At 40.0% G+C, this 103,469-nt stretch overlaps 24 protein-coding genes across 24 annotated transcripts; 10 read left to right on the top strand and 14 right to left on the bottom strand.

Moving 5' to 3' along the window:
* Positions 1-11,151: 11,151 nt before the first annotated feature.
* On the bottom strand, positions 11,152-12,543 carry Bfra_001176 (putative glutamine catalytic protein; the record flags this gene model as incomplete). The annotated part of the gene is made up of 2 exons (XM_037331614.1): positions 11,152-11,387; positions 11,436-12,543. 2 exons carry the CDS (start codon positions 12,541-12,543, stop codon positions 11,152-11,154), a joined length of 1,344 nt encoding a protein of 447 aa, XP_037195768.1.
* Positions 12,544-17,628: 5,085 nt separating this feature from the next.
* On the top strand, positions 17,629-18,689 carry Bfra_001177 (uncharacterized protein; the record flags this gene model as incomplete). The annotated part of the gene is made up of 4 exons (XM_037331615.1): positions 17,629-17,893; positions 17,951-18,176; positions 18,285-18,544; positions 18,655-18,689. The coding sequence occupies 4 exons, from the start codon at positions 17,629-17,631 to the stop codon at positions 18,687-18,689; spliced, it is 786 nt and encodes a 261-aa protein (XP_037195769.1).
* A 476-nt stretch (positions 18,690-19,165) lies between these two features.
* Bfra_001178 (uncharacterized protein) lies at positions 19,166-19,819 on the bottom strand (the record flags this gene model as incomplete). Its single annotated transcript, XM_037331616.1, has 1 exon — positions 19,166-19,819. The coding sequence occupies one exon, from the start codon at positions 19,817-19,819 to the stop codon at positions 19,166-19,168; it is 654 nt and encodes a 217-aa protein (XP_037195770.1).
* Positions 19,820-22,516: 2,697 nt separating this feature from the next.
* Bfra_001179 (putative cyclopropane-fatty-acyl-phospholipid synthase protein) lies at positions 22,517-24,366 on the bottom strand (the record flags this gene model as incomplete). Its single annotated transcript, XM_037331617.1, has 2 exons — positions 22,517-23,776; positions 23,824-24,366. 2 exons carry the CDS (start codon positions 24,364-24,366, stop codon positions 22,517-22,519), a joined length of 1,803 nt encoding a protein of 600 aa, XP_037195771.1.
* Positions 24,367-24,849: 483 nt separating this feature from the next.
* Positions 24,850-25,904, top strand: Bfra_001180 (putative multiprotein-bridging factor 1 protein). Its single transcript, XM_037331618.1, has 2 exons — positions 24,850-25,112; positions 25,222-25,904. Exons 1-2 carry the CDS (start codon positions 24,954-24,956, stop codon positions 25,672-25,674), a joined length of 612 nt encoding a protein of 203 aa, XP_037195772.1. The 5' UTR covers positions 24,850-24,953; the 3' UTR covers positions 25,675-25,904.
* Positions 25,905-26,489: 585 nt separating this feature from the next.
* Positions 26,490-28,082, bottom strand: Bfra_001181 (putative dna mismatch repair protein msh-2 protein; the record flags this gene model as incomplete). Its single annotated transcript, XM_037331619.1, has 1 exon — positions 26,490-28,082. One exon carries the CDS (start codon positions 28,080-28,082, stop codon positions 26,490-26,492), a length of 1,593 nt encoding a protein of 530 aa, XP_037195773.1.
* Positions 28,083-28,969: 887 nt separating this feature from the next.
* Bfra_001182 (uncharacterized protein) lies at positions 28,970-31,306 on the top strand (the record flags this gene model as incomplete). The annotated part of the gene is made up of 2 exons (XM_037331620.1): positions 28,970-29,718; positions 30,238-31,306. 2 exons carry the CDS (start codon positions 28,970-28,972, stop codon positions 31,304-31,306), a joined length of 1,818 nt encoding a protein of 605 aa, XP_037195774.1.
* A 611-nt stretch (positions 31,307-31,917) lies between these two features.
* Bfra_001183 (putative arsenical pump-driving atpase protein) lies at positions 31,918-33,004 on the bottom strand (the record flags this gene model as incomplete). The annotated part of the gene is made up of 2 exons (XM_037331621.1): positions 31,918-32,559; positions 32,624-33,004. 2 exons carry the CDS (start codon positions 33,002-33,004, stop codon positions 31,918-31,920), a joined length of 1,023 nt encoding a protein of 340 aa, XP_037195775.1.
* Positions 33,005-33,754: 750 nt separating this feature from the next.
* On the top strand, positions 33,755-34,255 carry Bfra_001184 (putative hydroxyisourate hydrolase protein; the record flags this gene model as incomplete). Its single annotated transcript, XM_037331622.1, has 1 exon — positions 33,755-34,255. One exon carries the CDS (start codon positions 33,755-33,757, stop codon positions 34,253-34,255), a length of 501 nt encoding a protein of 166 aa, XP_037195776.1.
* Positions 34,256-34,493: 238 nt separating this feature from the next.
* Bfra_001185 (uncharacterized protein) lies at positions 34,494-35,246 on the bottom strand (the record flags this gene model as incomplete). The annotated part of the gene is made up of 2 exons (XM_037331623.1): positions 34,943-35,246; positions 34,494-34,852 (listed from the first exon to the last, which is right to left on the bottom strand). The coding sequence occupies exons 1-2, from the start codon at positions 35,223-35,225 to the stop codon at positions 34,494-34,496; spliced, it is 642 nt and encodes a 213-aa protein (XP_037195777.1). The 5' UTR covers positions 35,226-35,246.
* A 3,634-nt stretch (positions 35,247-38,880) lies between these two features.
* Bfra_001186 (putative mfs monosaccharide protein) lies at positions 38,881-41,105 on the bottom strand. The gene is made up of 3 exons (XM_037331624.1): positions 40,709-41,105; positions 40,356-40,612; positions 38,881-40,263 (listed from the first exon to the last, which is right to left on the bottom strand). The coding sequence occupies exons 1-3, from the start codon at positions 41,069-41,071 to the stop codon at positions 39,105-39,107; spliced, it is 1,779 nt and encodes a 592-aa protein (XP_037195778.1). The 5' UTR covers positions 41,072-41,105; the 3' UTR covers positions 38,881-39,104.
* Positions 41,106-45,160: 4,055 nt separating this feature from the next.
* Bfra_001187 (putative pentafunctional arom protein) lies at positions 45,161-47,595 on the top strand (the record flags this gene model as incomplete). The annotated part of the gene is made up of 2 exons (XM_037331625.1): positions 45,161-45,172; positions 45,424-47,595. The coding sequence occupies 2 exons, from the start codon at positions 45,161-45,163 to the stop codon at positions 47,593-47,595; spliced, it is 2,184 nt and encodes a 727-aa protein (XP_037195779.1).
* A 5,904-nt stretch (positions 47,596-53,499) lies between these two features.
* Positions 53,500-54,240, bottom strand: Bfra_001188 (uncharacterized protein; the record flags this gene model as incomplete). The annotated part of the gene is made up of 2 exons (XM_037331626.1): positions 53,500-53,672; positions 54,228-54,240. The coding sequence occupies 2 exons, from the start codon at positions 54,238-54,240 to the stop codon at positions 53,500-53,502; spliced, it is 186 nt and encodes a 61-aa protein (XP_037195780.1).
* A 714-nt stretch (positions 54,241-54,954) lies between these two features.
* Positions 54,955-57,759, top strand: Bfra_001189 (putative fungal specific transcription factor domain-containing protein; the record flags this gene model as incomplete). Its single annotated transcript, XM_037331627.1, has 5 exons — positions 54,955-55,036; positions 55,252-55,504; positions 55,559-55,723; positions 55,776-55,954; positions 56,006-57,759. 5 exons carry the CDS (start codon positions 54,955-54,957, stop codon positions 57,757-57,759), a joined length of 2,433 nt encoding a protein of 810 aa, XP_037195781.1.
* A 3,995-nt stretch (positions 57,760-61,754) lies between these two features.
* On the top strand, positions 61,755-64,618 carry Bfra_001190 (putative l-fucose permease protein; the record flags this gene model as incomplete). Its single annotated transcript, XM_037331628.1, has 3 exons — positions 61,755-61,919; positions 61,997-62,128; positions 62,186-64,618. 3 exons carry the CDS (start codon positions 61,755-61,757, stop codon positions 64,616-64,618), a joined length of 2,730 nt encoding a protein of 909 aa, XP_037195782.1.
* Positions 64,619-66,244: 1,626 nt separating this feature from the next.
* Bfra_001191 (putative glycoside hydrolase family 76 protein) lies at positions 66,245-67,964 on the bottom strand (the record flags this gene model as incomplete). Its single annotated transcript, XM_037331629.1, has 5 exons — positions 66,245-66,814; positions 66,887-67,178; positions 67,233-67,545; positions 67,656-67,775; positions 67,871-67,964. The coding sequence occupies 5 exons, from the start codon at positions 67,962-67,964 to the stop codon at positions 66,245-66,247; spliced, it is 1,389 nt and encodes a 462-aa protein (XP_037195783.1).
* Positions 67,965-70,562: 2,598 nt separating this feature from the next.
* Bfra_001192 (putative gpi-anchored cell wall beta endoglucanase protein) lies at positions 70,563-72,024 on the bottom strand (the record flags this gene model as incomplete). Its single annotated transcript, XM_037331630.1, has 3 exons — positions 70,563-71,313; positions 71,366-71,772; positions 71,830-72,024. 3 exons carry the CDS (start codon positions 72,022-72,024, stop codon positions 70,563-70,565), a joined length of 1,353 nt encoding a protein of 450 aa, XP_037195784.1.
* A 2,492-nt stretch (positions 72,025-74,516) lies between these two features.
* On the top strand, positions 74,517-74,789 carry Bfra_001193 (uncharacterized protein; the record flags this gene model as incomplete). Its single annotated transcript, XM_037331631.1, has 2 exons — positions 74,517-74,602; positions 74,693-74,789. 2 exons carry the CDS (start codon positions 74,517-74,519, stop codon positions 74,787-74,789), a joined length of 183 nt encoding a protein of 60 aa, XP_037195785.1.
* A 2,220-nt stretch (positions 74,790-77,009) lies between these two features.
* Positions 77,010-78,906, bottom strand: Bfra_001194 (putative mfs allantoate protein; the record flags this gene model as incomplete). Its single annotated transcript, XM_037331632.1, has 4 exons — positions 77,010-77,635; positions 77,731-78,261; positions 78,337-78,547; positions 78,628-78,906. 4 exons carry the CDS (start codon positions 78,904-78,906, stop codon positions 77,010-77,012), a joined length of 1,647 nt encoding a protein of 548 aa, XP_037195786.1.
* A 1,414-nt stretch (positions 78,907-80,320) lies between these two features.
* Positions 80,321-80,928, bottom strand: Bfra_001195 (uncharacterized protein; the record flags this gene model as incomplete). The annotated part of the gene is made up of 2 exons (XM_037331633.1): positions 80,781-80,928; positions 80,321-80,728 (listed from the first exon to the last, which is right to left on the bottom strand). The coding sequence occupies exons 1-2, from the start codon at positions 80,790-80,792 to the stop codon at positions 80,321-80,323; spliced, it is 420 nt and encodes a 139-aa protein (XP_037195787.1). The 5' UTR covers positions 80,793-80,928.
* Positions 80,929-83,301: 2,373 nt separating this feature from the next.
* Positions 83,302-85,631, bottom strand: Bfra_001196 (putative ring finger domain protein; the record flags this gene model as incomplete). The annotated part of the gene is made up of 2 exons (XM_037331634.1): positions 83,302-85,230; positions 85,392-85,631. The coding sequence occupies 2 exons, from the start codon at positions 85,629-85,631 to the stop codon at positions 83,302-83,304; spliced, it is 2,169 nt and encodes a 722-aa protein (XP_037195788.1).
* Positions 85,632-86,853: 1,222 nt separating this feature from the next.
* On the top strand, positions 86,854-89,646 carry Bfra_001197 (putative ubiquitin c-terminal hydrolase protein; the record flags this gene model as incomplete). The annotated part of the gene is made up of 4 exons (XM_037331635.1): positions 86,854-87,378; positions 87,430-88,310; positions 88,360-88,522; positions 88,573-89,646. 4 exons carry the CDS (start codon positions 86,854-86,856, stop codon positions 89,644-89,646), a joined length of 2,643 nt encoding a protein of 880 aa, XP_037195789.1.
* A 1,258-nt stretch (positions 89,647-90,904) lies between these two features.
* Positions 90,905-96,891, top strand: Bfra_001198 (putative fact complex subunit spt-16 protein; the record flags this gene model as incomplete). The annotated part of the gene is given in 10 exon segments (XM_037331636.1): positions 90,905-90,948; positions 91,016-92,107; positions 92,157-92,706; positions 93,528-93,668; positions 93,744-93,828; positions 93,883-94,004; positions 94,066-94,218; positions 94,273-95,731; positions 95,793-96,271; positions 96,283-96,891. The coding sequence occupies 10 exon segments, from the start codon at positions 90,905-90,907 to the stop codon at positions 96,889-96,891; spliced, it is 4,734 nt and encodes a 1,577-aa protein (XP_037195790.1).
* Positions 96,892-97,640: 749 nt separating this feature from the next.
* Bfra_001199 (putative kinesin heavy chain protein) lies at positions 97,641-103,262 on the bottom strand (the record flags this gene model as incomplete). Its single annotated transcript, XM_037331637.1, has 2 exons — positions 97,641-103,138; positions 103,199-103,262. The coding sequence occupies 2 exons, from the start codon at positions 103,260-103,262 to the stop codon at positions 97,641-97,643; spliced, it is 5,562 nt and encodes a 1,853-aa protein (XP_037195791.1).
* Between the last annotated feature and the right edge of the window lie 207 nt (positions 103,263-103,469).

Below are 103,469 nucleotides of genomic sequence, written 5' to 3' on the forward strand. Positions count from 1 at the left end.
ACCCTAACCCTAACCCTAACCCTAACCCTAACCCTAACCCTAACCCTAACCCTAACCCTAACCCTAACCCTAACCCTAACCCTAACCCTAAAACCTTATATTAAATACAAAAACCCTAAAAATCTAATCTTTTTTTATTTAACCCTTACCCTTACCCCACATACATCCTACCACCTCTAAATTCCACTACTCATTCTTTCCTTTTATATTTTAATATCATTACTATATAACCCCAATACCTTCTTTATATATAATTCAATCTCTATAATCTTCACAATTTCATGGAAATAACTTAATTCGAATTTTCATTTTCTTTTATATATGTGTACTTAAAACCCTACGGGGTCACAACGGGCGCTCCGCGCGAATAGGTCTGGGTGGGGTGAGATATATAAATCGTATTATATATTTACTTGTTCGATATCGAAATACCCTCCTTCAACATCCTTATATATATCTTATATGCTATACGCTATATCTTCATCCAATTGCTCTCTTAATCCCGCCTAAACCCCTCTCCCACCTTTTGTAACCACTCCCAAATATCAGAGCTTGCTCGACCCCCTCAGCGGTATCTGGGGCGGGGTCCTGGGTTCCGGGGGCCCTCCATCGCTCTTCAATATATTTCTGGGTTGCGGGGGGAGCATTTCTACTCTTCCAATAATCCTGGGTTATGGGGGAAGTTTGATAATTTTCTTTACTATTCCTAGGTTGTAAGGGAAGTTTGATAATTTTCTTTATTATTTCTAAATTATAAAAGAGGGATTCTCCAAAAACATATCTAGTTTATACACCCACCTTGACCCTCCTCAGCCCGATATCCTCTCTACATTTAAAATAACCCTATCCCTTATTTCTTTCACACTGCCCTACGTAATATCCTATTCGAACCACTCTAAGTTAGACTCGCTTCAAATCAAAATAGTAAACATAAACATTCTTCAATCTAAACACCCTCCGATTTAAACATTCTTCTTTATCCATCCAAACTCTTCTATAAATATATCAAACACCTCTATAGCTCGATTCTTTCTCCACCCTCCTCAACTACTACTCTTGTTAAGTTATTGTTATACCTACGCAATATCAAATCCAACTTTGTATTTTTCTTGAATCAGCTATTTATCAATTCATTTTTGTTTATACAGAATAAAAAGAGTGGGCAATACTATATCGCTATATATACAACTGATATTTATAAATGATTGACTTTCGCACTATACAATGGAATTGCTATATCACTGGCAAATCCCTTCCCGGAATTGATCCATACCCATTTGCCACTCTACCAACTCTTTATATCCCAAATTGTTGGTAATGCCTTTCGATTAGTAGCATATCTTATGCCAGTGTGTACTATAGCTTTGTGAAGCCTCTATTATCTCACAATAGATGTAATATTGGCTAAGCCATTTAATAACTTGCTCTCTTTGGTTGAGACTTGCTATAGTGCTAAATACGATTATGGGAATCGTAGGGTTGGGGATTATAATTATAATGAAAATGGCCACTTTATTAATAATACTGCCTTCTTCTACACTAGTATAATTAGGCCTAGATTTGCTTAACCACTCTATTTGTAGCATAATTCAAAGAAGCCATATCCCATTACTAATAATCCCTTCTTAAACTTTTTATCGAGTTTGAAGTCCAAGTTATTTCTAATATACTGCAATATTCTGTTCAGAATATCCCCTTTGAATGAAGATTTCTCAAGCCCCCGGAAATGTGATTTATCCAAGCTATAAGCAAGCTATCACTCTATTCTATTAGTATACTCGTTTATTTTCAATACTCTTACAAATCTGCTGACTGATTTTACACCTCCAGTAATCTCGATATCTTCGGTCAAACTATACTCCGGTTCAAAGTAACTCGCTCTGTTCGATATTGAGCCCCGAAGTAAAAGTGCAATGAGCAGATGAATGATACACTTGTTCTAATCTATAGCATACCCAGCAAAATATGCAGTGCTACTGTACTTCATTCATCTTGTTTTCAAATTGTTGTATCTCCTAAGTAGTTCAAATCTGACTAGTAATTTAATCAGATACCTCTCCACTACAACAATCGCAGAGCCTTCCTTTTGCTTTATTACAAGTTTGTCCTTCCTTATCTAAATATCTATTTATAATAAACCATCAATAATCCCAGATTTGAATAAATTGTTGTATAGCGAGTTTATTTATTATAAGCTTGGTAACGTCCTGTTTATTAAATTATTAATATTCTAAATCCTTTAACAAAATAATCGAATCAATATCTTCTCCAATCTGATCACTATATCCGGTTTTTTATGCAAAGTTGATTATTCTATACAGAACTCTAATATACATAATATAAATAATCCCCGGGTAATCCCCACCAGTCCCAAATACTTTAGTCGTAGTAATAAATTCTTTGACTTACAACCATTTCTCCATAACCGCATCTTTTTCCTTAATCATAAAATGATATAATAGACAATTCAAGATTTGGCCTATTTCTTCGATCCTATCTCGATTACTGTAATAGAAGATACCCCACTCTCCTTTCCCTAAACCCTGTAGTCAGACCATTTCCTGGATAACCTTTATAGCATTCTGATTCGAATACTATTATATAGTATATCGAATATTAATACAAATTATACTTATTCGAATAAAACAAAAATCAAAGATATGTATAATCTCTTATAACTCATCGAGTTGACTTGGGGGTAGTATAGCTATCAGCAAGATTATAGGGCATTACAATACTTAAAGATAACCAAGCTGCTGAAGCTTTAATTAATAATTATTAATAGTAAATGAAAGATAATATTTATCAAGTACAATATAATGCAGCAACTTTCATTTCCGGAGTATTGACCTATATATAATAAAATCAGTGGATACAGCCTGGTTAGCACTAACCACAACAATTGAAATATAATCTACTTCTCTATAATACTATATGATATACTCAATGCGGGCAAGTTGTAATCATTGAACATAGTCCTTTTTGAGTACATTAAATAATACAACAATAATGCTGACTCCTGGATTCTAAAGTACTACTAGGATAGTAAATGTCAATATCTTTCCCCTGCCAGTTGATAATATTATAATTAATAATATTTGTAATTCGAGTATAGTAAATATGACTTCTTTTTGTTCCTTTAATTGGAATATGAGCTCTTCTTGATTTAGCACTTTCTTTAAGTTTTTATGAATCTTATTGTTGGAGTAAACTAGAATTATATTAAGTAGTAGCACTCCTATAGTTATGATTATATTAATCTGTAATCAACTTAGAAATCCTATACTCTCTAGTTCTGGTAATATAAATACAGCTGTGTTCGAATAAGATAGCATAAGTAATCCTATCTGAGAAACCTTGAATACTAATAGAATGAAAATTGCAAATTATGGTTGATTTAATAATAATCTCAATCTTTTGGGAGTAAAACTGGGTAGTAGTGTTTTATAAAATGATTTCCACTGGTGTTTTATAGATGATCTTAATTACTTACTATCCAGCCCTAGAAGCTAGTATTATTGTAAATCAATAACTCCGAAGATTCGAATGCTTTTATTACTGAGATTTCGAATAATATCACCCCGAACTTTATACTGTTTAGCAATATTCTTTCTATAGGCGACTACAAGATTAACAGTACTCATAATTATATTAGTATTCTTATATAATATATCTTCAGTTATAAGCAGATCTCTTATAAACTTAGCATTAATATACTCATGGTTTATCTCAATGACTATATTTCGATAATCTTATGTAATCAAATGAATTCCTAATCGAATTATAGTTTCCTAAGTTAAGACCTTGGTTAGATACTCATATATCTATAACCCATTTTTATTATACTAGAGATAATCATTTCGGAGAAATCTATTTATCTTCTGGTTGAGAGTCTCCGAGAATGACTAAATATAAGCCAAATAAATTGACTAGATCTATACTATACACTATAAGAGAAATCGGGGAATCACTTTAGCCTTACCAAAAAGTGCTTAGGATTTGTAATACTATGTTATATATTCCATTCGGTCACTAATAATATAAATGTTCCATTCCTGGAGCAAATCATTACAAAATCGAATAGGAGTAATTTCCTTTTTACAAGCTAGGGGACCATTATTCTAATGTCCCAGAACAAGCATAAGCTCTTTCAATCGTTTCTACAGTTATTAATACTCGTGAACTTTTGTTATTCATTATATATTGTTTTTCCGGTTCTACAACTACTGCTCTTTGGAAGCTTTCAATATTTGCTCCATCATCCAGTCTAGCTTATTTTTCATTTTATTAGCCTCATTGATAATCTATAAAGCTCCCCGTTTTGCTAATAATAAATCATTTTGAATATTCTCTAAATCAATCTCAAAGCGATTTTTCTTCTGCTTTATCCATATCAAATCCTTCTATAAGATATTCTCGGCCTCCTGAATCATATTATGGATGGAATTCTTGAATCACTTAATAGGCACTAGCTTTCCATGAAATTCTAATAGATCACCATCTAGACGATTTGTTTCGAATCAAATCCAAGTAATACTAGACTGGTTAATCTTCTACATACTCATAGTTTTACTATACCCCAGCATCTTGATTAAGAAACTATATGGGCTATAACTACCTATCACCAGATATTTCTTTCATAATTCCAAAAACTGATTGATATCTTTAGCTATTTGTTCTCCTCTAATAGTGAATAGCAAAATATATTCCAGAAACAAAATCTAAATATAATACATAAATCCTGTAAGTATATACAAATACTCATTTTTATGCCTTAATTAGTTTTCATCCTCTACAATTTCTAACACTACAGCAAAATACATCATAGAACTATTAAATCGGTTATACTCTTTTAAGCTTTATAGAATTATGAATATAAAGAATACTCTTATCTTATAGATCTAGTTATTTTCATTTTCTTCAATTTTCAGTAACTCAAGCATCTTTTCAAGTAACTCTTTTTATTCCAGGTTGAATTTGGTTAGTTCACAGTAATCCTTTATTATATTAATAGCAACCTTATTAGAATCGACTACCTATTAGTTTTCTTCCCTTATTTCATCTTTACTTTTATTTGCGGAATTGTTTTGATTACTTACTAATACCTTTTCCCTATTTCCAGTTTCCTTTCTTCCCAAGCTTTCCTCCATTACCCTCTCTTTCTACACTACATACACATATAATAAATAATATATAAATCGCTAAAGATAAGTAATATACCAATCTAAACTATCTTTATTCTATAAACACATTATAGAACGATTCTCTATTTTCTTGATCAAATTAATTGTTCACAGTTAATATAGAGTGTCATCATAGAAGCTACTTAGCCCATCCACTACCCTTTCAATCATAATACTCATAATCTCACTAGCGCATTATAACTACTTATCTTTTCGGTTTAGTAACCTACTTATATAAGCAATACATCTAATATTACGGCTTTCAAAATGTGGTTGCTATTGGACAAAGCTTCACCAACCAATATTATCGCTCTTTTCTATTTTATCATTAACAATCTCATGTCTTTTTTAGTTTTGATCATTAAGATCTTTGAATTCGCATAACAATTAATCTCAAACTGCTTTGTTTTCGTTTTTTACTAGTGATTCTAGTTCTTCAAGATTTGTTTTAATAATTATAATAAAATATCTCTAATATATATAACTAAAAAATATTTGTACCTTAACTTCTGTCCAATGCTTTAGATTAATCTTTGAAAACCACTAGTTATGATCTTTATAATGTTTTTGCATTCCATCCTTTAATAATGTAATATAAATACAATCATTACAAAATAGCGTGTCTACAGACTGATTAAAAGCTGGAAATGGAAGACCACCTGGTTTGGATACTCTGATATTTTTGGGGTGCCAAAAAGAGAGTAAGCCATACTTTTTAAATAATAAAGCACACCTTTTCTTTTCTAGATCATATCTATCCCGAAAATGAGTCTCAAATTCTCAAACTATTATTCAATGTAGAGTACAGACTAAAATCTTGTATTCAGTAATATATTCAAATGTATCGTTATCTTCATTGTTATAGTGCTTATCCTGCTCAACCTATTGAATGGTTGCTTATTAAGTAACTCTAAGTCAATTGATTTACTCTAAACAATTCTAAACTTTTTCAAACTTACTTATAATATAGATTTCAGTTATTTGATACCAATTTTTATTAAATATTAATACTATATATTAGTTTTAAAGCAAAAGTAGTAGTCAATTTAAAGTTATGTTATATTCTATACTACCGATTCAACTCCCGATTCAACTATATCGCCTAACCCCTTTCGCTTACCCTAGTCCTATTTCGGCACCGATTCAAGTTGAATCGGCCCCCGCCTTATGTAAAGGAATTCTATATTAATATAATTAGAATAATTATTTATAATAAATAGATAATACTTTCTATTTGTTTTGTAATATATAATAGAATTAAATATATTTATAAGCTAATATAAACTAAAAGTATTTAATGACTATTTATTATTTAAAGCTTTAAAATAAACTTTATTTTTTTCCTTTATATTCTAAATCTATATATCTTATAAATCCTTAGAATCTTCTTTATAAATAAAAGCAAAAAGAAGAGTTATTTTATTAGTATATATAATAATTAATAAAATAATAAACTTTTTTGATTTATTTTGTTTAGTTTTTATTATTTTATCTTTATTATAAGTATTAGTACTTATTATTCTCTTTATAATCCTTTTTATATTAATTATAAAGCTTTTTTGGTTTTAGTTATATATATATTTCAATTAAATATTATATTTTATAATTATTTTTATTAATTAAATCAAAAAAAGAGAAATATTAGTAAAAGTATTTTAAATACTAAAAATCAATAATAATATAAAATAGCTTAAATTAGATTATAAAAGTAATTAAATATAATAATATTATCAATTTTTATATATAAATTATTAATATAATAGAGATATTGATTTTTAAGATACATTGAATATCTTTTGATAAAATGGCTAGTTTAGTTCTTTTTTATCTTTTTATTTAAAATCTTTTTTATAAGGTTTCTAATTATATAACTTATAAAAGAAATAAATCTCTATATTAGCTTATTGATTTGATTAATTAAAATCTTTTTTTGATTATTAAAAAGTATTTATTCTATATTAAAAAGGAATTATTTTCTTGAAATAGTTTTATCTTTATACTATTAAAAAAGTATAAATTGATTGATTTTAAAGAAATTAGCTATTTTAATATAATTAGAAACTCAATCCCTTTTCAAACAATTTAATATAAACTTTATATAAACCTCTATAAATATATTATCAATATTTAAAATTATAATATTAATATTTTCAAAGTTATATATATAATAAAAATGTATACATAGTAAGAACAATAATTATTGAAAATAATTTATCAAGATAAAACTTCTAAAAAATTTATTTTCTAATATAATATTGAAAATAATTTATTGAAATGAAATTTATAAATATTTTATTTTCAACTATTATATCAAAAATAATTTATCAAGATAAAACTTTTAAGTATTTTATTTTTTAGTATAATATTGAATATAATTTATTAAAATAAATCTTTTAAATATTTTATTTTTAATTATTAAAATAAAACTTCTTAATATTTTATTTTTAACTATTATATTGAAAATAATTTATTAAGATAAAACTCTTAAATATTATATTTTTAAGTATAATATTGAGAATAATTTATTAAAATAAAATCTTTAAATATTTTATTTTCTATTATAATATTGAGAATAACCTATTAAAATAGAACTTTTAAATATTTTATTTTTATTTCTAATATGATATTTAATCTAAAAAAAATTTATTAATCAAAATTCTTTTTATCAATTAAAATCTTTTTTGGTTATTATTTTAAAGATATTTTATCTTAGAATATAATATTAGAAATATTAATTTCAATTTAAAAATTCTTTTTTAGAATTTAGATTTACATATATTGATTATAATTTAAAATTAAAATATATAATTAAAAAAATATTTCTATATTTAATAATAAAAATAATTTATTATTATAAAAGTTTATATAAAAAATATTTAAAAGGAAAAAAATTATATTATTATAAAAGTTTATATAAAAAATATTTAAAAGGAAAAAAATTATATTATTTTCAATTAAAAATTTAAAATAATGAAATTTTATTTTTCTTGGAAATAAATAATTTTAAAATTTATTTCGAAGAATTTTTTTTAAAAATATAATTAAAATATTATATTTGAAAATATTTCATTTATAATAAATTATTATATATATAGATTATTAAATAATTTAAATAATTGAGAAAATATTAAGGATTTTTAATTCTAATTTTGAATTTATTATAATATTTTAAATTTAAAATATAAATTTTTTATTTTTTTTTGAATAAAAGATATATAATAAATATTTTTTGAATTTGAAAAAAAAAAAAATTTTGAAATATAAAGAATAAAATATTTTTGAAATATAAGAAATAAAAAATATTTTGAATTTGAAATAAGCAATATTTTTGAAATATAAGAAATGAAATATTTTTTGAATTTAGAATAAAAAATATTTTTGAAGTATAAGAAATAAACTATTTTTCGAATTTGAGATAAGAAATATTCTTTAAGTATAAAAAGTGAAATTCTTATTTTTATTATTTTTCAAAATATTAAAATGATTTTTAATAGAATAAATTAATATCAAAATTTAAGAAAATTCTTAATTAATTATATATATAAATTATTAAATAATCTAAATAGTTAAAAAAATATTAAGGATTTCTAATTCTAATTCTAAGTTTATTATAATATTGAAATAATTTGTTTTTAAATATTTCATTTTTAAATATAATATTGAAAATAATTTATTAAACTGAAATTTGTTAATATTTTATTTTCAAATATAATATTAAAAATAATTTATTAGAACGAAATTTTTAAATATTTTATTTTAAAATATAATATTTTATTTTTAAGGTATAATTTTAATTATAATTTATTTTTTAATATAATATTGGAAATAATTTATTAAAATAGAATTTATAAATAATTTATTAAGATTAACTTTTTAAATATTTTATTTTTAAGTATAATATTGAAAATAATTTATTAAGATTAATTTTTTAAATATTTTATTTTAAATATAATATTAAGAATAATTTATTAAAATGAAACTTTTTAATATTTTATTTTTAATTATTATATTGAAAATAATTTATTATAATAAAACTTTTGAATATTTTATTTTCAATTATTATTTAAAAATAATTTATTAAAATGAAACTTTTAAATAAAATATTTTTATTATAATATTAAAAATTATTATTTTTAAATAATTTTTTTTAATTATTACATTAAAAATAGTTTATTAAAATAAAACTTCTATATATTTTATTTGAAGATATAATATTAAAAATAATTTTTTTAAAAGAAAAATTAAAAAAAAATTTATAAATTTAATTTTATAAAATATTGATTATAATATAATATTTTTTTTTCATATAAGATATTGAAAAGAATTTATTCAAATAAAACTTATAAATATTTTATTTTAATTATTATATTGAAAATAGTTTATTAAGATAAAACTTTTAAATATTTTATTTTTAAGTATAATATTAAAAAAAATTTATTAAAATGAAACTTATAAATATTTTATTTTTAAGTATAATATTGAAAATAACTTATTAAAATAGAACTTCTAAATATTTTATTTCTAATATAATATTTAATCCAAAAAAAAAAATTTAATTAAAAAAATTTTCAGTTGTTATTTTAAAAATATTTTATTTTAGAATTCTCCGCAAACAATTGATCTTCGGAAATTGTCAAGAATCAATTCATAGATACAGAATTCAATAGACAACATTTTCCTACATCTTTTGGATGGCGCAAATAAAAGTTCTATTGGCTGAAGCTCTCGCGGTACTGGCAGAGAAGAATGCTTTGGCGATTTGAATGCCGAACCTCTATATCACAAGAGATTCTCCGCAAACAGCTGGTCCTCGGAAACTGCTGAGAATTGTTTTATTGATAAAAGTTCTAGTGGAGAATATTTTCCGATATTTCTTAGACAGCGCAACTGAAAGTTTCATTTGCTAAAGGTCTCTTGGTGTTAGCAGAGTAAAATATTTTGGCGATTGAATGCCCGAACTTCTATATTTAGTAAACATTCTCCGCACACAATTATTGGTCGGAATATGTTGAAACTACATTCATATATGCTAGATCCAGTGGAGGATATTTTTCGATATTTTTGATGAAGCGGAGTCTATAGTTTATTTTGCATTAGGTCCCACTGCTATTAGTATGTGGAGCTTCGGGGGGTTTGGATGTCAATTTGTTTTATTTATTCAACGACACCTGGCCGTGAATACTCGCAAACCTATTCATATATGTAAGAGTCATTCATATACATTTTCCGGCTTTTGGAAGGAAGCGGAATTGAGTAGTTGTCTTGATCTAGGTCTCTGTACTGACGGAGTAGAAAACTTAACCATATCTAGATACCAGATATCAATACCTGATGAACGTTTTCCTCACTCAACCATAGATCGCAAATTTTTTTAGCTATACTGATACATATTAATCTAGTCCGCCAACAATTTCCGGCAATTCTCATATAGCGTAAATCGTCGATGCTATAGATCTGTATATGAGAACCAGGTATGTTTGGGTGACAAACTTCTGCATCCGTGAACACTTTCCGCTCACAACAATCAATCGTAAAGACATGAAAATCTATCGATATAGAGAGAAAGAGCTTAAAAACATTTTCCGGGGGGTTTCAGAGCGCGGAAATTCATATTAATAGAGTCCCTTCAACAAGACATAGATGTGTGTAAACGACAAACTTCTACACTCATAGACATTTCCGGCATGAAAGCATTGATCGGAAAACCCTCGAAAACCTGTCAATATATGCGAAACTAACTCTCAGATATTTCCCGGCAGTTTTCAAAATACGGGATTGAAGTTTGGTCATGAAATTCAAGTCTCAAGACACTATCCCCTGGTGGAACTAGTTTTTATAATGGTCATTCTATTTACCAAGACTTGATTCATTCGGGACCTTAAGCGATTTTTGAGCTATTTAAGCCTTGTTTCTAAAAGAAATCCATCCATTTGAGACTATCTCTCTGCTTTGCCAAAGTTGTCGTGGGTTAAAAAATCGTTGTAAGTACATCAAGTCTTTCTTCCTCCGTTTTTTCTCCGGCTTGTTTAGCTTCCAACTTTTTAAAATCAATATACATATGTAGAAATTCCTCTCCGAGTTCACTCAATGGCTCACTATTTGCTTTCCCTTCTAATGCAGTTATGGCAGCAATAAGAGAAAGCGGAAGTTTTGTGTCCCAATTCAATTCCGCCACTTGCTCCCGACTCATTTCTGCCACGAGACCTGGAAATCATTAGTTGGGTCTTGATTAAATACATTTAAATTACTCACTTTGAGGATTCTTCCATTTCAATAGTAATTTGTTTCTCACGCCCCAAGTTCCAGCTGTAATCCATGCAGATAAAACATAAAACATATTTGCCATTTGATCCGCACATCTAATTTCCCAATAACCTATTCTTCCAGATATTTTTCTTACGGCGATATCTTTATCTTCTTCTCCCCAGCCAACCCAAGTACCAATAGTACCTCTATGCCCTCCTAATCGATGATAGCTATCATGATTTGGCATACTGAATCCACATAAAGCCGGGAGATTGTCAAGAATGCCAGCCAAAAAATTATCAGCAATTTCTTGTGTCGTATTGTCAATTGAGAAATGAACATGAGCTCCAACAGCTATTTGAGATGGTGATAATACAGGCTTTGGAAAGAATGTCGCTTTGAATCCATGCTTTAAAGAAATTGTTTGGATAGCTTCCTTACAATAAACAAGTGTATCGATTGCTTCGATTGGTCTCAATGGACCTGTTGGAATTTCAAACATTCCGTGTCCAACTTCACTATGAAAATGAGTTGCTTCAATTCCAGAATTCAATAGACATCGAATGCATTCCTCTATCAGTTGAGATATAGTCCTATCTCTAAATGCCGCCGCACCATAAAATTGACTCACTTGCTTTATTGATCTCTCTCCGTCGATTCTGGCAAGGTGGAATTCGAGTTCAAATCCTATAAGAAATTGAAATCCTAGTTTCTCTGCACGATTCAAAGTTTCGTATAATATTGATCGAGGATCTCGTTTCCAAGGTGGAAAATTTCGACTCATTTCTTTGACAAAACACATGACACTGGCATGTGTCTCTCCATTTTCCACATAAGAACATAATCGAAGACTTTTCCAATCTGGATAAAGTTCATCATATCCAGCCGGTTGAAATCGAGTTATGTTTATTGAATCATCTGGAAGACAACCAAGGCTAAGGCAAGATACTTTGAGAGGTTTCTCGGCCAAATTGAGGGCATGAGATTTGGCGACAGTTATTAATCGTAAAACATTTCCAATATCCAGGAATTGATATCGAATAAATTCTACCTCGGGGTTAAGGTCCAGAAATTTAACAAGACTTTGGAAAGATGGTCTATTTGGCAGAGACATAATAGATTTAGATGTGATTTTCGTGATTGTGATATTTTGAGACGGAAATGGCGGAATATTGAGGGATTGGATTTTTTTCCTAAAGTCTTGAGACTCCAGATTCAAGATGATACGGACCTTATTTAATCATTCGATATATGTAAGATGTTAGTTGGATGTTCGGCGCTGACTGTTGGTTTTGTTTAGATATCCGTCTTTATTGGTTAAATTGTGGATTCCAACCCCGAATCAACAGGGCATCTTAATTGAATTGGGCTTAATGCTGACGGCTTGCAGCAATCACGCTTATTCTGCAAATATCTTCTTTCCTATTGGCTTATTCAATAATTAACCGTTGGAATAAGGTGCATGTAACTGGGTGGTTCCAGTGGGGATCATGGACAATTCCACATACAACCCTAAAACCGAGGGACCAAGATCAACTATCATCGGAACTTTACCAAACGACAGTGATCCAATTACAATCACTCGAAGTAACGACTGCGTAGTTTTCAGTCCAATTGATACAAGATTGAGCTTAAAATCTGAAAGTTATGATCATCTTACCCTCAATCTGAGCTCTCAAATCATACGATTTTTCGTCTCCATTATGGACGAAAAACCTTGATTCAAGTACCAAACAAATTGGTAGATGCTTTACTATCCATTCATATTCATTAGACAATCACCGACTTAAAATTCAACGTTTTAACAGCATTCAATTTCTAGAAATTTCATCATCACACCAAAACGACCTACTTGAGAGTCCGCAACGCCATGTGCTATTCCGCACATTGAAACTAGACTATTCAAGATTCATAACTATTAGTTGATTCATTCCGGCAATTTTTGTGGTAGAATTCTAATAATCAATGATACTAAGAGCTTTTTGCGTCGAAAATGGGACGCACACTACTACAAGTCTCCGCAGACCAGTACACATCTCCGCTGGTCGCAAATGTTTTTAATCATCTACCAGGAGGCTTAACATTGATTTAAAGTTCCCGGAAACATTGGGCCTCACATCGTTTTGGCGATATCATGACCTTCGAGGAATGATGCAACCGCGAATGTTCGAAACATTTCTGAACTCTCAGTATTCGTGAAAAGCCGCAACAAGAGCATACATTAATTTGTCATCAGATGCGAGTTAAACGAAACTATCATCAATAATTTAAACTTCGGAGTTGAGAATTGAACTACGGAAAGTTGTTGGAAGATTGGGTCAAAAGGGACAACAATCAGAAATGACAAGAAAACGAAGCCAAAAGCTTTTCGGAACCCTGTAAAATATTGGTCGCATAAATCACTTGATCTAAAATGCATTTCCCGCAAATTCCGAGATGAGGAATATATACTTGATGATGAAACTGATGCTGACAAGAATGGGGACACGGGCAATGCAGAGCCAGGTATGAGACGATGTACATGACTTGTGGTAGCGGGATTATGACCGAATCTTGATAGTATAATTCTCCAGGTCAAAAAATCATTTTCATCGAGTTTCAAGATGTGTAATTGAAAGTCGGGCGTACGATATCAATTCAGAAAACGGGTATCTCAATAGGTGGTAAATGAAGGGTTAAATCGTCATCGTGAAGGGCCGGCGACTAGGCATCGGAATTCTGTCGGAGTTTTGATGGTCTAATATTTAAGATCTGAAAATGATTTTTCGTAAGTTCTAAGATGAGGAATGAGAAGTTGAGCGTCGGAAACCAGCTCAAAAAATAAGTACTGAAGTGGAGAGGGAAATTATTATCGTGAAGGGTCAATGATCAGACATCGGAATTTCTCTCAAATTCAATCCGTATGATTGAACGACCTCGAAGAATATTTCCCGCAAGTTTCAGGTTGCGGGACACAGAATCAAACAACGGAAAGCGATCCAAGTAAAGGGGGGCAGGTGAGGGAATTAGTCAACTTACATGATGAGGAATCTATAATCAGTCGGCGCAACTTTGCCGGATATTGATCATAGAATCAAATGCAGCGAAGAAATATTTTACGCAAGTTCCAAGACCCGAAATCAAATACTAGGGGGAGGCAAAAGATCCCCAGACAGTGGTCGGCGAGAAGCAGGAATCCAACACATCGTACCAGGGGACTCACGATGGGGTTGCGGAATTTCTATAAAACTTCGACGATCGACTCCTCATGATTTAATAAATATTCCGGGTAATTTTCAGAGAGTTTTATTGAAATTTGATCTGAGGAAAGTGATTGGTGTAGTCATGTAGCCATTACTCAAATCATCCGGAGATGAACGTAAGGCCTGCCTCTCATTATAATCAATTTCTAAATAGATGAAAAGTAATAGATAGTATTCTAAAGTATTAGGGAAACATTTTCTTGCTATGTAAACATTCAAAGACCAAGTAATCACCAGAATGATCAACAGGACCACCTACAAATCACTAAATGTCAATCTGAATTCAGTCGCAAACTTACAACACTTATCGGAAACCATTGAAACTTGCTGTAGTAATCAATTGAATGTAGCTTAAGTGCGGAAAGTGTTTTCCGAAATGCGTAAATCCATATATCGCTGAGGAAAAGTTGTCATTGGGCGTAAGATAGACATAATTTGTTCGAAGGTTTGATGACAACGGATACCTGCATAATTGATCAAAAAGTATTGAAACTCGCTGTACTCAATAATCAGAAGCTAATGAGCGCTGAAAGTTATTTTTTGAATTGCGAAAGTCTTTGTATAGCTGCAAAGTAGTCGTCGAAGAAGTCATGATGGAGCGCAGTACGGTCGTGATATCAAACGTTTTGACAGCTTAGGAAATTTGCGGAATTTGTAGGAAAGTTATGAAACCCTATATACTGATTCTTCTACAGTTAAAGAACTGCGGAAGCCATTTCTTAAATGTAGGAAAACATCTTTTGGCTGCTCGATAACCGCGCCGCCATGGAAATTTCAAATATGGGTAGTACGGACAGCCTAACAGAATCGGAATCTTCAACTGCTCGTCGTAAACTTCTGAAACTTTGCGGAATGATTAATATTGAGTTAAGCAATTGTAAAAACTTATTTTTGGGCAGCGGACAACATTGTGTGATTGCGGAAATGTCGGAAATGTCACTACAGAGTTTTGTATGGCAATACCCTAACAGGATAGGAATCTTGCAACGCTGGTCGGAAATCTAGGAGACTTTAGGAAATACTTATTTCATGATTTGGGAAGTGCGGAAATTAGTTTTTAACCCGCGGACAACATTTTGTGGTTGCGAAAATGGCCCAAACGACGCAGATGGCACCGTGGAGTTTCATGTGGTGATAAGCTGACAGCATCGGAATCTTTAACAACTGGTCGTAAACTTCTGAAGCTTCCTAAAGTGACCCTTGTAAGTCCAATGAATTGCGGAGAAAGGTCTTTTGGATTAGGAAACGATTATGTGGTTGCACAATAGTAGGAAATGTTGTAGGAACTGACAGACTACACGGATATTCGCAGCCCAACAATCTTGGGCGCGTCATGAGTTAAATCATCCGGATTATATTTTATTCACCCAGGAGACTTTGACAGCGAGTCCAATGTTCAATTGAAGCCAGATCAATCTAACAAACTCGATCTTTGGCATTAGGTGCTGATGGATGTAGCATCAACATCATTGTCTTCACGTAACCAAATATTGATTTCCTAATAATTTTGATTACATTACGCAAAATCTCATGACACTGAGCATCAATATACTAGATTCATTTATGTTTCCGACAAGTAGTTCAGATTTGCGATGTTCTCAAAGAACTGAGTGTATGAAATTGATACACTACCAATATTATCATTCATTCGCAACCACAATTTTGTTCCGTATCATTTTTACTTCTTTCCGCAATAGATTAGAAGATGTTGATTGAAAATACAAACCATTATATGATTCCAAGCAATGAATAAGATTCGCGATCCCTTCAAAGTCTGGGTAAGGGGCATATTCGCTTATATTTTTTTTATAGTCTGTGACTCTCAAAAACGACAAGATTTCAATTTCCATTTATTATTACTTTTTATTAGATAATTACATAGCCCTGACTGAGGGAAATCTTATAGTAAATTAAAAAGGTAGGATTGTATTGGTAGCTAATTTATAATTCAATTGAAACAAGATGTATAGCAGTAAAAGTATCTGGAAAAAAGTGAAATCATATGACTTATTGAATAACAAATTAACAAATGAGAATTTGTAGACCAATATGATATCTTGATGCTTCTTCTAAACAGAACAATCCATTGATGTAATAAAAAATAGGATCAAGTGCATTTTGAAATTTTTGTGATTTTTGTGAGTCGAAGACCATATTGTCGAATTAGCACCTGAGTATTTCTATGACCCTCAACCACATGTGGCATTGAGAATATTTTCAAGTGACTTATTCAGTAGTAGTACTAGGTTTGCCTTACTTGAGGGTATTCATAAATTTCGATTGGAAGGACATGCGAAGCTATCCCATTTTGTGAGAAATGGCTAATCTTCCTGGAAATAAATCATAATATCGAAATGTTAAAGGAACTAAAAATTTCGTGATTTTCTCTTTCCCTCTGACCAAATTCAAGAACATACAAGATTCTTGGGATGCTTTCCAAAACGCATATCAAATGGTAAAGAAACCAAAGGTTCCTAGATTTGCCGACCTTCAAAAATAATGTCTCTCCACAATCAAGCAAGGAGTTTCGACGAGTCATAGAAGCAGAAACATTTTTCAGAACTTTGATAATTCTATTGGTCGAAATCTAGTGAACTGAAAATAAATAATTGCCCTTTATTTCCACACATACGTACTCATAAACGCCATAAAATTGAAAAGAATATCGAAGCTAAAGGACCAAAATGTTTTTCTTACTCCTCCTGACTCCTCTTGATTTGTATTCCATAACTACATAAATTTCTGGCCGAAGTAATTTAACAACAACAAAATACCAATAACTCAATCTCATCATGAGATCCAATAATGTTGTTCAGATATTATTTTTAACTTCATTAATTCTTTTGGCTATATTTATCGCTGTTCCATCAAAAGCTAGATCAAATGTACCGTTTTCCATACCAACATTAGGAACTTTTCATTTCATACCTATATCACGTCCAAATTTAAATACATTCATGCAACAATCCGAAATCATATATCAACGAGGAGTGACAAAAAGAAGAGAAGTTAGACATCATTTTCCAGATCGAGGATTTTTTCCTGCTAAGGATGAAATTACTTTCAAAGAAACTCCATGGAGTATTTGGGATTTAGTTACTCCAAGTTATGGATGTCCATGGGAAATGGAAAGACTCGGAAGAATTGGGGAAGGAGGTTGGTGGATTTGTGGAATTAGTAAATTTATTCAGAAGAAAAAACCTTGTGTGGTCTATAGTTTTGGTAAGGAATTGATTCATGAACGTTGGAAAATTCATGGCTAACTTCGAATCAAAACAGGTATTGGGAATGATTCATCATTCGAAGCCGAAATACTTAGTCGAACGAAATGTGAAATCTGGGGTTATGATCAACATGTGCCGGGATTCAATTTTGGTGAAGAAGTTACGGAAGAAATGAGAGCAAGAGCACATTTTGAAAGAAATGGAGCAAATAGTGCTACAGATGATGCAAATCGACTTGTTACAATTCAAGATATGATGAAAAGGAATGGACACGATTACATGTGAGTTTTCTAAAAGCCGCACATTCCCCTGGTCCTCATTGCCAAAAATCTTTCCTGGACAAGAATTGAAACAGAAAAAAACTAATGGTTCGATTTTTCTGGTAATAGTGACATTTTGAAGACGGATATTGAATATTCGGAATACAATGCTCTCTCATCCCTAAATGGTTATACACTTCCTGGCGGCGCTGGTGCACTTACATCTCCAGATCCATTGAAACCAGAATTTCCTATCGGTCAAATATTGGTGGAAATGCACATCTTTGAGCGGCAGGGTATTACTGCAAGTGTTTATTTGGATTGGTGGGAGAGTATGGAATTTAGGGGATTGAGAGCTTTACATAGAGAAATTGATACAGTAGCACCAGGTATGGGGGTTGAAGGAGGTGGAATTAAATTGTGTAGTGTGAGTACTCAAGTTCTTTTCGTTGGCAAAATAACTGAAATGAAGTGCGCTTAACTGACATTATTCATTTAGTATACATTGCTGAACGTGCAAGATTCGAGGAATAAACTTTATCATAGATAAATTCACTGAGGAGAACATGAGGTGTGGTAGACATGAGGTGTACTGAGGTGTGATAGAAAACTATTTGAAAATGGATTTGACAAGGTGGAAGAGAAACTATTGTTTGAATGGATGATTGAATGTACGAATGGTCGCTCTTTGCTGGCTGCTGATTGCTGATTGCTGGTTGCACGGTTTGACAAATAGACGTCGAGAATGAATAGAATATTGATATAATTACGAAAGTGCATGCGGTGCGAAAGGTTTCAATTATAATTGTTGGACTCTCATGATGATGCAGTTTGAGTTTTGAGACCCATGAACGAGAACAATTAACCCGGCGGCATGAATAATTATCAATCGTGCTTTGAAAATCATCGTATGAGTTGGAATATCTGTATTATATTTACTACATTACAGAGCGACCAGCGTTTTCCATGAATGGTTTTTCTCTGTTGATTAGAACCACCAAATCCATAAATCATGTAGTACTGGGCATTTTACAACCTTTAGTTGCAGCCGCCAAATTCTTCATATTTTGCACAATTCCACCAGCAAAATCTGTCTTCAATTTTGCAACTGTCGCGTTACTACCAGCCACATTACTTGCAGTCAAACTCATGGTTAAATTCAATTCTTCCTGTTGTGCCATTGCAACAATTGCCAAACCAGGTATGGCACCATTTCCTGCTGGAGCTATCTTTTGGTTGTTTTGTCGAATTTGAATTCCTTTTTGAACAAAAGTCATAAGAGAAGATTGTGCTACATCAAACATGGAGGTATTAAAAGGTGATTGTTGAAGAATCTTTCCAACAGCTGTCACAGCTTTTTGTTCATTACGTTGATCTGCAATATTCGAATTGATTCCCGATGCAAGAGCTTGCACTTCTGGTGAACATGCAGTGGATGTTCCAGTTGATTTGGCACCAGCAGAACTTGTAGAAGATTTAGGGTTGGCGTCACCGTTGGTCATGTTCATCTTTTGACGAGATGAAAGACTATACATCTTATTGACTGGTATTGTTGGTTTTGGAGTTGATGGTACTGTTGAAGTTTCGGTTTGAATGGGACTTGCGAGAATAAAGGTACCCAATAAAAGGAAGAGAAAGGAAATGCTCTGGATGGAACTTCGCATCTTGGCGACTTGAATTTTATTTTCTAGGAATTGAAAATGAGTGTGAGGCTTTGTAAGAAAGATCAACTTTCCCGATGTGTAATACCTGCCTGCTGGTATAATTAAGTGAATTGAAAAAGGATTGTTTGGGATACCAGAACAAGAAATACAAGAGGACAATATAAGATTATATATAAAATTGTAACCCCGCAATGTCAAAAGATTCCATGTATTGAAACCATATGGAAAGGTTTTATGAGACAAACTTTAATGCGGACGTCATAAACTCACGGGTGTTTGAGGCGACGGAAGGTATTCAGTTGAGGCCAGGTAACGTTTGATATGGAGTTGAGATTGTGATTGTTTGGCTTGTTGAATTAACTTTCACAATCCCGTTTTGATCCAAAACGATAAACTTCCCGACAACCTTGTGGCAGAAGTTGGTGATATCTGTATATGTATCGTGTTGGGCATCGAAAAGAAATATTGAAAACACCGGGGAAAGAACATTTCGCAACCTACTCTCAATCTGACAATAGTAAAGTCTTGTTTTCACTTGATGTTTTGGTCTAACGTTTGACTGGGAATGACGGAAGCTGCGATTTTACAGCATTTCGATGAGGGGTAAATTCATAGAGTGTGCGCAAAGCCTGTGATCTCCTGGCCAAGAAAGCTTCTTCTGGCGACGACTGTATTCAAGAGTCGAAAAGCAAATCCGAATACTTTGCATAAATTTATCCGCGACATCATGTGCCCCAGCTTTGTTTCTGGAGAAAGTTTATGATCGCACTGACGAACAGTTAAAAGTTCAGACGATTTCAAATGGCAAATAGCAAATAGCAAATAATCAATATAAAATTAAAGATGCTACTGGAGTGGCTGTGAATTCCCCAGTTTCATATTCTCCTTCGACTGCCCAATGCGATGAACTATGAAAACAAACGCAAGGGTATGAAGGATATTGAAATAGATGGATAGTCGAGACCGTGAATAGATTGTGTTTGTGGGTTGCAAAAGGCTAGATGGATCAAATCAGGAGATTTCTCATCCCGTAACTCATGATTTTTAGACAGATACTCGAATAGATCGATCCGATATCCTGATAATGCGAAAAACAATATTTGAGAAGTCTCAAAATTATTCGCGAGTAAGATTTGGATGACTTCCATTTGACACGCTAAATTACGAACTCACAGCGCCTTGGCCCCACCATTTACTCAGGCGTTAATAGGCATGATAGGTCTATGATGGCTTTGGCAAGAATGATCATGGTGTGTATATAGCTTGAAGCACGTACACTTAGAATAAATTACCCCCCCCCCCCCCCGAGCCTCCTCTACCTCCGCAAGAAAATGGCTTTCGGCGCGAACTCAATCACCACTGCGCTTTCAACAAACAACAAATAATTAATGCTGTATTTAATTGCATATTTGGATAGCCGCGAAGAATAATTTCAAAAGGCGAGATGAATTGATCAAGGTGAATACATGAGAACCCGACGTTTCAAATGACGGAATGACTGATTGGATTTGAGCTGACTGTCCCACAACTAGATCACAGAGCGACTCGGTCGACCAATCAATTTCACGACAACATTAATGCGGTAGTTTGCGAAGCTTTTTGAACTCTATCATCAGAATGGCAGAAGAAATATTCTCGGCGGCAGAACTACACCCGCTGCGAGCATTCTACGATGATTGGATTTGATCATAGCGTCTTTTAAGTGCGCGATTCGGAGAGGCCCAAATAACTTCCACAGAACAGGGACTTAGGCGTGCGAAATCAAAGAACTTTACAAAACGTCAATTCAATCTGCGGAGCATATACTGTTTGGTTCGTCGGAGTAACTTCACGACCGGCGGTGCGTTGAGGTCAAGCCCGTCCAAAGAGTTGATTGCTTCGACTTCAGATGGGAATAGCTCGCGAAGCCAAAGGGACGCAGGGCGCCGGTGGATATTTCAGACAGATTGAGATACATGCTCGCTATGGCTACGAGTAGATGCATTACCGTCGAATTATTCAGGCAGTACTACCCACACAAATGTCGAATTGACGGTCGACTGGGTGAAACTTGTTGCGCAGAACATCCTCCCGCATCTTTTCGCACCTTTCCGCACCTTTCCGCACCTTTCCGCACCTTTTCGCACACCGTCATAGAGAATCTCAGAGGCTGTTAAGAAATAGTCTAGGGCCAAAAGAACTTTTATCTATTCGCACTTTCAAAGAATGGTGTCAAATCATCCTTGAGGAAATTCGGAGGGTCAATGTTCAAAATGGTTGAGAGCAAAAGAGGAGGAAAGAGACAATAGAAACCGCCAGTGTCAGACTACCAGCAGGTACCACGCTATCTTCATTTGTTCGAAAAGAGACAAAAGTCGAAGAATTATTCTTTTGGGCGGAGAGAGTTTTGGGAAAAGGGGATACGCATCGGCACCCCGCACCAAATGACAGCAAGCTAGGTTCCAGTATTTGTTGGCGTTCCCAAGGTTTAACATTGAGCGATCCTTGGGGAGATGTCAATTGAGAATATTCGAATTGTTTGAAAGCAAAAGAGGGTTTGGGGGTGGGAATTAGAGATTGGGGTATAGGGTGTGTTTTTAGTTTGTAGATGAAAGCATTCAAAAGTTGCTGGATTTGAAGGGTTGAGCTCTCAAGTATTTCAATATCATCATTCGATATTCCCCGCATCTACCATACATTATTCCCAACATCATGCTTTCAATGTCCCAAGCCAGTGTATGCATTTAAATAAATAAACCACATCTTTCCTGTTAACCACCAAAAGCCTCCAATCTTTACCAACCACCATTGGAAATTCAATAAATCCTCCCATCCCAAAGCAATCCAATCAGAAAGCCACATCTTGAGCAGTATCCTCTGGTATAACATCGAAGTGACATTATCGGTGTGCTTCAGAATGTATTTGTCAAATGAAGAAAATAAATTCCCAGTAAGAGCATCAGAATCAGCATGAGAGCATATACGAGTGGAATGAATTGCTCGGAAAAATACACAGGTAAGAGTATTTTCATCCGATGAATGAAAGTTTTCTGGCACTGCTTGCTTCTCTGACTTCAAAGGGCGTGTCCATAAAAGATTCAAGTGAGAGATAGATACAGTTTCATTTTTCGATTCCATTTCAAACCCTTGTACGATGTCGACATATTTGATGAATTGGGTGTAGAAAATCGGTGTAAGTACTGATATTTCTATGGGTTTTGCTAATTCCGGTGATATTTGAGCTGACGGAGAAAACATGATTTCTGGGGTATTGTCAAGAAGCCCAGCAGGTCTGTACTTCAAAACTAAAGGCTTGTCCGCTAGCTCAATAAGGTGTTGTAAGAATTGTCGAAATGATCTCTCGATAGACATTTGAGTTTTATCGGCATGTCTTGAAATGGTCTTTTTGAATGGTTCCGGACGCGAAACCCAGGGTAAGGACCGTTTGAAAAATAATTTGGAGGCTTGGACTAATGTTCGAGGGAATGTAGCGAATCCTACCCACCACCATGATAGTAGAAATTCAGTCTTCTGGAATATCGACATGGTAGATGGGTCGAATGCATGGCCATCAGAGAAGACTCTTGCTACTAAGAATGGACGTTCAGTAGAACTAAGCGTCAATGTGAGATCCAGAGGATTATGTCCAGAAAGCGATGGAAAAAATGGATCAGAAGCTGAGACGGAATAAGAACCACTTCGAGAATTGAATGGAGAAACATAAAATTCCTTGGACCAAGTACTTGTGAACCTTGGTGGTTTGCCTTTTTGTTCCTCTATTTTGGAATCTTCCGCATCTTTTGGTGTAACAAAATAAGTATGACGTTCATCGAATGTGTTATTGACTTCGAGGATAACAGCTTTCAATTCTCTATTCCTTGAATAAAGGTTCCAAATTGAAACCGGATTATTTTGATACCCAAGAAACTTAGAAGATGTCAAGAGATATGCAAATGGATAATCTTCATGATTTAAACCCTAGATTTTGTCAGCAGTATCCTGAACATATGAAAAATCGAAATTACCTGATCGTGAAGAAATCTTTTCAATTTTCCTTCTAATCCGCCAGAGACGTGACCCCTCTCCAAATAATAATCTCCATCCACGACATACCAAGGACTCATTGGTTGAAGGGATAATAATCTTCTATACCATGGGAGTCCATCATTCTTTTCATCGACTGAAATCATTCCTCCTGAAGAGCCTGTCCAACCAATGGGTATGCCCGTTAAAAGATAGGAGTATGAGAAACCATGTCTCTTTGGAAATAGCCTCAAATGACTTGTTTTCGTAGGAAAGAGCATAGGCTGCAAAATTTGATCATCTAGATTGGTAGATGCTATCTGAAGCCCTCGGACATATCGAATAATTTGAAGAAATGAAAACAGCACACCTGTGCCCGTGGCAATGGTAATAATGGTTGATAGGTCAACATATTTCTGGATTGATTGTGAAAATGAATGTCTATTCCGTATAATCGAAAAAGCGAAAATAGTTGATATATCGGACACTGATCCGAATAGTCCAATGAGTGTGATTGAGGTGAATGCAAAATAAGAAACACCCATGACGCGGTTTGGAAATCTAGGGGAGGCGATGTTGAGTTCTTTGATGATGCATTTTTCTATTTGAAATGTTCCTAATCTCAAGAACTATGAATCGTGAGGAAACCGAAGGTAAAGGTAAATACGGGATAGCCTCTATATATAAGACCTCAAGGTTCTCGTATGATAGAATAGCAATGACGTTTTAGAGTTGTCTGAAGATGTAAAATACACGATGCATATGGTCAATGGGTACGTACTGGTACACTACTCTTAGAAATCAAAGTCTAGAGTCATACAAGGATATATTGCCATACCATTTCATCTCAATACAGTAAAGTTTCCCTTCCACGGCACTCACCGCTTGACGACATAACTTAACCCTGCTTACATAAGAAATTCTTTTTGTATCTGATTCATTCGGCGAGAGGAAGCGCTATTCAATTGCCACAAATAGAAGTCATCAATCCTTCTTCAGCTTTTTACAACATACAACCACATCAGCGTCAAATACCCTCGATAAATTTCCGGAATTCCTTTACTTTCAATTAAACATCCCATCCTTTCAAGCAACACTTTTTAATCAAAAACCCACATAAAAATCAATCACCATGGATGACTGGGAGTCAACTACAAAGATTGGAAAGAATGTTCGTGGAGGAGCTGGCGCAAACAGAGAGACTGTCATCAGAGGAGCTGCTGCATTGAATGCTGCTAAGAGAAGTGGAGGAGCTATTACTACTGAGAAGAAATTTGCTTCCGGTAATGCTGTAAGTCGAATCCATTCAATCATTAACATTTACCCCGCGACCCCGCGACCTTCTTTCTGCAAGCCTTACATTTGACCGCCATAAACCATAGACTAACCTATTCAAATAGGGCTCTTCAGGAGAAGGTCAACATCTCACCAAAGTCGATCGCTCCGATGAAATCATTAAGCCAAAGACCGTTGGTATGGAAGTAGCCCGAGCCATCCAAGATGGGCGCAAGGCCAAAAACATCAAAACCCAAGCCGACCTCGCCAAATTATGCAACACTACCCCAAAGATTGTCAACGACATGGAAAGAGGTGTCGCCACTCCTGATCAAAAAGTTTTGAACAATATGGAACGTGTTTTGGGTATTAAGTTGCGTGGAAATGATATTGGAGGTTCCAAGTTTGGAGGACCAAAGAAAAATGCTACACCTGCTCCTGCAGCAAAGGCAGCACCCGTTAAGACTACAATTAAGATTGTTCCTCCTACGGCTGGGCCACCGAGTGCGAAGAGTGGAACTCCTGTTTCTGGTACCCCTAAGACTGGTACTCCAGGTGGAGCGGATGATGATGAGTAAATGCGGATAGTGTGATGATGTTATAAGGGGGCGAGTCCTAGCAATGAGTATTGGTGGACGGTAGATGGTGAATGGTAGCTACTTCAAGCTATGGAGTTTATGAATAGATGAGATGCATGAAAGAATAAATGAAAGCATTAGATATCAAGAGGTTTTCATTGCGTTGGATTTCAATGTTATTATACCTGGCGATTATGGTCCATCAGAGTAGATAAATCATTTACTCAATTCAAACCTTTTTCTCCAATTGATTCACAATGTCTTGACTGTTTCCTGGCGAAGCCTGTTCTTCCTACTAAAGAACTTTTCTCCACCTGACCTTTCTTGTTCGATCTTGGCCGACACTTGAACAAGATCTCTGTTTCGGATGCACTCTAGCTGCCTCAGTTCGTAATGAGCATGCTTCCCTAAAATGGTGCCGAAGCGATGCAAATAGTTGGCCCGAAAGACAACGCTCGGCATGGAAAGACTGGTAGTGGGCACCTGATGCCGCTGTGATTCCACTTGTGTCAGTAAACAAAAGGTCATTCAGTAATTATTCATTCCGTTTGGGGTTTCTGGTTATACAATTCTATTCTTCCATCCCTTCTTCCTTCCTTCCCGTCCATTGCTCCTCGGTCCTGTATCCTGTATCCTGTATCCTGTATCCTGTATTCTGTATCCCGTATCCTTCAACAAGCTGGGTAAAACTAACAAACCATAGTACGTCGCGCTCCTAATATATACAAAACAAGGGTATCTTTTTCAACCAATACAATATACAAAATCTTAAGAGTCATTTTCCAACACTCACGATATTCAACTCAATTTGAGGTTCAAGCAGCTTGGGCTTTCTTGACCCTATCCTTAACATTCTCCTCCAAAATCTTCTTCTCCCTATCAAAAACCACCGCTTCCATCTTCCCAATCCTAGCCAATTGAACCCATTCCGGCGCAATCTCAACCGCTAATAACTTCACAACAGTAATCGCTTCGTCTTTCGATATAGGAGTCTTGAATGAATCTTTCAATTTTCCAATTAAAGTCGGCATGGTGAAAGATATTCTTTGCTGGCCAGCTGATCCCGACGTACTCAAAATACTGAGAACCTTGACAACTTCTTCCATTCTTGATAAAGCTGATTTGCGCGCTACTTGCGCAGGAGAAGGGGCTTGAGGAAGGAGAGATTGTTTAAGTTGTTTTGCGCGGAGACGCTCGAGAAGTGTAGGTTTCTTTTCGGTGGAGGGAGGGGAGGAGGTATCTGTAGAAGTCGCAGCTTGAATAAGAGCGGGGGATGATTTCGTTCTTCTGAGATCTTTTTTAGCAACAATACCGGCTTTCATATCTTCCAGCCGTCGTTGACCCTTGGCGAGGAGGGGTGTCATTTTCGAGAGCGAAGAACAAGGTGTGATTGGCTCCGATGGTAATTGCTTGATGAAGTCCTCAATAGCAACATTCTCCTCTTTCAATTCCCACTGACTTATTAATCTTTGCGAAAATATCTCATTGAGTCTTTCTTCATCAATCGGTCTCAAGTTATTACCCTTTTCGCCCCCATTCCCAGCTTCAATTTCGACACATATTTTCCCGGATCCATAATCTGATAGAGTGATTGTAGAAATCTTTTGATCTTCTGCGTCAACTTTGACATGAGAGTTCAAGACACCAAGAGCCCGGCTGATATCATCCAGCATGACCTTCCGTTTTCCCCATGCTCTGGCAACATCCGGACAGAGATTCCGTAAATCTGCGGGTGCATTAGATCCATTGTGGGCGCAGTGGAGGGTAAGTGTTGTGAGAAGTGCTGCGTGAAGATTGATAATATCGATGAGTTCAGTAGGGAGTGGTTCCTTAAGGTCGTCTTGTTGACTTGCTTCCTCCTTTCCTTCGGCGTCAATTTGTGAATGTTCAAGAGGAAGTGTCGAAACCTCCGTGCTACAATTCGAAGAAATAGATCGTAGAGATGAAAGAGACGGTCTTTTTTGAACAGGTCTTTTGGGGGTTTGTAGAAGGAGACGATCGAGCAAAGTGCGCGCGCCTTTTGTTGGGGTATCGGTGGTGATTGAGGATGTTTTGATAAGTTTGTGCGGTGTTTGTGGAACTTTCGACGGGAGGACCAGTTTTGATGGAAGTGTTTCAATTTCTTTGGCAGTCGTGGCAGTCGCAGTCGTAGTCGTTGCTATCTCAACATTCGATTCCTCCTCTGCATCCAACTTTCTCTTTCTTAAATTCGTAGAAGGTTTATCTAACTTAGTTACTGACACTGATGCCACATTCGCTTGTCTATTCTTTTCAAGTATTGACTTTGCTCCACCCTTTGTAATTGCTTTTGAAATCGTAGTAAAGGAAGTCAATGGTTGAATCTTGGTGGTTGCTGCACTTCTCGAAGAAGGCGCCGCGACCTTCCTTTTCTTGACCGCAGAAGGCATGATGGAAATTGTGATGGAAAGCAAGAATCACCAAAAATATACAAGGCAAGAATTATACAAGCAAAGTTTGTGAATGCAGTCAAAGTAAGATAGCAAAACTGAAGGTGCCCAAGTGTTAATTACTTTCGTACAAAATTTGAACAAGTTGGTTGATGGAGGAACGAAAGTTATGAATGAATTCACGACGCGTATAGTGGTCAAAGCGTGTTTTAACGCGTTAAGTGATTTTCATAATAGTATCTGTACGGAAATGGAACACATGTAAACCAATCAACTACCACCGACCTTTCGTATATCCAGTGATGCTAACATAGTGCTTACTGCTATAATTTAATCGAGACCTCATTTTTTTGCACAAGGCCAATTTCTGTCAAATACACACACCACTACAAATTCACAAGCACCAAAGGTAGAATCCTTTATGATAGCCAGCCGGCAAGATGTTATACACCAGCAGCAACAATTCATTTCAGTGGTAGTGAGGTACCCAGCTAAGCTATTGAGAGTGTCGTGTCGATTATCAGTAAGAAGAACAACCTAAGTATCATCAAAGCATACATTTTGGCCTTAAAGTATTCTGAGGCTACTATACTAGGTAACCAGAATCTCTCAAGAAAAAAGTCAGCAGTCAAAATTACCGTCTTCAATTCAAGAAAAGTGCAATTTTTATTGCAGTTTCGACTTCGAGAAGCCTCCGCGACTTCGTTCAAAGTCTATTTCTGGAAAATTGGAAGAAACATTGTTAGGTCCGGGCAAGGCGCGTTATTTGAGAATATTCTAGAGGCAACTATTGAAGGTGCAGAATATCCTCCATCAAACGAAACATACTGCAATTAAACCTCCGCCATATACTGACAGCATACAAGCAGCTCTTGGCATATAGCGACATGTCTCTCCCTTTCCTCCAAACTTTCCCACGAGAGATCCGCGACTTAATTTACACTTTTATCCTCGCAGATCCGAATGGTATCATTACTCTCTCGCCATGGTCTATGGAAGTTGCGCAGTCCTTTTCCATACTCCGAACATGTAAACAAGTACACAGAGAATGCAAGGAAATAATCTGGGAGCATAAAGGACTGAAATTGCGGGAGCTTCCTATCTTAAAATCCAAGCTCGAAAAGAGGATTTCAATGCTTGGCGAAACAACGCGATGGCATATATTCATACAATTGGAGGTATTAGATTGGGACGAATTAGAGTGGGTTGAGCGTGGTCTGGCAGCAGTGGCAGGGTCTCTACAAAAATTGCATGGTATTACAATCAAAGCGAGCAAAGAACGGCCACAAACAGTCGAGGAATTTGAGGATATTCTCGACCTAAGGGAAAACGGTGAAATAGTCGATGGAAGGTTATATCAAGAGTATCCTGGAAATGCTTCGACAGACAAAGGATATCGAACTTGGATGATAAACACTAGTTGGCCTCGACTGTCTCCTTGGGCCAAGAGAAAATGGTTGGCAGAAATGCTAATTGACACGACAGATACAAGCAAGCTATTAGACAGGATTCATGACCAATTTGGCGGGCAATTATATGTTGATGGGGTCTTATATTTAAAAGATGGAAAACAAGTTGTGAAGGGTTTGAAGCTTGATTCAAGAGATGGAGAGCTCAAAATTACTCCCAGACACAGGTAGGAATTTGTTCAACGGGGTTGAAGACGTTCGTATGATTTTAATTTCTTTTGGGGGGGAGGGGGGGAATGAATCCAAATCCATTGGGAATTATTTATAGGTTCATAGTTTCTAGAATATTCAAAGCTAGCCCGGACTTGGGCTATCAAACTACTCCGTACCTCTCAAAACTCGGAGTTTGATTCAATCATTGGAACCAAATGTTGTGTATCATCCGAAGATCGTAATACTGGGGTCTCGATTATGATGATCAATTCATTCACTCGTTCACTCGTTCACTCACTCAATTGACCCTTGTGAAAATCATCGGAGAATATCCGAATTGTGGGTTACCGGCGCTGGTCACAACTTTTTAAGCCGCGCAATTAATGATGTACAAAGAGGCTGACACTGACAATACCGTTTTCTTCACCTGCAACTGCTATGTGTAGCACATGACATTCTTTTCTATTAAATGTGCGGATTTCACTATATGTGACAATATAACACCATTTTTATCTAAATTTTAAAGCTCGTAGCTCCTTAGCCTTGATCTCCAACCCCCCGCAACCCCCTCCATCTTCTCCGCAATCCCCAGTCCTCATATACCAGTTCCCAGTTCTCATAAACCAGTTTCCAGTCTCCAGTCTCCAAGTCCCAAGTCCTAGGCTCAAAATGCGAATCAAAACACATCTCAATATCTTAATTGATATCCCACGAGAAATTCGAGACGAAATATACGAATATGCCTTTCAAACTCCATTCAATTGTGTCACTTACCGTTGTACCTTAAACAATACTTATAAAATACTACCTTATGATCCTCAAAACGACATTTGTCTTTCCAACTCCTCACTTCCCGCTCTCGGTCTTTTAAGTACTTGTTCTCAATTATACAATGAAGCTATTATCTCCCTCTGGAAGGTCAATAGCCTCGGACTCTGGCCCGCGGATTTACTTTTTCGCATGGGAAATCTGGGTGATGATACTTTTATACATGTTCAGTCACTACAAGTAAATCTCGATTTGACTGATCCCGATGATTTGAAATGGGCTGAAATGTTATTTTTGAGAATTGGAGGGAACTCTGGTCTTTGTAATGAAAGAAACGAGGGGGAAAGTTGGAGTGGTTTAAAGAAAGTTCAAATCAACCCTATGAGAACCGAGGAAATTAAAATGGATGTTAAATGGATGCAAAGGGTCTCAGAAGCTATGGACTTGCGGTGGAAAAGTGAGGAACTTTTCACTGGTATGAATCCAGATGCGGATAAAAGTTGGGGATTATATTCTCGGTGGATGGAGCTTCTTCGTAAGGCGGGAACACCGGGCAGTGATATATATCTAGGGGACTGGGTAAAAAGGACGGTCAGTGTAAATACGGCTTGGGATGACTGGGTGTATTGGGACCAAAACGAGTGGCTGAAGAAATCACCTCACGGGGCTGGTGTGAAGGGAATGGAAGAAGTGATGGAGGATTTCAGTGAGACTTTTGGAGGAGAATTATGGGCAAATGGGAAGTTGTGTTATAAGGATAAGGATAGACTCAAGAGAGTTTTTGAATTGAAACCGGTCGACCTTCTTGGAACCTATCCAGCGGTCAGCGAGTGATGGATATGCTAATGAATAGAGGGACGAATAACCGTAAGATTTGATCATAGATTGCCCGCGGCTCCTAAATCGTGGTATAGTTATAAAGGATCGACGGAGTTGTGGAATTTCGATGGGCCAGAATAAAGATCCTTGAGCGATTGGCGTTGAAGGGAATGAAGGGCGGTCTTTTAATGAAAAGGACTGGCTTGTGATGAGATTCGAAAGTGCTAGCTATCTTCCAGTTTTTGGAGTTGTGAGTTTCCTTTTAGGTGTACACTGTAGCATTAGGAAAACAGAGGTTGCAAAGCGGGAAAAATTAAGTTGATGAATCTTGACGATGCGATGATGCGACGATGCGGAGGCTACTTGGATGATAAAATTGACGACATATAAAACAGTCACCAAGGACGATCTTCATAATATTGTGGTCAAGATAACTAGCAAGCGATAAATCGATGATATGGTTGGTTTTCCACTGGGTCCATAAATGAATACAATTGGAGGTATGTCTGATACATGAGTGTGACTGGCTGAAATTGTGTCGTACAACTTGGCATGAAAGGCGGCATAGAGACGGCATGAAATATGGGTATCAAGTCTCAATTCTTTATATATCTTTCTCTAGAAATCTACAATCCTCCAGCAGGTGGAACATAAGGAGTAATGAGCATCTCACTAAACTTCTCCAATCTTTCTTTTCCTCTGACTTCCTCAACTAATAATGGCATCTTCACCACATTAAACTCATCATACAACTCCTCAATTTGTTCCAAATACTTCTTCTGCATCTTCCTTCTTGCATTACATTGATCACAATCACTTCCTTTCTTAGGGAACAGTAATTGATTGACCACTATACAATGTGTATCGATGTGATAAGAGCCCAGTTCTTGAATCATACGCTCCGTTTCGTAAAGAGAGAGGAATTCGGGTATGCAGACACAAACAAAAGTAGTAAGATTTTCGTCCTTGAATTGTCCATTTACTTCAGAAATTGTTTCGCGGAGACCCTCTAATTTCTCCATCATTTCGTTGAGATTTTGTCCATTTGGTAGAGAACCATTGGCTCCCAGTAAACCATTCAACATAGGCCCAAATTGTGTGGATAATTGGGAGACTTTCGCAAGGGCTTTCTCAAGAACGGTGGGAAACTGAAGAAAGCGGAGGGTGTGACCTGTTGGAGCGGTGTCGAAAATGATGGTTTCGTAGGAGAGAGATTTAACTTGTTTGAGGACTTCTGCGAACGACATAGCTTCATCAATACCGGGAATCTGCCAAACGCATTAGTAAACGAACACTCCCAGTAATAATTTTGTAGGGGCGAGGAGAACCAACAGCAAAAGCCAAATCTTGCATCATTCCACCCATGCCCGCAGCTGGTCCCTCACCTTCCTCAGCCTGTCCCATAAGTTCTTGGATACTACCGTTTGGATCAATTTCCATAGCACTCAAATTCTCAAAGCCATTAATAAGTCTAGCTTCCTTTCCAAACTTTTGCGAAAAGGCATCACTCAAATTATGTGCTGGATCTGTTGAAATGAGGAGAACTGAACGTCGAACTTTGGCGAGTTGAATGGCTAGGGAACATGATGTTGTGGTTTTTCCTACTCCTCCTTTTCCACCAACAAAGATCCAGCGAAGAGACTTTTGATCAAGGATTGATTGGAGAGTAGGCTCGAGTTGATCGTCGTCAGTGTTGATTACTGCGGTGGACATCTTGATTATGGCGGGATTGTGGCAGGACGGGGAACTGGATGAACGGGGTGAAGATCCTTAATTTATTTGATGATAAGGTAAGATTATATCAAAAATGGCAAAGGACAAAAGGGAACAGGAGAGAGTGATTATTCTGAGTAATCGAAGTCAAGTATGAATGATGGTCGATGTTGTTTCCCGAGTTCCTTGTAAACTCAAAGTTCTTGGTGAGTTCTAGAATTATCTTTTGCCTTCTGACGTCTTCTTCTTGCAAGTTGTCAAACGTACAGTGCGCTAAGTGATTTGATTCGCTAGCCCGGGAAGCTCTCTACCAGGCTTATCATTGGGGACAACACATTTCTCGGGAGTATTCATATTCAAATGTACTCGAGTTTCAAATGATCAAACAATGTCATCGCATTCCCTTCAATTCATATATCCTATGAATACTCATAAAGTCTAAAGTATAATTGAAGTACAAGGCTTATAACTACTGGGTAGTCTTTGCCCCCCTCCCCCTCCCCATCAAGCGTTAACACAAGGCTGAAGCGGCCATCTCCGATTTGCGAGGCAAGCCTTGTTTACTACTAGGTAGGTGTTTCTTTCTCTAGAATCAATTTTATCAATATATAATAATTATTTTTCAATTGTTGTTGCTTCATTCTACAACACCACTCAGTGCATTTCCCTTATTTAAGATCCTTCAAACTTGGTAGAGATTCATGTCACCATTCATCTACCGCTCTCACTCATTCACACCATTTACAGTCGATGCCCCGCAACCCCACCTCTGAACATTTCAACGAACGTCTACAAGCTATATCCTCACAAATTACCCCTCAATCAACATCTGCTTTGCACATAACAGAAATGGCAGAAAGGGATCCAATTACATGTCATGCTCTCGACACTACTACTGGTCGACCAGCTTCGGGAATCAGTGTCTCTTTAATCTGCCTTTCCGAAGAGTCCACCATCTTTCGTGCGATAACAAATGCCGACGGTCGAATCGCTAATTGGCGTAATGAGCAAGAGAATGTCACGTCCAAGAAAGTCGGCGAATTGATTGTTGAAGGGGGAAAGTTGAAGATTCAGAATCTGCCAATGGGTTCTAGCATGTGGAAACTTCGATTTGAGACCGGCGCATATTATGGTTACGAAAACACTTTCTTCCCTTGTGTTGAACTCAACTTCGTAGTTAAGGAAGGAGAGCATTTCCACGTTCCGCTACTATTGGGACCATACAGTTACACGACTTATCGAGGAAGCTAGTTTGAGGTCTTATGCTGTTTAATTCCATGAATGAAGTTATTTCATGATTCTGTTGAGGGAAAGAAATAATTACAAAGGGATACCAATATCAACCTTTCAAATATCCGAACTCCAAATCCATTGAACTCCTCGCTTGCTTGATCAAATCCCATCCCATCCAGTTTTGTGTTGCGTTCTGCGTCCATCAAAATTTCTCCTTCCAAATTCTTAACTCCTGGTTCCTTTTTACCAAACTCCTCTAAACTTTGTGTAAGTTCAACTTCCTAAGCACGCCCTTCCTTCTGTCTCCTGGTCTATACCCTTGATCATCTCGATCCTCCATTTCCACAAATTCTTCTACCGTTTTGGGTGGGTCGATCAGATCGTTTTGTTTCTCGACATCCTTTTCTATCGTCTTCATATCGCCACGGACATGATTACCGTTTGTATATTCATTGTTCTCATATAAAGGCACGCTTAGATGTGATCCTTTATGTCTGCTATGAAGTCTCCTGATGGAAAGTCGTGAATGAGAACGATAAATGTCAACTTCTGTTGATTCGAGGGTTGCAAAGGGTGAGGTATCTGCTTCGGGGTGTGGGAGTGTTGTATTACGATCTATTCTATTGTCAGCTTGTTTCCTTGGATTCTCGACATACATGACCCCTCTACATAAGATCGGGAAGGAAAGGAGGAATAATAACATACCATGACTCAAAGGCTCCGGAAATCCTGTATCCTTACCCAGAGAATTTCTCTCCATCCCTAAAGGTTCTTGCATATTCGCATTCATACTCTCATTATTGAAGGTATAATCAAAATCGCCAAATACCTCTCGTCGCTTTCGGGATAGTCTATGACTGGATCGAACACTTAAATTTAGAGTGCTACTAGAGGAGGAATCGATTGAGTCGGATGTTGTAGAAGTTGAGGAAGTTGATGAGGAAGGTCTTCGAAATGTTAGGACATTGTGCCAGAATGAACCCGTCATTTTGTTTGATTTGTATTCTTCTTTGAGGGGAACAAGAGTGAAGGTATTGTAAAGAGATAGATAGGTATGGTCGAGGTAATAAAAGGATCTTCAATATGAGTGAGACAATTGAGAGAAGTAATATGTAAAATGGTTTTCGTGAGGTTCAACAAGTTGCTGACTCTATTCCTTCCTGTTTGGTGTAGGCTTGCAGTATGCAGAAACCTAAATATGCAATGGCTCTCAACTATGAATCCTGTTCTCCCACACCGTATTCTGGGATACTCGAGAGTTTTCACTTATTGGCTCTGGCTCACAGATGGATTCTCTTGACTGTTGGCTTGATTGATTGATTGATTGATCGATTGTGTAAAGGGAAATTCATTCCAAACCCCCCAAACACAAACGAAATAACAATTACAGATATTAAATCATTCACTTACAAATAAGCTCAATTTAGTCCTACTTTCCGTTTCCATACAATAATAAGTATGAATGAATCTATGAGTACTAGGTAGGTATTATTATGAATGTCTCTAAGGTTGTCTTGATGGGCGGAGTGATTCAGAAGTGCATTAAAAAATGGAGAAATATTTAAACAGGGGGTTATGTTCCAAGACGTTGAATGCCTGGGCATACAAAGTAAGCTTTTTAAGGGCTCGAGAAAGGGTAGGGGATTACAAGGTTATTGGTTCTAAGGGTGTTCTAACTTCTAAGCCTATTCTGAGAAGATTCACCACCCAGGTAGATTTTCGAAGTTTTGAATGGTTGGGCTGATGGAAAAGGTCTTCATGACGTAAAAGTTGTCATCACGAGGATTGACGGTTGAAGTTCATTGGGGAGGGGGTTTCGATGGTAATACATCGTATGCAATTTTAGGGCTAGGGTGCAATTGACTACCTTACATGTTAACTGTACATCTTATACGTAGACTCGTAGGATGTGTTACTTCGGTAGATACTAGGCATGTAGGAGGTCGAGGAGGTATGCGCTTCCTTCAAGATTTGTTGACTTCAAACCCAATCGTATGGAATATAAAAAGGGAAGCTTTTCACGGGGACAAGATTCCATTTCTTGAATGATCAATTTTAAATATCATTAATTACCTTCCACGCTATTAAAGATCAGATTAGGGTAAATCTCCTCCCTCGATAAATTGATTTTCACACTCGAGTAGATTTCAGTGAAACCAAATCTCGTTACCATACATACCATGCCCCCATGCTTCCATGCTTGTTCTAATCTATTTTATGCTTCGAACATTTGGCCCCATATCGCTACGGCTGTATGGAGATTTCGGGAGCACGGCAAACCCATAAACGTCTACTCCGGGATAAGAGTGGCATTGATAGCATAAGTATGCATTTACATCTGGGTTTCAGAGTGGCTAGTGACAGATCAATTTGATTATACGCATGGGATTGGTTGAATCGAGAAAGAGAAAACAGGCTCACAAGGTATATGGAGTACTTCGTACGGAGAAACGAAAAACTTCAGCTGCAAGAGAGTGGCTTGAATATGCTTGGTTCGTTGGCTGTTACGTGTTGAATACTTTATATTTTTATCGGAGAGGGGGCTTGTGATATGATTCTTACTGAATACGGTTGCCTTACACGTACGTGCGAATTAACCCAAAAAAAGGTTTGCTTTTTATGCTATTCTTGTAATGAATGTAATTATTCCTACTTCTTTCTCCAGATGAGGGCAAGCCCCCAAACCCCCAGACCTCACTGCGCTCGAGAGTACAAACGTTGAATTAACATTAACAAAGATTAGAAGAAGATTCGGTTCCACGGCAAACCCGTTGTCACTGCCGTGTTACCTGTGTTATGTTATGCTGCGGGGTGAAAAGGAAAAAAAAGGCAAACTCGGCACGCTCGTGGCAATCTGGTTGCTGGTCGCTGGCAAAGGAATAATTTATTGGTTGTGGCCAAGATCCAAGAAGTTGTTCAACGATTGTGACTAAAAGGATTGAAATATATCGTATGATTTCCGTTGATTGATAAGATCATAGAAGAGAATCAGTTGTTCTTTTCTTCCACGACACATTGCCTCATCCCGGGTCCGAGGTTGAGACCTGAGAGCCCGACGGTCCCGAATAAGCAATTTTATCAGGATGGGGTGCTTTCTATTTATCCTCCCCCTCCCTCCTCCCTCCTTCATCCTTTAATTAACATTTATTTTTATCACTCTTTTGTCATTCGGGTATGCTCACAATATTTCCATATTCAGAATCATGGTTGATCAAGAAGACGATGATTCTTGGTTTGTTGCTCCTGAAAATTAAGATCAACAAACACGAATGGAATTTTGGTACTCATGGTAATTTGTCTTAACGCACGATGTCGACGATCTTTTCAAGGAATTACTTTTGTGAATCTTCAATGCTATCGATCCTAGGGTACGATACTGTATGTATAATTGGAATCTCCTTTTTTCCCTTCGTGATAAATCTTGATGAAGCATTCTCTCATTCATGAAGTCATGATATATCAAAGTTTCCATCTATCTATCAATACAAGGCTTACTTGCAACGAGCACGAAGATTGGATCTCCAAGAATTTCAATTATGGGCATAGAAATCGAGATAAGATTTTGTATTCCAAGCACAGCAGGAGATTCAAAAAAATGGAATGCTCGCTTTCTCTCTCTCCCTTTTTGCCTGAAGTCTCATGTCAACAACAAATTCCACCAAATCCCGCTCTGTCCAAATTTCTTAGAGGTCCGAGACACATGGAAGTGATAAATCTCTCAAGGCAAAATTGGTAAAACAACAGATCGTCCCCAAACGCGACAACAGGGAGATCCTTCTTTTGGAGGAAAGTTTAATATTAGACTTAAGGTGCGCCATGATGGTCACTCTTGAAGGCGCTCTTCACTTGTGCCATTTTCATTACTGAATGTTGAAATATACGGGTGTATGAAGGAGAATTTACCGCTTTCGCATATATTCGGAAAAAAAAATCTTTTATTGTTCATGTTCCTCCTACAAATCTTTGAATCGGTTTCGAACAGTCCACACAAATTATTGAATGGAACGAATTTGACCTAAGGTTATAAAGAGCGACATAAAACCATTCCTCCATGTTGGTGAAAGGTAATTTGAAACCGGGTATGGGCTGGCGCTTATTAAAAGGGGCAGAAGTTAAGGTGAATGTCGCATGAAAATCTTCCAACATTGCTGAATCAAATTGTTACTTCTTTAGTTACATATTTTTGTTGGGTATATGTATTAATTGCTTGTCGATTTATTTGTGTCTCCTTTTTGTCGGCTCCCAAATTTATACTTTCGTCGTAGATTTCCTGTACGCTTGAGGGGAAATGGTGGGGGGCAAGATTAGATGGAGATGGGGTCGTCAACCAAAGCATAACAATTCCTGTTCGATGCCTGGCAAAGAATTGTTACCGTAAATGTTGTCCGCATGTAAGGAGACGTCGAGTTGTAACGTAAATCATGAGGTGTGAGGTGTGAGGTGCGATGTGCGATGTGGTGCGTATTAATAGGGGAAAGGAAAGCCGACCTTACTGGGAGAAGTCAATACTATCCCCAATTGGACTTACACTTCTGAATCCCCTTTCTCTCAAACTCGGGTCCAAAATAACGTCGGACGCACGGCAATCATATGCTAGGTGTTGTGAAATGTGATAAAAAGTCTTTGGGACAACTGTTGAATATGAGATGTCTTTATTCATTAATCAATTAACGGCATGATGGTATATATACAAATGTAAAAATTCTACCCAATCCGACCCACGCTATGCATTGCAAAAAAACATTAACCATCAACCCATATAAAGGTGATAATATACAAAATAAGAATATCATCTCATCATACTCATCCGAACACTACCCCACAGTAAAATGCCCATATTCTCGAGGTGTCCCTCCATCACCCGAACTTAATATTTGGGAGACTGATTTCCTGCTGGAAGTCCCTCATCATGCAAAACTCCGCCTTGGCCAGCTTCATTAACTTTTTGAAGCTTACCATTTCTTGTCTCCAAATTCATAGCGTCGGTATTAATATCAGTACCCAAAGTTGCCATCGTAGCAGCATCAAAGACGTATGCATGACTTCCAATAGGCTTAACTTCCAACAAATACATGGCATCAACTTCTTCTAAAGTTCTTCCACTCGATTCGACTAGGAAGAAGAAAACGACAAAGAAAGCTGCAAGATTACATCCAGCGAAGACGTATCCATATGCATATTGGATATCGTTTGTGATAAATGGGGTGAAGAATGCAAGCATAAAGTTCCAGAACCAATTCGCCGAAGTAGCGAAAGCCATTGCGACAGCTCTGTATCGGTATGGAAACATTTCACCAATACATGCCCAAACAAGGGGTCCCCACGTACTGGCAAAACCAACGATGAAGAGGCAAGCAAAGACAATCATGACACTTCCAGCAGTTTTGGCTGTGGAACTCCCTTCTGGAGCGTCCTTGAACAAAAATTGTCCGACAGATGCAAAGATGAGGAAACACATAGTTTGCCATAGAGCAGCGATATATAAGGATTCGCGACGACGGAAGTGACGAGCCATATAGACACCGAAGAAAGTAGCTCCAACGTTTACACCACCGAGAATCATAGCAGTGACGAAGGAGTTTTTGATACCGACGCCAGCAAAGATAGTAGTACCATAATAGAAAAAGTAATTGGCACCGGTGAGTTGTTGCAACATTTGTAATCCCATTGCGAGAGAAACTCTGTAAAGCATTCTTGGGCCGGTGATGGCTTCCCACCATGGATGGTTACCGCTGGATGCCATGCGAACCTTCTCGATTTCGGCTACCTCAGTCTCAATCATTGGGTGACTTTCGTCGACGCCATAGAAGCTAGCCATGGTGGTTCGAGCCTTTGTGCCATTGTTATGATTGAAATCGTATCTGGGAGACTCTGGAAGGAAGAGGATTCCAACACCAAGGATAATTGCCCAGATAAATCCAACGCCCATAGGAATTCTGTAGGATGCTGTGCTGCTGAATGACTCGGTTCCATAGTTGATACAATCTGCGGTGAAGATTCCGATAGTAATAAAGAGTTGATAACACCTGTGATTGAACTGATTAGCCACCGCCCTCCTTAATTCTTCGATACGAGATCAATCTTTTAATGTGGGATATGATCAAAGAGGAATACTCACGAAATGACGGCTCCTCTTACAGGGACAGGGGAAGTCTCAGCCATGTACATTGGTACAAGGACCGATAATCCACCAACTCCCAAACCAGCGCACCATCTTCCCATTGCAATTCCCACCCAATCACCAGGACCAACAGCAATCTGTGCAACAACGCCAACACAAAACATCATACACCAAGGTGGGATACATGTTCTGCGTCCGAATCTATTCGCAAGAGGTCCAGCAATCAAACATCCGATCAAGGTACCGATGGATAACTAGAACTTATTAGTACCATTTTTTGGAGTGAGAAAGTGAGGAAGGGGGGATGGTCTCAAATAAAAGAACGGAGTAAGAACGGAGTAAGAACATACCAAGCCAACAATTAATCCAGATCGCACATTTGTGAAATAGTATCCAGTAGGATATTTTGCTAAGTTCGTCGTTCTTTGACCAAACCTCTCAAGGAAAACATTCATCTCCAAGAATCCAGAAATTTGTCCAGTATCGTAACCAAAGATAAATCCACCCATTGCAACCAAGATGGTCATGAATATAGTGCGTAAAGTGATGGAAGGAACATGGAGATTTTCGTATTGATGAACAGCCTTTTCGGAATTGGCATTGAAAGCCCTGGCTCCAGTTGTGGCTTCCATCGAGTTATTTCCTGAATTGACAACAGTTGATGGATGGCTGTCATCGACACCGCCATTGCGATTGCGACCAAAGCGAGCCATGATCACTGATGATTGACGAACACAATGTGAGATCGACTTTGCTAGAAATTAAAGTTTATTCGAAAGTTAAAATAATAGAAAAAAACTGATGAAGGTAAAAACTTATGAGACGAAAAACGGATGCAGAGGGGAGGATGTAAGTAAATATATCTTAATGTGACGTCCAGTCTAACCATGAGACTAGAACTGAATGGGCATCCGCTCGCTGCTCGGCCTTGTTATTTCTCGTGTCAAACAATGATACTAGATTTGAAATGAAAAAAGTTACCCAATTGACAGAGTTTTGAGACGGGGGTAAGCCGAGTCTTCCTGACTCTTCACCTCCGGCGGTGATATCTCACTAACAGTTTGTGACAATCCCAGGTCCGAGAGGTCATAAGGAATTCACGACAGGGAATGATAAAGTGGAATAGTTGGAGTGTCTTTAAAACTAACCTCCATATGGAGTTTCTGGAGTCCCCAAGGATCCATAGAAGGTGGTCCATTGTTCGAAAAAATTCTGGTTGATTTTTAAACTCTTAGTGAAATGGAAAAATGGCCAAGAAATGACGTCGTTCATGATGGTTTGTCCCTTTTTTTACGAGCGGCCCGGATATTTACCATTGAGCGGATGCAATTCCATAAGGAAACCCCCCTGAAAGATCCATACATCTTAATGGAAACTCCAATCAATTGTCGCGTGTTTTGGTTTAAGAATCAAGTCGACACCCACAATGGCTGAGCATATGGAGATATGGAGATTTGGAGATTTGGACGGTCCTTTTCTCGGTGACATTATCTCAACTTCTGGGTAGTGGTGAGTAGTCAAGTCCCTCTTGTTGACGTGTCCAAGTCAAGTAATTTGATTGATCATCCACAGGAAGTAATTGAGATGGCCTTTACTTTTTCATACGGGGTATCGGGGACTCCATGGTTGGAGAAATTGGAGTGCAGAAATCGGGTTACAATTGGAGATTTGGAGAATTTGGAGGAGTGGATACCAAGTAATTCTATGAGGCGTTGCGGGTGTGGCGTTCGACTATATGGGAAGATGACGTTCGATAGGGCGATGGCCAAAAAATCAAACTGCTGCGACATCATCAGATTAATCGATAAAGGAGATTGAAGAAAAAAAATCCAAACGACATGAGCAATTGAGTTTCTAGAATTTTCGAAACACGACAATCATATAATTGAGATGCTCGCCCAACGGTGAATGAAAAAAGAAGATAAAACAGTAGACTACTACAATCAAAAAAATCCCTTCTAGTGAGTTTCGCCCTCTGGAAACTAATGGGTAACGTCGTTTATTTCGTACCTGCTACACACCTAGGTAGACATCAGACCTCATTCATTTTTGAACGGAATCCGGAATGGCCGGATCGGATCGGAGATACATGTGTAAGCAATTCCATCCTATCTCGATTGAGATCCAGCTTGAACTGAATTGGAATCAGATGTTTGTGCGCAAAGATTCCGGTGTCAATCGGGTATACTACGGCTTAACCCAATGACTTTTCAAGCGTGGGGGATTATTTTTCTTGAGGTGGGGTGATTGTGGAGTAAGGAGAAACTTTTCACCTTGGAACCGACACACGTGAAGGAGGTGAGATACAACATATCGTCGTCATTAACCACGTATATATACAAATCAACAAACCAGGCAAATGAGTTACCGGTGTTTGAAGTTTTTATTGATAGGTATGTGACTGTTGACCGACCTTTTCCCCATGTTCAACGAAGTCAGCTTTTACCCCTCAACTTGTGATATTCTGGGGTAGCTCTCTTGCCATCTTTGCGGGAGGGAAACATGTTGATTAATAAATTGTGGGAAATCTAGTTCTGTCTTGAGTCCCGTATTGACGTTGGTATTTGTATGTATCTTTGTCAAACCAGACTTGGGGAGTGACAATCTAGGGAGTGGCATGCACAACAACAAAAGTGATGTTCTGGCTTGATTCCTCTCATCGAAAGGTACTGGAAGAATTCACTCACACTTGTGAGATGTAGACTTTACACATTCGCCCATCTTCCTTTTCCCAGGAATCAATTTCGGAGCATCGATAAGTATCTCTCAATCCAAAGGATATACAGAGAACGAAATTCTCAACAACTTCCCTCATCTTATGCACCATCATCCAGATAAAGAAGCTCTTAGGAGAGACTTCTCATCCTAAAACTCCTATTTCACATGGTTATATCATGTGGGTTATCCTCGAAATATCAATAAAACTGCAAGCCAAGGTGGAAGTATCTTATGAACAAGCAGTAAATGATCCTTCCACCGCTCAGATGACATAAATCTTGAGATGAGAAAGAGAAAGTTTTGAAATGTTCGGTCGGCACCGAAGGATAACGGATTGTCGATGTTTTGATTTGATTGAGCAGGTGAAGAGGCAAAACTCTAAATATATTTTTCCGTTAAATGGGGTATGGTTGATGGATGTTTTGCATGCCAGATAAAGACAATTCAACCTCCAAACTTTCCAAAGTTCATTGTCAGTTGAGTAACGAGAAGGTCCTTTCCAGAGTGTACTAACCACATAAACTTATCATCCACAAAACCGTTCCATTATTTGAGATCTTGACTACGTATGTATGTCAATATCCACCAAACAAATCCATTCGCATGAAGATGTCGATACAACTCCATAGAGTGATGAAGAAATTAATTTGAAACTCGTATGAAAATCTACTGGGTATTCAGGCAAAATGTATGGATAAATCCTTCGTTCAAAGTATTCTCAAAGTATTTCTACATTTCTCTATGTGGGTGTAACGTACCACCAAAACGTGAAATCTATATCCTTACGCCGCTGATCTGCATATGGAGATGTTATTCTAGAACTCATAGAATTCAATCTGATTGTCTTTTCCAGTCAGTTTTTCTTTTCTTCTAGGACTACCAAGGCTTTGTCGATGTCAAGGATCTCAAAGGCTTGGAGTTGTAGAACCTGACTAGTAATCTTATTCTCTGCTAAGTAGGTACAATTTGTAGGTATACTGATCTAGGTAAGCAAGACCAAGACAGAAAATGAGGATATCAACATGTATGTATAATCTATCTATCTTGCTGTATGTGAATTACACGAAGAAAGGTCGGTATCTAATCCCTCGGTATGAGTAGTCTAAGCTATACACCGTCTCCCCTCAAACATGATACTTTTGATCAATCCATCCGTCCTCATAGAAACGAACAAGCAATATATTGAATGGAAGGTGTTCGGGGATTAATTTGTTGAATCCTTTTCCACAACTATAAAAAACGAAATATCCATCTATTTTCTTGCCTATCGAGATTATCATTGGCGGAAGATTATTACCCCCTGGCTACCGACCAATTTTACCTCCACTTCTCCAAATTCCCCATCTTTTGGCATTCCCCTTAGTATTTCCCCCCAGTTCAACATCACATCTAAACCTATCGCCCTCAAATTTATATGCAGGGTCGCAAGGTTCCCTTTAAACAAAGCTGCTTTGTCGGTGGAACAATCTTCACCGAGAGTGAGTTTGTTATCTTTTCTATTTTTCCATAACCGTTGCTGTTCAATCCGAGGACGAGATTTCTTTCTCTTTTTCCACCTTGAACTTGGCATGAGATTGCATGAGAATGGCTTGAATATTACTCGCTACTCGATGGATTAAGGAAAAACACACGCCACTACCAACACCAGAAGGGCAAACTCAATCTAAAGAACAAGAGATTGATAGAGAAAAAACGGCATCAACACACACAAGTGAACGAAGCAATCGCCCGATCGAGCCTGTCTCTAAAATCCTATCAAGATCATAACTCCGTTTACCATTCTTCATTCTCCGTTGCATGAACTTCTTCCAATAGTTCATCACTTCAATCAGCCTTCTTTCTAAACCACCCCCCCTTCATCCCCCTTCCAAAACTTAATCGAAAACTCTCCGGCGAAATTTCGACAGCCTCTCGAACATTCTCTAGCAAACCAACGAGCTCCCAATAAGCAATCGCAATCACACCACACCTCAATTCAATATTATATTGCAGTGCAGTGCATGGAAATATCCGATATCAATTTTACCTCCCATACCTTTTCCTCTCAAAGTTGGCCCAGAGTTCTACCTTCTCTTTCAACTCGGATGTCTATCACTGTCACTCCCGCACTTTTATTTAAAAATCACGGGCTGCCATGTAGTACAGAGAAATTTAGTATGAAATCGATTTTATCCTAACCTTGAGATTATTGGACTTATACATACCTACAAAGGTACATACATTAATATCGCAAACAAGATATTAATTCTACTTTCAAGCTGCAACTATCGCCAACCCCGAACTTAATACTCGAGGCCACCATTCATATTGCGCCTTCGATAGTACCTCATTAATATTTTACCGTCAGAAATACTTTAAGCCTGTTTACCCAGGTACAACACCATCCTCTTCAAATCTAACAACCGGCAAAATTATTCGTCAAGAAGCTTTCGTCCGAAATTCTGGAGGTCATCAAGAACTTCCTCAAAAATTCTCCAATCTGTCAATTATAAATTCCAGCGAATCTATGGCAACCAAACAACAACAATCGTCTCCGACGCCTACGCGGCCGAAGAGCACAAATGGAATTATTAATGGGAGTAAAGCTGGTATGGGAGATGAGAGGATAGTTGTAATTGTTTTTGGGCAAGGCCAAGATAGAATTGTTCCTGTTTTCGCGGACGTACTGGGGAAACCACATAGGATGGCCACCAGCTTTTCGGATGTTGGAGAAAAAGATCATGGAACTGTTATAGGAATAGCAGCAAGTGATGCAAAGGGTGATATTGAATCCCGAAATCGTTCATTAATCGTCGCTATCAATGCTCATTGTGTGGCTTTGGGGATGCCACCAGATTTAAATCTATCGGCGTCAACAGATTATGAATTTCTTTACACAGAGACACCATTTTTCCGAAGAGATCTTTCACGATTTATCGCATTCATTTTGGGTCAAATAAGTCATCATGAAGCACTCATTACGAAACCGAGAACTTATTTCATATCTACCACGTTCCCAGATGTTCGGACGGCATTATCTAATTTAGATATTCTTTCAGTTGGATCAGATGCAGTAGAAATTCGCGTCGATTTACTAAAAGAAGGTCTAACTGATGGAACGTTCAATTCTGTACCAAGCTTGAGTTACGTTGGGGAACAAGTCATGCTACTGAGACAGCGTACAGAATTACCCATAATTTTTACGACCAGATGTACGAGAGAAAATGGTCGATTTCCTATGGACAACCCGGAACTCTATTACGAATACCTCTACCGAGCTATACAGTGGGGATGTGAATATATTGATGTTGAGGTTTGGTTACCAGAGGATATTAGAAAAAGATTGTTTGAGCAAAGAGGAAATAGTAGGATCATTTCGGCATTCCATGACTTCTCCGGAACATTCAAATGGCCATCGCTTCAGGCTCAAAACATCTTCCAAGAGAGCCGGAAATACGGAGATATTGTCAAGATGATTACCATTATTAATTCTATGTCTGAGAATTATGAACTTGAGTACTTTCGTTCTCAAATCAAAGCCAATTATCCTGATGGACCTCCATTATCTGCCGTCAATATGGGACAACTCGGACAATTATCTCGTGCTCTCAATACAGTCTTTTCACCTATCACCCATCCTTTACTCCCTATCGTCGCGGCCCCAGGTCAAATGAGTGCCGCAGAGATTAATGGTGCTCTAGCAACCATGGGTCAATTGCCAAAGAAAAACATTTACGCTATCGGGACCTTCCGCACCACTCCTCAAGCAACCTTCTTCGAGAAATGTTTCAATGAATTAGGGTTACCACATAATTTTGCATCATTAGATCGAGGTGTCAAAGGATCCGTCGAAGCTTTCTGTTTACAACCTAATTTTGGTGGCGCATATATCAATCCACCTCTTCCATCTTCACAGCCATACATACCGATGCTATCAGACGCCGCGCGTACTATTGGAGCTGTTGATACTATTGTTGTGCGAGGTGAAGGTCCATCATCAACTTTCATAGGGGATAATGCGACATGGAAAGGTATTCGTGCAACTCTTACACGTGATTTCGCACCTTCGGCATATAAAGATCGAGCTGCTATTATTTTATCGAGTAATGGAGAAGATGCCGCGTCGGTAATATTCGCACTTAGGAGCCTTAATATTGGAAAAATCTATACAATTGGGTTCAAGGCACATGGACCTTTGGCGGCGGGTGTCGAGTCTTTCACTTCAATGGAAAGTGTTACAAAATCCGACATTCCATTTGCGATAATATCAGCTTTACCACCCGAGAAGACTCATTTGGTACAACCTCTTCTCAGATACTTTAATGGAAGGGATTCTAGAGGACAAGGAAAAGTATTCGTTGACCTTGCTCATGGACCAAGGAAAGGAGACCCATTGGCTGTCGCAGAAGGATGTGGATGGACAGCTTATGGAGTTGCTGATACGAGTGCCTTTACAACAGTAGAGACGCTAAGATTATTGGTCGGACAAAACGTTCCATATAGTTTTGTTAGGTTAGCAAGTGGGAGAGGCTTATACTGATTTCTCGAAAGCGAGTGGATTTGTCTTAGGGTAGGCTGTATATGAATCTGGAAGTAAGAGCGACGCGCTTGTGATGATATCAGTGCATGGTGTGGTGTTCTCTCTATTTTTAATGAGGCAGGCGTTAATGAGTGGTATGCAGTGGGGCGAAACCGCGAATATACGAACGAGGTGAATGTAGATGAGACTTGAGTGTGGGGGTGGTTTCATTGATTAGGCTATGGATTTGTGCACTTTCAGGTGTAAAGAGTCGGGATCATGTTTAGACTGAGGATTGAGGATTGAGGGTTAAGGATTAGGAATTGAAGGTTGCATTGTCTTTTTATTTCATGGAATTTAGTCTTTCAATTAGATGCAACAATGTGGAAGACACAACATTATCAGAGATATCGGTCAGATGTATTTATTACGCCTTGAGACATTTCCTTTTAATCTGCTCTAATTCTGGTTGGAGTAGGTAAATGCGCGCTTTTTCTCTCTCGTAATATTCCCGTCATGAAAACCCCCACTACGAATCACTACCCCGCCTTTTCACTGTACCAGTATCTTGTATGAGATTTGTGAAGACTCCAATATTTGAATATCCTGTTGCCCATACCATCCTATCTTGTTGTACCATCATTTCCTTCATCACAAACCCTCTAGGGATTAAGACTAAGTCTTGAAAGACTTGTAGTATTTGCACGTCGTTGTTTGGGAAGCAGACGGAAGGGTTTCCATTGGAATGTGTGGTAAATCTCCCAACCTATCTTCCAAGCTCATTGCTTTCCAAGGTGCATATTAAATTTATACCTTCGAGGTTTCGGTATGAATTTTTGAACTCAGAAGTCCCCAATCACTCAAAATCTACTTTTCTAAAACAATTATGTTTGACTGGAATATAATCGTCCCGAAATTTCACTGCCCCTCCTCCGCTCTCTCTCCTCCACCCCGACTTAACAAGCCAACTCTATTGAATCTCTCTCTCGCTCGTAAAAGATACAAATAATGAAGGCTAGCTATTGTGCCAAACTTCTTAATCCCTTCCACCATCCCGATCTAAGTCTCTCCTTTCACTTTCCGCTCGTTAAGCACCGTAATTAACTTTGAGACTTTTCTGCTTGGGTGCAGAGTTTCAAATTTTGGAATATTTTGATCTAGGAATGGACCGTCAATCACTCCGGCATTATGTTGAACAGAAATAGCCATGGCCGGTTTAGATACTTATAAAGAGAACGAGCTGATGGTTAAATGAGAGAGAATGAGCCTCGTGTCAAAGATAAGAGTTGAGCTCAGTCGACGGCCAACAAAGTGAATCACACGCGCGCAATCGGCGATCTTCTTGAATTTGAGGACTATGATGCTCTATGAACTTTCCGAAAAACACGCGAGGTTATTCTTGACTATTGAAGAACTTCGGTGAAGTATAAGAAAATGATGAATGATATCGAACGAAATTTAAAGGCGCATCGGTCCGTCAATTCGAGGGTTTGAATCAAGAGGTGAATGGTTGTCACTTGCAGTTCCTTCAATTATAGAAATCACACCATTGAAAATGTACAGCCCTGAGTTATTGCAATGATCTCCCTCCAGTAAATTTTGAGTATTTGACGTGTTAAGGCCCTCGGGATGTCGAGGGGGAAACGGGTAGGACACAAAAATGAAGTCGAGTTCCAGGCGAAATTACTCTCCTTACCCGCGCTCTTGAAATTACGCCTCTACTGCGCTTCATCGTCAGATTTCTTTCTATTTGAAATTTAGTGATTCTCAAATAGTAGCGAATATGGCACTGGCATAACAGCTGGTCGGCGATGTTGCGCTTAGGTTCACGGCCAGCGTCATTCAAATTTCATCATTTTGATGCAACTCCTGTGATATGAACAATCATGGTCTGAAAAATACATTATTTGATATTCTTTGCTAGTTAAAAAATTCAACCGATTTTAATACCAGAGCGAGAGCTTAAACCTTGGGGGAAAGAAAGCGGCAATGGGCTTCTCTCGCTCCCATAGTGACCCAAGATTAAATGCCAACATTATGAGTAAGGTAGTTTTGACACAGTCACTTGACTTGAAGAATTAATGTTTATCTTTGGCACATTGCACAGCAATCCAACCATAAATCTGACAGCAAGGTATTGTTCTAGGAGCTAGTGAACCTCATCAACTTTGTAAATCAAAAATACCCGTCAAAGTATCTCAAATGCAGGATAAATTGAAATTGAACGAGGTAGTCGATAATATCCTTTCACACTGATCATCTAACACGACCTGGGTGTCTTTCGCAAGTAAAAACTCAAATTGATCCCGACTTAAGATACAAGGGACGGAGACGTGAGATGGGAATTGCGTAAGACTTGAGGCTGAAATCCAATCAATGACCCTTCAAAGAATTATCAGATCATCAGATACCTAGTGGTATCCTACATACATAGAAGCTAAAATTTACTGTACTACAGCTATAAAAACACTAATTCTGAGGTAAAATACATGTAGTAAGATATTGATCACGAGGTTCGTAAGTGGCAGGTAGATGTAGACCTCATCCCTATTAGGGAATAACTACATTATTTGAGACAAGACCTTGACAATAGCTGAAGCCACGCGAAGTGCATAAATCTGGGGAAATATGGGGTATTATCCAAGATGACATGCGTATGCAAATTTAATAAAAGTTATTCTATTAATTTGTAAAATCTGCAAGTACTTAACTTGAGATTGGTGGGAAAAGTAAATTGTCTGAGAGCATTAATAAATAAATGAATGTACCCTTAGTTGATAAATTATTGACAAAATTTAAGATGAAGATGGATACAAAATCGATACCCAAGGCAATGGCTTGGATCCAAGTGTAAATCTGTTGAGGTCTCGTCGAAGAGAAAGAAAAAAAATAAGAAGAAGAGGAGGAAATGCCAATATACTTGTGATGTCAGTAATTGTCCCACCGGGGGTTGTTGAAGTGGGTTCAAATCACTGCGGAGAGAGGGTGGCGGACCGAACCGACCGTGGCATCTTCTTGTTTGAATTAATCGTTGAAATGAGTGTGAATCATAATACACGGGACGTCGGACCCATTTCATATACGTGCCGTCTATCATATGTTAAGCTGAATGGAAAGATTCCGTTCTACGATACTCACGTATAAGAAGAGATGTAAATTCTGGGAGGGGCTTTTTCTTGAGTTGCTTGCAATAGTCGGCAAGTCACCTGTATGTAACTTGGCATTTTTGGTTGAGAGTATAGTGTGTCCTCTTTCTGTATGTCTATTCCTCAATTCTTGGGGAACTAGGAGAGGTAGTAGATGAGTCACCAAAACTGTTGTAATAAGCGGATTGAAGTCTTCCATTCTGCCTGATTCGGACATTTAGTGGTAGTGTTACAGAGGAGGTGGTGCACTGGGTAGTTAATCATGATCATGCTTATGAGCCTCTGTTGTCTAGATGTACTCTTTCCAGTACCTCCATATGAGCTTTGGCACCAATCTCGTCTCAACATGATTAGTGATATGAGACAAACAAAATGGCAGATCATGAAAGTTGGGCATCTCTGGCGCGTGAAAGAGATGTGATATGTATCTTGTACCTAGGTATACGGATGTATTGTCCCGATTTATATTAGGAAACTTCAGACGATAGACCCTGAATTGACCAATGCCATGTTGTCCGACGCAGGTTATCCGAATACTACATGGAGCATCATACACACATCTTACTGTTGAGCTACGAGTCACGATTAATGGATGTCTCCTGCATGACGGAGATGCTACTCCTTGAAGCGTCAAGCGTGCTGGGGGATGGGTATTTGGCAACTCGATTTTATAATATACTTTGGATCGGCCCATAATATGTAGATCTTCGGGAGTGATTCGGGAGTGATGCTATCCTGTAAAGTTGTAAACGGATACGTGAGTAGCATCCTCATCCGTGGTATGAAGATTACACAAGAGGGGACGAGACGGATAATGTCATACCTCGTATCACGATTAATCAAATCGCGGTAGTTGATTCGTATCTGCACCATTCAACTGACTCGACTTTGTCCCAGAGAAGATTGCTGAATTACTGAACCCCAGACACTTCGGGAACACAGACCATTGAAAAAGGGTCACACAGTAATATACAGAAAAACGTGTTTGTGGTGTGTTCAAAAGGCTGTGAATCTGTGATGCTGGGTAGAAGTGGAGTGGCGCTTTGCATTTTGCGGGGAAGTGGTTTCAAATAGTCCAAAATGTAATTTCAATTCATATGATTCCTCCTACCTACCATGCAGCATTTCTTCCCAACTTAATTTCAACATTTTGAACATGTTTGGATATGAAGTTACAATTTATGGGATTAAGATCATATATTCGAAGCATAAATCAAGTATTAAGATCGATGGACAACCTGGTTTCCCGCGACTTAATCACACAATTATTGATGAATGTTAGATGAGATGTATCGCTATCCACATATTTGATGGTTATATAGGTCAAGGAATAACTCTAATACGACGTTATGATCTGTGATCTACTACAATATTTTTGAATATCATTTCGAGATGAAGATATCACATTATTTCGCAACTTCTCAAAACGTTAATATCTCGGACATTTCAGAATGACGGAAATTTCCCGAGGCCTGCTTCTTGAGGTTTCGGAGGAAACATTGCTGTTTGGTTTAGTCGTCGGCAATTTGAAGAAGTGACACGGAAGTATCGATGGTTTAAGATGGATGGATGGTAATTGAGGTTACATTCAATATTTAATCTCCATAAAGACATTTTTTCTCTCTCCATGAATGTTGTCGTCAGCGTGGCTCGCATTGGCGCATTGAGATGATCTAAGATGATTTCGGAAGCGAAGCCGTTGAAGATGAGACTAGGGGGGAAATTAGAAGCTTTTCGGATTTCTACTTGAGAGTCACTACCCGTTGGCAAAGTCTTGTTTTTACAGTCTCACAGGTTCACAGTCTCACCATTTCACAATCTAAAAATGCAGGCGCTCCAATCATTGATTTTATGTCATCAATCAAAGAGCACTACGAAGCTTTACATAGAGCTTAACTTCAAATATGCTTGGCAGGACCGTGAAGTCCGCGAAGAATAACCTTCCGTCGTGAATTGAACAAGATGATATATCCAAGTTAAATTTTATTCCAATTTCAAGGGGACTCGGGTCCAGGAATAACCCCAGGAATTAGCAAAAGGTAAAGTTGTGGGTTGTGTGTTATGGCCCTTATGAGTTATGGGTTTGAAGGAGGGTTTTTTTTACTCCTCTGTGGATAATGAGGGATAGCTTCGGGGATCACAGGAATTTTGGACAAGTCATTCGACCAAGCGTCTAGCGTCTAGAATATATATATTTTGAGCTACTCCATATTTGGGTCTCAATTGTGGGGAGGTAAATACGTGATGAAGTGGGAAACCGAGGGAAATGTAAATAGTACCGGCCGGTACCGTTGCAGTGTGAATGCAGAAATGCAGAAATGCAGAGATCTGAGATTGAGAGATTCAGCGAGGTAAAGATTATAGTGCGACCTTAGCCACAGTCCCAAATCCACGGAGTAATCAGAAAGAGGGTTAGGTATTCATGTTAGAAAGTCATAAGTGACTCGCAAATTATGCAGGAAAGCGCCGTAACTTTTTTTCTTCTAACTAAGGTTGTAGTTACCTTCAATCCTTCCTTCTCAATTTACCCCCTTTACATCGGTTGGTTCACTTGGTCATTTCCCTGCCATGGTAACATATCATTTTGACAGCAGATCAAGGACCAAGGTTGATCTAATCGAATTTTACAAGAAAACAAGGAGAGGGCCGAGAGGGGTGATTCGGGAGATTAGGAGTGGAGATGTAAGCTCATTACCTTGAATTTTTGTCACGGTATACTTACTACTGAGTCCTGACTGACTGATCTTTTTCTAGGGTTCCTGGTGTTTAAAAATACTAGTTAGGTACAGCGCAATGAGCGCTTGCAAACGACATGTGTGTTAACGAGGCCAGCGAACCAGTTGTTGTTTTTGTTTTTCTCATAACCCCAGTTTTTCAATTGATATATCGGAGCCACGATCTCCAATACGGTAAATGGTCCGTGGGATACTGCATTTACTGCATTTTGCACGTCTTTGCCATAAAGTTCGATAGACTCATGATCATCTTGGTGTCTAGTATCTAGTATCTACAGAGTAAGTAAACTTTCAGGTACCCGACAATTATCCTTCGTTCTCATCGCATCTTTTACTTTTACTTTCACCCGAATTCCGGATCGAGTCCAATCATGCATTAAAGGAATTTATCCTTCATATTTTACTATTTGATGAATATCTGCACGAATGGATGGAACTTTGGGAGAATAGAAGAACGGCACATTCAAAATGAAGGATTAGATCATGATCATGACCACCACCACCATCATCATCATTGACACTACCTCCTCTACTACCTCTACCAAAAATCTTTTGACAATGTAATACCACCTAGGTCTCATTTGCAACAATGCACTAACAATCCCTGAGGATGCATACATACCTAGATCGTAACAGCTTTCTCTCTCTCTCTAGCTTCAACCTCCCCGCAATCTTCCCTACCAAAGTATCCAGAATATCCCCCTGTCTTTTTTTTAAACTGCTGTCGTGCCTCGCTTTCCTTCGAGAATCTTTTTACTTTCTTACCAGGTACGATATTTCTGCATCTCTAAACAAGTGATCACACCCCCATCTTCCTCTTATGACAAGGACATGGTGGGACGGCGCATTCGTTCTTAACCCTTAACATACAACCCTCATCTCATGCTCCCGTACTTTTGAGCTCTGTCTTTTCTTACTCACCGATACCAATCATCTCACATACTTCTAATCCTAGCCCATTACACATTACCACGAACCGCCACGTCTAATTCCAATTATATACTTTCTTTTCCCTCTGCTCGATACTTGAATGCAAACTCTCACCAAACTTAACACCATAATATATCAACCATCAACCGTCAACCGTCAATTTGTCAACTGATCAACGAAAATAGCCTGGAATATATCCCTGAGAGCAGTATTTCGGTCGATGACTATCCGATCATCTCTGTAATTGGATCACATCTGCAATTGGCGAACGAATAACGGTTACCATTACTTTGGGAAGCTCCCATCGACCCGAGAATTCGTCGAACATCCAATACCTAACCAAAAACCGAAGAGGATACGACGTACATACATAAATACATCATCCATTTGACCAAGTCTGAATCGGAAATTATTTGCATACTTCCCCCCCCCCAAAACCACCACACTCGTAATGTTTTGTGCATTGCGTCTCGACCAATCTTTATGATGTGACGAATCTTATTATTACTGTACAACAATAATTTCTTCTTTCGCCTTTTCTTGTCGTCTTGGAATTTCCTTTCGATACCATGTCTGGAAGGCCAGCGCAAGTTGGAATTGAACGATTACCAGCACGACGTATGAGCAACGAACCACGAGAATCAATGAATTGTAAATCTTGTAGAAAGAGGAAGGTTGGTCATACCGTGCTTCAGCTTCAGGCGCAATTCTTCCGAGATACTAAAAGTTTTTCCAGATAAAGTGCAATCGGTTGCGACCGACTTGCGAAGCTTGTCAAGTCTTCCAATGCCCTTGTATTTATGGTGGGGTTTATATCATTCAAGAAATTCGAAACACTTAATCCTAACTTTTCTCTCTCCCAACAGATGCTGTCCCCAAGAAACGTGGACCCAAGACGGATGTATTGGAAGCTTTATTAAAGAGAGTCGATGGATTGGAACGAAAATTGAGAGATGAGAAAAAATCCAATTCTCCAAACAATGACGGGAGTGCTTCTGGTTCTGGTGGGGGTGAAGCGGAAAGTCCTAACGAAGATACAAAACCAAAACGACCTCATTTGGAGACAACCATTTCAAATATTGCAGATGAATCAGCTGTATATTCTCCAACACCCATAAGGTATCTAAATCCTATCATAATTTACAATTTCCTTTTCAATTGACATATTCTCAGCGAACCCTCTCCATCAGTCCAACAAGATGTCCTTTTGGATACTTACTTTGTTCGATGCCATGGGAAATCTTATCATATACTTGACGAAACTTCTATCAGACAACGAATTCAGTCAAACCAAATTCCAACATATCTACTTTATGCAATTTACGCTGTTAGCGCAAGGTATGTTAAAATTATTGGTTTACATATGACGATTGACTGACTTTTCTTCAAGATATACTTCCCATCCAAATGGCTATTTTGCCGCAGTGAGATTAAGTGAAGATTATGCTCATCGAGCAAGGACGGAAGTAGACTTCGACGAACCATCTATCGATAATTTACAGGCTCTATTACTTCTTGGTATTTCTTATACAGCATCTGGAAGAGGGAAGAAGGCATACATGATGCTCGGTACATCTTCAATAAATTTCAACCACTGAACAACTCGCTAACTGTACATAGCGAACGCCGTTGGAATGGCTGTTGCGCTAGAACTCCATCGCGAACTGGATCAGAACCTACGAATTAGTCCTGTCGAGAGAGAATTACGAAGAAGATTGTTTTGGACATGCTATTTGATAGATAGATTCACAGCATGCGGATCAAAACGACCATCATTAATTGCCGATAAATCTATTGTGTTGCGATTACCATCTTGGTCACCCAATCCAGCCGCTCTTCCCGTCGAAGGAGAGTTTTTCCAAAGTGGTTCAAATCTTCATTTCGGCAACGGAAAGAAGAGCCAAGGAAGCACTGGAATGCTCATAGATATTGTGAGAATATTAGGAATTACTAACCGCTATCTCGCAGCTGGCGGTGTAAAAGGCAAGTTTCGCAACAATCATTTTTGTTCGACAATTCATTATTGTACGAATACTGACTATCATGCTATCAAAACAGGCGACTCTCATTTCCCATGGCACTCATTATCGAATCTCTCGAAAATTCGCCAAGACTTGGATATTTGGGCAGGCGGTACACAGGATGTCTTTACATCTGTTGATACACTTTTTGGGCAACCGGACAGTACAACTCTCGTCCTCAGCAAACTTATTTATCATCTCATACATTGCCTGATATATCGACCTTTTCTTCCTATCGACCTCGCTGAGTTAGCTGGAACCGGTCAACATCAATCTTGGCAAATTGAAGCCACAAATCTTTGTTTTCTTCACGCAAACGCAATCGCCGAATTGGTGGAGCTCGGAAAACAATCCGCATCGATAGAATGGCCCGCATTCGTCGGATATTGTATTTGTACCGCTGGTACTGTCCATGTTCACGGGACGCACTACAAAGGCGGCCGTGAAGGTGAAGTATTTTCCGCTTCCGCCGATTTTCTTTCCAGAGAAATGCAACAACTTTCCGAGCTTCGATATGCATGGTCCTCAGTTCAGCATCAACGAGAAACCTTACAAACTATCTATGGATGCCATTCCGATCTAGTGAAAAGTCTTGGAAGTAATCCGATGCGCTTTAGTCCAGTCTTTCACTTGGAAGACTTTTTCGATAGGTATAGTGATTTGGGCCAATATTTTGATGGGGCTCATATCAGTTTTGCGGATGTGGTGACACCGAATCCTGAAGCATATCAAGGTCATGACCTTTATGCGCCGACACAATCAAATAGGAATGGTTCTATTAATGGGAGAACGGGCTCGAATGGCTCGAATGATTCAACTTCTGTTATTTCTAAACGCAAATCTTCATCATCTGCACGAAAACGTGCTCTTACCAATAGTCTAAAAGAAAGACCTCTAATGTCACCGAATGGGAGATCGGTTGAACAATTACCACTACCACAGAATGGTTTACTCGGTCATGATCCGACATCTTATTCCAATCAAGGAAGTTCAATGACTACACTTCCACAAATACCCTTTTCGCCACCTAGTCAGAATCAATCGCAACCATATACTTTTTCTCCATCGCTCTCTTTGAATCACGGGCAAGAATCAGATTTTGATCCAATGTTTGGTATGTCACATCTGGGTAATAGTGGAAATTTTTCATTCGCAGGAATGGGCGGAACAAGTGGTGGTATGATGGGGGAGGAAGGTATGACACCAGGAGGAAGGTCAAATAATGGGAGTACAGGAACAAGTGGAGAGGAGAAAGATCCTTTCCTAAGCTTGTTGGAACAACTTGCAGAAAATGAACAACAAAGAGGTGGACCAAGCGAACTGGACTTTTTCTTGGGTGGTGGACAGGGTTGAAAATATACCTGGCACACGATACATTATGCACGCCCGTGGTCATTTTTCAAGACATGTATAAATCATCTCACGTGGTTGAAGAATTGGTACTTTGTCAAATCATACTTGTTTGGTTGAATTAATCTGGTACGAAATCATGAAGATGACTAGCAGGAGGAGGAAATCTTAAACGAGCCAAGGAGAGACGACAAGAGAAAGGAATTAAGACATTTACGATGATGGAAAAGAGGCTCGAAAGTGAAAGAATGTACAATGAATTGAAAGAATTGCATTGCGATTGAGAGTACCGGAGTTTGAGTAGAATGAATTTGCGTGCGGATACACACAGTACCATTGAGGGGCATATGAAGGTTAAACGGGTGCAGGTGCAACCAGGGGAATGAGATGGGGAGTTTCTGGGTGTAGGTTACATTACGGCGATATCTCACGATGGAAATCTTTTATATCTAGTAAGCAAAATTGGAGGCGGAGGAGATCTCCATACTCGCCATCACATCACAGTCTAGGTGCAAAAGCGATGTTTAATATAAATATATCTTCCAAGCACCGAGTTCATCTTGAGTGGTATTTTTGACTGAGAACCTGGAAGTATTGCCCTTTTTTGGACGCTTCGAAACACGGTTGCTCCTTGCTTTTCCTTGGTAGATGTAACCTATCAATCACTACCTAGTTTGAACTTATGAATTATGCAACAAATCTGCGAAGAAAACATTTCTCATGTATGTCCAAGATTTAATTCATGAAATGTTCGACCGTGCGAAGTACTAACCTCCGAGCCTCCCTCGCCTGCGACACCCGTCGATTCTCAATTACAACCTGTACGGAGTGAATGAATCGATCCGCACAGTACGATCGATTGACTTTCCGGAAAACATGATTCGAGTTCTTCATAAAGAGTACGTACAATAGATGCCCAAGAGCCTCACCAGTGACCATCCTCCCGTCCCAAACTTTCCAGTTCGGAAAAACAAATTGCCCCTCCATGCAACCCGGAACTCCACTAAAATACGAACATTCATCCCACTTCCGATATGCTTTTGCAAATTGTCCACCTAATTACCCATACGAGTTAGCTACGTGTGCATTTTACACTTTCACTTTTGACTGCAGTGGACATAGTGGATGTATGTAGCCGTCCCCACAAAATGGGGGCTGCAAAGTGAAATGCTGGGGATATTTAGTGTGGATGTTAGCCTGAGGTGAGCACGTGCTGTAACTTTAGGGTTCTTTTGAAAGAAAAGGTGGGAATCGGACCGACGGAGTTCCCTCTTTTAGTAGTTTGTTTTTTTCCAAAAGAGAAAACACGGTGCGTGATTTGACAGAGGGAGAGGGGCGTTTGGAGCATCAGGATTTTAGACTCAAGAGGAAGCGAATAGATTTTTTGATTGACAGATTTACCCCGCGTTATGAGCGTTATCGGGGGGCGATGGGTAGAATGTAAAAACTAGGTACCGGTAGTAGATTAGATCAAACTTGGGGGCAAGACGGCGCGGGGATTCGACCGGGAGGTGCGTGACCTACTTAGTACCTACATTGTCAGATCTTAGCATCTTACTTTATTTTGTAAGGTTAGGAGGATTGTCTCATTATGGGTGAAGCTTGCGAGAAAACACATAGTTCTAGGTAGGTACATGATACGAAAGACAAGAATCTAGTCCGAATTGAATAACGACCCCGAGTGGATGTACAGCGGATCTTCGTGTGTTGATTTTCAAATCGCGGAAGTTATGACGAGGAGAATGCCGATAGCATTGAGTTCATTAGCTAAGCCATCGAACTTGATAGGTAGGGAGTTTAGGGAGTTTGATGCTTTGGCACTTCCCCATATATTCAGTACCTAAATTCAGTTCATTTTGTAAAAGGTTAACTCAGAGGTTAGCATTTCGTACATGGTGACTGTAAAATCTGGACGTAAATACTTGTTATCACCTATGGAATCCATCTGTCTTTTGAGTCATGTTAGTATTCGCATTGAAGGAAGAAACGTTTCATCAGAGATCGTTGATTTTGATAGGCTCGGAAGACGAAATAGGGGTATTTGGAGATGTGATACTAAAGGAGAAGATTATTGGAAAGGGTTATGATACGATTGAACGGAGTGAAGTGAAGTAAAGTGAAGTATGGTGAATTATGGTGTAATCAAGCTATCCTTACTCGATGGAATTTAAGTTTCGAGAACATGGCTAAGCCTACAAAGTACACACACAGCATTACTTCAAACAATATGAGCAAGTATTATCGTCTCAAGTTGCGAAATTGATCAATTCATTCAAGAGTTTAAATGAAAAAAGGGTTTACATGAGAATTATGTTAATATCTCAGAGATCTAATGTCGATTGATCAAAGCCTTGTGAAGACTATTTGGAAATCTACTTACGTATATTTGCGAAGTATCGGTAGTTTAGCGGTAGGGTATTGCGAGATTGTGTTCTATGCTCTCGTGAGTCTCATCGAATAATCGTACACTATACCTGCCCTACACATCAAACTTCCTTGGCAATTATTGACTCAGGAACAATGTGCAACTGGCATCTGCTTGCTTGACACCTGCTTGAAATCTCCATGTTACCGCTTTGGGAAGGAAAGGGATTATCATACACCCAGGTGGACAATACTGTGCAAGCGAGAAAGATTGTGTTTGATAATCAGGAAATTTCTTTTGATTCTTGATCTTCAACCGTGTCACAATTTTATATCATGTTGACACCGAGAGAATCGGGGATAAAAGATTCAAGGCACGCCAAAGTTCATGAAATATCGGAGAAGGCGAATAGATGAGATGGTGCTCGGTGTAAGACGTACGATGTATACCTGGTATTCATGATCTAAAAGCAGCCATAGAAAACTAATCTTGAAATGGTCATATAACTTGCCTTAACCGAGGGATCGAAGTTTATTCATTTACGTCACTTCTCACAAAACTCATCAACTTTTTTTCAATTCTATCGTCACTCTCTTTGAAGACCGAAAATTCCCCTCCCATCACCTGGGCATCTTTTCGCGATTCACGACCTCTTAATGGTGAACAGTTTATCATTACTACTACGCGACCAAGTGGTAATTATAGATAAACTAATGACAAATAAGGTTTGGTTTATATTTAATCTTTGTTGATGCTGCTTTTTACTTGCTCACATGTAAGTTTGTCGAATTTTCATTGGAGATGATCCAATCCATAAGACTCTTGTAAGTGAGAAGGCTTTAACAAAAATCTCTTCATTTCCCAAGCTTCGCCCCATAAAGTTAACGAATCGGCAATGGCGTCCGAACTACTGGAATTTGGCTATTCAAGGTCTTGCTGTGTTCTGAATGGTTGATTGGGTTCCAATCCAAACTTATTGTTTTGCCAATCTGCTAATAACGTTAAATCCCAAAGCCTTGATGTGGGAAATACCGGGGTAAAACGACCTCCTCGAACTAACTAGCAAATGCCCACAAACGTGCGAGTGGGCACTTGGGAACCGGGAATCGGGAAAAGAGGATCGGAGTAGGTAGGTCATGATCGTCTATACTTGACCTGCTGTCCAGACTTTCCGCAGCTCAATTCACCTATCGCATCAACTTCGATATACATCTACACCGAAAATAATTCAACAATAAAACAAATCATCATTACTTGTCCTCCGACACACTCACAACGATCATAGCGTAGGACCATTTGCGCCATATACGATCTCGAAAGCTGGTTGGCACGCACGAAAAGTAATCCCATCGAAAAACGAAAATTCGACATTGACGAATACGAATCAGCGAGTTGAATTGGAGGCAGAGATTGGATCGCAGGAGGGGGGATACATCACAAATTGTGTTTGCTCGCCTCATTGGGAATACAATTGCGCGCAGCTCTCCCCGATCGGAAAAGTCGTACTTCAATATTATTTGGGTACATCAGAGGATGGAAATACGGATATCGTTACATTCGACTTAGGAGTGGAAAATGACTTAGGAATCGAACTCGAGACGAATAGATTTGAGACGAAATACATAAACATACAATGTCAACATCAATAGAGCCCGTACAATCGCGCAGTGAGCTGGTTTTTTGGGTCACTACCATTACCTTTATTATTACGAGCATATTTGTTGTAGCGAGACTGGTTTCTAGATTCGGAATTTTGAGAAAGAGAACTCAGGATGACTGGTTTATCATACTCTCTTGGGTAAGATAAGATTTCTTCTGAGGGGAATAGCATGTTGAATGGATGGATTTACTAACAGTTATAATTCCTTGTGACAGTTCTTTGCATTTGGGTTAACTTTCTCGATTGATTATGCAACAACTAAAGGCCTGGGAAAGCCCGATCCTGACATCAAGGCAGAATGGGGCCCTCACCTCAAAAAGGCGGAATATGCATTTACAGTACTTTATGTGAGTTATGGTTGTTGGATCATGGACTAAGTGCGCAATTTCTGACTCCTATTACAGAATCCATGTTTGATGGCGACAAAGACCTCAATTCTCATTTTTTATTTACGTTTAAGCCGAAATACTCAAAAGCTCCTGAGGTGGGCTTCATATATCACCCTACTCGTTACTGTTTTAGATGGCATCGTCCTTACTTTTGTCAACGCATTTCAGTGTAGCCCTGTTTCTGGTGCGTGGATGACAGATACGGATGCGAAATGTCTATCGATCATCACCATCTATCTGGCATCAGCTCCTGTGAATATCATCACAGATTTAGCCATATTGGTTCTACCGATTCCTGTTCTTACCGGAATGAACCTTCCCCAAAGGCAAAAGGCGATTTTGGTTTTCACTTTCTCCTTGGGAATTTTCGTTACAATCGTCGACGTTGTCAGAATCTATTATCTACAGCAAGCCTCGAATGACTTTCAAACATCTGTTTTAGCTCACTCGCAGCTCGGCGAAGGAGACGATTTTGCCTACAATGCCTCGCTTGCGTTTATGTGGTCGGCTGTTGAGGTCAATGTCGGAATCGTATGTGCTTGCATTCCTACCTTGAAGCCACTTATGAAAGTAATATTACCAGCGATGCTTGCGGACCGAGTATCCGGAAGAACAGGATCGCACACCCGCACGGCAGATAACCTTGAGTCTGCGAGTCCACCCATTGTTAGCCAAGGCCAATTAGCCACTGCCGATAATAATTTGCCACCAAGAAACGCTGCGTTGCAAGACAGTCCTCTATCACCTTTGTCAGATACTCATCCTGGAGGTTATCGAGAAGACATGGAGCAGCAAGAACTCAATATGGCAGAATTCTTAACGGCTCCTTCAGCTTTTGCTTTGGAAACCTTACGACGAAATTCTACAGCACGTACAGCCAATACCACTTACTTTGGATTTGTCAATATGAGGGTTCCAAAATCAATGATGAAGACTCGTGGAAGAGAAGCTTTCAAATATTGCATCATGGTCACCATTTTATTTTTCCTTTGGGGTTTCTCGTACGGATTACTCAATAGATTAAATCGCGAAATAGCAACATTAGCCAACTACTCCGACGGCCAAACCATAGGATTATCTGCCGCATATTTTGGAGGTTATGTCATTGGAGCCCTAACAGTAGGACAGTGGGTCTTGAGACATAGTGGTTTCAAAGCTACATTCATTTCGGGACTTTGTATCTACGGGACTGGCACATTAATGTTTTGGCCCTCCGCAGTTCTAACATCATACACTGGATTCATACTGTCCAGTATTGTTGTTGGATTTGGTTTATCGATTCTAGAGACCGCTGCAAATCCATTCCTGGCTCTATGTGGACCAATGCAATACGCTGAATTTAGATTGATGCTTGCGCAAAGTATACAAGCCGTTGCATCACTTGTGAGTCAAACTTTGGCAGAGAAAGTTTTCTTCAACGGAGTACAAATTGATGGTGCAGAACACTTGACTTTAATCGATGTTCAATGGGCCTACCTCGCGATTGCCCTCTTTACCGTCATTCTCGCTCTATTCTTCTATTACATGCCTCTACCCGAAGCTAGTGATGCCGACCTTCAAGCACAAGCGGAACTTTTAGAAATATACCCATCAAGAAAGTTACCCTGGACAGGCACATCAATTATTTATACGACTCTCGTCATCGGCGTTATTGCTCAACTCTGTTATGTTGCAGCACAGGAGTGTATTTCAGAATTCTTCAAACCATTATTAATTTCATTTGTCCCTAGAACGGGTAGTTTCAAATCGTTCTTCACACTAAATGACGATGAAGATTACCTACTTTTAGGTCATGGACTTTTTGCTGTCGGTCGATTTGTTTTCGCACCTCTCTGTTTAGTGGTCCCACCACGAATTCTATTGCTTATTGCTTTAGTTTGCCTTACCATATTTTCAGCTTTTATCTTCGCCATCAACGACATATCGCAATCTTTTCTCGCTGCATCCTCTCTTTTGGTTTTTTTCTTTGAAGGTCCGATTTTCCCACTGGTGTTTTCTTTGACCATTCGCGGCATGGGAAAACATACAAAGTGGGCATCAGCGTGTGTAGTAGCATCAGCAACTGGAGGAAGTGTTTTTGTTTTTGTTCTTTTTGGTGTGCGGACAATCCATACTATACAATATTCTTTTGTAATTCCTTTTGTATTATTTTTGATAGCCCTTTTATATCCGGTGTATTTAAATTTTGGTGGTGAAGGTGTGAGGCATCAGGTTGACCCAAAACCTGTGGTCATGGGTGGAATTTGGTCTGGTAGTGAAGAAAACAGAGAAGCTGGACAGGGGTCGAGAGGTAATGAAGATGATAGACCGGATACGCCTCTTCGGAGGTTAAGTCGTAGAGTGTCTATTTTAGTGCAGAAGATGAGTCTTAGCGGGAGAAAGTGTAGCACGGAATTGCCCATGGTAGAGCATAGGGAAACGAGAGGGAGGAAGAATAGTAGTGAATGATTGGCTTGGGGAATACAGGGCGTATTTGGGCTTGGTTTCTCTTTTTAAATCTGAAATTAGCGGGCGTTCAGGGTATCCGAGAGGATCCAGTCATAGATATCCAGCTTTCCGGGTATGGGAGTCAATGAAAGGAAAATTTGGGCACGGAAGGATCAAAATACCCTCGATTATAATCCGGACAGCGCAGGCTAGGGGGCCTGCAATGTATACATTACAGATAGCATTTTGGGTCAAGAGATATCTCTTATTTGGTTTTGGGGTGATCTCTCATCATCACAGGAGTTGCGAATTTATTCATGTATCAATAGTTAAATGTATTATTATTAATGAAAGACGAACGCCATCTAGTGACTGATTGACATACTACATGTCTTGAATATACCAGGCGGTTCTTGCATGCTTCACTTCACCCCGCAATCATGGAATTCAAACTTGCGAATCATGCTAGATTAACAAGCGTACTCTCAATCTCTCTAGCCCGCCCTAAATTGACGAGAGACGATCTCGAATAATCCATTGCCCCGTTCTTTCATTGACATAATACAATCCCTCGTCTTCATCACCTGTCCCACCCTCACCCTGCCTCGCTTCACTTCCTTCCCCTCTCTCCCCTTAAACCAAGCAGACGCGTGCGCCACAATGTGAGCGCAAGACATGTGCATGAGTTAACTCCAGCCGGATTGGTTCCCCTCCACAATTCTCGAACTTAACATTTAATATTAATAATCTCTACTTTACTTGGGTAACTCTGCACTTCTTTCGTCCCTCCCGAACTTTTGGATGCGACTTTTTACTTCCCGTTTCATCCCGTCCTATTGTATTGCTTTCCGTTCTATCCCATCCCATCCCATCCCATCTTGTTCTACTCTCCCCTCTCCCCCCTTTCATTTTCCGAAACATGACCCAACCCATTCATCCCTATACTAATCCCTCCATCCTATCCTATCCTCGCCATCCCCTCCATCCCATCCCATCGCCCAACCGCCCAACCAATCTTTCACATGTCCCACTTCCCCTCTCCTCTCCGAAAAATCCCAATCCACCAAATGAATTCTCCAGGATCCACATTCTTCCAAAATTCACCCATCCTCCCTCACCACCTTGCCCTCAGAGTTTCCAAACGAACAAATCAATAATTATCCGCCCTGTTTTCCCACCCATGCATCATACTCACAACATCTTACGCATCAATTTATCAAAATGATATATTTTTTTTAAAATCTCATTTATTCATTCCATCCCATCCCATCCAATCCTTTCATTCTCATCACCAATCCTTTATCGCCGATTCATCCTCTCTGTGTGTACCTCTTAGTAAAGCAATGTATGGGGTATATGCACGCAAAAACAATGCAATACAAGAATTCACAGCCAGTACTGTAACCACCAACTCAACATCTCATGTCATATCCATCCTTTCCCATCAATCACACCAACCCAGCAGATGTTGTACGCTTAAACACCTTATCCCATATCCTTCCATATCCTCGTAAAGAAAGAAAATAAACATTAATTTCCCAACTCCATTTCATAATTTTCCCTTCCCCATTCTTATTCCGTTGCCCTCTCTCCTCTCCCATATCCATCTCTCGATCCCCCCATCCCCCCCTTCCTTTTCCTTCCAATTTACAAACTCATCCACCCAAACATTCCTGTCATTCCTACCAAAACCACCGTCGTAACCATTCCAGCTCCCACTCTGTCTCCTGTAGATGGCGGTTTGACAGCATCCAAACTAGTCGTGCTTCCACTACCCGCCGCACTATTCCCCACACTAGTTCCACCTGTACTGTTCGTAACCGGAGCTAGTGTTTGTTGAACGAGATTTACGAAAATAGCACTCATGGCTGCCATTTGTTGTCCCACACCAGATGTTCCATCCCAATCCGTTCCTTTGCTCCAACTCAATCCACATGTTCTACCAGCAAATGGACTCGAACCTGAACATTGTTTTGCTGCTGCGACTGCGGATGCTTTCAAGTATGGCATAATTATATCATAAGTGTAAGGGGCCATTTTTGTGGTTGAGGCCAACCAACGAGTGAGGAATGCCTTGAAGGAAAACATGTCAGTTGTACATGAAAGTTTTGCTTCGCAAGCAATTTCATAGGCGATATCACCGGTAGGGAAGAAGTTTTTGAATGTAGCATTGAGAAGTCCATCGACACGTTCTTTCCAAATTTCGGAGCCATTTGTCTACTCCCATGTTAGTATAAATATTTGAGGGTATCAAAGATCGAGAGGAAAGAGAACAGAAAAGGAACGTACATGATTATACATGGTAGCTGCACCAAGTAGGTAAACTCCCGAATTGTAAGAGAATTGAACCTTGTTAATATCCGTACAATTCTCTTCAATGTGAGCACCATCATAAATATTATAATCTTTGTCCATGTATCCCACACTTTTGACCCAATTCCATGTTTCTTCAGCATATTGGGCGTATGTTTCGTTATTGGTGTATCTTGCGAGTCTCGCCCCGATATTAAAGAAACATCCATTTGCGATAGAGTTCTTATAATTGTAACCCGTAAGATATGGATAAACTTGCCAACGTAAACTATCAAGCATTAGCCCAATTCCCTCTCCCAATCTCCAAGTCATAAAAGCTTACCCTCCACCACAAGTAGCATTATCAATTCTCACAGCTTGAGTATTGAAAACTGCTTGAGCCAAAGCCAACCAACCTGGTCTGTTCGAAGGAGGATCCGGGAATTTCGTTTCCGCTGCAGTCATAGCTGTCATTCCCCAAAATCCTTGATCATCATTTCCCATAGATTGTGACCAATTCGCAGGCATCATATCATTATTTGCCCCAGTTTGCCATTGAATACCCGCCATCGCATCATCGTTGTATGAGGAATCGCCAGTATAATACCAATAATCGATAAGAGACCCCCACATCGCACCGGATTCCCACCAATAATCTAAACAATGGATATGAAAATCAGTTCCACATTCCTATTTTCCTGTCGCATTTACATTTGCGCAAAGTCTAGAATGGAGAGAGAAGAAAAGCAAAGAATTTTAAACTCACAACCCCAAGAAGGATCTGGTGGAGGTCCAGGTAAAACTCCAGGTATTCCTCCCGATTGATTTCCCTTATAGTATGTCATCATATCGTATGCGATTGTCGCAGCCGCATTCTTAATTGAAGCTATGTTGAAAAACAAAAATTCTAGTTAGCAAGTCTAAGGCTGTAGGGTGAAAGACCGTTTTCGAATGCCCGAATGAAAACCATAACAAACATACTATCGTCATCCAGGTTTAATTCTATCTCAGCATTAACCATTGAGGAACCGAGTAGAACTGCCGTCGCAGCCGATAAAGCGAAAGTAGGAAGCATTTTGTCCAAAGTTTTTCGATAGTGTGTAGTGTGCAGTATGTAGAATGCAGTGCGTCGTGTGTGTTTGTAGATATGGAAGAGTCGATGCTGAAGTTGGGAATCCTTAAGTGGTTTGTAGGATTCACCCAATCTTAGAAGTATCCTTCCAAAAAGGTTCAAATCAATTTAAGAAACGAATGGACGTCAAATACTTCTTCTTATGTTACAAATTTCCCTTATGGTGATAATCCATCAATATGGAAAGAGAGTCATTGAAAGACTTGTAGAAGTAAGTGACAATAAGACGATGAGATGAACAGGTGCGATAGAGTCAAGAAAGAGAGAGGGAAAAGAGAAGAGGGAAGAGGGAAGATGGAGGAAGAAGATTGGTTGTAATGAGTGAGAAGTTAGTAGTGAGATAATCTCAGATGGATTCATTGGAGGATAATCCCAAAGCAGAGCAAGGTTCATGTAGCGCTTTCTCTTTTGATTCGCAGCTGAACGTTTTTTTAATAGGATCCTTCCCTTCCTTATGTTATGGGCCATGGCTCTTGGGCATAGCCTCTCATTCAATTTTATATCACGAGAGTTTAATACGATATGCATCCGAACATATCAATAGATATCTATGTCGACGATACAATTATAGAAATCATCCTTATCAATTCTCTCAAAGATTACATTCTTTCCTTTATGGGAGCAAGCCCCCAAACCCCCATAGCTCGCTGCGCTCGAAGGCTTCTACTTCCAATCTAATCCACCTTCACGGTAGTAGTCTCTAGAGGGCTAGCGGAACATTTAATACAAAGCAGATGGATGGAAAGGACTCATAGTTCACGTTAACAATATGATATTTGTGACAACCTCCAGCAGAGCAACAGACATTCAATTGTTTGCGACAAAATCACGAGGTTGTCTATCAAACATCGACAAAAGCTTTTCCAAGCCCTTTCTATCCTCTCCAAGCTTTTCTAGTCAACCTTCAAAACCATCAAGCCTTATATTATCACAAAGCCAAGAAACCAAAAAAAAAAAAACCTTCTTTTTCTCATCCGTCCGTTCATCCGTCTGTCCCTGAGATCCTTTCCTTTAGATACTACCTAGATATATTATGTATTGTGTCTTCGTATTGCAGAGTCCAGCCTACAGAGTCCACCTAATTGCGCTTTGGTTAAGCTTATCCTTCGCACTCCATTATTTTCCTAGGTTATAACACACCTTAAAAGTTTTTTCGGCGGGAACATTGAACATTCAGCATGGATCTCCCAAATCCCCATCGTATCGTATCGTGTCGTAGATGGAATTATGGGGTGATGGAAACAAGATAAACAGTGGCCCTGATAAAGCTGTGGTGGATCTTGGATACATACCTACGTCTACAGCGGGGTTCATTGCATCAATATTCGATTCAACATTCAATGATTTCATATTTACATTTACAGATGAATGGATGGATGTGTTTGTTCAATCGAGAAAATCTCTCCAAACATATATGTGCATGTAAGTACTAGATATGTAAGTGTATCACCCTACCTAACTAGCTAGGTATTCTCTTCGCAAAACCCAAATGTTCTTGAATGACGATCCGTCAGACTAACAACTAAACCCCCGAGACCATCCCCTTGGCGCCCGTCTTGCCCGCTCATGCATTCAGTGAGTATAGCGCCTATCGTTTCCTTGAAATACTTGGTAGAAATACATCATGAGATTTCTTATTACCACTCGAGTATACACAATCAGAAGCGCTCATGAAAAGGTCTTCAGAGCTACGTGTCGTGTCATACCTAGATTAGGAATTTCCATGTAACCTTATACTCCCCCTAGGCATATTCCCCCATTTCACATACCTACATAGGTAGTAGGCGCCTAATACCCCTAAAAATTCTGCTTTCCTCCATCACTCCAGGGTCCAGCCCTAAATTAATCCCCATATTCTATCCTCCAACGCCCATCACAATCTTTCCCTCTCCCTCTCGACGCCAAGCCCGCCTATCTCTTCATTTATTAATCAATGCAAGTAACTACCCGCATTCCCATTCCCGCATTCCACTTCCTATCCCGTTCCACCTCTCCCACGTTCTACCATCGTGAATGCAAGGAATGTGGGCATGTAGATTATGACGACACTTCATCTACATCTATGGAAAAGATTAGATACCGTGGCCTTCATCATCAATGAAAGGTTCGAGGTTTCAAGCGCTCTTCGAATAAAGGAGTGAAGGGTGGGTGATACAGAATGTAGAATATATTGTTCAATCCCTCAGGGTCAAGACTGCTTCACCAAATTGTACATGTAAATAGAATTGCTATCACAATATAACAACAAATCACTTCTCAAGTCTCATCAATTGCTAAAACCACATAAGTTCAATACTTTTTCATTGTTTGTAAAAGAAGGAATGTCCCGCTGTCTAATGTGACAATGAATCCATCCACTATAATTCATGCTTGTTTAATTTAAAAACTCCATCTATGAAGACCGGTCATTGTGGTATTAATTCACCACCAAAAAATGCCGCAAAAGAAAAAGCAAAAGCTATAATACCATAATTCCCCAATTTTAATGCTACCCATGTAATGCAAACCACACATTCTTCCCATAAACACAACTCATTTCATTTACAAAGCAGCTGCAACGGCAAAGACGGCTCCAAGGGCAAGTGCAACAGATCCGGTAAGGGATGCTGCACCACCGGTGGATTCGGATGGGGAAGAGGATGATGATCCAGAGGCAGATCCTGAAGATGAACCAGATGAACCGGATCCTGAGGCGGATGTTCCAGTAGCACTTGATCCAGCTGAGGACTTGAGGGTAGAGGCAGTGTAGGTACCGTTAGTTGATCCACCGGCTGGGGAACCACCGGCTGAACCTGTACCACTTGGGGAAGCGGCACCTGAGACAGCAGAGATACCAGCACCCATACCGGTAGGAGAAAGACCAGAGCCAGCAGAGGCGACGGATCCTCCAGTAGCAATAGATGCAACACCACTGGTAGCCTTGGAAGAAGCAGTTGATGAGGAGCTTGATGTAGTGTTGGAACAGCTGAGATCGAACAATGGGGTGGTGCTCAAAGTGCTACCAACAATACCGAAAGATGGAGTAACGGATGAGGCAGCGTTTTGATCTTGAAGAGTGTACCAGTACATGTTGATCTTTCCGAAGTTAGGGCATCCAACATCATCCCAGTATGTCTTGGCGTTATCAGCACTTGGAACTCCATCACCAGCAGTAGCACCAGTAACAGGCCATCCGGTCTCAGTGACCCAAACGGTCTTTCCAGTGGCAGATTGTGTAGCAGCTAAGGCGGAGTTGAAGAGAGACTTTCCTTCGCTGACTCCATTTGCCTCAGTATCTTGGAAGTATGGGTAACTAAATAATATGTTAGTCATGAAATTGAAAATTGACAGACTGCTGAACTTACGCATCCATTCCAACCCAGTCAAGGGCCTCGGCGACAGCACTGTTAGATCCGTTGACCCAAGCAGTCCAGGTATCAACGTGTCCAATGGAAGCTCCACTCAAACCAGTACCGGCAATTGCTTCTCTAACTTGTTTGATATAGTCGACAAGGTCGGCTGGGTTGGCACCATAACCAGAGTTGGCAGCGATACCAGTAGGGGAGTTTCTGTACAAATCTTCGGATCCTACAGAGATACCAACGACTCGGCTAGTGAAAGCGGTACCATATTTTGTGATGGCTGCCTTGAGGGCGTTGATCTCAGCAGTAACACCGGCAGCTCCACCAGAAGCCCATAAACCAAGGAGAAGAGTTGTGTCTGAGGCAATAGCGGCTGGAATGGCTGAAGTTGGGTCGGTAGTATCACCTTGCTTTAAAAAAAATTGTTAGCATGAAGGAGAATGTGAGGAATATTTCCGTCAACTTACGAGCATAGTATATAATCTAGCAGAGGTGAAACCAGAGGTACCAACGAGAGAGTTGGCAGTCTCGAAAGCATCTTGGAAATCAGATTGAACTCTGTAAGAACCATCTGCATTTGTTGCACCATAGTTGAAACCTTGGTTAACAGCACTTGCAGTGGAGAGCGAAGCCGCAACGGCGAAAAGAGTCTTGGAGAGCATGATGAATTATGATGGTATTGTTTGTTTGCTTGTTTGTTTGTTTTTGATATGTTAATGGAGCGAGACGTATGATGTTGTTATAAACTGAATGATGAATTCCACAATTAAGAGAGAATAAGTCGACAAAGTGATTTGATTATGATGAGCGAGTGAGTGTAGAAGAAGTCAAAGTCGATGGAGGATAACGAATGGTGTAGAATTGAGTTTGGAGGTGGTAGTGAATTAAGAAGGAATACCTGGCAACTATCAACCTTAAAGAGAGAGACTTGGAATAATTGAGGAAAGATCTAGAGTCTAAAGAGTGTTTTAAGGATCTTAAAGAAGGAGGAATGAGAGAGATCTGGAATGGAATAGAAGGAAGAGAGAAAAGGCTTCAATTACATATTATTATTTATTGGGGAATCAACCTGGTAAGGAAAAACTGGGGGGGGGGGAGGGAAGGAGGGAGGGGATTGAGGATTGAACATGCAAGTAAGGAGAAAAGGCAGGGGATGTGGTGAGTGGAGGGTGGATGGTGGATGATGGATGGTGGAGGTCTCGAAGAGGTCTTTATTACCAAGGTTGGTTGGTTGGCTGGCTGGCTCGCTGGTTCGCTGGTTCGCTGCTTCGTTGCTTCGTTGCTTCGGTGCGTGGTTGGACGAACCATAAAAAATTACATCGTACCTGACAGGTAACCTAGCAAGGTGGCTGCCAGGATAAGCAAGAGCCACTTCTTTCGATTTTGGACCATTATTTATCTCCCCATCCTCCAATCAAACTTCATTTCTCAGGGGATTAATTCATGGTGCATTTCCTTTTCTGGATTAAATCAAATGTCTGCAATCAATACCTCGTACCGTAAAGTTAGTAAACACGATCGATGCCAAGTTGGAAATTCTCCTGCCGGTTTCTTGGACATCTGGGGCAAAAAAGAAACGAATCGTGCCAAGTTAGAAATGGCTCGAAAAGGAGAAACACTTCCGTACTTCCACCCATACCGACACTCTGACGAATGAAATTCCATCGTGTACTACTATTTTGCATGCTTTGGGACCTGCATTAGTTTTGCGTTGACTACTTCATCTCTGCATAATACTTTGATGGTGGCTCGGATAATCATGTTGGTGTGTAAGTACACGTTGATATTAGGGGAAAGGAAGGGGGACCAAGATGATCACCGTCCAAGGCCTCCAAAGACCTACAGAGTAAGTATGTTTGACGTCCATCGCCGCCCTCGTACAATCCTCATTGCTTCATGATTCATCCCATGGTAAAGACATATTTTTATCCTGTACTCCAACATCCAAGTAGCGAGAAGATTGACTTCATGCCTATAACGCCCATCTTTTCGTATAGGAAACCTTAAAATAGGAGCACGATACCCAAGTCGTAGCCAAAGAGAGCAAAGACAACTTGCTCGTATCCATAAGCAGCAAATCATACACACAGATGCCGGTAGGTAATCATGACTACGTAGACTTTCCAACATATCGCATCAATACTAGGTCAATAAATCATCCCTCAAGCTTTCTTAGTATTCCTGAGATACACAGGCGCACTTCTTATTGCCAAAGTATAAAACCAACATGTTGATTTATTGTATTTGATTCATTGCCATTCCTTTCACTTCCCCGTGACAACCCAATGAACGAATGGTAGCTAGCTTGCCTCGTGAGTCGTCATTCATTTCTATTTTTACTTTGCTTTGCTTTCCTTATTTGCCTTCGGTTTGAAGTTCGAACATCTTCATTTCGGAACAGGAATCACGAAAAGATTTCAATTGTTCTCGAACCTTGAAATGTCTTGTGTGTCCAATCTTTTTCTGGGGCACTTTCAAATCACGTTCATTTTGAGAAATCACAGACAGGATTCTAGATGTCAAAATACAACGATATATAAAAAGCTGTGAAACCCCTTCATTTCGTCTTTTCTATTCCCATCATATTACACCGGTAATGAAACCTCACAATTTCTATGGTATTGCATGATATTGTATGATCTTCATTTGTTTGCATTTGAAAATTTCAAGACTCCGACTTAGGACTCAGAAGAAGGCAATCGAGAATCTCTCAAATAGTCCAGACCTCCTTTACCACTTCTTCTAGATCCCGTTCATCAGTGATTGATGGATGAACCATTGTTTACTCGGTACTATGGATACATGTATCTATTAGTTTACCCGTGATCCCACAGTTTTGACCTGGTTCTGGCCAGGGATTTTCCAAGGGAAGCTTACCTAGGGAACGACATGGAACTCCCCCTGGAGGCTATGTCAAGTGAAAAGTCAAACAAGCATGCTCCGTAGAGATTTATGATCTACTCCCATGCATGGATGTGATAGAATTTGATTACGACGACATCAATAGTTTGATGAGATAATCTATACATATACATGATATACATGTGAATATGAAATGAACGCATAGCATAAAATGTTCCGAATTGGATTTCTCAAGAACAATGAGATGGGATGATTTATTTTTGGATTTTTTGTTTACCATCAAATGATTAATATGATTAATAAGCCTCTTCATCAGGATGCAATTGACTACCACACTGGAAAACGATTTCTCGTTTTTTTGATGGAAATTCGACGCGAGTGTGAAATTCTCCAATTGCAACCCATGAATACCTTTCTACGCCCTACAGTCGATCTGACTAATAACTTAATACACTTTTTCGCGCAAAGATGGTCTTACGCCGAACAACCCTTGGCAACCCTAACTAACATCAGACTTTTCAACCTCAAATACTCCCTATTTTCTTCCGTGGCCCGAGATATTTAAGTTATTGAAGGACCAAAGCACATCTGAATACCTTCTTAGCTCTGTGCTTTATTGCCACTGCAATATGCGGATAATGAAGAGTTTTCATCTCATACATTAGTACTCAGATTCGGATCGCACGTCGCGAACCACGATTAGATTTTGCTTTGAATCCAAGCCATCTGTGGAAGAATCGTCGCAACGCTATGTGTCGATCAATTGGCTAATTTCGTAATTCGGTATCATGAACGACATGTCCCGGCTCGAGACCGGTACCCCATTGTCAATCTATAATGTCAATGCCCCGCGTTCTTGGCTGATCCCTTTTCTTTTTTGTTTGAGGGGTGCTGCTTGGGTGGTTACAGAATCGAGAACCAAGACAAAACGCAAAGTCCAGACAAATATTTCGGCTTAATTTTGATGATGAAGCTATTCAAGCTTTCAATCAATGTTGCAAAACCTCAAGATGTCGAGTCATCTTATCTTCGAAACATCGTCTCATTAAAGCGTGCGTTTCGGTGGCTTAAGTTTGGACGTGAATAGACAATGAGTAGTACTCAAAATCTCTAGCCGCATGATATGAATAGTACATGTTCACGTGATCTCTGTTCACGAAAGTGGTTGATCGATCTGATCGATCAGTGAGACTATTCGTTGAAGGAGACTTCCATCCATGGATGATCGTGTCATCTCTCTTGAAATGGACTATGACTTTTGTTTGTCCAGCACAATCTCTTTCTTCTTGCTATATATATACATTTATCGCATTGTCGACCTAGCGGTAACATCCTCAAACTAGGTACCGGAACTCTCGGAAGATGGGATGTACCATAAATCTTCACCACATATACTTTTCTAATACGTTATATTATGCCCGGGAAATCCGGAATGCGATATGCAACAAACGATTTTGAAGGATTGAACAGTCTTCGAAGTAACTGCAACCGGGAAGCTCGGGGATGCGACACGCAACAAAATATCTATCAAGTCTTCTAGTTGCTATCCGGTGTTTACCCTTCACATATACTAAGATTCTTTCCGGGAAGTTCGGAAATAAGATGTAGAAGAGAAGCATTTGTGGCAAGAAACAGCATCATTATGCTATTGACTTTCATTTATGAACCGGATTCTTCGGATGAGATGTGCAACAAATATTCCTTGGGTTGTGGTGATGAGAAGCGCTGGATACGATTGGGTGCGCACATATTGAAACTCCTTGGAAGGAGTACTCGGGTAAGACAAACGCAAGAAACACATACCCCTTTTCAGTGTTATTCTGGCACTTCTCCGGAAATTTCGGAGGTGAGACATGCAACAAAAACCTCTTCGTGGTGGTAACGTGATGCCCTGTGTGTATGTATATATCTACCTGCTCCCATCAATGAGGGATTCGTAAGGTAGATTTACGAAATATCTCAAGCATCTGGGAATCTAGAGGAAATGAGATGTTCAATTAACGACGTCCTTGAATATTAAGGAAGGGATTGCCTGTAAATTCATTCCCCTCAGAAGGACATTTTGCGGGAGTATATTCAAGAAGCATCATCCCAAGCAAACATTAATTCAATATCATCGGAATACCTGAAAGTGAGACGTGCAACAAGACTCCAGGTGAACACCTGGCCTTCCATCGACTGCATGACTGGATAATGGGAAGCTCTTCATTTTTTTACATTCGGGGAGCGGAGGGATAATTTAAGAATGAGAAAGAGGGGGGACTTACAAGTTACCGGTAGTCTTTGAAGATCGTTTGTGTTTTGATGAAGGGCTGATATTTGAGCATTCGGGGAGGAAGAGGGAGAAGGATGGGGAGGGGCGGATGAGGGGAGTTATGGACAAGGTAAGTAGGTGTGTTCTTTGATTTTTGAAGTTTATTGCCGGGTATCTATGTATATTGTAGTTCAATCTCATACTTCAGTCTTGTGCGCTGTCGAATTCCTTTTTGATTTCAAATCTAAAGATGATGTATTGTTTCTACCTCGTCACAAGTTCATGTCAGAATTGTGAAGCAGATGGATTTGAAACAGTACAGAATGATCATTTCAAAATCTTTAGTCTGGGATTTCATTAATATGAGAATTGATTTATTGGTCTATGATATCCTCTTCTATATAGAGTGGATTTACCATTCCAAATATCTCCGTGCTCATGTGTTCATATTCATCCAATCCATGGATATTCTGGAACCTGTCACCAGTCTCCTTTACCCCTCTTCAAATCCACCCCATCAACATCTATCCTTTAAAAAATATACCTAAAGTTCTCATTCTCCCTATCTGTCAAATCTGCAAAAGCAGTATCATCCAAATCCCTCCTTCTTCTTTCCTCCTCATCCTCATCCGCAAATTCATCTCCCCGCCCCTCTCTCACTCCACTGGCCACATCAATTCCTTGCTGCAAATCCCTCTTCTCATTTTCCCTCTTCAACAAAAATCTCAAAATTATAATCAACACGGCTTCCGCCAAATGCGACACAATCATACTCCATATTCCTAATTGATATTTCGGAGCCTGAGAACTCTTATAAAAGAATGGACCGGAGATATTTCCCACGCAAAGACCTACGAAAAGTGTCGCGTTCGTGAGGATTTTCTTTGTATGTCCCGCGGTATTGGCTGACAGTACGGAGAGTAATAATACGAACGAGGCATTGTAGGGTCCGGTTAGGTAATACATTATGAGACGAGGAACCTGGTGAGTCTGAGGAAGAAATTGAAGTCCGAATGCGCCCGTGATGTTGGGGAGGAGAAAGATGAGGATCATGATACAGCGGTTATTGGGAGGTAAGCGATCGTTGAGAAAGACGCAGAGGAGGATACTGAAGGCAATGAGGACACCGTAAGGGATTTGCATGATGGTTGTTATCACTTTTGTTTGTTAGTCAAGATTCATATATCCATTTACGGTTTTTGACAACAATCGCAAGGAAAACGAACAAAAATAAAAAGAAGGGGAAACTTACACGTTGAGTATCCAAACCCTTTGATGATCAAGGTACCAAAATTGCTAATTCCTCCATTCGGAATATTCGCCACAAGTCCAATCAAGAAGAACAAATAAGTTTTATAATCTCCCGCCCATTCTTTTACCTGTTTCCACTTGAAGGTTTTGTTTTCCACTCCCGTTTGATTTTCCCTCAATCTCTCCACCGCCATCCGCTTCTCATCGATACTCAACACCCTTGCCGTAACAGGACTATCGGGTAAGAAGAACCACAAGACAATTCCCCAAATACAGCAACAGGCCCCGACGATCAAAAACTCATATTTCCACGACGCTAAAGACCCGCGGATATTTCCGATTCCGTATCCGATGAGCCCTCCGAGTGCAATTCCCACACCGTTAGCGGAATACCAGAGGCCGATTCGGATGGGTTGCTCGCGTCGCGTGTACCACATGGATGTGATGATCATGAAAGAAGAATCACTACAGCCTTCTGCGGCACCGGAAAGGGCGCGAAGAACGGCGAGTTCGGTGAAGTTGCGTGCGGCAGCTGTTGAAGGTTAGTGATATGAATGACGAGGAAGAGAGTCCCAGCTTCAATCTTAATAGGGAAAGGAATTCTCACCCTGACACATAAGAAGAGCACCCCACATAAAGATATTGAAAGCGAGGTATTTCGCGACCGGAAACTTTTGCATCAGATAATTGGTGGGGAAGGCCCAGGCGAGCCAGCCAAAATAGAAGATACTTGAAAGCCAGGAGTATTTTGTCCCTTCGAGATGAAGATCATCTTTTATTCCAAAGATGGCGGCGTATGAAAGGGTGGTTTTATCGATCTAAATCGTGTTAGCAATTGTTCTTGTTATTGAAAAGAAAAGAACAAAAGCGGAGTTTGAGGGTGAAAACAATGACATACGTAGTAGAACATATAGCAGACAGCTAAACATGGTAAAATAACCATATCGATTTTCTTAATCAATTTCCTCTCTTCGACGGGGTCAATCGCTTGATGCAATTGTTCCGTATCCTGAAATAAAGCAAGAGCTGTATCACCCTCTGGCTGTTTCCTCTGCAATGGCTTCCATGGTGGTAATGAAGATTGCGGAGAAAGGGTGTCGAATTGGTGATTCCCTTGTTGAATTGGAGGATCCTCGAGATGAGTTACTTCTCCCTCTCCTTGTTTGTTTTGATCCATGGTTCTATTATCCCTCTATCTTGATTTCCAGGAGAAGAAGAAGAAGGAAAACGGTGAAAAGTGAAAAGCCCCTCTATATGTGACTTTTCGAGACAGATTATGTAGTGTCACCAACAATTGAGTAGAACTCAAAAGACGCGCGATAAATCAATCCTCGTCTCCACCTCATCGGCGTTGAAACTTGGCAATGAGCGAGCGGTTAAACAAAGGCAATGGAGTCGGTAATTAGTATAGAAAATCATATAAATTGAGTAATTCCCCATGTGTTATGTGGAATACTTCGGGACGATGAAGATACGAAGCTAACATATGGAGCGTCCCCGCGGGGTATACTGAACTCCCGACTGGGGGAGAATTTAAAGACCCCAGATTTCCAACCCCGCTTTTTCCCGATAGTAAGTTATAAAGACTCTTGGGTGCTTGCATCATTATGCGTCGATTAGCTAAATGTTTGATTATCCGTCAATCAATTGAGGAAGGTTACGCGCGAGCTTGTGAGAGATTGGCTAGATCGGCTACTTATCTCCAGATAGGTACTGAGACGTTGCCAAAAATTGGGCGAGCGGTAGTCGTTAACGGGAGAACACTAGAGTGGGAGAGTGGGGTGTGGGGGTACATGTGGAGGGGTGTTGTTGAAATGTGGAGTAGCGTTTATATATTCCCTCGTGACCCTAAGCTGGATTCTTACCTAGTCCCTACACATGCGCGTCGGCAATAGATGAAACCAAATCTTCCCCTCAAATCTTTGCTAGAGGAACTTTGATGAAATAGCGCACGAGACAGGTATGTCATTCACGAGTCATGTGTTTACTTAGAACTCGACACGGCCGTTGAAATAAAATCCTCTCACACAAATTCACGAGTTGGAACGTTCAAAAGGAACGAGAATGTCTATTCAGTCTGCCACATTTCTATAGAGAATAGAGTGACATCAAGCTATTCCTAACTTCAGGCGTCATGACGCTCCGATGGCCCTCCAGGAGCCACTGCCGTGGAGGCGGACTAATTGTAATCGATTTTCTATTTAGTAGAACAGTATAAGAATCACAAGGAAAGGTTCGACAGTGTGCAAACTCAACTTGATTTGACTTCCAACAATTTACCATACAAAAAGATAAACGAAAACAGCAATTTGCTCCACGAAACAATCGCGTATACTGAAAGCAAGCAAGGAAGTTCCATTCATAGCATCAACTTTTGTCTATGGTTATAACTCCATCAATCCATCCCAAGCAAGCGTAAGGAAATATCGAAGTTCCGCCCATCAATCATAACCAATCATAATCAACATTAATAACTCCCATAATTTCATGCATCCGAAATTAGTCCTTCGTTCATGGTTCATAAAAGCACGTCTTGTCTTCCACCGTTATGACCCAGCTTTCAAATCCTATGCATATCCAGATAGAGGTGCCTAGTTGCATCCACAACTCAAAAATCCACTAGCATGATAAAATCTCCCCCCATCCATAACTCCCGTTCCAACACAAGTTCCCACACTCTGCACACCCTGCTGCGAGACTCCCAAATCAAAAGTCTGAGTAACACCACCACTACAATCGGTGACTCCTTTCCAGATACTATAGGTGCAATCCGTATCAGCCGGAAAAAGCATGATGCCTTGAGTTACGATATTGACGCAAACACCAGCGGTGATGTTGCCTGAGGAAACATTGATGCCGCATTGGGATGGAGATTGGTAGCCTTGGTAGTAATCGAGTTTAGTGGTGAGGGTGGAGCAGGTGGAGATTGGGGAGGTAGAGGCGGGGACGGGTACCGGGGAAGCGAGGACGGCGGTGAGGAGAGTGAAGGGGAGAATGGTCTGAAGATTGTTAGTATGCATGTATTGAAATGGGGGGAGGATGGAGACGAACTGTGAAGAGCATTTTGATTGAGTTTAGCCAAGGATGTAATTTGAGTTGGTAGTTTGGGTGATAGTGATATTGATGTTTGAGTTTGAGTCCGAATTGTTCTGTGTGGCAGTTGTAGTGGCGATCGAATAAAACTGCAGTTGGATATAAGATGTAATTGTATGATGAGGATAATCGAAAGCTCAAAGCATAGAGCCAACACCAATATATATAGTTCTCACATCTTATCTCACCCCATCTCACCTTCGCCCCTCAGCACCATTACCAAACCAAAATATCAAGCAACGTTGAATCAAGAGTGAGCTTTCGTCCCACTCTTTGTCAGTGATACGACATAACATGATTATACAAGGACCTAGCCTTGTTCTTTACATACATTCTAGACGCCTCCTCCGCGCAACACAGTAAGATGCATGAATATGCAGTTCGTGTCTTCCCACTCTATACGATAGCCTGACAGGTGAAAGCACGGGCCGATTGGAACTCACGCTGTGAAGCACGAGAGCCTCGTATCATTATAATATCTCCTCAACGATATCAAGACCAGAGAGCGTTAAGAGGCGGGTTCCGAAATCGTGGTTAACTTGCACTAGCAATGACAGAGTCAATTGCATGATCCTATTCTTTTTTCACATTTGAACATATGGAATTGAGAGGGGAAAAGTGCAGGATGACGTAGGTATGTTAGATCGAAGCCATACACATGTTCACCTCAAATTCCAGCTTGCATAATGAATGCGGCGTGGAAGTTTCCAATCTACAATTATCCATGGACCTCGATAAACAATAGCGAATCAATTCCGCGGGATTTGTTCGCACTGGTAATCAAGAAAAGTAATTCTGCAAATCAACATACCATGCTGAAGATTATTTTCAGCCCAAGGACTCGGTTTTGCGTAGCCGTGTCTCATTGATCCCTAGCAATATACCTCGTATCGAGTAGGGTATTTGACAGCATAGAAAAGTGTTTCCACATTTGATTATCTCGGCATCGAACACTATCCGATAGGTTATTCGGATGATATTGATGGACCTGCATATGTATAATACTAGGAACTGAAAATGAAACGTAAGTGCATCTCAATCATACTCAATAACTGTTCTGTAAATCCTGAAATATGATGGGTGTCCGACTATATTGATCTAGAGTATAGCCTATCTATAATAATGATAATAATGAATGCATGGTAATAATGTGAAGATGTGAGGGGTGTAAACGTGGCTGATGATGACTGACTTAAGCGAATCTATCTTACCGGGCTTTCAACATCGACCGACCTTGAGGTTACATCGTAAAACGTCCAGCGAAACGTTCGGGTCTACAAGCTCTAGGGTCCCCGTTCCGTGAGCATTGAAGAAATACAAATAAACATATAAATAGAAACAATCCGGAACGTCCCGGTATATACGAAGAAATTCTTGAGAATCGAGAGCATTAGGAAGACTGTCGTAACGTTGCTCGCGAGAACAATTAGTAAAGATAGATAGATAGTGGAGTAGGATGAGAAAAATTCCAATGAGTGATAAGAGGATTGAAGTTTCCCATGTTGCTCAAACATATCGTATATCTTTGTTGACATAATAATAGATGGTGATAAAAATAGTTGATAGGACTATTCAGCTTGTTGATTGATACAATGATCTGCGCCGAGACCTTAGCTGCAGGAAGCTTTCCTATCGCGGTACGGGCCGTGCATTGCATCACATAAGGAATTGTTGAATCAATTGATATGTAATGTATGGCAGACCACTCGGTCATATAAAACCGCCGAAGTCAATATTGAACATGAGAAGTTCAGAAAGATATCGTGTTGTTGAGTTGTTATGAAGACGTGGGATGATTGTTAAGCGACACAGACATCTGAGTGGGATATCTTAACCCCTCTTTAACTTGGAAGTAAAGATTTCAACAAAAATATTTCAGCTCGTGTGGTTCGTTGACGGAAGCAGCTAGAAGGATAAAACATGAAGGTGTTACCTGTGACGGTTGAAATATACCGGAAGAAGTGCAGATCACTGTGTTACCATGGCATTTGAACTCAAGCTAGGAAACTGTTACACAGCCCAAAACGCCACTCATAGCACTTGATAGAAATTGACTTCTAGAATCCTTTTCGTCCGTGCGAAATATGAAGAATGAGACGAGACTTGCATAACATCATGTTGTGTGGGTGTCCAATAATCGAGATTAGCAGACCAGATGTGAGCTTTGAGGGAAGGTCCTTGAAAATAATCCAACGTGTTAAGTGAACTCATTCGGATAATTCAGATGGTTGAATGTTGCAATGATTGGACTGCTTTGAAGACCTCCGATGTTTAAATGGTCTTAAAATCCCAGGCGATTGGAAGTCAGGAATAAAATGATTTTCATTGTCAGAATACAATCCAGACTATGGGAAACCCTGCATTATTCTGCATATTGTTGAACATTGAAAATGAATATATTGCATCGTGTCTCTGTAGTGATATCACTATGAACGCCAAATTCTTCGAAAAAATACATACTTCCAATCTTCGCGAACAATCATGCAGCTCTTCTAGCTGTTGTACTCATTAATGTAATCTTCTTACCCTTTTTCTTCTTCCCTTGAGGTGCTGGTGGAGGTGTAGCACTTGAACTACTTTCACCATTCAAGGACGCCGCCTGAATTTGAGCAATCAATGCATCATTCTCTGCTTGAAGCTCTTGTTCCCAGCCTGGTAACCAACCATCATCCGCATTACTATTGTGCTGAGGATGAAGATCAGGCGAAGATGGTGTTACCAGTGTTGTTCCCCAAACAGTTCTTGGCGCAGGAGGGCTCGTAGATGGTGAAGCTAATGCCCCGAAAGAAGAGCCTTGACGTGAAGTCCAAGGAGGAGACGCATCGATCGGGTCAATAGATGCTGATGCGAGCTGGGTGTAATCGATGTCGGAATAGTTTGCCGGGGATATTTCGGGTTGCTTTTGTCTAGCCGTGGCCCAACGTGCATTATCCTCTGCCTTTTCAGCACGCTGTCTGTCTTTCTCCTCTCGAACCTCCTTGTCCCTATTACGTTTTCTTCGTCGCTCAATATCCTCTTTGAACTGATTCAAGATTTCTGGTTGAACAACATCAGTCCAATTGCATTCCAAAAATCCTACTTCGCAGCCAAATGGCAAATGTGCTAAATATTTGGTTCTTTTCCTCAGTTCATCATCCATCACGTGAGTAGATACGCGTTCGACGCGGGGAAGTAACGTTGAAGGAAATGATGCAAAATTTCCAAAAGCTGATTTGAGAATTCTAATATCGAGAGGAGCGAGATAATAATGAAGAAGTGCTTGATAAAATAAATACGGGACATCCGAATGTCTCTCGTTTGTTTGGGCATTCTTTGGTCGTAATTGCCTGTCGTTTTGTTGCATGCTCCCTGAATGGGATTGCGAAGGATCTGAGATCGGAACAGGGTTGGACCAAGGTAGTGGTGGAGTCACTGTCGAATCCAATCGAAAAGGAACAGCTGATGGAGACAGCGTTGAGGTTTGCTGAACATAATACATCTCTGGAGAATTTTCATCGACAGGATTGAACTGTATGGGTTGCCTTTTGGGCTTCTTCTCTGTTGGCTGACTTGGTGGAGGTGGTGGTCCACCAATACCTTTTACTTTCTCCTTCGCATCGTTTACAGAATTGACCGCTTTCCGAGTCCACTCGGGTTCTTCTCCAAACATCAATTCATCCTCATTCTCTTGTTGTTTCAATGCCTCGATTTCCAATCCAAATTGTTCTATCATATATTCCTCACTTCCTTTCATAATTCGAGCATAATCCGTAACCTCGGCAGCGAAATACCATGGAATATCTTCCGATTTGTCGAGTACATCCGCACCATCTCTTGGCAGTGCCAAAGTGCTTCCAGGTTGTCGCATAACTAATCGTAATACGACATCTTCTCCTTCACGAGGGGCCGGCCCTTCTTGTCCAATATACCATCTGACGGGTCTCGTTTCTGAACTATAGATAGTATCCCAACAGATTGGACATGCCTTCCATCGAGCCTTCTTCTCCGGTAGAGGATTGGTGTCGTCGGTTGAGTGCATGTAGCGAATGAGACACGGTAGACAAAAAATGTGTCCGCATTTTGCCATGCGAGGAGCTACAGGATGCGAGAGACAGATTGGACATGATGTGTCTTGTGATTCGGCAGATGCGAGAATTTGAAGAACATCATTCCAGTCTAAAGGCTGATCTGCGAACAGAGCTTGCTGCTTGTAATCTCCATTTGGCCTGACTATAAATCGATAATTTGCGTGAATATACCTCGCCTTATCACTAGAATGATGACCAGATCCAATTCCATATATATTCCCACGTCTTGTTCCTCTTGCGATTGTGTTTCGATAATCCTGTGGCCTAGGAGGAAGAGCGAAACTCATAAGATGTGTAATTGATGTTTGTCCTCTTCGACTATTGGCATTTCTCATAGCCGCCTAGCAGTATTAGCACCACTGATTGTCTGTAATCTGCTTATGGAAATAAAATCTCCTAATCATTTGCAATGAACTGATCTTTTGTACTGTGCCAATTGCTTGCAATCTACCACTGGAACAGGAATACAAATGATGGGAACGTGAGGAAATGTACGACTTACGGATTCCGCCATAGCATCCTCATCCGCGAGCCTAGGTTTCTTGGAATTTCTATGTTGTTTTCGTTGACTTTGGTTGTTTCTAGCAGCCGCAGATACACCACCTGATTGACTGCCAGAGCGCCTTGTATTTGACTCGAAATTTGGAGATGTAATTTGACTCTGTTGTTGTTGAGTGGGATTGTGTGCAGTATTGAGAGATTTTCCACCAGGCGATGACGCGCTTTGCTGAACGGGGTTCATAATTCAAAGTCTTTAGATATGGAGACTTCTCAATGTTCCAATCCAGGCTTGATAATCAAATGGTCTCTCAGGCTGGAAATTCGGTTAAATGTGTAAAGAGGGAAGTATCAGATGAAATGATATGGCTCCGAATGGTGTATCTTTATATGCCCTATGGTGACGTCTGGCTGCTTGATAGAATTGTTGCACTTTTCAATGTTCTCGATCAGATCCGATTTGATAATCGTCGGTCCCTCGGATAAGACAATTGCTCTTGATATGCGTGTAAAGCTGTGTTGGAAAAGTATGAAATGCAAAGCTAGAGTAGAACGATTGAACAGAAAGAATGAGATAGTAAGGATGGGCAACTAACAAAACAAAGTAACTTTACTATGAAAAGTAAACAGATCCAGGTGTTTAATTTTTGGAGGAAATTGCAGGCGCCACAAGGACGTTATTGATCGAGGACAGGAAGAGTCACTCCAAATCACTTAATGAGGATGAGGGGCGATTTGAAAGTTCCCTCGACGTTATCGGTAATCTTATAGGGAAACGTTAGAGACATAAAGCGCAGTTAGATCGTTCGTCATACCTGTCAGCACCCTCCTAGTAGGGACTCAGATAGCTAGGTGTGGGTGGGTATGTTTGAGACCGTGAAGAAGATGTCAAATGTGTGAAGATATATTTGAAGTCACTTCAAAGCATTACCTAGGTACACTTTGAGGTAGAAAGACCATGTAAATTTCCATCTCATGTGTAATATCTAACGATTCATTTCTTACAACGTTGTAGTCGGCGTACAATGAGAGCCAGTTCAAATGTTCTAGGTAGGTAAAGATTACATACGCTCCTCTGTGGTTTGCTTCGTTTGGGGGCAAAAAGTCTTGGCAAGGCTTTCACTTTTTTGGCTCAGTCATCTTCTTTTTTGATCTCCATAATTTTGGAGGACTTCGGAAATCTACCTACCCCAAATCCAACAGTCCAAGCCAACAACATATATTTAAATAATAGTTATATCAATAGCTTTATTTGTGCGAATTTATCTTTGAAGGTACTGCCATCGCGCGCTTTTTAAATATAGGGATATCTTTTCTATTTAATGCGCTAGTGCTTTGAAGAACATACTCAAAAGAGCTCCCCCCATCTAACGAAGAGCCAATATCAGTTTCGCGCGACAGCTCCTGCCAATTCAAACCAACCTGGACAAGGTAGGTTTGGAAAGAACTAACTTCAGCAAGCCGGCATGATGAACGGTCGTCATCTGCCGGCAGGGCAAGGTATGCAACAAGACCTGGGAAGACGGAGACCTTACAGTCATCAAGCTCAACCATATCCACCGGCGGCACCTCTGTACAATGGGTACATGCACCCGTACAACGCGAATTATTACCATCCACAACCATTGCCTCCTCAATATTACAATAATGGCTTGACTCAACAGTATAACCCATACCAACACTATGGTCGTTCGCCTCCGCCAATGATGACGCATTATACTCACCCACCACCACCTCCGCTTCAACCCCAAGCACCACCTTTCGTTCGACCTCAGCCATCTCCTGCCATTGCTGCCTCTCACCCGCCAGTAATTGCGTCGTCTTACCAGCCAGCTCCTGCGCCTCCACCACCTCAAACCCCCTCGAGCTTCTCAACACAATCGTCCAACACCCTTTCTGCAGGACCTCTCACGCCCCCAACTCCACAAATACAACCTGTTGCTCAGTCCCCACCTCCAGCTCCCAAACATTATATACCATTTCAGGCACCTGTATGTTATACTCTTAAAAACGCATTACTCAATTGCTGACATCACAACTAGCTGCCTTGGATATCCCCCAACACTACTGCACCCTGGCCGACCAGACGGCGTCGGAAAAGAAAGCAGAATCCAGAGTTGTCTATGAATCCTGTGGAGCTTCCAAGCCTAGACAAGGAGATTGATACTGAGTCGAAGAAGGGCGTGGAGACGTCAGAATTATCGTCTGAACCAAAACCGAGCACTGAAGAAGCTTCAGAGCCCACACCTGAAACACCTACTACTACCCAAGGTCCATCAGAAGACACTGAATCTACAGTGCCAACTACTCCATCCTCTACAAAGGCTTCGTCTCTACCTGCAGGTGGAGAAGTAACTCCTGTGGCTACCAAATCTCAGCGAGCCACTGTCCCTGCCGTCCCTGCCGTCCCTGCTATACGTGCCATCCCAAAATCTCAACCTAAAAGTACGCCATCGACGAATTCTCAAAATACCAATGGCGAAGTCGCATCTGAAGCAGAACAGACCAAGTCCGAAGTGTCAAACGAGAATGAAACTAATGGCCTTACCACTGAAGAAGTCAAGGCAACACCTCCCCCTGCCAAAGCATGGGCAACACCAAGAGCTTGGACTGGTCTTTTTGGTTCATCTGGCGCTCCTACAGCTCCTACCACTGTAAATGGTGGACAGAATGGATCCTCCGAATTTGGCAAAAATAATTCTGAATCACTAGCTGAAGCATTGCGTTCATTCAAGGCCGAAGCCAAGGACTCCAAAATATCATTTCTTGAGCCTCGAGGTCTAGTGAACACTGGTAACATGTGCTATATGAACTCAGTTTTACAAGTTCTCGTTTTCTGTACCCCTTTCTATGACTTTCTTGACCAAGTTAGCAAGAAAGCAGCGCATAGCTTCAAGAGCCAAACACCTTTAATTGATGCCATGTAAGTACCAACAATGGGTTTTGTGTGATTGTCACTAACGACCTACAAGGATTATGTTTATGCGGGAGTTTTCAGTTATTGATTCTGCAAAATCAACTGAGCAACTCAAAATGAGACTCAAGGACGGAGAACTTGAGCAATATGGAGATTCTTTCACGCCAGATTTTGTTTACGATGTTATGCGACGTTTACCGAGATTTGTCACAATGCAGGTTAGTTTGAGTGTATCCTTTGAGTTTGTATTTACTAATATGTGCCATAGAGAGGACATCAACAAGACGCGGAAGAATTCCTTGGCTTTTTACTTGAAGGGCTTCATGATGAATGTGTACATGTCATGAAGTCAAGTGACTCGAGCAAAAATTCGGCTGTTACCACACCCATGAACGTACCTTCGTCTCCTATCAGCGATACTGCGAGTCGACGCGGGTCCGTTGATGACGTTTGGCAACAGGTTGGACCTAAACAAAAAGCTGCTATTACAAGATCTTCTGGAACTAATACTGGCTCTCCAGTCACTAAAATCTTTGGTGGTAGTTTGAGATCCGAATTGCGTGTACCAGGCTTGAAAGACTCCATTACTCTTGAGCCATATCAGCCACTACAACTGGATATCGGTTCCCCGGATATCCATAACATCGTTGATGCATTGAAAGGCCTAACACACTCAGAGGTCCTTCATGGCGATTTCAAGTCTCCAAAGGGTCCCAACGTAACCGCGACAAAGCAAGTATTCATTGAGACAGTACCCCCTGTACTCATATTGCACTTGAAGCGTTTCCAATACGACAACACTGGCGGTACACAAAAGATTTGGAAGAAAGTTGGATATCCTTTGGAACTCGAATTACCAAAGGAAGTCTTCCCAAGAACTAAGCGTAGTGTTTTTGCTCATGATGGCTATCCAAAGTATCGTCTAATTGGCGTTGTCTATCATCACGGTAAGAATGCCAGCGGTGGACACTATACTGTAGACGTCAGAAGACAAGATGGGAAGGAGTGGATCAGACTTGACGATACTGTCATCAAGCGTGTAAGGAGCGAAGATGTAGCTGAAGGAGGAAGCGAAGAAGATCCAAAGGTTTTGGCCGCTGCTTTGGAGGCTCACAAGAAGGATAGTTCATCGTCGGGAAATGTTTTTGCTTCAATTGGGGAAGAAAATGGAGAAACTGAGGAGGATGGATGGAAACAAGCCAGTGGGTCTGGAAAGAAATGGTCAAGCGTATTAAATGGCGCTTCCACACCAAAGTCCAAACCTGCTACCGGATACGGGGCTGGTAAATCCTCACTCATGGATAACAAGGTCGCCTATCTTTTGTTCTATCAGAAAGTATGAGGGTCTTATTGGTGTAATGATAGGGCTGGGTACGGTGGATAGGAGGATGAAGAGGACGGCGATGATCGATGGAGGAGGCCGGACAGGTCGTTGAATGGGATGTCATGATCGATTCTCTAAATGATGAATATTACGAGAAAATGAGATGAAATGACGAGAAGAGAGATGATTCGTGCTGAAGGTCCCTTTCAAAAGTTAGGTATCCATGTTTCGCTATTCAGCAACGAAATTTTGGATGGGCGGTTGACCTAGTCTTATATTAGGTTTAACAAAAGATGCATTGCAACTTTCTTGTACATTACTTATTCGGATAATTTCCGAATTTTGGCATCATTTCTATGGCATGAGCGGTTGGCGCATGTTTAGGGAGGGAATTGGCGCGCAAAATACAGTATATGTTACGAGGAAGTTCTATGTATAATATCTAATGGTTATTCGCAACCGACCATAGCAATCAAAAATTAGCGATGAATAAGGAGTCACATAATGTTAGAAAATGTTTTGTGTTGGACTCAGCTGGGATGCATAGAGTGAAACACAACTCCGACTATGTTGAGCTTCCTACCTAGGTACAAAGATTAACAAAGCATCATACGCCCGTTTGGTGATACAATGTTTCGACTATTCCTTTTATGTTTGAATCGATGAGTTGGTTGAGGCAAATAGCCCCGCAACTATTTGTTGTCACTACCTAGACAACACTTAATACACTTGATACAACTAATACACCTAATACATCTAATACCTACATAATTATTCATTTAATACGTCTAATCAATACTACCTGACTAAACACTTTTATCGATATCGTATTCGTGACTTAAGGTTAATAGGTGGTAGGTACACCCATACGCACATTGTTATCCTTGCCCCTTTATTAAAGTCACGTAAAACGTAATTTGTCAATTAAAATCCCCATCTTTTACTAGGGTTACTCGATTATCGAAGGCGTTATTTTAAGGAGTCACAGGGGATACATGAAGATCAATCCGACCCAATGTATGGCTTCCGAGTGGCTCGACTGAAATGGGAAACGGAAACTAGTAAACAAATATTAATTTTAAATAATTCCCAATGGAAAATGGAGACTGATTTGATTCTCATAATTTTGTTGACACTTTTTCTTGTACGCGTGTGAAATCATGATCTTTGAGCTTCTATTATAGCACTTTCCTTACAAGCGCTTCATTTGAAATTACATGTGGTAAATTATTGGCTCATACTCGTCTCAACCATCGTTCCGTTCCGAAATTACACAATGTCTGAAGGACGCGAAAGATATTCTTTGCGGCAGACGCCAAAGTAAGTACTCACTGTTGATCCTTCTTTTCTATTTCCATCGGGGAGAGAAATCTAACAATTCACATAGAAAAACGGAACGTGCTGGTTTCGTCGAGACTCCGCGAATCCGTCGCCAGAGAAAGTCACAATTCCCAGAAGACGCAGACGATTCTTCTTCCGCAACAGATAACCCGCCATCCAGGATGAGATCTTCAAGTCGAAAAGTCAATATGGTCGAGACAGCAACAACCAATGATCATGTCAGTAATGGCGCAGCAATCAATGGCTTTACTTCCGCATTGAATGGCTCTAATACGATCGAACCGTTGAAGAGTGGAAGCGCAAATGTCCAGAGCGAAACCGAGGAGAAGGCAGTCAATGGGAAATCAACAAAGGTTACAAATGATCCAAAGATTGATACTTCTGGCCACTTCGATTTTGGTGGTTCTTTCGGCGTTAGTGCTATGATGATTGGCTTCCCTTGTCTCATGTGGTATATGTGGATTGGAGCAACATACTATGATGGGAAATTTCCCACGCCGGAACCAGGTCAAGAATTCCTCGATTTTGTGAAGCATCTGGGTGATCTCGTCTACACAGGGGCATACCCAAGTCTTCGTGCCTGGAAAATCTACTGGGTTTTCTTCATCTTTGAGGCTATCTTGTATTGCCTTATGCCAGGAGTTTGGGGTTATGGTAAACCGCTTCCTCACGAGGGAGGTAAGCAATTGCCATACTATTGCTCTGGAATTTGGTCTTTCTATTTCACCATCATCACCGGGGCTGTTTTGCACTACTTAAACATTTTCAAAATTTATACTCTCTTAGATGAGTTTGGACCAATCATGTCGGTAGCCATCTGCTCCGGATTTTTGGTCTCAATTGTTGCTTATTTGTCGGCTTTGGCACGTGGAGCTCAACACCGAATGACAGGCTATCCAATTTATGACTTCTTCATGGGAGCCGAATTGAATCCAAGAATGTTCGGTATCTTGGATTTCAAAATGTTCTTCGAAGTTCGTCTACCATGGTTCATTCTCTTGGGCCTTTCCTGTGCCGCTGCTGCAAGGCAATATGAACAATATGGCTATGTATCAGGTGAAGTCGGATTCTTGATCATGGCTCACTTTTTGTATGCAAATGCATGCGCTAAAGGAGAAGAATTGATCATAACAACCTGGTATGTATATCTCTGTTCACATCTCATCACAGTCTACTGACTATTTTAGGGATATGTACTATGAGAAATGGGGCTTCATGTTGATTTTCTGGAATCTCGCGGGTGTTCCTCTCAGTTACTGCCACTGCACCATTTATTTGGCCAACCACCCACCATCCGAATACTCATGGAACAAGTACTTCCTCTTCTTCTTGTACACATCGTACCTATTCGTATACTGGGTCTGGGATACCACCAATAGCCAAAAGAACAGATTTAGATCTCGTGAACGTGGAACCGTTACAGATCGTAAAGCATTTCCTCAATTGCCATGGAAGGAGGTCATGAACCCACGTGTCATCAAAACCAAAACCGGTGACTCAATTTTGGCTGATGGCTGGTACGGAAAGGCTCGCAAAATCCATTACACTTGCGATTTCTTCTTCGCTTTCTGCTGGGGACTTATTACTGGCTTCAAGAGTCCATTTCCTTGGTTTTATTGTGTCTTCTTTGCCGGTATGATCTCTCATCGTGCATATAGAGATATTCAAAAGTGCCGAGAGAGATATGGAGAGGCTTGGGAGGAGTACGAAAGATTGGTTCCATATCTGTTCATTCCAGTAAGTTCCGCATTATTCCCATCAATTTGATCGACTCTAGTTCGTTGCTAATTTAATCAAAGGGTATCTTTTAAATGGTTATATACCATATATAACAATACCGAATGACTTCGGTCCCAGTCATCCAATCTAGATGGATGATTGGAAGTGCCCATGCTAGCACTGAATATTAAAACAAGAACATGGGTAGCTCGTGTAGTAGATGTAGTATTAAACTTCTCTTGTACATAGGTTATTGATATGACTTTTAATGCCCAATTGTACTCGAATAATATACCTAAAACCGATTTCATGAACCTTGGTTGAATCAATAACAAATAGGGAGATAACATATGTATATCTTATTTTATATTGCTAGCGAAGCTACAAACCACATGTGATTTTAGAAGATCTGAATTATCGACACAAAGGTTGGAAGACTTGACTTCATAACCGAATACAAGATGTAATTACCAGAATATGACAACAGTCAGTAAAGCATGCAAATCTATCACAGCTATACGATGTACGGCTGCTAGCCTTTCATGCAGCCTTATGTATGGTAAAGGTTAATGAGGCTGAAAAGGAGTTCGGCGTTAGGTTTCGTCAACAATCCCTTATCGATGTAGCTATCGAAGCTCACTTGGACAACAATTCTATCAACCCTTAAAGACCACATACGCAATTTATCAATTTCAATCAACGCGAGTTTTCGACTATCGCGTCCTCCTCTTTGATATATTCTCTCTCTTTCTTCAACAAACTCCACTTCAATTCTATACCATCAACAAATATTCAAAATCATCATGGTGGATATCAGAATTGACAAGAATCTATTTCAGGAACGACTATCACACTTTATATCATCATGGAAAGCTGATAAGAGAGGCGGCGACGCGGTTTTCAATGGCGCAAATAGTATCCTGGTGTTAATGGGGAAGACGGAGGATGTGGCAAGCTTTCAGAAAAACAATGCGATTCATGTGAGTTTAGACACCTGCAAAACGTTTCACGAGAAAGTACAATGGAGGGAAGGTCGAATGCTGATGAAGAAATAGTTTTGGTTATTAGGCTATGAGTTTCCTGCGACGCTTTTCCTTTTCACAGTCGACACTTTATACATTGTGACAACGGCAAAGAAAGGTGTGTGAATCTCCATTCTATGCGCCAGCAAATTGAAAGCTAATATTGGAATAGCGAAACATTTGGAACCTTTGAAAGGTGGAAAGATTCCTCTCGAGGTCTTGGTTAGAGGCAAAGATGCAGCAGCCAACGAGAAGCTTTTCACAAAGATCGCAGACGTCATCAAATCATCAGGGGTGAGCCATGAACAATATGACTATGCGCAACAAGAACAGTCTAACAAATCTCTGTTTGTAGAAGAAAGTTGGAATCCTACCAAAAGATACATCAAGTGGCCCTTTTATCGATGAGTGGAAGAAAACCTATACCGAAATCAAGGACGTGGAAGAAGTAGATATTGCGCCAGCTTTATCTGCTGCAGCTCTGGCAGTAAAAGATGAGAATGAATTGGTAAGGCCCTAAACACGAGGTGGAAGAACTGGCTGATGCTAACATATTCTGCAGCGTGCTATGCGAAATTCCTCAAAAGCATGTACTGCACTCATGAACCCATATTTCGTCGAGGAAATGTCAGGCATTTTAGATGAAGAGAAAAAAGTCAAACATAGCGCCCTGGCTAACAAAGTGGATGGCAAATTGGACGACGCCAAGTTTTGGACTTCCGTGGAGCTTCCTAATAAACAGAGGATGCCAAATGACTTCGATTCATCACAATTGGACTGGACCCATGGACCTATCATACAAAGTGGTGGAAAATACGACTTGAAGATGAGTGCTCAAGTTGACGATGAGTTATTACATGCTGGTGTCATCATTTGTTCTATGGGTCTTCGATACAAAACCTACTGCTCCTTAATCGGCCGAACTTATCTCGTCGACCCAAACAAATCCCAAGAGAGCAACTACAAATTCTTATTGCAGGTTCACAATCTTGTTATGAAGGAAATTCGCGATGGCGCTCATGTCAAAGATATTTACGCCAAAGCTTTAGCCCTCATTAGAACCAAAAAACCTGAGTTGGAGAAACATTTCTTGAAGAATGTTGGAGCTGGAATCGGTATCGAAACAAGGGACCCTACTTTACTCCTGAATGCCAAGAGCACTCGCAGCTTAAAAGACGGAATGACTCTTTGTGTCACTACAGGGTTCAATGATATCGAGAACAAAGATCCTCAAGACAAGAAGAGCAAAATCTACTCTTTGGTATTATCGGATACTGTTCGTGTCACTCAAGCGGAGCCTGTTATTTTCACCGGCGATGCCCCCTCGGAACTCGATGCGACCTCGTTCTTTTTCAAGGATGAAGAAGATGAGCCTGCACCAGAACCAAAAGCTACCAAGGCAAAGAAGGATTCAAGTGTTGGGGCCGTTGCAGCTAAAAATATCACCAAGACAAAACTTCGGGGTGAACGATCAACTCAAGTTGACGAAGGTGCTGAAGCCAGGAGGCGTGAGCATCAAAAAGAGCTCGCAAAAAGAAAACAGGCCGAAGGTCTTGCACGATTTGCTGAAGCTACTGGCGATCAAAATGGTGTTGCCGTGAAGAAATTCAAGCGATTTGAATCTTACAAGCGTGAGAATCAATTCCCTCCGAAGATCAGAGATCTCGCCATTGTCATGGACGCGAAAAACTCAACTGTTGTTTTACCCATTATGGGCCGTCCAGTACCTTTCCACATCCAAACTATCAAGAACGCCAGTAAGAGTGACGAGGGTGAATTTTCATACCTCCGAATCAATTTCTTATCTCCTGGTCAAGGTGTCGGTAGAAAGGATGATCAACCATTCGAAGATGTTTCAGCACACTTTGTTAGAAGTTTGACATTCAGATCTCATGATGGAGATAGATTTCAAGATATTGCCAATCAAATTGGTAACATGAAGAAAGATGCTGTCAAGCGTGAACAAGAGAAGAAGGATATGGAAGATGTTGTTGAGCAGGACAAGTTGGTTGAAATTCGAAGTAAGTTCGCAACTTATAGCCATTCTTTCTTTTTTCTTCTATATTTTACTGACATAATCAGATCGTCGTCCAATTGTTATGGACAACGTTTTCATTCGTCCAGCTATGGATGGTAAACGTGTACCCGGAAAGGTTGAAATCCATCAGAACGGTCTTCGATATCAATCCCCTCTCAATCTTCAACACCGAGTCGATATCCTTTTCAGTAACGTCAAGCATCTTTTCTTCCAACCTTGTGACCATGAATTGATCGTCATCATTCATGTGCATCTAAAGGATCCAATTTTGATTGGCAAAAAGAAGACCAAAGATGTTCAATTCTATCGCGAAGCTACTGATATTCAATTTGATGAAACTGGAAACAGAAAGCGAAAGTATAGATATGGCGATGAGGAAGAATTCGAAGCAGAGCAGGAAGAACGAAGACGTCGCGCTGATCTCGATCGTCAATTCAAAGCATTTGCTGAGAAGATTGCCGACGCTGGTAAAAATGAGAACGTCGATGTTGACGTACCTTTCCGTGAACTTGGGTTCGGTGGTGTACCAAATAGGTCCAGCGTTTCTGTCAACCTTCCACAGATTGTTTAGTTCAACTGACTGAACCTCCTTTTATGGTCATCACCCTTGAGGATATCGAAATTGCTCATCTTGAGCGTGTACAATTCGGACTCAAGAACTTTGATATGGTCTTTGTTTTCAAGGACTTCCACCGTGCTCCTTACCATATCAATACCATTCCTGTCGAATCACTCGAAAATGTGAAGGAATGGTTAGATTCCGTCAATATTCCATTTTCCGAAGGTCCACTCAATTTGAATTGGCCAACGATTATGAAGACTGTTACAGCCGATCCTCATGGATTCTTTGAGGATGGTGGATGGGGATTTTTGGCTACGGAGTCAGATGATGAAGGTGGTGATGAAGAAGATGAGGAATCTGCTTTTGAAATAAGTGATGATGAAATGGCGGCTACGGAAGAAAGTTCGGATGAAGATAGTGATTTTGATAGTAATGCAAGTGAGGATGAAGGAGAAGAGGATAGTGATGAACAGAGTGAGGGAGAGGATTGGGATGAATTGGAGAAGAAGGCCAAGAGAAAGGATATGGAAAGTGGATTGGAGGATGAAGAAGAAGCACCCAAGAAAAAGAGAAAGCATTAAGTGCATTACCTGATGCGTAGATTGAGTGGTAGTGGCAAAGAGGGAAATTGTGACAGCAGATAATGGCATGGTACTGGGATATCTTTTGGGGGGATAGGATGAATTGAGATGAGATGAGAAGTAGTATCTCGAATTCTTTACTTGTATTTTTTGAAACATCTTTTTATTTCTCGCTCTCTATAATTACTAGTCTTTGGTTGGCGTTGGGATTGAACGATATGATGAGGGATGGGGAAGAGGTATACAAATAAATTAAAATCTTTTATGGAGACGGATGGATGTGGGAGGGTGAAAAAAAAAATCTCCGAGGAAGGGGACAGGAAGAGGAGGAAGCGAGGAAGTGAAGTGGGAAGTCGGAATTGGGAACCAGTAGTTAGTTGGGGGAGGGAAAGAAATAAAAAGTTCTCTTTTTTTTTTTGACTCTCGCTTTGTGATTTTTGTGGTGTTGTGATTTTGTAGTGGTAGAATTGGGTTATTGTGTGGTTGATGAATGAGTTTGGGGTGAGTGTTGCATTTATTTATTTTGTATTCATCCCTGAGTAGCGAGTGAGTGAGATGTAGATTTAGGAGGATGTAGGTAGTATAGGTGAGGGTCGGCGCGGGTGGAGGTGGAGGTGGAGGTGGAAGTTGAATCCAGATCTTTGCTTCCAATCCAACCATCCAACCGTGCACTCACCTACCCACCACTCAAATGTCATTCTAAAATATCAAAAAATGTCATCAAATAGAGAGGTAACGTTGCATTACGATTAATCCGCCAGATAATCCTCTCTATCCACATCCACATCCCCCTCTGCATCTACATCATCGCTATCTCCACTCCCATCATCTCTCCTCCCTCTACTATTATTCCCACTCCCATTGCCGCCTCTGCCTCCACCGCCAGAGAAATACCCCTGATCAATTTTCCAAATCCACTCTACCTTTTCCCTCTCGCTCCTCGCTCTAAACAACCATGTATTATTTGTTCCGTAGACTGCAAATACCGTTTCTTCTATTTCTCTTCTGCTCTCTCCATTACCATTGCTATTAGCATTACCGTTTCCTCTCCCTCCATACCCCATAATTCCCATGCCCATTCCACTTCCGCTCCTTCCTCTGCCTCCATACCCATAAATGCCTCCTATGCCGCTATTACTCCAACTTTGCTGTGCACCCGTACCCGCATCAGCAGGACTACTATTCCGACTTGCATTCCTACTCGCATTCCCACTCCCACCCTGTCTTTCATTTCTCAACAATTTCGCAATCTCAGGACTATGATCCACCCGTGCATTTCTCAACCCAACCACATTTACCTCCTCCCCACTATTCGGGCCCGCAACCGCATGAATATGAAGATACGGCCGCCTGAGCTCTACAAATCTGCGTATCCACTTCGTACTGTCCGCGGAAGGAACTAAAAGCATACCTGCTTTGAGCACACTGGGATTCTTTTTGATCTGAGAAATAGTGGCGAGATGCTGAGGTATGGATGGGATAGGGTGGGCGTGTGGAATGGGGGAGGTTTGACGGGATCGAGATGTTTGGCGGGAATTGGCGGTGGATGGGTGAAGTGAATTTGAGAAATTTGATGGACGGGGTGAGTTTGAGCGGGAAGTATTGGATGTGAAAGAGGCTGTGTGAAAGAGAGATGGAGCGGGCGAACCATTGATAGGTGGTTCGATATTAGTTGGTGTAAGAATAGTTGTTGATGGATCGCGGCAGAGATGGAAGTATTTAGTGAACTTTTGTAGAAGAGCGGTTTGGTGTGGGTTGTATTCGGATTGATTCTGGGACTTTTCTTGTCCTTGACTTGGATCATGAGACATCGAATCAATGCCAATGGCAGATTCGGCCTTCCCGGTGATTTCGTTGTTGAATTCACCGTCCCCATGTATACCTAGAGCATTTCCATCAACAGATGATGGGAGTGCCTCATCTATCGATAATGATGGAAAACTTTCCTGTGTAGCTGGCGGACTGACAGGAAGTGGTATGTCGGCTGGATCTCGATTAACAACCTGTGGAATCGAAGGAGCGGGTAGTGATATTGATATTGGTACTGGTGATGATGCGATACGTCTCAACAAAGGCTGAGCAGCATCGATTTCTGCCAATCTCTGTCTCTTTCTCCTCGCCGAAATAAAATCTTTAACCAGACTAATACCTCTCGGTGTCCAATTCGTAAGAGCTTCTTCCCCTTTAACATAATCTTCCGATGTATTCATTCTCCACAGATCACTCACTCTTTTTACGGCCACTGGACGAACAGAGATAGAGTAAATACTAGTCATCGAATGAAGAATTCGTACACTCTGAAATAATGATGCGAACATTGATGTAGAACGAACATAATTACGCGACATAATTTGAGAGCAAACATCCATATTGAAAGTCATTGGGCGAGACAATTTCTCGGATTTCACATCCCATGAAAGGGACATTTGAACTTTGTATTTATCTGCTGTTACCCGATCAAGGAGTAAAGATTCATGAGCACTCGAGTCCCATTTTCCAACAATGCACACATTGCTGGTGCCGTTTGCATTTGCTTTAACAATGGGCTTGGAAAGTAATTTGAGGTAAAGGGGAGGAGTCGAAGGGGAGCTGAGATCCGGACTTTTCCCAATGTGATCAACGAGTTGAATTCGCCCTACACGTAAACCAGTGACATCCGACCAGGGTAAAGCATCACCGGAATTATGCGTCAAGGTAACAGCAATTCTGCGTTGTAAACCTTGATGAAGTTGGAAGGTTCCTTGGTCAAGCTCACTCGTTTGAATCACTTCAACTGCTGGATAATCACCACTTTCGGCCAACTCCAGTATTTGAACTTTAGCAAATACATCATGCTTCTCTTCAGAATAGAACTGCGACTCTGATATACGAGCACCCTTGCGCTTCTTCTTGGGTTGGGGGATGTTGTCTCGCATATCGTCCCAACTTAGAAGTTTATCCAAATGCATTGATGAAACTTTGGCAAAGATGGCCACACGAAGAGAAACATCTGTAGGGCCAAACATTGGAACGCTCATACTATGAACGCTTTCGAATCGGATTGGGCCTTCGTCAAAATCTTTAATCATCTGAGTCGTTGTAACGCCACCTTCATTTGAAGCGGGAGGTATGAACAATTGACCATGGACTTCCGTCCCTTCCCGCTCAGCAAATCCTATCATTTCATGCATAACAACATTAAATTTCAAGGTGTTCGAAGGGGCTTTGGCTGAAGATGGTTCCAGTGAAAGCTTAATGATACCGATAGCATGCATTGTAAATGGCGAAAGAACATCGAGAGTAAAGTCCTGAACTCGACTCTCAAAAACTGCTGATAGAGGGACATCAACATCTCCAACATGTGTATACTGTGGCATACAAGTTTCCATAAATGGATTGTCGAGTCGAAAATGTTGGAGGTATTCCGGTCGATCGAGGTATTGATGCATCTGCCTCATCTTCCGGATACGATCCTGAAGTTTGTCAAGACTCCATAGATGAGCCACATTATTCCTGTAGTCTATTACCCGTACACCGATGCAAGGTTTTGTTGCATCTTCGAGATGAAAATCATCCCCCTCTATATCATTAAGAACCATATCATAAGAAGAACATAAAGCGTGCCCTATGTCAACAACAGCAAATTGAAAAACAACATTCTCATCCATTTCGTGACTCATTATTTGGGCTTCCTTCAGAATTGCTGCATTTTGAAATACAGCTTCAGCCATTCGAACATACCTTCGTCCTTGCCAATGTTTTGCAACTTTCTCGGCAATCGCAATTTCTTTCTCTGATAGTGGAGGTGGTCCATCTGGTCCCGATTTTACCGGAGACAACTCTTGTAATTTCTCTTCATATTCTTTTCGTTGAACCTCCAATTGTTTGAGCATCTCCTCTTTAACTTCTCTGAGTGTCTCTTCCATTCTCACTTTTTCTTTTTTGATTTCCTCAACCTCGACATTTGAGGTTTTGGCTGTTTCAAGTTGTTCCTGGAATTCCTCTCTCTGCTTTTCTAACTGGACTTGCATCTCTTCTCTAACTTCACGCATTTTGTCTTCGACTTCTCCTTGTTTGGGTGTTGATGGCATGGTCAGTGCAGTGTCCAAAGAAAAATTATCCAGAGTGCCGTTTGAAAGATACTTTTCTCGCAGAGGATACGAGGTCACCGAGTCCAGATCATCCTCCAAATTCGCAGTTGCACGTTCAGCCCTTGCCCTCTGAACATCTTCGAATAAAACATTGAGCTCCTCATCGGACAAACCTGCAATCTTTTGATCGGTTCCTAAAATAGCTCCAGCTGCCTCACGTCTTGCTAATGACCAATCGGAAAGACCTCGCCCAGGCACTGGGGAGTCTGCTCGACTACTACCATCAAAATCGAGATCGGAGATAGCTTTGCTAAATGTTCGATCATGGGTTGGCCGAGGGGTAGATGAAGGCGAGAACTTGTCCCAATCTTTAAAATTTTCTAATTGGTTAGCAGTAACAGAGTGCCGCAGAAGGCTCTGCTCTGCGCGTTCCGCTCGAGCCTCGGTTGGATTGTTGAACCTAAAAATATGAAAGTCGCCAAGAATGACTCTGAAACCACTTCTCAACCGAGTTGGCTTTTCGACTCTCTGTCCATTGACCATCACTGCTGCTCCTTCATTTGGTATAAGAGTAACCACATTATCGACATTCTCAAAAGTGCAATGCTCATGTAATATACGAGTTCCATTAAGTCGAATTTCCGCCGCATGGGCTGCATTCGTATCGACATTCCCAACCGAAGTTGACCCAGGTTTGAGGTTGTACACAAGACATTCTGCTAACAGTGGATCATCGGACAAATTCACAAGATGAGGCATCTTCTTTGGTGTATGTAACCCAACAAATCCCTTCTCGATACTGATACCCAATTCTTCCAGGGCCGCTTCTCGCTCTTTGTGAATTTCTTCAGTCTTTTGCAATTTCTCTTCCCAAGTCTGATTAAGATCCGAGTAGAGTTTCTCGCTTTGATTGAGTTGTTCGGTGATTTCCGCTTTCGATACCTTCTTCACAGCACCATCTGATGAAACAATTGTGACCATTTGCTTCTCTAGAGGTGTACCTTCGGCATAAATCTCATCTGCTGGGCCTGCCCCTCCTCCGCCCCCTCCACCACCTGTCAATTTACCTCGCAATTGAGCCAATTCTTCTTTCAACTCACGGATCATACGAGCATTCGCATCCTCGTTTACAACTGCGTGATTCTTGATTCTCTTCGCACTATCAGCATATCGCAAGGTACTTAAAGTTTCATCGAAATTTATATCTGCAGGACTAATGGCTGCAATCATAGCTGTCATACTATTTCCTCCCAGAGAATCTTTCAGAAGCCAAGTCAACACACTGTCTCGGTAAGGGACTTGATTCCCCTTTCCCACTTTCTTCTTCTTTCCTTCTGATAAGTCGGCCAGCGCAGCAATAACTCTACCAAGCGTCGATAGAGATCTATTAATCTCCGCGCCTTCTTTCAATCGAGCTCCAGTTGCACCCGTAGAATTTGCTCGCTCGGAACCTGCCAGATCGACCAAACTAATTTTCGCAACCTTTTCCATTGCCATCTTTGTTTCAACATCCAATCGTTTCTGAGTCAAAGTCAAAGTAAAGACAGCATGACTTCTACTAGAAGTTTCGTTCATATTCGTAGCTGCAACGGTACGGGCTTTATTTCCCTCATCCATCAAGTTTTCAATCTCTTGAAAGCTACTCACAACCAATTTCGCCAAGTCTTCCACATATGGTCCAGTCGAAGGATGTTCTCGAACTTTCAGGTTGCCTTTTGTCGATGGGTTTAGAAGATCTCGTACTCGTTCGTTGTAAATTTCCAGATAAGATACCTCGACCGTGCATTTCAAATTCTTGTCCTGTTGTAATTCCCCTATCCTCTCAAACATGTCCTGACAGATCTTTGGAATGACACCGGCATCTTTTCCATATCCCATCATCGAGTAAGATTTTCCTGAGCCCGTTTGACCATATGCGAAGATACAATTGTTGTAACCCTGAAAGGCATTATCCAAAAGAGGTTTTCCCAGATCCGTGTGGAGATTGTCTTGTCCTGCGTAACTCGGATCATTTTTGTCAAAGGACCAGTATGAACGATCGAATGCGAAAACCTTCTGGCCCGAATCTCCCTTTCCCCCCTTTGCATCTCTTGATTTCGCCTCATGTCCTTCTGGTGGGGTGATGACCGTTTGCGCACCTTTCATTTGCACTATGCATTTTGCTCCGCGATCGATCTCTATCCCGAGGCATCAGTCCTGACACAAAAATGGGGTTTGGCAACATATCCACCGCATACCTCTACTGTTGAACGGCCTACACCGCACAACGACTTTAATATTTCCTCCACCACCGGGCGCCATGTTTGCAGATGTTCAATAGTCCAGATTATCCTTTTTGTGAAGCTCTCCTTTCACAGCCGCTGTTCCTGCGAGAGATGTTGTTTGGTTGAGGGGGTGGTAGATTGTGGTCGAATAGACAGATGTCCAATGGAAAATGCGGCTCAACTTGAATGAATCATCGAAAGAGAAAAGAAAGGACGTTGAATTGATCAGTGTATCGTGGTTATC

The sequence above is a fragment of the Botrytis fragariae genome, assembly GCF_013461495.1.
Source record: "Botrytis fragariae strain BVB16 chromosome Unknown tig00000006, whole genome shotgun sequence".
NCBI lineage: Eukaryota > Fungi > Ascomycota > Leotiomycetes > Helotiales > Sclerotiniaceae > Botrytis > Botrytis fragariae.

Bases quoted from the DNA above. Each gene is read 5' to 3' on its own strand.
- Bfra_001186 (XM_037331624.1), bottom strand. From the start codon at position 41,071: ATGGCTCGCTTTGGTCGCAATCGCAATGGCGGTGTCGATGACAGCCAT. The intron at 40,613-40,708 runs GTATGTTCTTAC...AATAAGTTCTAG, and splicing joins CTGGATTAATTGTTGGCTTG to TTATCCATCGGTACCTTGAT. The intron at 40,264-40,355 runs GTGAGTATTCCT...GTTCAATCACAG, and splicing joins GTAAGAGGAGCCGTCATTTC to GTGTTATCAACTCTTTATTA.
- Bfra_001180 (XM_037331618.1), top strand. From the start codon at position 24,954: ATGGATGACTGGGAGTCAACTACAAAGATTGGAAAGAATGTTCGTGGA. The intron at 25,113-25,221 runs GTAAGTCGAATC...CTATTCAAATAG, and splicing joins AATTTGCTTCCGGTAATGCT to GGCTCTTCAGGAGAAGGTCA.